This window comes from Gymnodraco acuticeps, unplaced genomic scaffold (genome assembly GCF_902827175.1).
Source record: "Gymnodraco acuticeps unplaced genomic scaffold, fGymAcu1.1, whole genome shotgun sequence".
Taxonomy (NCBI): Eukaryota; Metazoa; Chordata; class Actinopteri; order Perciformes; family Bathydraconidae; genus Gymnodraco; species Gymnodraco acuticeps.
The window spans coordinates 1029399-1173577 of NW_022990673.1; the positions used below are offsets into that span (position 1 = coordinate 1029399).

Here is a 144179-nt window from a genome sequence, read left to right on the forward strand (position 1 = left end):
CCTAGAACCACGATTTAGTCGAGCCAGAAAAAAGGTGAAAAAGTAGCCCCGGGCCAAAACTAGGCCAAGTGGAAACGCAACCAAAAACGGGCCCCGCACGGCTCGGCACGCTTAAAGCGAGCTCCCCGCTGCAGTGGAAACGCGCCATTAGTGCCCCCATGGAACTAAGTACAGATCGCGTTCACACCGGAATAAATTCCCTGAGGGAAGATTACGCAAATGTACCGCTGAAGACACTTCGTCTTCTTCTGCTTTGGGTTTACTGGCAGGCCGCAAACAACTTCACGGCGTATACTGCCACCCAAAGTCCCCGGCCGGAAGTCCCCGGAGTTGGGGACTGGCTTCAGTTGAAGCTGCTGGGAGTCCCAGCAGCTTCAACTGAAGCCAGAGTAAATCGTAAATCGCCAGAACGCCGACACCTCCTCATCACTCCACCGCTCCCATGTTTTTTTTTGTGTTAATAATAATAAGAATAATAGCTTCGATTTCTATAGCGCCTTTCAGGGGACCCAAGGTCGCTTCACAAGTAATAGTGCAAAGACAAACATAACAAAAGAAAAGACAGACAAACAGAACAACAGATCGATTTAGGGGCCATACATTATTCTCTCTCCGTTGGTGCGCGGGGCTAATGCTAATAATGCTAATGCCAGCAAATAGAATGGCGGTGTCGGTACCATATGTGTTCGGGGTCCGTCTCTTACCAGTGACGTCACGGCGTAATGACGTCAATGACGTCACGCATTGTGATTGGCTGTACCGTAATTTACCCAGGGGTGCTCGGGGACGCTGTCTAGAGCAGTGGTTCCCAAACGGTGTGCCGTGAGGCAAGTCCGGGTGTGCCGTGGGATTTTGTGACAACCATACGTTATTATTGCAATATACACACAAAAATAATTATGTTTTAATTTACTATATCAGTAGGCTACTTTGTAGGTTTATATGTACGTAATCTGCGCGACTTGTGCGTCCACATCTCCACGTGCAGTGCTGCATAAACATGGCTGAGTCAGCGATAACTTTCGAGGGGTGGAGGCAGAGTCCTGCATCGGGCAAAAAATGTGATTCGCGCGTGGTATTTTTTCAAACGCTTTTTTCCGGGTTCGGTTCTGGGTAAAACAAAGATGATGCGGGTCGGGTCACGGGTATTGCATAATAAATATATTAAAATAATAATAATTTAGTTTAATGTTTAAAATCCTCAGACCTCTCCCCCGCAGGACCGCGCATAATCATAACCTCTGCAGCGCATCAATCTGCTGCTGTGCCCGCCACATTCGAAATGGCTGAGGTGAAGCTCTCTAGCGGAGAATACAGCATTTTCAATAACACTTCCTCAAGAGCGAAATCCAACGTCTGGGAGGCTTTTGGTGTCATCCTAGATGGAAAAATAACCAACATCCCACGCTTTTTGAGACAAATATGCAACTGCGTGTGTTAATAATTGCACGTTTTCACTGCTCATATGCGGGTTCGGGTCGGGTTGCGGATCTTGTGCCGACGGGTCGGGTCGGGTTGCGGAACTAATTGGCAATATGTGCGGGTAGCGTGGCGGGTTCGGTATTGCACGTTGCGGGTGCGGGTCTTGAAAATCAGACCCGTGCAGGACTCTGGGTGGAGGTATGCCCATTACTTTGAGTTCGTCCGAAGAATAGACAGGAATGTGACGGTGAGGTGCAAACTGTGTCCAGGCCAGAAGCTGTTATCCATCGCTGTAAACACCACGTCAAACCTCAACACACACCTGCAAAGAACACATGCTAAGGTGAAGCTACCGCACACGCTATTTGTTGTTTGTTTATATCACGCAGTCTGTTCTTCTTCTCTGTCTTCCAGTTGTTGCCTGTTTTGAATGACAAATACACACTACCGCCGCCTGCTGGTAAGGAAAGTTATTGCCACTCACGCGCAGTTCGTACGTGCTCGGCGAGTAAAGTAACGAGTAAAGTAACGAGTTACTCTATGTAGATAGTAACGAAGTAGTGTAATATATTATTTATGTTTTTAAGTAATATGTAATATATTACATTTTTTTAGTAACGACCCCATCTCTGGAGTTGGCGTTCTCTACTCTAATTTACATGAAGAACAACCGGAGGTCACGGCTCTCTGTTGAATAGGACTTGCGAGTGGCCCTCTCCTCAGTGCCACCAAGGATTCAAAAATTCTGCGCGCCCCGACAGGCACATGTATCTCACTAATTTGTAAGTCGGCAAAATATTTACAATAGCACATGTTTCAATGCTGATTGCTGAAATGTTACATTTATAATTTGTAGTTCAGGACCATGGACAATGCAGCTTCCTTGCATTGACAGTTCTCTGTGCTGAATTTCCTTTGCCTCATTTTTTATTTTGTGACCTGTTTGGTTTAAATGAGTGTGTTGCTGCTTTGATGAAGCCTAATTTGATAAAGTTTCAAATTAATTTCTGAAATATTTTGTTAATAAATATTTCATGAGTAATATAGTTGTCTTTGTCACATGTTATTTGGCATTAGTAAATAATTATGCACATTTACAGATATTTTACATGATACCATATGAGTGATAACACGTGTTATAAGGGCTATTTTGCACAATAGGTGTGCCTTGAGATTTGTACTTGTCCTTTGGTGTGCCTTGGGCACAAAACGTTTGGGAACCACTGGTCTAGAGTATAGAGGGGTTTTTTGATCAGTGGGGCCTTCTTTTACTGAAACATGATGTTTCGATGTATATTTCCATTGAAAATGCTAACCGCTAGGCTCTAGCCGCAAAGCTAGCATCGCAGCCACTGCTCCGTTTTCGGATACTTTGCACACGTTATTCACAAACATTTTCACACGCTAGGAGTATGGGAGTACTTTCATTCGCTTCGTCTTGATCTGTAGATGTGATTTGATGTGTCCTGTGTCCCCCAAAAATAACAATCGACAGTGTAAACATAATTATGTAAATAACCCAATTTGTGTTCTGTGAAACGGAAAAGGATTTTACATTGTTTTTGTTACTTTTCGTTGCAGTGTCCAACCTGTTAAACCCCGGGGACCCTGTTTTTTTTTCACGACACTGTGTCTCAGGGGATCTTAATATTTAAGAACCTATTAATGTGTTATACCAGATTAACGGAAATAATCTCAGCTAACTGACGATACAAACCATTTTTACCAAAACAAAACACAAGTCTCATAAGAAGCATCTAAATGACCCCTTAGCGAAAAATGCTAACGGACATTGGCACAGAACTCAAGATAAAAGTACCCTTATTACTTATCGTAGCTGCACATACAAGATATCCGATTAAAGCTGAGGTTCCACAGATTATTTAGGTATATAGTATCATCACTGAGTGATCCGGACTCGCGACAGGGGAAGCAAATACAGACATCACAACACGTACCTTTACGGAGCTTCTAGGAAGATCGTCTCACCGTAGCTGTCAATTTGATCAAAATACGTGTTCAATGGCATTAAAACGAGAAAAACGCGGCTGAATCGGTTAATCCATAGGTTTTTAACGTCTCTGTATAAAAAATGATTTAATTTATGATCCATAATTCCATTTTTATGTAAACATCGGAGAGCGGAAATGTTAGCTGCTAATGGTAGCTACCAGAGTGGCTGCTGCTTCCGGTCTAGGCTATGCGGCAGTCTCACACACACACATTACCAAATAAGGACTATGTGGGAGTTCCCCTCGATTCCATTGGCTCTGACGGTCAGAAAGAGATGTCACATGTCAAAATCCAGCAAGGGGGGCCAGAGATATGGAAAATCCACCCAAATGGCCCCAGAAGAGGGTTTTTTTTTGCTAAATCTGTCTAAAAAGGTCAAATATCACTTGTTTTGCATCAATCTTGATACAGGGTACTTATTATATGTTGTACTTTGGATTCCTAAAGCTTTTAGTCTACTAACCCATCATCCAAGGTTAGTTTTCACTATAACATATATTATAACACTATAACATATATATTTTGGACGGACACTATAATTTACAGTTTTTTACCATGTTCAATCTGAATTTTCTTTAAAATAAAAAACATCTATATTGAATCTGACTTTTCTACCTCCAACTCACAGGTTTATCATTACTTTGAGAAAAAAGATTATTAATTTAACCCTTTTAGAAGGGAAGATATGGTCATTTGTTCTGGGAATGTCTTTTCGAGCCTGAAACCTGAAAAACAGGCTCGGGTTTAACAGGTTAAATGTAATTTAGGTTAACTTCCTGTTTGAAGTTGTTGCTATGGAAACAACATCACGGAGAAAAACGTAATATCCTATATAATAACGGACAAAGTAAAGAATGAAGTGAAGGCTATGTTTAAATGTTCGGAATTTCACCGTGTATGATGGTCCTCTTGAGTTGCCGTACAGCCAATGGCGTACAGCCATTGCTCCGTTTTCATGTTTTTTTTACATGTTTTTCACACGCTAGGAGTATAGGAATACTTCAATTCGGTTCGTCGTGATCTGTAGATGTGATTTGCCCCCGAGCACCCCTGGGTAAATTACCGTACAGCAAATCACAATACAATACACTCTCTGTACGGAGGCTCAGTCACTGGTACACTTTTATTTATAAAGCTATGTTGGGCAAACTCCCGTATTACATCTGTTCTCTGGTAAAGCAGAAAGTTGCAAGCAGCTATTGTCTGAGGTCGCAGGATGTAGTCTTGTTAGATGTACCAAGAGTAAGGACTGTCTTAGGTAAAACAGCTTTTATGTGCGCAGCTCCACTTGCTTGGAACAGCCTACAGTCCAAATTGAATTTGAGCAATTTTATTTCTCTGAACGTTTTTAAGGCACGTCTGCACGAGATGCTTTCTGACACTATGGGTGTTTGTAAGTGTTGGTGAATATGTAAATATGATGTCCTCTATTGTTTGTTTTTATGTTTCATGTGGAAATAAATTGATGCAGGTCTCCCTTGTAAAAGAGATCCGTGATCTCAAGGGACCTATCTGTCTAAATAAAGGTTTGAAATGAAAAATGAAATGAAATGGTAAATGGACTGTACTTATATAGCGCTTTATCCAGTCTTTACGACCCCTCAAAGCGCTTTACATACTACATGTCATTCACCCATTCACACAGAGCAGTACCACTTGCTCTAGGACCTAACATTCACACACATTCACACACCGTTGGCCATGCCATCGGGAGCAACTCAGGGTTAAGTATCTTGCCCAAGGATACATCGACATGTTGACTGCACGGGCTGGGATCGAACCCACAACCTTCTGGTTGAAAGACGACCGCAATCCCTCGCAGCCACAGTCGCCCGAATGAAATGAAACAATGCGTACAATGCGTGACGTCATTGGTAAGAGAAGGCCCCCGAACACATATGGTACCCCGAACACATATGGTACCGACAGCGGCTTCACAAAACTTTTCAGAGTTTTACGGGGTGTGGTTTGCAATTCGCCCGGCCAAAATAAATTGGTACTTTTTTCTCCCCAGGATAGTACCACCTCTCTAGCAGGCACTAAAAATGGGGGTAAAAGTTCCCGGCACTAAGTACTCTTTTTGGTGGGAACGCAAAATAAGGGGTCCTAACGGAACTAAACGGGAAAAGTACTTCGGTGTGAACGTGCCTATTATGCAACCTACTTCACTTATCTTACTATATCTACAACTGACTCTGCCTCTTAGTTCGAGAAATTACACAAATGACAGGAATCATAGCTGCATTCTTTTTTAATCGGTTTGTTTAGTATATGTGTGTGACCCTGTGGGATATCCGTGACATTTGACAGGATGTGTGTTACTCTGTAAAAATCAGTAGTAACTTCGAGAACCAAAGAATGTCTTGGGCGGGGCAAATCACTTTATCCCTGCTTGTGACCACATCAGTCCAAAACACCCTTGTAAAAATACTGTACTGCAGTTAAAATTATTACAACTGAAGCTTTTGACAGAGCTTTGAATAGCAATAGTCACTCAAAAAGTGTGTTCATTGCACATGCTGCCACTGATTTAGGTTTATTTTATCATGATCCAAAAACAAACAGAAAATATTTGACTTTCAGTTTCTGTCAGAGATAAGCTCCGAGGTCACAAGTGAGGCAACTCTCACTCTGCAAGATGCAACCCTGAAGCAAATGGTGTTAAAAGCTGTTTCTGTCCTGATAACATCTCTTTAGGAAGATGGTGCTGTTTATAAACTTGTTCTCTTGTGGAATAGTATGGTTGTGTTAAAGCAGCAGTTAAACATTTTGGGAAGTATGCTAATGTGCTTTCTTGCTAGGAGTTAAATGAGAATAAAGGTACCTCTCTCCAAACCGCACAATAAAGTATGTATCTAAGGCAAAGCTGAACAAAATATTTCATTCCTTTTCGCAGCCAAAAAATAGTCAAACATATTATACAGATAATTGTCATTTCTGGACTTAATGCTAAACTAAGCTTATCAACTAATGGCCCTGGGCCCTGCTTTATATGACTGTACAGTCTTAAGATTGTTAAACATATTATTGTATTGGTTAAGCAAGAAGGCAAATAAACATGTTTACAAAATGTTAACTTCTATAAACCATTTTGATTAGTGAGTAGGCCTACTTCCTCAAATATCTGTCAGATCTAATAAACAAACGTCAGTATCCATATCACGTTTGCCTAGTTAGGTCACATATAATCAGATGTCTGCTAAATGGGAACAAAATTCCCAACCCGCAGTAGGAATGATAAACCTTTTTGAGTTCATATATGTGTAGATAGTTTGCAAAGTGTTTGTACATTAGTTAGCTGACAGCAGTTTGGTCATGTCATAAAGTTTTTGTTCAGGTTCATCCTGAGGTGGGATACACCCTCACCGGTAAAGGGCAGTTCCTGACCCTTGATCCCTAAAGTTTCAGGTCAGACTGGAGGTGACGAGCGGCCACCCTCAGCGATTTCATGTTCAGCATGTTAGCGATAGAGTTAACCTCTGCATTATGCGCCACTGGGCCAATCCAAGTGTAAAGCCACTGACCCGACGTCTGAGCTGTTGTCTCTTTTTCCTTTTGTTTCAGGGCAACAAATGCGGCAGTTTCTTGGACCCAAAACACAAAAATCCAAGTTGCATCAACTCATTCCCCCCACCACCTCGTACTCCTCAAATCCTAAGCCCTACCTATGTATAAATAAACGTGTGTACAGGCGCTCGACTCACCTTTCCTCCCCACCATCCCCTACTTAAATAAACATGCAGGGGGAAGCGAGGGGTTAATAGGGCCAAGTTTAGGGAAAATGAGGGAGGCATGGAAGGAGGGGTGGAAGGTGAGCGAGGCCCAGGGGAGCTCATTATACTCAGACAGAGGAGACATTAACCCACATACACACACTTTGACACAAACTTCCAAACTTCTTTAACACACACATAGAGACTTATTACTCTCCATGTGTAGCATACGCTGGCTTTAAGCCCCATTAACACACAGTGTTATAAGCGCACTTATTGAAAGCAGTAGGCCAGAAAACTCAATGCTTCTTGGTGGAGGGATGGCCTCGAGCGGGATCATAACATGAGAAATAAATATATAATTTCAGAATATTAAACAGTGTGTAGCAAAGACTTAGTGTCGTATATCTGTGATGTTAAAGTGGGAATTTGTGTACAGTTCAAGGGACCTTTAAAATATCTTCAAACACTTTGATGTTGTTGGTTTTTTTTTTTAAAAACATATTTTTCAGTCACAGGCATCTTTAATATTATACTAATATTGCATCGTTGTTTTTCCTTTCCCCTGCCTCTCTCCATGTTAGCTTGGCAGTGTTTATTTACAAGTGCTTGTTTTATGATCATCGCTTTATTTGATAGTTAACCATGGTTCTGCTCTCAATGGATGAACATAAACAAGTACTAAAGCAAAACATATGTCACTCTCTCAGCTCTCTCTCTGTGTGTATATGTGTGTGTGTGTGTGTGTGTGTGTGTGTGTGTGTGTGTGTGTGTGTGTGTGTGTGTGTGTGTGTGTGTGTGTGTGTGTGTGTGTGCGCGCGCACGCTTATGTGACCCTGGGTGTGTTAGCCAGGAAAGCCAGACTGGTTTCATTATGCTCCAAACTAGCCCATTATGGTTAGGGGGAAATAATCCAAACCCTAAACAGTTGCTATGGTAACGGCATGTTGCCTCCCTTTTTTGAACCCCTCTCCCAATTTTTTCTCGATCTTCATCTCAGCAGCCCCCTCCTCCTTGGCTCTCCCCACTCCCCACCGCATCACATCACACTGAACACGCACACATTGACACACACAAACGTGGCACTCACTCTCTCTTCCCCCAGTGGTGGGTTTCACTGCCTCTGCTTAAAGGGAAAAAAATCAGTGGAAAAGAACACAGAGAGAGACACAAAACAGCAAGACGGGTCTGAAATTGTAGGGTCTCCATCAAGCAGTGGAGAAAGAAGTACTCAAATATTTTCCCAAAGTAAAAGTAGCAAAACTAAAATGTAGAAATACTCTATAACAAGTAAAAGTACTCACATTTTAGAATCTTATATTTTAAATTACTGAATTGTGATTATAGTACAAACATCTCCAAATTGGACATAATTACAGTATTTGTTCTGAATACATTTTGTTACTATCCACCACTGCCATCAAGTCCAAGTCAGGGTTCAGTGTAGACTAGAGGGATAACAGAACAAAATTTGGGAAATAGTTGATCTCGTTTTGCTGAGGGCTGGATAAGTAGATTGATACCCCACTCTTTATCACAAGAGTGGTATCGACCTTCTCTAACTTTGAGCAAGAAAGTAAGTAAGTTCGAGGTTTGAAGTGTGTAAATATCCCTTGAGAATACTGAGAGTGTGGCTGTAGGAATGTAAAACACACACACGCTGAAAAGATTATTAATGACTTAAAGTGGCTGAGTGGTGCTGCGCTTTGTCGCAGGTCTGGTGGTCTGGGATCCTTATTGGGTTGGGTTTGACGTCTCCTCTTAATGACAAAGTCCCCTGCGTTATGATCATACACATACACAGAGGCACACTTTATAATGTGAACAGCCATTTGCCTTGTCGCCGTGATGAAGCTCTTGGCGCTCTACTGGGGTTGTTTTAATGCCCAGACACCCTTAGCCATTACTCAGGTGATATGCCAGGGGCGGGTGATCAATGTGTCTCTAATAGAGAGATCGGGGGGAGCAAAAAGCAAGAGAAAGACAGCGATATTGATAGAGAAAGATAAAGATAAGCACAGAGAGTGATTGCACTTTTACCTTCTCATCCATCAGCCTGTTCCTGGAGCACTAACTGGCCCTAACCTGCTCTGCAGTAATAGCCTGTCTAGATGCTGTATTTACGAGATGCCATCCAAACAATGGCGTTTATCTAGGCACTCGGATCATACACTTTCATCACTTTTATCATTATGTCCTCGCCTCTGTGTGCAGGTAGGTGTGTGTGTGTGTGTGTGTGTGTGTGTGTGTGTGTGTGTGTGTGTGTGTGTGTGTGTGTGTGTGTGTGTGTGTGTGTGTGTGTTGAAAGGCTTGTTGACCCATGCTTTAACAGAAGTGAGGGAAGCTCCGGGCTGGGTGTCGAATGCGAGGCGGTTAATGCACCTTAAAGTTCAGCCAAATCCTGAGGTCAGCACGCATGTCTCTGTTTTTTTTCGGCCTGACCTTCAATATCTTCACCTGTCTTACTGCCCACGCTAGTCGTACTTGGTGAGCTGGTACACATAAATGCCAACAGGTTTGCCGGAGTTTTAGATTGTAACCACTTGGAATCATTAAGAGAATTAAACAGGAACAGGAGTGTGGAAGAAACAAAGAGAAGAGCTTCAGTGTTTTGTCTGTGCACTGCATGGGAAAGGGAAGCTGAAGAAGCAACAACTTTGATAAGAAGAGTGGAATGGGGGAGGTACAATAGGTGGGTGTGTGTGTGGGTTGTGGTGTGTGGTGTGTGTGTGTGTGTGTGTGTGTGTGTGTGTGTGTGTGTGTGTGTGTGTGTGTGTGTGGGAGATGTGGAGAGTGGTGAGAGTGCCAGGCGATGTAGGAGGGAGAGAAAGAGAGAGCACGTCTGGAAAGCATCAAGCCATAGCTCTGCATATGTGCGAGTACATGTGTGTGTTTTGTTGCTCCTCTGGTCTCTGGCTTGTTAACCCGCAGGTCACGGGCAGCTTCATTGCCTGGCAAACAGCATGGGAATAATGACCTCTTCCATAGCAAACACATGCTCATGAATAAACACACGTAGCCTATAGAAACAACATATATACCGAGTGTGAGTTCACAGCGCTTTTATGTTGCTCGCTCTCTACGTCAAAGGTCTGCAACACCTTTGCAGGAACAGTTTGACTGTGGGGATTTGCTTATTTGATTTCTGTCATCTTTTGACAGCTGTTCCCCCGGTTTCCAGTCCTTATGCTAAGCTAAACTAACCAGATGCACGCTGTAGAGGTAGTGTACAAACATAAGTGGTATTAATCTTGTTAGATAGATACGAAAAAAGCTAATTTCCCCCAAAAACATATTCCTTAAAGTCACTGAATCTTTGCACATTTACAACACTCCAGGAGCTACAAGCATTGAGCTTGTTTTGCTGGTCGGGATCCTCTTCTGGTTATCACTTCCCAGGAAAACTGCTATGGAAACTGAGGAAAACATTTTCTTCTCTGAGATAAGACAATTTTGGTTAGAGGCTATCCCTTTCAGAGCACTTCTTATGTCTTTGATCAGCAGTGTGTGCGTGTAAAGTGTATGTGCGTGTGTGTTATAGAGAGCGGCAGAAAGAAAGAGGGGCCAGCAGCTGGTGTGTTGTGTTTTGCCCTGTGAGACTTGGCCCAGGCCGGTGTTGTATTACATGTACTAGTGTTGCCGAGGTGAGATGGGGTGAGTTGGCTCGATAGCCGAGAAGCAAGGGGTGGCAGATGAACAGAATTAAGGGAGGGGGGAGTGGGGTTGGTACTGGGCACTAAAGCCAGAGTCTGACACCCAAAGCGCTTCTCATGCTCTGGCACAGGCTATTGTAGTGTGGAATTTGAGAAATGCATTTGATCAGTACGGTGTGGCTGTTATTTGGGACGACTCCTGAGGACAAAACAGGCACCAGAGGGAAAAGGAGGAGGAGAGGAGGTGGAGGGTGACCTGATGAATACTTTCATCACCAGCATCCAGCGTTTGTGTGAAGAAGAATGTAGTTTCAGAAACAGAAACAATGATTCAAAACACAATATAGCACTTTCTTTATAGGGGGATTTCTGTTAAGTGAGCAACTGATTAAAAACAAAAAAGAAGAATAACATTCCTCTTTGCATTGTGTGGATGACGGGAGTGAAAAGGAGGAGGTCCAAAGATATTTTATCTGGCTCTGCACACTCTCTGCCTCCCTCCTCACTCAAAGGGAATCCCATCTTTTCTCTTTGACCTCAGCATTCCTCAGACTCAGAGTGAATACAAGGCCAGAGCGTGCGTGTGTGCGTTTGTGTATGTGCATGTGTGTGTGCATGTGAGTGTGTGTATTAGATCAGTGTTCACCTTCAAACAACTTGGAGTAATTAATACTGTCCTCAGCCATGCAGTTTTTAGGGTTGAATAACAAAAGAGAAACCTACACCTCAGTCCTGGCTTCAGTGTCTCATCTACAGTTCAGGCCGACCTGTCGAGGTGCTTACTGCGACACAGAGATTTGAAGTGAAGCTTTATAGTTTTATATTCACTCTGCTGAATTAAAATAAAGATCGCTTATTCACAAAATGCCTCATTGACGTTATGCAATCTCTGTTATTGCTCGTATTGTTTTGCAATCAATCCCAATGTGTATTTATGCAAGCTGATAAAAGAACTTCAGTCATTTATGTTCAGCGGTGGACCGAGTATGCAGTCAGGTACTTAAAAAGTGGCAATGCAAGATAGAAAGACATTTCGATTACAAGTTTTGCATTCATATTTTCCACTTAAAGAAGGTTTTTCTCAGCATAATATATTGATATTATCAAAAGTAAAAAATACGTGTCCTGTTATATTATATATGGTATTATGACACTGGCTCCCCATCCTCCAGAGAATTCAGTACAAGATCCTCCTGATGACATACAAAGCCCTCCATAACCTGGCCCCATCCTACCTGACTGACCTCCTCCACAGACACACTCCCACTCGCTCCCTCCGCTCTGCTGCTGCCAACCTCCTGTCCCTCCCCACCCGGACCAACCTCAAGTCCTGGGGCGACAGAGCCTTCTCCGTTGCTGCACCCACCCTCTGGAACTCACTACCCCAATCCATCAGAGATTCTTCCTCCCTCACAGCATTCAAAACATCACTCAAAACCCACCTGTTCAACACTGCATTCAACCACTGACCACCCCCCTCCCCCCCTATTTTCTGTTTTGTTTATCTCTTTTTGTATTTCTTTGTTATCTATTTTTTAATTTTATTTGTTTTCTCTTGTCTTTATTTTTCTTAACTCTCTGTCAAAGCATCTTTGAGTTTCCTGAAAAGCGCTATAAAAGTCCCATGGATTATTATTATTATTATTATTTAAATACCGACAACAATGTGTATTTGTCTCAGCAAAGGGGTCAGGCCCCTCCAAAGAGTACCAAGATCATCTGAGGGACAGGAATATGATTAATGGGAGACGAAAAAACTAAATAATGCATCACACATGTGTGTTCATACGTCTGACTTTTATGTATTCTTTTTCAATTAATAGATATTATTTGTTTCAGGCCTCAAACTGTTATTCAAATTAAATGATGTGAGAATTTTAGAGGGGAAATGTAAATAGAGAATCTTAATGTGTAAAATAACCAGTAACTTCAGCTAAAATGTAGTGGAGAATAAAGGACATTTCCCCATTAAAATTAAGTGGAGTAGCTTTATAAAGCACCGTAAACTCAGTATATATACACACATTATACTTTATAATAAAATAAAGTACCTTAAAAAGTAGGTTATTTACGTAAATGTACTTGTGCATCTTATCATAAATGGTTAAAGTGTAAACATCACTTGAGAGAATACTGAAAATATGGCAATGGGAATCTAAATGTATACTAGAAGTAAAAGTACCCTTAAATTGTACTTGAAAATGGTAACTGAGTAAATGCACTAATGTAGTTATTTACCATACTTTGCATCCTCTTTAGTTGTGCAGCTGGGGAGTTTCATTTGGAGAATGGCATTTAAAAAGCCTTAGCGTGAAGCATAGAAGAACCAAAACAATCAATTTAAATGACTAATTCATTGCACATTAAGACATTTAGACAGCTAGGGCATTAGCCTGTACTGCTGAGTTGGCAAAAATGATTTTTTAAAAAGTAGAGTGAAAGGGGAGAACGCTTTGTAAACCTCACTGTGTACTTTGAGAAACATTGCTGAAAGAAGATCAACTTGATGTGGCCAATCCTCTTTCATTTACGGAAATGTAAATAAACTAGTACTTTTATGACATGTGGTACCACTCCCCATCTCTGTGTTGTTGAGAACAGATTGTTGCTTTCAACCTAATTGCTGTCTGTGGGTACCATCAGTGAGTCAATCAGTGTGCATATACTGCCCCCTATTGGTATAAAATGGTACTGCAGCAAAAGCAGGAAGGTGATATTTCGAGTTAAGGTTGTAGAAGGACACCTAGTGGCAGTCATTTATGGCAGAGAAAATGTTACCAAACTGCCCCCTCGTGTGGTGTGAAAAGACTCAAAGATTCAGAGAACATATGTGAAAAGTGTGTTTATTGATTGGTCAGTTTTATGTGTTATCATCCAATGATTTCCATTTATCAAAGAGTAGTAATCTATACAAAGATTTTCGTCCCTAGTGTTTCTTTAGGGCTGGGTGTAGCGCAAGTAATTCTTCCCAGAAGGCACCTCTTTAGTGGTCACGCCGTTTGGGAAAAGAGCAGCAGCTTCAGCATCAGAGAGTGAAGGAATGACCATGACTTTGTCACCAAGCTGAAAGAGAAAGGAAGAGTTTTTGAAGAGGAAGGTCTAGTTTTGATAACAGTCCTACAGGAGGTCTTCACAGCAGCCTCATATTGCTCCTGTGTAATGTGGCTTTTGGTTATTTTCTTCAGTGTTCCCAGTTAAAATAAGGGCACATATACAGTGCAGTTATACTGTGTTTGGAAGAAAAGCTTGATTTGATATAACAATTATCTCTTGCTCCTACACTTGTAGTTTTGCACTTAAGGGCTGGTCAATTCATTTAATGTATGCTAAACAAACATTTTGAAGATTGTTTTCTGGAGGCTTGAACTGTTGTGTTGAAGGCTTTGACTGATTGTTAGGTCTATACTGTATTTAACCACAACCAATTTATTGAAGATAGCATATGTGACATACATATGACACTCTCAAGACTGTACGCCAAGTATAAAGCTTAAACAAGGAGACTGTTAGCTTTTTTCTTAGCCCAAGCTCGTGAATCACACATTTTAGCCATTTACCTTCCAGTCGACAGGTGTGGCAACCTTCTTCTGTGCCGTGAGCTGCAGAGAGTCGATAGCTCGGAGCAACTCATCAAAGTTCCTTCCTGTGGTGGCGGGGTAGAGGATGGACAGCTTCATCTTCTTGTCAGGGCCAATCACGAAGACCTGAAGTGGGTTAAAAATGCTGGAGGGTCAATGTTACAGACAGAAAATGCTTCCTTTTAAATTAGGTGACAAAAACAAATCCTATAAATAAAAAAAAATGCACTATATTTTTTTCTGATTATATTTCCTTCACTCAATTTACAAGTACAGAAACAGTTATTGTGATAGCGATTTGTATTCCATATGAGGATTTCTAAACCCAAGCTGTTAAGATGCAAACACTGTGTGACTCATAGTCAATCAACAGCCTGTTTTGCACAAAGCCATCATTTAGCTCTGATGCTTCACCATCCAAAAATAGGTTTGTCCGCTGCAATAAAATTAGACAAGAGACCAAAACCTTTTACAGAACAAAAAAGTTGGATCAGGACAGGATTCTGCATCTTTTGGCAATTTTTTTGTATGTAATAAAAACACATGTCCAGAACTGATTCAAGATGGAGGACAGGTTTCTTACGCAGCGAGCAGTCAGGGGCAGCCCATCGCTGTCTCTCTCATCGGGGTCCAGCATGCCCAGCTCGATGGACAGCGCTCTGTTGTGGTCAGCGATGATGGGGAATGGCAGAGTTTTTGCAGTTGAACTGCTGACTGCCATCACATCCTGAAGACACAGAAACACAGTCAGGCTAAATCTAATCTAATCTAAATCATGATATTATGATCCTACGTGGATATTCTCACAATCCTGGCCATCAGTGCAGCAAAGGTTTGATAAGTGACCAGAGAACGTTAATCTTTAACTCAGGGGTTGACATTGGGATATTTTTTTTTTTTTTAAATCCTCTGGAGCAGAGAGAGGAGCTGTGGATTATTGTTATTGATCATCATCAGTGTTTTAGGGTCAAAAACACTAAACTCACAACTTAAAATGAAAGCGTTTAGTTTATTTAATAAAAGAGCACATGTTCAATGTGAAAATTGACAGTAGATATAGATTAGTTGCAATTTGGTTATTTAAAAAAATTATTTTTATTTTTTTAAACAGCTTGAATTTCAGGGGGGGCCCGGGGCTCCGTTGGCGGGGCACAGCGCCCCTCCAAGACAATGGTAGGGGAAACACTGTGGGTATGTAATTTATTTCAGAAACACTTTTTGTTATATTCCATGGAATGCTCTTAACATCCCGATAGCAATGAATATCTTAAATGCTTTGACAATAAATACATTTTAAAAAAATGTCATCTGTGGAAGCCGTAGCGCTGTAAAAAGCACGACCAATCATTTGAGCCGGCCCGGCTAAAATAACTGGATGGCCTACCTGCCTGTCAGCCTTCCATCTCGTGCACAAACTTATCTTGTGCCCTCATTGGTCATGTGCGCGTTTGTGTGTGTTGGAGGAGGGGCTCTGTAAGGAAGTCTGAAGGAAGGGGCAGATTTTTTCCGGTTGTGTACTTTCAAATTCTAGCGCACTCGAGCTGGTTCCTCAAATTACCTACCCCACCTTTAATGTAACCTAGATAAAACGTTTTTCTTTGTATGTTTTAGCCACATGTACAGATTTCATTTAACTATTTAGGACTAGTGGTAAATGTTGTTCATTTATATATAAAAAGTAATGTTATTGCAGACCAATTGCAGACTCTATTTTAAGTTTATCTGTTTACTTAGAACCATACAACCAACGGAATGATCATTGAAGTTTATTTTGGAATTAACCTACTGTATGCAACCAATGCACTGCACACCTGGAGCACATGACCTTCACACTAACTACACTCAGCCTCAAACATTTTAGAGCTAAAATGCTTTGTAAATTATGTTTAAACACATCTAAAGAAAAATAAACCAAATTAGTTTTTTGTCAAAACTGTAAATTCAGAAAACAGAACAGCAAGCAGTGATTTATGACAAAACTCACCATTTACACACCTTGTTTTTAACAGTGTCATAAATCACTGCTTGCTCTCCTTGTAAGCCACATGCAAATGTCCTTATTGTACAATAAAGTATGTGATCGTTAACCTTTAGGGTTACTTGATCAACAGTAACCTAACCTGTTAAGTTATCCCTCTTACACACCACCTTATAGTTATATAAGGTATACAGTGTGTGTGTGTGTGTGTGTATGTGTGTGTGTGTGTGTGTGTGTGTGTGTGTGTGTGTGTGTGTGTGTGTGTGTGTGTGTGTGTCATCACCCACCTTGCTCCAGTTGTGGTGATCCTCAACACTGTCAATGGACAGAGCAATCATCTTCACACCTCGTTTCTTGAACTCATCGCTGACCTTAGCAGCACATGCGAGCTCAGTGGTGCAGACAGGAGTGAAGTCCTTTGGGTGGGAGAACAGGACACCCCATCTACAGAAGACATACAAATAAACCAATTAGATCTGTTTTCTACACATCTTTTTGGTTCAGAAATCTCAATGTCCAAAACTGTATTAGGAAAATAGCAAATAAGGACATTGACATTGTTACGCTGATGTTGTACAGATGTATCTGCCTCTCAATCAAAATGCCAACTCACTACAGCAGTTGAAGGACTGCTTAACAGAGATTAAATCCTGGCTGAGCCAAAACGTCCTCACCCTTAATGAGAGCAAGACCGAGGTCATCTTTTTTGGACCCCAACCAACGGCCCCCCCGGTTGATATTCTGGGCTCCCTCAATAAAAATATTCTCCCCTCTGTTATGAACCTTGGAGTGACCTTCAACAGCGCCTTTACATTTGATAAGCAGGTTAGCACTGTAGTCAAGACCTGCTTTCTCAAAATACGACTATTGGCTAAGACCAAGTCGTTTTTATCTTTTAAAGACCTAGAAAGGGTTATTAACGCCTTTGTTACCTCGAGACTGGATTACTGCAATGCGCTGTACGTGGGTATGGACCAGGCCTCAATTAGACGCCTCCAGCTAGTTCAGAATGCAGATGCACATCTTCTCACTGGCCATAAAAAGCGTGACCATATCACCCCAATTCTGGCTTCATTGCACTGGCTTCCAGTTCGGTTCAGAATAGATTTTAAACTCCTTTTATTTGTTTTTAAAGCCCTAAATGGGCTGGCTCCTGCCTATATAGCCGAACTCCTCCATCGCTACACCCCAGGCAGAGCCTTAAGGTCGGCTGATCAGCTGCTGCTGATAGTGCCTAAGACCAGGCTTAAAACCCGAGGGCATCGAGCTTTTGCAGCGGCTGGCCCTAGGCTCTGGAATACTTTGCCCCTCCATGTGAGGTCGGCCCAGACCCTGGGGGTTTTTAAATCAACACTTAAAACTCACTTTTTCTCTCTGGCTTTTGTTTAATTATTTATTCATTCATTTATTTAGTTATTTATTTATTCATTTATTCATTTAGTTCTTTATTTTAATATTTATAACATAACATAGGATTTCATAAAGTACTTTTAAAATAGTTTATACATTATTCGAATATAGAAATAGTAGATAGGATTACTTAAAATATAGTACCTTATATTTCATCTTTTTTCCCTTTAGACCCTTGCGGTTTATTCTTAAAAACCCTTACCCACCCCCCATTTTCCCTCTGCTGGTCTATGGCCTTGTAGAGGGTAACGGGGTAAAGAGTCGCTTAGATAAGCGGGGGAGTGCATCTGACGAAGAGATAGGTTGTTGTGCTCCCTATCTCTGTTTCTTATCCTTTATCTAATAGAACTGCTCGGGTCTTGATAGATTGAGTGGGGAAGTTCATGAGATCTTTCTAGAGGGTTATCAAGAATAACTTTTATCCAATGACCTTTTCCCTCTCTGTCTGTATATTCTCTTGTTCCGATTAACCCAGCCAAATCTTTTTTCTTGTTTTGTATCTATATCTACGCCGGGATCCGGAGTCAAGGCTGATCCTCTTGCTGTAGTCCTGTGTCTTGGATCCTCTATCCTGAGTTCTGGATTAAGTCGTGGACTTCGGGTCGTGGCTGAACCTGTCTCTGCGGTCCTGCCTTGGGTCTCGTCATGCTGCTTCCCTGATGGCTTCCACAGGATTGTAGCTGACATCCTTGTGGATTCATCTTCTTATTACAGACACATGCATTTCCTAACATTCGGTCTATATGCTGTAAAATGTATTATCTCTTCGATTTACACACGGCATCTATTGCACGTCTGTCCGTCCTGGGTGAGGGATCCCTCCTCTGTTGCTCTCCCTGAGGTTTCTCCCATTTTTTCCCCTTAAACTGTGGGTTTTCTCTGGAAGTTTTTCCTTGTACGATGTGAGGGTCTAAGGATAGAGGGTGTCGTTTTTCTCATACTGATATTCTGAAAAATCTGTGCTGTTGTATTTGCTGTAAAATGTCTCTACTGTAGGCTATTTTTATTATATGTACAGCACTTTGGCTCGACCAAAAATCGTTTATAAATGTGCTATATAAATAAAACTTGATTTGATATGATTTGACATCCAATCTCCCCCTCTGTCCGGCAGTGGCTCAGTCAGTAGGGGCTTGGACTGGGAGCTGTAGGGTCACCGGTTCAAGTCCCCGACCAGACCTAAAATATGGAGTATGGACTGCTACTTGGAGAGGTCCAGTTCACCTCCTGCCCTGCCGTGGCGCCCTTGAGCAAGGCACCGGACACCCCCCTTCCCCCCTCACTCCCATTCCTCCCCGGGCGCTGTACTGCCCACTGCTCCTAGTACTAGACTCCTGGTACTAGGATGGGTTAAATGCAGAGAACACATTTCACTGTGTGTGCATGTATGACCATAAAGAGGGTTTCATCCCTCCCAATTCTATTCTATCATAAGGCTCAGAGTTTATGTAACCACACTAAATTAAATAAACCAAAGGTCAAACCTGCACAGAGTTCAAACAGTATTTTGTTCAATATCTCTGAGCATTTTATACACATTACATAGACTATATATTCTGTCTTAGGCATGGACTGCCTATTAAGAACACTTACGGCTTGAATTTGAGAAGGGGCAAAAACAGTGATAGGACTAATAGCACAAGCTATAGTGGGATAGAGAGACAGAATAGGATGAAATTGGAGAAAAGACAGAACATTATGTCTTGGTACAGGACATTCTAGCCACAGATTGAATCCACAGGTGTAGGAGGATTTGGCAGATACAAGCTTGAAATATTCAATCCAGATGTTTTCTCAAGGGACATGTACTATAGCTTAACAGTAAAATAAACACCACTTGGAAAACTTTTTAAGGGATAAATTCACCATTGGCTTCATTGGCATGAGTTGTCTGCCTCACATGGTTAATGTGGACCTCCTTTTCAATGCATTGTATTGTGCTATCACATGTTGAGAAGCAACACAAAAGAGCTGCTCCTCACAGGCATGGTGGTCACATGATTTGGGGTGACCAGAAGACTTGAAAAGATCTGGCGAAGCAGAACAAACCATGGATAATGAATGTTTCTAAGAGGAATATGTTTAGAAGCTGATGATGTAAGCACTGGCAAGAAGTTAAACACCTAAACTAAATCAATAAACATGAGCTATACGTGCACACACAGATCGGCTCTTTTATTCCTCCTTTCTTATAGGATTTGAAAGTGTTTTTAAAAAGTGTATCCTTTATCCTTTGGAATTGTTTCAAAGGGTCAATTGGCTGAAAAAGGCTAAAAAAAACTCAACCAACCACTGCTGAAAAACACAATGGATCGTAAACTATGTCACATTTTCAACAGATGGTAGCCTCTCAGAGTTTAACATATAATCGCACTTAGTAAACAAGCAAGTTATTAGTTACTGTACCTTGGTGTTTTCCTTATATTGACAAGTGTGTAGTTGCAGCAGTGTTATTAAATTAGAGCAAAGTACACCATGGCAAATATACCCCTCTATTTGCACTGTGGTCGGGACGAGGAAATTACAGGGTAGAAATCTTGAATTTGTATCTTCAAATCAAAAGTAAATGAAAGATGCACCATCAAATTACTTAATTAAAGTATTGTGAAGAGCTTTTTTAATCAATTGTTTGCACAGTTCAACACACTACATTAGACTCGATACATCTTTCTATGTACAAATAATTCTCACTGCATTAAATTGTTGGAGCATTATGCCAGGCTGCGTGTTGGTATGGTTGTAACTGCATGCTATAGTATTTATTCCCCCGGGTTTTACAAAGCAGCCTACAGCTTAACAAGGGTGAGAACTAAAGGTTATGCAAGCTCTGAGGCACAGTTCCAAATTCACACAATACAGGCGTTGTCTGTTCTTTGCTTACGTGCAACTAATGAATTGGCCAGAGAAAATGAATGAGAACCACACATATGTCTGCTACTCTCTTTTGTACAAAGTTAGGACAGCTCCATGTTGCTTTCACCCATTTTTAACACAAAATAAATGGTGTGTGTTTCAGGTCAGTGTATGTTTTGGTCATTGATTTGATTTTCGTTTTCAAATTGAAAAACCAAAATTGAAATACAAGGCGTTTTTCTTTATCATGGTCAAAAATGGATTTACTAAACTTAAAAAACGGGATGATTTTCATTTTCTACTTCTCAAAACAAAACAAAAAATCACTAGAAAACAGAAACAAAAAAAAACCCCGTTTTTTCATATTCTGCTACCGGAAGTTGTCTTTCAAAATAAGAGCGCAGATGAGGACGGCCAATCCGTGTATCTACGGTCCATTTGTTTTCACAACGAAAACAGCCAAGACACATATTGAGCCCAGATAATGAATGTTATTGAGGGCTGGAAATATAATAGGCCTGTGTCTAAAATGGACAACATTGTTAGGAGATTTCAACTATACAGCGATTCTGCACTGCGGTCACTCAGCCGTCTCTCGAGTTTGTTATTATTTTTTCTGCCAATAGTTACTCGTGAATGAGATCGATCCTGTTGGACTCAGTAGCCTACTAGTGAAACTACTCCCACAACAAGTAGCCTACTATGAAGTAGGCCTACTTACTGTGTACTTTTTGAGTAATCCTCTGTCAATGTCCTGAGAACAAGAATACATGTTTCTCTGCTATTTTGAATCAGCGTTAAAACAACTTTCTTCATTGTTGGACAGAGTATTTTAAGAGGATGGTAGACATGATATCAGCAATACTTCCAGTCAGTAGTCCGGCAGCAGTATTTTTACCCCTTGGAAAGTCTTGCCCGCTATTTAAATTGACTTTGATTGAAGTTAATAACAATATTGATATTATATAGATATATGGATATAGCATATTTGATGCAGTCTTTCTGAATACTTTTAAAATAAAATACGGCAAATTAAGAATATTTGTAATAGTGCCTTATCCCTCTATGGAATGACTTTTTATTTTGGGAGGAAAAACAATGTTTCACCATGTGTTTTAGGAGCTTAGGGGTCAATGATATTATATCAATTATAAAATGTGACCCCCCCCCCACACCCCTCAACCAGGGGTTGGTTTGTTGCCTCAGGGCAACAATGATATAATACGAGGGTATTGAAACACCAAGGATTTCTACAATTCAGAAGAAATTAAAAAAACAACTCTATATGAATTCAAAAAGTGTGTGTGTGTGTGTGTGTGTGTGTGTGTGTGTGTGTGTGTGTGTGTGTGTGTGTGTGTGTGTGTGTGTGTGTGTGTGTGTGTGTGTGTGTGTGTGTGTGTGTGTGTGTGTGTGTACACACACACACACACACACACACAACTAACAGCTGTATAGTTGAAATCTCCTAACAATGTTGTCCATTTTAGACACAGGCCTATTATATTTCAAATTCCAGCCCTCAATAACATTCATTATCTGGGCTCAATATGTGTCTTGGCTGTTTTCGTTGTGAAAACAAATGGACCGTAGATACACGGATTGGCCGTCCTCATCTGCGCTCTTATTTTGAAAGACAACTTCCGGTAGCAGGATATGAAAAAACGGGGTTTTTTTTTGTTTCTGTTTTCTAGTGATTTTATTTCTTGTTTTGAGAAGTAAAAAATGAAAATCATCCCGTTTTTTAAGTTTAGTAAATCCATTTTTGACCATGATAAAGAAAAACGCCTTGTATTTCAATTTTGGTTTTTCAATTTGAAAACGAAAATCAAATATCCAGTCGTTTTTTGTTTTTGAATATCCATTTGTGAAAAGAAAATCCAATGACCAAAACATACACTGACCCCGTTTCATTACATTTCTGGTGTATTATGCTCCAATCCTCCAGTCATGCTTATGTAAGTAACCCCGTATGTGTCAGGTGTCGCATGGCAGTCACAGGGGGATCATCAGTAAAGTGATCTGTAGACTTTTGTGTCAGGCCCATAGGTCAGACCTTTATTTAAAAAAAATTCACTTTAGCTTTTAAATATCAATAAATATCCTGACTCAGATGTGCGTAAAGCTTCTCTGAAAACAGCCACACATATAACCAGCTCCCATGGCATTACATGGTGCAAACATAACTCAAAACACCGACTTAAACATTAGTTGCAGTGTAATGGCTGTACGGGGAGCATGCGCACTCACGAGCTGCCCAGGAAATCGTGGAACTTGATTCTGCCGATGGTGGTGTCGGCCTCAAAGTTTGGGAACACGTCTCCGAGCAGAAGTCCGGGCATGATAGTCTCTTCTTTGCAGCTCAAACACGGAAAAAAAGACGAGAGACAACGTGCCTGCGACTCATGAATGGACCCGATCCGGATAGGGGCGTGATCAACGGCTGATACGCAGATCCTCGACCAATCAGAGACAGAGACGTAATGATTCCTTTTTTTTGGAAAATGTTTCATATTTGAGTGTTGTATGTCTTTTGTTGTATGGACCAAGAGTCTCTTTAAATAAAGCTGATGATGATGATTAACATTTACAAACATCAATGAATAAAAAATACAGACAGATCCGATACAAAATAACTTTCATTAAGTAAGTAAGTAAGTAAGTAAGTAAGTACAACTTTATTTATATATCATCCTTCTCAACACGGATGTACAAAGTGCTTAGTACAGTACACAGGTCACAATTCAAAGTACAACTATAAAATGTGATGTAAATGTATTACATATATCATTATTTAATTGCATAGATAGATAATAGGTAGGATACAAATAAAATGAAAATAAATAAAGCATGTAACAACTCTGCTCTCTTCCATAGTTGCTCATCATATATTTGAGTATTCATATGTTCTGAGAAGAGACTACATGTTTTCTTTCAATTCATAATAGGGCATTGACATGATTGCACACAAGGTTTTTGTGGAGATTATTGTTCCTTTATTTGGATGTATGGATTCAAAACTTTGCCAGGAGTTTTGCCAATTTGAATGCCCTTTTTGTTAATAATACCAAATACATGATATTCTCTTGTGAGAGGAGCAAGAAGTGACTGTTGGATGAAAGTCACCTAGTAAAACTGATATTATTTTCTATTTAAGTATCACAACACTTTCAGTTATTGTAAAATGTGATGTATTTGTTTTTAGGGGAATTGTAGTTAGATCTCTACTTCATAATATCTGATCGTTGAATGATAGTTGAATGATCACATGACCCGGTTTCGAGAGCTTCATCATCTGTCACCGACTCCACAACATGCCCTCGCATGATGAATAGAAACAAATAATTGATGGAAAATGCAGCAATGTTCATGGAAACATTCAAAAGGTTAATTGTCTTACTAGATAGATAGAATCGGAGGGATGAAACCCTCTTTAATGGTCACACATACATGCACACAGCACACACAGTGACATTTGACCTCTGCATTTAACCCATCCTAGTAGTAGAAGCAGTGGGGGAGCTGGGGGGGTGTCCTGCTTAAGGGCACCACGGCAGGGCCCAGCAGGTGAACTGGGTCCTCTCCAAGTAGCAGTCAGACTACATGTTCGGGGACTTGAACCAGCGACCCTACGGCTCCCAGAGCCATGCACTGCCGGACCGAATATATCACAAACTTTACAGACTTAAAGCATTAAAGAAGTCATCAACATACCGTACAAACCTGATCAGGGATTCCCACCAAGGTAACGTTGTCAGCACAACTAAAAATGTGGCTGTACGCCTGGGACAATAATTTGAAAGGGCTGCCACCCAACCTGCTCAGATAAAGACTACGCCCTGCAGTTGTTTAAGAAAGTTGCTGAGCCTTTAAAATGTTAACCTAAAACAGTTTGACCTTTTTTTATTCATTTAAGCTACAACCTCTGGTAGAATAAATGGGGCATATAGGGAAAAGTCAGTATTGAGAGGCGGTTGTTGGTCTTAGTCTTTTCATTACGTTTTCTGACTGTATGCAAATCATGAAATAATTCGACCATTATCCTCTCAAACTTTGATATTTAAATTATTACCAGATCAATCAAGGAGATCTTTCCACCAAGGTACAATCTAGGAATAAGGGGTGTTTCATACAGAAACGAAAACTAAACGTCTCCAATGTAATATTTGCATTTTATTTGTTTCTCTTCAATGTGAATTCAATGTTCAGTATACCTTAAAACCGGTTGTGTGCACATTCCTAAAAAACGACTCCAAAACAAGTTGCCTGCACTTCTAGCAAGAACTTATTACTTATCATTATATATATGGCTGATATTATTTACATCCCCCCTTTATTTGTATTTTTCTCATTTTAGGGTTTGTGAGCTGAGCTGTGTGGTTTTTCTATTTTATTTATTTATTTCTCTGTAGGCCTACAGCACTTTGGTCTGGAGGTTATAAAGTGCTTTACAAATAAAGCTGCATTGTATATGGCACCACAATCAAAACAAGATGAATAGGAATTCACTTATAACTAATGGTGTATTTCGCTTGACAAAAAGGGGTAACCACACTGGAAAACACAATTTCCCAGGTGTCTTTGCGATTACAACATCAAAGATGGCGATTCGGCTCAGAGTTATAGGACGTGCTTTGAATGTTGAGCCGCACAACAGATGACCAAAAGGAGCGAAAACCCCGCATAGCACTGCAGACAATTTGCCACAGAGGACCAGCAACACCCCACCTTACTGTACATCGGCTTTAAAACAGATAACATGCCTTCTCCTAAATCTAAAAACCCGGTTCGCGGCGGCGGAAGCCCGGTGCTCGGCAGCTCCAACGGCCGCTACGACTTCATGTCTCTGACGAAGCCGCTGAACCGGTCCTCTCCGCCGCACCAGAGGCAGGGCTCCGACCCCGCCACCGCCCGCCTCAGAGCCTCGGAGAGCCCCACTCGGCGCCGGGGCTCCAGCTCCTCCACCGGCAGCGGACAGGGGCTGCCAGAAGAGGACGGCTTGCGGCTGAACCCCTCTTTCATCCGCGTAGCGCTCAGCTCCCTGCTCGCCATCGACCTGTGGATGTCCAAGACGATGGGGGTGTGTGCCTGCGAGGATTCGTCTTGGGGCAGTGTGCGCCCCTTAATGAAGCTCATAGAGATATCCGGACATGGCATCCCCTGGCTGGCCGGTACCGCCTACTGTCTGTACAAGAGTGACAGTGCAACAGGACAAGAAGTCATGCTCAACCTTTTCATGGGTAAAACACTTTTTGTATTCATGTGCCTCCATATATTGTCAATCTGTGTCTCTCAGTAGGGGATTAACGCACAGAAAGATCCAGGTTTCTAGGTACCACTGAGCTAGGCTGAAGTGCAGTTCTTGACACACACACAGCTCCTCCCTTATTTTTCCCTGTCGTTTATAAAAACACCTCCCATGACTATTTTTAATAATATTTGTCTGACCTAGTTTACCTTTTTACAGGTTCTCACATGTAGCATATATCTGCTGTTTACTATGGTCTCAACCTACCTCTTTTTCCTGAGGCTCTTTGACTGACACTTTGTAAAACCACAGGAGGGTAATTAATACAATCAGGGATGAGGTCAGTTTCAAGATTTTTAGAAAAGCTATCTTGTGTGTGTGTGTGTGTGTGTGTGTGTGTGTGTGTGTGGTGTGTGTGTGTGTGTGTGTGTGTGTGTGTGTGTGTGTGTGTGTGTGTGTGTGTGTGTGTGTGTGTGTGTGTGTGTGTGTGTGTGTGTGTGTGTGTGTGTGTGTGTGTGTGTGTGTGTGTGTGTGTGTGTGTGTGTGTGTGTGTGTGTGTGTGTGTGTGTGTGTGTGTGTGTGTGTGTGTGTGTGTGTGTGTGTGTGTGGAAGAGGAGTTGTAAGGGACTTGTATTGAAGCTCATGTTGGTATGCATGTAGATTGATTTATCAACGGTGATGCAGCTTTTAGGACTTCCTCATTTGAATTAATTTCACTAAAACGAGTGCATCCACTTTGTATATCAAGATGTTCCCATTGTTCTTGGAAGATACTCTTTGTCTCCCTTTTCAGATGTCTGGTTGTTTTTTGTGGTAACACGAGCCCACAATAACAATGAACTGGATATTCATTTGTGTATTGTGCAGGTGAATGCATGTTGTTTATGCTCGTGTTGGATTACTAATGACTGCTTCAGTTATTATGAGGCAGGAAGAGGCAACTCTGAAACTCTTTATCATCTGCCATGCACAAATTGTTCTCACGTGATCCCATCTCCAACGTGTCACTTTGGTATTTGTTATTTTTCTCCCTCGATGTATCTCCCCCATCAGAGCCTGCAGGCTCCCACCTGTAGATGAGTTGTTCACTTTGACTTTAATCCACCTTTGCTGCTCCTCCTCCTTAATAACTACTTGTTGCATCATATTTTTGGTTTGGCTTTATATAAACTTTATGAATGATCTTAATGTTTTTTATAAAAACAGAAATCTCATAGGTTTTTCTGATTTTCTTTATTTTATGTAGCTTTAATTGATCAAAACGATTAATTTGAAAACACAACTTTGGGCTCTAGCGAATTGTGATAAATTTTTTAAAACAATTTTCTGACCTATTTAGTGATTCGTACTGTTGACAAATAGTCAGAAATGTGCTGTTAGGGACTGAAATATTGACAGTCTTTTGTTGCGTCTATTATGAAATCTTGAAAAGCTTTATGTTAAAAGGATTTAAATGTCATGTTTGCCCATGTAGTATATGAGCTCTTCTGGAGGGGATTTGCCTCAGAGTTTCAAGGATATACAGCTGCAGTAGGGAGGAGTGGTTTAAGGGTACATTTAATGTTGAGAGTACTGGATATGTAATTTGTTTTGCCTATAAGCATCCTTCAGTTGTCATATATCATATACCAGCCAACCTCCTGAATGCATAATGTTAGTAAGTAAAAGCCTTTGATTTGTTACAAAGACCGTTTGTAACTGCATTAAAATAGACCAGTCTGAACCAGAAGGCCGTTTTAAGAGCTATTAATTGGCATGCTTGTGCATTAAAATCGGGTCAGTGTAAAGAAAGGACCACTTTGAGATAATTAAATGTCTGAAAAGAGGGGGTCTCTTCAGGATTCTGGCATGGCCAAAATACTCTCAAATCTAAGTGTTGACTTGTAAAGGAAACAGCATGCTGCAGTTCAGTGCCTGAGCCAGCTGCCCTCTCTAATTATAAAACACAGCTTCTTACAACTGCAGTTATTTGCTCATTGAGTAGTTATCAATAATAAATGATACTCTTGCATATTCATTTTCTGAAATCCTCTCATTGGACTCCCAGCTGCAATTGGCTCATTTCCACCTGCATTAATAGTTCAGCACTGCAGACGTGATGAATATAAAGCAAATGCTAATAAAAATCCCTTTTTAAATAGGTTCCTTATGCCAAGGGAAGGGTTGCTTTTCTTAATATAAGCTGCAGTTTTTCACCACCCAAAGCACCCAAAATACTTTATAGCCTGGTTCTAATATTTGTATATATTATCCCAATAAAAGAAACCACATTATTTAGTGTTTCCTTAGTGCTTTAAAAAATAAATAGACCTGCATCACAACAACATAACAAGGAAAGAAAGATACCAGCTGTCATTGGGGTTCAAGTATATCCTCTCTTTATATTGAATTAAAGTGTCTAATATCTGTTTGCCAATGCTTTTGTGTTATTGTGACTACATTGCTGTTTCCTCAGTTGCTATAACACACTCTTCCCTCCCCCCCCTGCAGGCCTATTGTTGGATCTGGTGCTGGTCACCATCGTTAAGGCAGTGGTGCGCCGGCGTCGACCAGCCCATAACCGCATGGACATGTTTGCCACCTTTTCCGTGGACCGATTCTCCTTCCCATCAGGCCATGCCACGCGCGCCGCCATGTGTGGGCGCTTCCTGCTGGCTCACCTGGTGCTGGCCGCCCCTCTGAGGTTCCTCGTCGTGCTGTGGGCCGCCCTAGTGGGCCTGAGCCGGGTGTTGCTAGGCAGGCACAATGTGACTGACGTGATGTTCGGCTTCTGGATGGGATATGTCCAGTACAACCTTATAGAGATGCTGTGGCTCTCACCTCAAACCCTGCAAGGCCTGCTGGGACAGTTGGCCTAATGCTAAGGATTGAAGGAGGAGACATGGTGGTTTGATTCTTCATTGCCAGAGCACCTGCACACTTTTTGTCTTTTTCAGACTGATGCATAAGAGAAATTGTCTTGACAAGAGAAGCGTGCTATCAAACACACCTTTGTTCTGCTGTTATCTAACACTTCAGAAGCTCATTGTCAGCCATCCCTTTTCAGGTTGCAATGCCTGTAATGGGAAGTACAGGATTTTAAACCAGAAAAGCAAGAGAGACGGATGAGTCCAGATGACCACCTGAGGCCGCCTTTCTCCCCTTAATTGGCCTGATTCAGTGGAAATTATGTACTTTTGTTTCGAAGGGAGTTTTAATCTAAATCTGAGGTTTCCCTTTGCCGATCTGACTTAAGATATACCCAATAAAGAACGCCACAGAAAAGAGGTTCAACAATAATATGAATCCCTGCTTTGGAAAAAGAATGGCAATATACTTTTTATATATATATCTTCCTTTAAGTTAAGACAGAAGCAAACAGCAATGAGAAATCAAAATGGATTCAAAACTGCAATATACAAGTAAATGATGAGTGGGGAAGTATCCTAACTAATGAGCCCTGTCACTGAGCCACAGCAGTTTTCAATCTGCACACAAACTGTAAATAATAAAAAAACGGTTTTGTTCACATATATTTCACAGTGTGCAAAAGGGCGTAAAACCCCTACTGTTATCGCTCCAATGTAAGGCCCTCTGCCCTCACCTCTTTCTCAGCAGTTTACAGTTAATGATCTTGTTCACCTCCAGCCAAGCTCAACTTTGCCACAAAGCCAACTAAACTTTGATTTCCCCTTTTATATGACATCTGATAGGATCACTTTAATCTCACCAGTTTACTGATTGACTCACACTCTTATTCCTGTGAAAGTTTCCTTGTATCACTAACCTCATCCAAAGCATATCACGTATTGCTGTTTACTAATCAACTCTGCTGGATCAAATTACCATATGATACACATTCACATTATTACATGATTACGTTTCACGGAGTATATGGTAATATTACAAATGTAAATGTGGCTTGGGATTTCTCGCAAAATCATTATTTTGATCAATCAAAAATGATAACATTTTAGAGGTAGCCGTTTATTGTTTGATAACAAAAAAAAACATTTTCCTGATCTGTAAAGGTAAAAATGTCATAATTTTCCAACACATTATTCAAAGTAAGTGTGAGGGAACTAGGGATGCATATTGTTGCCTTTTTTACGATACCACTGAACGAGACCTATACATATCGTGATACTTTGAAAATGTATCATCCCACAATTACTCCCATGAAGCGCTTTACGATATAGATACGTCAAATGAATATTAAATTCAATTGTGGGACTTCTTGGACCTTTTAGTACTGAACAAACAATGAAAAATACATACAAAATATGAAGAAAACAGATTATGGAATATCTTTTATACCCGCCATCAGGTGTGCCGCGTGAATAGCACATCTTGTCAATGCAAACAGACCGTTATAGCACCGTTATAATTAATGTTAAACCTGAGATTCGACTAGAGAACAAATACATAATAGAATAATGGTCATGAGATCTCGGCATTGCACAAACAAACAAATCTCATCTTTAAAATCAACATTTGCCTTCACTGGTGAGAGAAAACAAATCCCATCACAGTTCATTTGTGGGACTTTTACCTTTCTAGTATTAAACAAACAATGAAAAATACATAAAATATGAAGAAAAACGATTATGCAATCTAATTTATAACACCTGCCATCACGGGCCACGGACTCACTTTTAAAAATATATATTTTTTTTTTATAAGTATCGAAACCGGATCTGATTTCGGTACGGTATACCGTAGCCACCATTAACCGGTATTTCGGTAATACCGGATACCGGTATGCATCCCTAGTGGGAACCCTCTTCTCTATACACCGGAAGTCTCAAAGTGAGGCTATTGAGTGGTGAGAAAGTAAATACCATATATTTACATCTTCGTTGCAAAGGAAAGCATAATCTGCTAAACTGTAGAAAAATAATTGTTATAGTTTGGCCTAAAGCAATCACAGATATCACTAGATTAGGGGTAAAACATATGAAAGACACATTTACAATACAAAACTAAGCCATTAGTGACACTACATGTGCAGATGTTTTCAAGATGTTACTCTGATTTCACAACGCACATCTTTCTTGTCTTGACAGCATGTAAAAAAGAAAACACCCATTCAGTGTGGAACAGGGCGTGCCTGAGCTCTGCTTGCATAGCTCTGTCCTTGAAGGTCATGTAGTGTGATTAAAACCTTTGTGAGGGAACAAGGGGCACTTAATAAGACCCTACAGGTCAATGCCGGTGACAGTCTCCACATGAAATGACAGCTTTCTAAAATTCACTGTGAAATCGCTATAAAAGACACTGTCTTTGCAAGCACTGTATTCATTCAAAAACTAGGCCACGGTACAATTATTCATTGGGTTAGACATTTTAAAAAACAATCCACCAGAATGTCTAACTTCGTACGTCATCAGTGTCCCAGCAGCACCGTGGCAGCACATAGTTTTATATTAGCAACCAGTTAGAGTGAGCCAGGGTGTTAAACTGGCTGAGCGATTACCTGGTCTGCTGTCAGCGTTCACAGTTCTAAGAGTTGTAAGCTACTGCATTATGAAAGGACGATTGAAACTACAGTGTATACATATAGGGTGCCTTGCCATGGCGCATTTGAATATCTGTTCTCTGCAACTAGGGCTGCACGATTTTGGGGAAAAAATCTAATTGCGATTTTTCTGACAAATATTGCGATTCGATTTGCGATATTTGTTTTTAAGCGACCCAAAGGAAGTTTATTGTAAAATGCGGCCATATCTCCAGCTAGGAAGGTCGCATCAACATGCTCCCGTCTCTAGCACCCCGAGCTACGAGTGAAAGAACTAAACTTACATGAAACTTCCGTTGAGTTGCTTTAAAGTCCAGCTTCAGTTTAAGATTCACCCTGTAATAGAAACATGTGATGGAGCATTACTTACTGACTCAGATAGTTTCACCAAAGCATCTAGGAAAGCTCCATTGGAAGCCATTTGGAAAAGGCAGGCACTTTCAAAAATACTTGGCAGGTGATTGGATCAATCTGTCTATCACCTTCTATCATGGGCCACTTCTGATTGGTTAACAACGGCTGGTACATGTGGAGCACAGCACTTCTGATTGGTGTGGATGACTGACACACAAGAACAAAAAATGTTTAAAAAAAATCGCGGGCTTTGCGATTTAATAATCGCATCATTTATAATCGCGATTTCGATTTAAAATCGATTAATCGTTCAGCCCTATCTGCAACACACTGTCATATCTAAGTTTTTTGAAAATCACTGTGACCCCATCTCCTTACATGGTTTGGGGTAAATCCTTACATTGATGTGTTGACCCTGTCTGCTCTTTAGTACGTGCTGTTAAAAAGAACAGCATGTTGGATGATAACATTATATGAACACTATGGTTCACTATGGTTCACTGAAAGCAGATTGAATGAACTCAATATGAACTTTAAATGACGCCAGTGGTCATGTTGTTCACAGAAACCGCTGACTTATTAACTGATTTGTCCCCTTACTTGCCAACTACCAGATCTGAAAGAAAATATATCTTTATTAGGCAGATTTTGTTTAACTTTCAAGCAATATTTTGCTTATCAGTCTCCTGACCTTCGCTCTTGCGTTGGTGTCAGAAATCAGCAAATCATTTAACGTCAAACTGCTGTTTTTTTGGTCTGTTGTCATTTTCCATGGGTTAGGACTATTTTTTTATTATGATTTCCTTGTAAATGTGTCATGTATGCTGTTGAATAATTTTTACGGATATCATTTGACCTGGTATGCAGGTGACCCAGACCTTCCTCTTACATGCTGTGTTCTTCCTGCAATAATTGACCAATGATCTTCCCAGTGTGGAGGAGAACATAATGCGTGCGAGGAGGTAGCGCTTTCTTTTTATTTCTTTAGCCTTCTTTAACAAATATAATAGGCTGGATGGTGGACTTCGTGACCAAATGATTTATGATTTATTTCTGGGTTTTACATGTTGATATCGAGGTGATGCAGTACTCTAAGAAAAATATGTTCATCACAATGATCACTGAATAGATTTGGCATATTCCACATCAAACCTATTTATTTTGACAACAACCTGTTTGTTCAGCTTCTTGAAGAATCAACAAATGTCACATGAGTTTTTGCACATAGTCAAACATGAAGTCAGCTACAGTTTAATTCACGGCACTGCGTTTTGCCTGCTATAAATTATATTGTGTGTTTCCTGTATAGACCTTAATCTTAATGTATATAATTATGCCAGCATGGTCACGTGATTACACTGTGTTATGTTTGGTGGATTTTAATGTGCTGCTGAGTAATCCCTGAGGGGTTGAACTTGAATGATTTGATTGTAATGATTTTTAATAAAAACAAGGGGGATCAAATCTGAAACTGTTTCATGACTCATGACTGACGGATGGACAGACAGGCAGACAATTGTTGTTACTCAGTTACATCAGCACTCTTCCAAATTCAATAAACTACTCAGTACACAAAACGAATTTGTCAACCTGGATTTACGTAACAATTTACTCAGAAGTGGGCTGGATTAAAGACCGCCTCACTCTAAAAGAACGTGCTCAGAAGATACCAAAGAAGAAATCAACGCGTAAGGATTGAGGTAAGAAAGAGACCTGCCACACTCTAGTTCTGCTATATTTTACTACAGGATCATAGTATTTTGTGTTGCATGTGTTAAAAAAAGATGCTTATATTTCAGTGAGATTTGTGATGTGGTTTATTCATGAGGAAATTATCAAACTGCAATCTGACTTGTTTTTCTGGCTCTCACACAAATCTCATTTTCATAGCACAAAATGCACAACTCATTTCATTTAAAAAATGTTTAGTGCTTTCAAAGAAGTGTGAGATCTGCAGTTATTTCTATTTCTAGCAACTGGGAAAGTGTAATGACACAACCTGGGTTTGATTAAGTCAATGCATAACAGATCAGTAATAATGACTTGTGAAAATAAAAAGATATTTTCCAAACATTAATCTAATGGAGTGAGACCTAGTGCAAAACTGATGCAGTATCTGATCTGCCTTCTTTTTTATATTGTGGCTTGTTCACTCGAACTTGCTGAAACAAAGTCAAGTTTGACGTTGCAGCACACCTTCAGATGTCCTGGGGTAGAGCAAGAAAATAGGGTCACTATTGGTATCTGCTTAACTTTCTCATGGATTCAAATGGGTGGGACTGAATGCTGCACGTTTGGAAATATGACCTGTTAAACCCTGAGCCTGTTTTTCAGGCTCGAAAATGACATTCCCAGAACAAATGACCATATCTTCCCTTCTAAAAGGGTTAAATTAATAATCTTTTATCTCAAAGTAATGATAAACCTTTGAGTTGGATGTAGAAAAGTCAGAATCAATATAGATGTTTTTTATTTTAAAGAAAATTCAGATTGAACATATAGTAAAAAACTGTAAATTATAGTGTCCGTCCAAAAATTATTTTTTACTTAGTATAGTGAAAACCAGTAGTGTAGTGGGGATTTTTTTTACTGGGGGGACGCTATTTTAATTAGGTCCAAACAATGCCACACAAGTGTGCACACGCGCAGACAAGTCCACAGAAACTACCGGTATGCTTAATCCTACTTTAGTTACTGTACTGCAAAAAGCAGACGGCGCTGCGCTCAACACACACACAGACTCAAAACTATGGACACACAAATTACATAAACAATTTGTCTGTCTGTCTGTCTGGCCCATAACTTTGACCCAGTTTATCAGTTCAAACTGTCCTGACTGAGCACACACACCTCGTAACCTTGGCTGCTGTGCTCTCAGTGTTATGTCTCCCTGTTCCTGCCTGTTGGCGTCAGCTGATAGAGGTGTTATGATTCTATGTTCCTGCCGGTTGGCGTCAGCTGATAGAGGTGTTATGATTTTATCTTGTTATGCAGCATGTTGATGATGCTCTCGGAACTAGCTAAATACATGGGTCTGGGGTAGAGTTCTTCAGAATTGACGTGGCAACTCTACCGTGCAGTCAGATCGTGGCTGCTGTGACTTGTGATGTGAATTCTCCGGCCGAAGCTCCAAATAAACCATCAGTGTTTGACATCAAAGCTCCAGCTCTTCCCGTGTCTCTTTACTACGGTGGCCCTGAAGTGCAAGACACCACAGCCTTTCACAAAACGCCACAGCATTTCAGAAAACACCACAGCATTTCACAAAACACAACAGCATTTCACAAAACACAACAGCATTTCACAAAACGCCACAGCATTTCACAAAACACAACAGCATTTCACAAAACACAACAGCATTTCACAAAACACCACAGCATTTCACATTGGACGGAAAGGGTATTCCTTAGGGAGAACACTTCTTGTTTGTGATTGGACAGAGCCAGCCATAGAAGCACTGCTGTGATTGGTTGTTTTTGCTGCCAGTCAAGAAATGACGCTTCGTGATTGGCCCAACACGTCCGCCGTTAGCTGTTAGCACACACTCGGAGCTCACAGCTCCTCATATCTGTTCAGAAACTGGACAAAAGTTCAACATATAAAAAACACAGACTGTCTATGTCATGGCGAATACAGTCGCTGCTTTATTTGTGTCTGTATGACGTTGTTGTGAGTGTGGACGGAGCAGATACAGGTTAGTTTAGCCTGATCGATCCGATTCCGATAGGATTTACATGGAGATACGGCCCGCCCCCTCTCCAGCGTCTTGTTTGAATGACAGGAGTAAACACAGCATTAATGCTTTATTAATTCATGTTTTTTAAGGGGCTTATCTCCATGTAAATACTATGGTAGACTACCCAATATTTGCATCGCTCTAATCGCTCGAGTTTCACCGCGGCTGTCAGCTGTGTTTGCTCCTGTCATTCAAACAAGAGGCGCTGAGAGGGGGCGGGGCGTATCTCCATGTAAATCCTATGGGAGATACCAACTACAACAAAATGAACATATTTGACCGTGATTTAATTGTAATACACGTTTCAAAGTGATGCCGAAGAAACTACATACTGATAACGGTTAGTAAAAAACCATAAATTAACGCTTTGACAAGTCTGCAGATAAGACGGCAGGCGAAAAGCTTTTAAAATGCGTGTTTTTTGAATGGAATCGGATCCATCAGGCTAAACTAACCTGTAGCTGCTCCGTCCACACTCACAACAACGTCATACAGACATAAATAAAGCAGCGACTGTATTCACCATGACATAGACAGTCTGTGGTTTGTACATGTTTAACTTTTGTCCAGTTTCTGAACAGATATGAGGAGCTGTGAGCTCTGAGTGTGTGCTAACGGCTGATGTGTTGGGACATATTTCGCTGTCGGGTGTTGACCAATCACGAAGCGTCATTTCTTGACTGGCAGCAAAAACAACCAATCACAGCATTGCTTCTCTGACTGGCTCTGTCCAATCACAAACAAGAAGTGTTCTCCCTAAAGGAATACCCTTTCCGTCCAATGTGAAATGCTGTGGTGTTTCTGAAATGCTGTTGTGTTTTGTGAAATGCTGTTGTGTTTTGTGAAATGCTGTGGCGTTTTGTGAAATGCTGTGGTGTTTTCTGAAATGCTGTGGTGTTTTCTGAAATGCTGTGGTGTTTTCTGAAATGCTGTGGCGTTTTCTGAAATGCTGTGGTGTTTTGTGAAATGCTGTTGTGTTTTGTGAAATGCTGTAGTGTCTTGCACTTCAGGGCCACCGTACTTTCCTGAGTCGGTGACTCCCACTGCATTGCTGCTACACAGAAGTTTCCCTTACAAATTGGCTTTGTCAGCAGGATACCAACAAATCTTCAGAACTGTTAAGTGTAATTTCAAATCTACATTTGGACATTGCCTCCTAAAATTACCTGTGAAACTCAGCGGCTGTGTTTCGTTTTTGGATAATGAACATTTGGGGAAAATAAACCCAGGGGATCAGTCTGGGGACTCAGTCCTGGCCCAGATAGCAAAATAGGAGTGAATCAATGTTGAAATATGGTTAGGCAGAAATATTGAATCCATGTTGAAACCCGGACATTGAAATTAAACAAAGCGCAAATTGTTTTAATGTTGAATAAACGTTGGACTTTCAACCATAACTGACATATAATCAATGTTGATTCAACCATCATCTAAATAGGAATCTACATGCACATTTTTGGTTGATTTTATATTGAATCAGTGTTAGGAATCAATATTGATTCAACCATCATCCAAATGGGAATCTAAATGTAAAACTTACATTAAAATATTCAACTTTTCTAAGCATACTGTAACACATTAAAAAAGTGAATGTTTTTCACCAATGAGTTTTCTGCGTATAGGTCTACATCTTAAAGGTCAAATGCAAAGCTTCTAAATATGCTACATTTTTATAGAAATTTAGTTTTTAAGACTGCCTGTATTTTTTATTTAATTTAAATCGAGATAATACACCCGAAAAAAAGCTTTTGTTGATACAAAACTCGACCCAAAGCCATCTGAATTTCTGACATGTCATTCCCAGCAGCCTCCGCGCGCGTGACGTCATTGTGGCCAAACAGTCTCTGGGCCAAATATCCCGACTCAGCAGTCTTGTGCGCTGTTCACATGTCAGCGGTGTTTTTCTCTCATGACTGGTGCAGAAAACTCTGAATTATATCCGCGAAATCACGCAAAACATGGGTTATTGTTGTGCTTTCGGATGTACGAACGGTGCGGGATCTGGGAGAATTTTTCATGAATTTCCCCAAGACAAAATCATCCGCCGAAACTGGATTATTTTAGTGAATCGTGTTGGCTGGCAGCCGACAAAATGGAGCAAGTTGTGCTCTGACCACTTCGCGTCTGATGCATACGATGTTGATCCTGCCATCGTCAAGTCTGTTGGTGGAGAAGCATTTAAAGTACATCGGAGGCTGAAACCCGGAGCCGTCCCCTCCATATTTGAGCACAAAAAACAACCGAAAGAACGAAAGAGCCGGGCAATGCAGAAACGCCAAATAATTGAGGTAAACAAATTTTGATTTGATTTCAAAGCGCACGGAGCACAGAGCGGACAGCAGATAACGGAATTGCAGTTTTATTGCTTATAGATTATCAGAACATTTCAAAGGGGACACAGCCCCATTGGATATTAACCTATGCATTAACTACATCATCGTTTTTATCGTTTTTAATGCCATTTTAGACCAGACAAAGAGGAAGGTAAGCCTAGCTCATGTTAGTACCTAGCGCCACTTGTTTTGATGTACGTTTTTGTTGATAACCTTGCGAGTTTGTATCTTTCAGTGTTGAGGTGGGCACCGTTAGATTCTGTGTCTTTACGATCATAAACAATGTGTTGGATGTGGAGCTAGGATAAGTAATAAGGGAGCTAGGAGTGATTTTCGGTGCAGTAATAGGTTAGCATTTTTCGCTCTGGGCTAATTCAGAGGCTCACTGTTAGCATTGTGGGTTTTTTTTTTAAATAAATGAAAAAGATCAGTTAAATTCGTTTTTTCCCGTTATATGGATATAAAATATTCATAGTTTATTAAATATTAAGGTTCCTTAGACGTCGTTTCCTGCAAATGACGCGATTTCGGGTCCGTGGGGCTAAGAAGATAACAGAGTATGTTCACAACAGTTGTATTTGGATGGAATGAATACCTATAGTGATAATTCAAAGTAATAAAATGATTTTTACAGTGAAAAAGTGGAATGGAACTGATGGTTCCCAAATTACCCAGAGGTCGCCTGGACTTTATTTTTATAAACCTCTCTAAAAAGGTAAAATTTCACTTGTTTTGCATCAATCTTGATACAGGGTACTTATTATATGTTATAGTTTGGATTCCTAAAGCTTTTAGTCTATAGACTACTCAGAATCAGACATGATAACGAAACTAAGTTGTACTATCGGCGGAAGCAGCTGTGAGCGATAAGCCAGGTGGAAATATGTTTGGCCACTCTGACGTCACGCGACGCCATCTTGCGGAGACGAGCGGCTGAGAAATAAATCGTCGGACTTGGTGTTGGGGGTTGAACAAAATAAATATTGCGCATTGCCAGACGCATATTATCTCCGATTTTAATACTGCAATATCTTAGATAGTGTTGTAGCTATATGATTTCGATTTTACTGGCAATTATAAAAAAATCTTTGCATTTGATCTTTAACAGACCATTAACAAGTGCAACATCAATACTGTACTGAATAAAGTAGTCCAAACTTGTAAACACACACTACACCATGTATTGTTGGCAGACGGTTTTATTAGCTTGTTCAAAATTACCTTGAATTACCATATTTCCCAAAATGTGTGAAATCAAACTAAAAATGACAGAAAACATGATTTTAATATTCAAATTTACTTTAGAAAACAGGCAGCAATGCGTCCCTGAGCAAGACTCTTAACCCGGTATTGCTCCCCAAACGCTGTGGAATAAATGCAGAGGACACATCGCATGTGCAAATATACAGTGACACAAGATACCCTCATAAAAAAAAAGAGGGTGTGTAAGAACCATTGGTGCAACTCCAAACAAGAACAGCCTGAAGCTTCAAGTCTTCCATGACGGCGAAGCTGTAAACATTTGACTTATTTTTGACTGTAAGAACAACAGTCTATTGTCCATGAAAGAACAGTATTCATTTCATTTCAAACCTTTATTTAACCAGATTGGTCCCATTGAGATCATAGATCTCTTTTTCAAGGGAGATCTGCAGCATATAGGTTCCACATGAAACAATAAAGGACATTATACATTATATTTACAGGATACATTTACATAGTTATAGACATTTACAAGTGGCCATAGTATCAACGAGCATTTCATTTAGCCTAGCTTTAAAAACATACAGAGGAATGAGATTGCTCAGTTTCAATTCTTGCTGAAGACTGTTCCAAGCAAATGGAGCTGCGCACATAAAAGCTGTCTTACCTAAGACAGTCCTTGCTCTTGGCACATCTAACAATACTACATCATGCGATCTCAGACAATAGCTGCTTGCAACTCTCTGTGTTATCAGAGAGCAGATATAATATGGGAGTTTACCCAACAAAGCTTTATAAATAAACGTGTACCAATGACTGAGCCTCTTTACAGTAAGTGATGGCAGACCTGCCTTGGCATACAGGGTACAGTGATGAGTAAGTGCTTTACAATTTGTGACAAATCTCAGTGCGCTGTGATAGGCGGCATCTAACTTGTTCAGGCAATAGGCAGGTGCATTCATATACAACAAATCACCATAGTCCAGCACAGGTAAAAAGGTCACAGTGACTAGCCTTTTCCTGACTTCAAAAGAGAAACAGGACTTGTTTCTGAAAAAGAAACCTAGTCTAACCCTCAGCTTTTTAAGCAGGTTATTGACATGAAGTTTAAAAGTAAGACAATCATCAAGCCAGATACCTAGGTATTTATAACTGGTAACCACTTCAAGTACTTGTCCTTGCATAGTAACAATATCCAAAACAGGCTCTGGTGTCTTTTTAGCTTTTGAAAATAGCATTACCTTGGTTTTATCGACATTTAAAATAAGCTTAAGTTCAGCAAGCTGAGTCTGAATAATGTTAAAAACAGCCTGTAATTTAACACCAGCCTCCTTAATGGAGGGACCTGCACAATACATCACGGTATCATCAGCATAAAAATGTAAAGTAGCTTCATCCACATTTTCACCTAAACTGTTGATATATATGGAGAATAAAAGTGGACCTAAAACAGAACCTTGAGGAACACCATTAGCAATGTTTAACCACTCAGAAGACAGCCCATCAAAGTGAACACATTGGGACCTTTCAGAGAGGTAGTTCACAAACCAATCCACTGCTGGATATGCCGATACTGAGTAGCCTCTGCTTCAAAATGTGATGATCGACGGTATCAAACGCTTTGGAAAGGTCAATAAATAGAGCTGCACAACTCTGCTTATTGTCTAAAATACTCGTAATGTCATTCACCACTTTCATTGTGGCAGTGATGGTGCTATGTTGTTTTCTGAAGCCTGACTGATGTTTAGACAGGATATCATTTTTACATAAAAACTCCTTTACCTGTTCACTCTAGGCGTTCGAGCACCTTCGCCAGAACTGACAATTTAGAGATTGGCCTATAGTTATTTAAAATAGTTGCCTCCCCTCCTTTTAGTAAAGGCAAGACATAAGCTGACTTCCATACTTTTGGAATTGCATTTGTGCTGAGGGAGAGGTTAAAAAGAGTAGTAAGAGGAAGAGCAATAAAATCTGCAGCTATCTTTAAAAAGAAAGGTTCTACGTTGTCCGGGCCAGCCGGTTTCTTAGGATCTAGCTTAGATAAGGCTTCATGAACAACATTGACAGTAAAAGGAGTAAAACTGAACGGGTTTTCCAGACCACATTGTTCAGAGTCACGGATTGGGGTGTTCACAGAAGCAGAGTTAGTCACAGAATCAAACATAGAACCGCAGGACACAAAATGCTCATTAAAGCAATTTAACATAGTGGCCCTGTCCGATATAGTGCCAGATGCTGTGGTAAGGCACGGAGGTAGCTCATTACGGATCTCACCGGTGGATATCGATTTTATTGCTTTCCAACATTTCCTAGGATTATTTAGGTTATCTGTGGTAACTGACAAATAGTACTTCGACTTTGCACTTTTGACATATGAAGTGAAGCTATTCCTTAGCTGCCTAAAACGCAGCCACTCTACCTCTGAGCCTGATTGCCTAGCCTTTGCCCAGGCCTTGTTTCTCTCATGAAGGAGACTAGACAGCTCAGCAGAAAACCAAGGATTGTCTCGTCCCTTTACTCTAAATATACGCAGGGGTGCATGTCTATCAATGATCTCCATAAAACCAAGATAAAAATAAGACCATGCGGTTTCCACATCAGCACACAGATCGATTTTACCCCAATCTAAATCAAACAGATCATGCACAAAACCCTGCTCAACAAAATGTTTTTTGTCTCTCTTAATGATAATGCGAGGTTTAATCTTTTGGACCTTAGTGTCCCTAATTGTGGCTACAACACAGTGATCGCTCAGATCATTTGCAAATACTCCCACAGATGAATATTTATGGGGAACATTAGTTAAAATGAGATCAATTAGGGAGGATTTATTAGGGGACTGAATATTTGGGCGAGTAGGACTGTCAACAATCTGAGTAACATTCAAAGAGATACAAAGGTTTTTTAAATCCTCTGACACTGCAGTTAACCAGTCCCAGTTAAAATCTCCAAGTAGCACTATTTCCTTGTAGTCTAGTTGGGATAAAAGATTTGCTAGTGAAGACAAGGAGTCTTTGACAGCTGAGGGGGTCTGTAACAACTCACTACCATGACCTGTTGACCCTTTGCCACTTCTATATTTATGGCTAAAAATTCAAATTGCTTACGGATCGATTTGGAAACTAATGTGGTTACACTGAACTTATTCTTAACATAAATGGCAACGCCACCACCTTTATTAGGCCGGTCGGTACGATACACATTAAAACCATTTAAGGCAATGTCAGAGGCCAAAATAGATTTGTTTAGCCATGTTTCTGATAAGACAATGACATCAGCGTCAGTTGATTTTGCCCAGATACGGACAAAATCTAGTTTACCTAACAGACTGCGCACATTCAAGTGGATGAAACCCAACCCAGACCTAGCTTTAAAATCAGCAGGAGTAGCGATCTGACTACTACTACTGGGCGGACCAGGGTTAGGTTGTACATTTCCTGACAGTAATAACAACAAAAAAACCAGGCATCTTTTCCTCTTAACCAACTCTACTCGCCTTCTCTCAGTGCAGCCTTTTTATTTCAACAATACAGTAACATGACAATCATGTGGTGTTGACCAACGCCTTATTTGTTAGTGTGAATCTTGTGACTCTCAGTCATGTGAATCTGTGTGTGTGTGTATGTGTGGCACTGAACAGACTGTTCTCTGTTCCTCCATTAACACATTTGAGAACACATTATGAAAACACATTTATCCTTCAATAAACTCTAACAAATATATAAAAACAGAGAGATTACATACCTTTCCCCTGGTGGAAGTTCAACATCCGAGTCACTACTGTCCGGATCCAGGTCTGGCTGGAGGAGATCTTCATCATCCGACGTCAGCTAGCATCTATAGCACCTGCTCGCCTCGGTGGTGAAGCTCTCCCTTCTGGCTGCGTAATGCGTAATGGAGCCGGAGCGGGCGTAGTTTATACTACGCAGGATCATATATTTGGAACCCATTGGTCGATTTGGGTGATTGACACCTTTTCTGAACCGTTAGAGCCAATAGAATCGAGTAACAGTTAGTAAGTCCCGCTAAACACTTACGTCAAGTAGAGAGAGGTTTGCGTAAACAGCACGTGAGACAGCATTAGCCCGGGACTGCGAAACTTTATACCTACTCTGCTTCCATGAATGTAATGATAGATTATCAGGAACAATTCTAAAGTGACTAATAGACATTGGATTAACCTTAAACAGCGTTTTTATTCCCTTGAACACGAGCTTTGATCACAAAACAGCAACGGTAAGACATAATTATTGTTATGGTTTTGAAAACTGTTGTTTTTTTTCTTCTCTGTTCTGGCTGATATCTCAGTGAGTTTGTGTCCTACAGTGATGATACTTATAATCAAATAATCTGTGGAAGATCAGCTTTCAGATGATATGTAGTTTGTGCAGAAAATATTACGTTTTAAAGATCGTTTTTGCTAGTTAGCACCGGAAGTAGCATCTGCCCGTTTTAGCTAAGGGCTAATGCTAACGCTTCTTGTGAGACTTGTGTTTTGTTTTGGTAAAAATGGTTCGTATAGTCAGTTAGCTGAGATTCTTTTCGTTAATCTGGTATAACACATTAATAGGTTTTTAAATATTAAGATGCCCTGAGACACAGTGTCGTGAAGAAAAAAAACCCAGGGTCCCCGCCGGCGGGGACCTTCGGGCTTAACAGGTTAAACGACACAAATACATTGTCATCTAATTTAGAAACACCGGAAAAGTCTGCGAGAGTGTGATTAGAGCTTAAGAAGCAGTCCTGAAGAACCATCATCGCAGGAAAATAAAAAAGACAAACATATTTTGTCGAGCAGATTGACTGTGACAAGGCAACCGGTAATTGTTTGAGCAACACATCCGAACCTTTGCAGGGGATGCCCACTGCGGGTGGCAGAACAGACCCAGTGTGAGAAAAAGTTTTTAGAGAGTACTTGTCCATGGACAAGTGAGTTTGGCAATTTACTTGTCCGAATACATTTTTCACTTGTCCAGAATGGACAAAAATTGGGGCCACTGGAATCTTCTTCTTCGTCATCGTATTTTACATTTTCCCACGGTTTTTACGACACCGCTAACGTAAGTGAGCGGTAAGATTTTACTGCATCACACATAGGGTTGGGTATTGTTTGGATTTGAACGATTCTGGTTCTGCTTTTCGATTCCGGTTATTTTCGGTTCTCAATTCCGGTTCTTTGAGAGGGTAAAAACAAGTCAAACTGGGAGAAAAATATATTTATGAAAAGATTAAGTCAAATCTGTATTCCTATTTACAAATCACTTCATACTGTTGAATTTCTTACGGTTATTGAATACAATTATATAAAAATAATCTCTGCATTGTTTAGTTAGTTCTGGTGCAGTTTGAGAATGTACAATTGGCCCAGTCTCCTCTGATGTTACACTGCAACCTGCCTGTGAGACAAAGTCCAACCACACATGTCCAACACATAGGACATAACCTAATAATAATAATAATAATAATGACACATTAGATGTATAGCCTATAGGCCTAGCGCTTTTCTACAACTCAAATACGCTTACACATGTCCTGCAATACACATGCTGCAGCTGCCCAGCTGCTCACTGTTTGTAAAAGTAAATAAATAGTATTTTCATTTCAATAATGTACCTTCTATACCCTGCTTCATAAACAATACTGACATCCAGTGGCGTGCACAGACATTTATAGGGGCAGGTGCTCAAGAGAAAAAAAAGGGGCACCTTCTGAGTCGTTGTGGCGGTCGCGCCGAAATTGTGCGCAAAAATTTGCCGGATTTTGTTACGTTTCTTTTTGGTTTTTGGTTACTTTATTTCGGGGTTAGGGTTATGTTATTTAATTCTTATTTTTACCTGATTTTACTGATTTATTATCAACATTTTTATTATTTTAACATTTATTTTTATTATTCTAAATGACTTAGGGGGGTCCAATCTGAAGCTAGGGGGGGATGAAACCCCCCCCCCCCCCCCGGGATTGACGCCCCTGGTGGAACCGCCGGCTGCCTTAGTAGTGTGAGATTTATTAAAAGGCACATCTTGTATGTCGTAATTGCATATATATTTATTTCAATAACCATATGCTGTCTGATGCAGATGCCTATCTAAAACAAATCAAATAGTAGGCTTACTAGCTTCTACACGCTAAAGCAACTGTAGTCAGGGATGCAAACTCATCAGGTATGAAAAAGGTGACAAGGATCCGAGCCCCCGACCCCACGGAATATCGGCTTTAAAATGAGGAATAACAGAGGATTTTAGCAGTCAGAACAACTAAAGCAGCAGGTAATAATAACAGAAACGCCAAAGAGTTACATCTAATAGAAATATATAAAAGCATTTATTTTAATTGTGTAGCAGTCAGTTTATAATTTTGGCAGCACTGTTGAGCATTTTGAAAATGTATTTTCATGCCTCTTAGTATTTTTATAATACTTTTCTACTTTCACTTGAGGAACATTTTGAATGCAGGATTTTTACTGTAACAGAGTATTCCTACACTGTGGTACTTCTACTTTTACTCAAGTACAAGATCTGATTACTTCTACTTTTATTAAGTACAAGATCTGAGTATTTCTACTAAAGTACAAGATCTGAATACTTCTACTTTTACTCAAGTACAAGATCTGAGTACTTCTACTACTAACAGCTGTTCACCAGCGGTGCAGTCTGTGCCACAGTGACTCCGCACAGTTAACGAACGCACCGTAGCTAATGTAGCTGACCCTCATCCCGGAGCAGCAGAGTTCAGCCGGCCCGACAGGCAAGAAGACTCGAGCACACAGCTCGCGCTTCATATATTAAAAAATAACACCATGCGCACATAACAGCGCGCGACCGCAGATTATTTCGGCGATTAGATAAAATGTAAATTATATTTGACGCAACTTTAGTTACATTTCCATGACTTTTCCAAAACTTTGGGAAAAATATTGTTTTCCATAACTTTTCCAGGGCCTGGAATTTGCATTTTGAATTTCCATGACTTTTCCAGGTTTTGAATGACCGTACGGTACGAACCCTGTATAGTTTAGTTTGGCATCTGATTTAGGGGATTAAACAATACACTCGTTGTATTTGTTACCTGTTGGTTACTGACTTGGTCGTCACTAGGGCACTTTTAATCGTGTTGCTGCGTGCTGCTGCACCACACACCCGCCGTGGCCTGTCTGACTGAGTGACTGACTTAGTGATGTGTCGGTCGCGAACGAGCCGGCGCAAAGAGCCGGCTCTTTTAAGTGAACGACGGGAGCCGGCTCTCGCCCGCGAACGAGCCATTTTTGCAGAGGGATCTAGATCGGCATGAAGGCACATTTGCAATGTGCACATTATCCCGCTTATTACATGGCCACATTCTCAACAAAGTAACGACATGACTCCCAATAGTAATGGAAATGCTTTTATGGATTTAGAAAATGATTTTATTGATTTAAAAAAGTTTTATGTATTGATTTAAATTGACATGCATCCGCTAAGAAAAGTAGTCCGTTGTTACTGTTTGAACTAACGTAGCAACGGCAGGAACTGCTTCGATAGTGTTTTTGATTACAGATTTGAAAACATCGTTGCTTGCTTTAAAAGTAGCTCAATTCATTATGTCAAACCTTGGAAAGTATCTAGATATCCCTGCCCTAATGCTAAAGTAACTGGCAACTGAATATGTGTCGCAGTTTGATGTCTATGTCTGGACCGCTGCGTAAAAAGGAGGGTTTCTGCCCCATTACTTCTCTTCTTACTTCTATAAGAATAAAACAAGGAGGACGGAGATCTCTTTTTCTCCCCCTCTTCTGACAGCCCAGCAGCTGATCTCAGAGCACGCTCCCCTCTCCTGCAGGGGGGCGTGGTCAGCTGCAGCTCACAGAATCAGCCCCCTGCAAAAACAGCGCTGGATGGAGCAAATAGAGCGAAATGAGGCATGGCTAAAATACAGGATCTTTTTGGTATTTTGAAAAAAAAAACTATATTTATATAGGTCGATACAGTAGCCCCTTTTTTTAAATAGTTTTTATAGGTGTTGCTATCTGTTTTGTGTAGTGTGGTTCTACAAGCAAGTCAATGCATTCATTGGGTGGTATCAGAGAGTTGCACGGGTCTGTAAATGCAATGAAAACAATTGGCCACAGCAAATCATTTATATTAAACATGTAATTTTTACTTTTGAATACTTCAGTACAAAGGATGTATTGAATAATTTAAGTGATATATGTGTACAAATATAAATCATTAGTCAAAACAGGGCTACATTTGATTTAATTAAAAGGTATAATAAGTGGTAAACTGAAGAGCCGTTTGGGAGCCGAAAGAGCCGGCTCTTCTTGGTGAGCCGAGCCAAATGATCCGGCTCACCAAGAAGAGCCGGAATTCCCATCACTAGACTGACTGTCAGCTCTGCGCGCTCACGTTGAGAGCAGGGAAGGGAGGGGCTGCAGCCAGGAGTACGGGAGTGCCGCGGGGCACGCGTGGGGATGTCTGACAAAATTACAACGCGCATTTGGGGCATTGTTGTATATATTAGAAGCTTTTAATCCAGAATTGATCGATGTTACCATGAGCCACATACAGTACACTGTAAAAAAAAAATTAAACTGTAAAAAACGAACTTTCAAAAGGGCACATTGCTGTCCAGAGGGCAAAACGGGCAGGTGCTCAAGCACTACCTAGAGTCTATGTGTGCACGTCTCTGCTGACATCCCTGTGCTCCTCTGAGTCTGGGGGTCCGGGGATGTGAGGACAGCGCGAGGACACAGACAGGGAGGTTGCTTTACTTCATAAAAGGAAATGGTGGTCAATATTAACAACATAGGAGTTAAAACGCTTAATAACCTTCATTATGCGTTAGAGAAAGAACATAAGAAAGTTTGACAAAGATGAGGCTGTTAATCGGGCAGCGGATCCGCTGTGTGTAGAAAGAGAGAGAGACGCTGAGCTGCACCGTGCAGCGATCAGCTGATACGGAGCATAGATAGAGCTGCAGTCCGCGGGGCTCGGCCTCGCCTCCTGTCCTCACAACTCTTATTAATCCCGGTACCGGACAATTGATATTTGTTCCTAATCGGAACCGTGTTTTGCTTCCCAACCCTGCCACTGTGCTACACTTCCCACCCGCCCCGCCCCGTCTAACTGTACAGAAAGCGGCGAGATGCATTTCCTTAGGAATCGACAAGCAGAATCTAAACGAACAATGGCGGACACGTACAATTTGCGATTGAGTTCTGCCTTTTGTAAACCGAATGTATCAATAATTTGTCAATAAATCAGGCCGAAAAACGTCACTTGTCCGCCGGACAAGTCAATTGAAAGATCTACTTGTCCGATATTGTAAATAACACGTCCCGGACGGTGGGACGTGTACTTTTTCGCACACTGAGACCTGAATCCAGTAGTCTTCTCAGAATGACTAGAGATCTTCTCATAGTCCAAAACAGTTAACAGGCACAGCAGAATCCCGATATGGGCCATTTTCCCAGACCAGCACACAGTATCAGCGATGTTCTGGAGCAAAATCAGCACAGCAGCAAAGGACGGGCGAAAACAGCAGCGTGGAAGCGCTCCGGTCCCTCCGTGGTATCCCCGGGGTGAAAGCAGACCTCTGCAACAGCAGAACCAGGACAGGTGGAAAGCAGGCCCCACCGGTGGTAAAATCCTCCTCCGCACAGCAGCACACGCCCGGTGGAAGCAGGCCAAGCCCGAAGCGTGGATCCACTCCGTCTCTCCGCGACGACTCCGGGGTAAAAACCTCTCCAGTACAGCCGTATTCTACAGGTGGGAGCAGGCCTCCGTAGATCGCAGATCGCAGGCAGCAAACAAACAGGTGGAGCCACTCCGTCTCTTCGCGACGAGCAGGCTTCCGTAAATCCCAGATCGCATGCAGCAACAGGTGGAGCTGCTCCGTCTCTTCGCGACGTCTACGGAGGAAAAACACCTCAGTACAGCCGCACTCGACAGGTGGGAGTAGACCTCCACAGTTCGCAGACAACTAAAACTACTACTTGTATAAGCAGGGATGGCTAAAAGTTTGTAAGCAGGAGAGCTAGATGCTGCTAGATGCTAACAGATGCCAGATGCTAACAGGTAAGTGCGAGCCTGTAGAAATTGCGACTGCCTCCAATGACAGCGTAGGTGTGAGTGACAGCGTAGGTGTCACTGTACACGACTCTTTGTCCAACCAACTACACACTGTGGTGTGTATTGTCTGTGAGGCGGTAACCTTTGTACTGTATGCACAAGGAAAACACATTAGAGTGTGGTGGGGTACCCTAAGTTGGACTTGCGTTTGTTTCACTTGTGTTCGTTTCACTTGTGTTCCTTGGGATGCCTCCCTCGCGCTCTGGAGATTGATTGATTGATTGATTGAAAAGTTTATTAACAGCTTGTATATTGGGTACAGTACAGTACAGCTCAAAACATACAATTGTTAAGGGGATGCAGACCAGCGAAAGACTTTCGTCTTGTTTACATCAGGGTCCCCCATTTCCAATTCATCATATCATTTAAGACATATAAGACATATTTGACATACAGATGGCTTATTTACAATTTACATACAGGTGGTTTTTTACATACAGATTGCTTATTTACAATTTTCATTTTAGATTTCGTTCTAATACATCCTAACCGGACATTTAAGACATACCAAGTCTACAGATGTACAGTTAGTAACAGAGTCTAAAATGCGAGTATATACATATATGGGGGGGGGGAGCTGTCCATTGTACGACAGGTTGAGATTTGTACCATTACCGGGGCCAGTTTTGCAATGCTCTCCCCCGAAGGTGCTCTTTAAGAGAGGTTTTGAAGGTAAGTATAGTTTTACTTTCCTTTACAGTTGTGGGAAGAGCGTTCCACCTTGATGTGGCATAATTGCGAAACGTGTATTCCCCCTTTTTTGTGCCAAATCTGGGTTTCACATGATTTGTGGAGCTCCCTCTGGTGTTATGATCATGGTATTCCTTGACCTTTGGGAAGAATTTTGACATGTACATGGGTACCATAGAGGTGTAGTGGATCTTGTAGACCAGGCCCATTGCAAGTAGCTGTACTCTGTCGTCTACTCTAAGCCATCCTAGGTTGTCAAAGTGGGCAGAGGTGAGGTGGGTTCTAGATGAAAGGTCAAGCAGTAGTCTGACCAGTTTATTTTGCGATGTTTGAAGTTTTATTTTTAGCGCCTTGGAGGTGCTATGGTACCATGACGTGCAAGCATAGTCATAGTACCCTTGAATGAGTGCTCCTGCCAGAGTTTTCAGGGTGTTTTTGTTTACCAGAGAGGAGATCCGGTATAGGAATCTAACGGAGCATAACGAAGCCACTTCTTTACAGTTTCACTGAAGCCATTGTGGGTCAGCTTGCGGTCGAACTGCCGAGCAGCAGCTGAAAGACAAGATTACAAAAATAAGCGTGAGAGAGAGTGTGTGTATCCCATACAACTTCTGTTATAATAAGAAAATCACTCTCACTCTGTACAGTAACACAAGCTACAGTCAGCAGCCAGTTTGCTCAAAGACTGGACTGGAAAGAGGAGCAAAAGGCTAGCTTGGCTCTATCCAGGTAATAACATTTGCATCCGAGCACCTCTAAAGCTCACCAATTAGGTTGTCTTTTTTTGGTTTATTTCTTATAGCTTCACCATCACCTGATTCCAACCTAACCTTTTTTGTTAGATTAAGTTCATGCTTTATTCTTCAACAGGGGATTACAGAGAGACATGAAACAAGGGCAGAGAAGAGACATAAAATACATTATAGGAGTTGGATTCAAACTCGGTAGTCGGTACTATATGGCTCACAAAGAGCATAATTATGTTCTGAATCACCATCAGTCACACCTCACTCCTTAAACTTAAGCTAATAAGTAGTTTTCAGGGGAGGAAACTCACCAAATATGCAGTCTTGTATTGCCGTTTCCTTGAATGGCTTCTTCCAAGCCCAGTTGTACCGACAGGCCAAGTCAGAGCAGTTGCCAGCATCCGTCTGATCAGGTTCTCTGAATTGGCGCCTCCTACCAGAGCCAGGCGAGCAATCTAAATCAGACGAGAGAAACAAATAGGCCACTGCTTTAACTGTTGTATTGAGCTACGTTCTGTGGGACATACGTTAGAAACAGCACAACAGCACTCTTATTTCATACACAGAGACCAACTTTGTTTTTTATACACTTGATACACTGATATTCCAACCCATGGTATTCAGTCAAGTTCATGCCAGTCGTTATGTTTAACCACTTTAACCCTGGTGTCCCAATTTTGGTCATGTCAATATAAATGTAAAAAATATATTTGAACAATTTCGAAACTTTTCCATAAATAGCTGATCTTGCTCATACATGCACTGTAACAGGTTTTGAACTTGTAGACTAGAATTATATGTGGTTGAGTAGCTAAGACTAGAATTATTTGTGGTTGAGTAGCTAAAGGGCAATAACTAAGCACATTTTGACCGCACTGATATTATCCACATTTCATAAATTAGTGCAGTTCAGTCTGTCAAATTACCATCTTTTGACGGACTGATTCATTCTTCAGCAATGATTCAGCCTCATTGAAGTCGTCTTCATTGGCGATTGGCAGCTGGATGGGGAACATATGGGTTGTGGCTGACCCTGGTCCCTGACTACCAGCCGGGGTCATGTTGCCCTCTGCCAACTCATTCTTGATTAACTGCACATCTCTGGACAGGTCCTTTACCACCACAAGTACTTCAGCGAGCATCGAAGTCATCTTCTGGATGGCAATGTCTTAAGAAAAATATAATTGAAAAGTGTAAAGTGAGAATTGAAAATAACCTGCAAATGACTCATGAGGAATTACACTAAGTCTAATAGACTTGCCTTTCAAAAGCAGCTTGGTGTCATCGCCGTGCATCTGTGTGGTTCCATCTGTAAAACGCAAACATTCATGAGACTTAATCACTGCCGAGCCGGGATGATGGTGTTGAAGGCAGAGCTGAAGTCCACAAACAGGATCCTGGCGTAGGTTCCTGCTGTGTCCAGGTGCTGGAGGAGGAAGTGAAGTGATAACTATTAGTAAACCATAATGATGTTATTATCAGCAGCTGCCAATAGATCCCCTACATCTTGTATGATGGACCTTTGAAGCAGGGTTACACAAAACACACACACACACACACAAAATTGTAAAACAGTTATTGAGAGCATCCCAAGGGCATGCTAAACCTTCCAGAACACCAACTTTCTAATACCTTAGAAACGACAACTAGCCGTTGGCACGAATGTAATGCTTCAGCTTCCTACAACTTTAAAGCTGTGTGGACATGGCTCTATGAAGAGTCGTTCATATTTTTTCATATTACCCCTTCCAGTTTAGAAGGGGTAACAACAGTTACCTTTTGTTAATTTTACTTCGAGCCAAACTTGTGCGACTTGTTTCTGAAATCCCTTTCTCTTAAAGTGAATACATAAAATAAAAAAACAGTGGAGCTTACCCTAAAACTAACCACTGGATAGGGTTAACCCTAACCCATATATATTTTTGTATTATTTAAAAAAAAAAATATATATATAGCACCAAATTGCAACTAATCTATATCTACGGTCACTTTTCACATTGAACATGAGCTCTTTTATTAAAAAAACTAAACGCTTTCATTTTAAGTTGAGTTTAGTGTTTTTGACCCTAAGAAACACTGATGCATTAATCAATAACAATAATCCACAGCTCCTCTCTCTGCTCCAGAGGATTTAAAGAATATATCAGCAGTAAACCTAGGGGAAACACTGACATTCAATATTATGTTAGAGACAAGTTAGTTATTACTCACATATCAAAGTCTTTTCATCTGCAAGATGGAAGAATAGCTGGGTGCTGCCTGGAGAGACTGATGAGGAGTCACCGGCTGGCTTCAGCAGCTTTCCACACAAAGCCATCACATGTTCTGTTCCATAGTCTTCACTGTCCACTGGTGCTCTGTCAAAAGAGTGAACATCACAGCTGTCATGGTAACCCTTTGTTACACAACATACAACCAACATGCGTCAAAAGTGACCCAAATTAGTTTAAATTGTAAATATCTTTGCAATAAATTACCTCCAGGAATTCCTCAATTAACCTGTTTTTGATCAACACCAATTTTCATTTTTAACTTTCTTACTTTTTTTAATAAAAATCTTCTAAGGCACAACATGGGTAAAAAATTATCTTTAAATTACATTGTTTTTGATGACCACAAATCATTATTTTAATTCTCCAGTTCTAATTGATTAACTAAAATAGTTTATGCCAAGTGTGATACAAATGCAAAAAAATAAAGATACTTTAATGATAATTTTGTTAAAAATAATAATTTTAGCAGAGATTTGGACCAAGCATGTATGATGTAGTAATACAACAACTATTGTAGTTCACACAGTGTGACATTAGCTAGTCATGTTAGCTTGTAATATATAGAGCAGAGCTAACTAGCAAGTTATCCAAACGTTAGTGGTTAGCAGTTTATGCTATGATAGCTGTTGGCTACTGAACATTAACAAACTGGATTCCGCAGTTAAAAAGCTGTGAAACTTTACAATAAGATTGGCGACAACACTGACACCCTGCTGCACGTTTATGTGTAATCGTCCCGCGTTGGAGACGACAGGATGGCGGCAGCACTGCAATAAGCTGTAAGCTAACGTTAGCAGCCACATTGTTAACCTGTATAGCCCGATTGTCCCGCCGGTGGGACATCTTGCAAGAAACAGCATCTCAGGACTTCTTAAAATGTAACAACATATTGATGATGCTTACCCACTTAACGGGAAGAAACTCAGCTAACTGACGATATTAATCATTTTTAACTAAACGAAACACAAGTCTAACAGCTAACGGGGCTAACGCTACTTTAGCACATAACTGGCAAAAGCGATCTTTTTTACTTCATGCTATCTGCACAAACGTATCATATGAAAGCTGAGATTCCACAGATTCCCTTAAAATATATGTCTCATCACTCAAAACTCACTGAACTAGAAGAAGAAACGTAACCTTAAATACACAATTAAACATTCACAAACTAAGGATTATCTAAATACATGTTTAACTCCATTACAGTTGCAGGACTCACCAGATCTCAAGTCTTCTGTTCTCTGTTGACGTCCTGATGCTCATATTTAACGTGTAGATGTAAAACTATCCCGATATTAGTCCATAAACTCGTGAGCAGACATAGCTCCGCAGGAGAGCCGCTCAAACTGACGTGGAAGTTTCAAATTGGATTGAAAGGCGCGGACAGTGCTCATTGGCAGGTTTTTTCGATGACGTTTATATCAACCAATCAGGAGTGTTGTGGACTCATTCCAATCCTGCTTGTCTTGTCTGCCGTTGTATGGCTGGATTCTATTTAAAGTGCCGTAGCTTTTTACATACATTTTACGTTTTTTTTATTTGACACTTTTTTTTTTACAGTTAACTATTTTAGTATACTATGAAAACTACTTTATTTACACAAAATCATTTTTGGGTATTTCTGCAATATATTACATTTTTTGTGAAGATGTATACATTTATTTAACATTTTAGAGATGTTTTATATTAAGATTTCTTTTTATTCTACAACAGTACAGAATACAGTTATTTTTAAGGTTTTACTGCAACAAAAAAAGAAAGTTGCCTTCATTTTACATGTAGTAAAATTATGTGTATTTTATGTGTTTTTACATAGAATTCAATGTAATTTAACATTCAAGACAATTAAACAATGGAATTATCCTGTAAAAGACCGATAATTTCTCATCAAACCAATTTACAGAATAAAACCTTTATTTATTTTAAATAAAAGTAATTTACTGTATTTTTATGGTATTTACACGTAATATAGAAAAACCAGAAAGGTCTGTAAAATAATACAGTACATTTCTGTGAATTTTTTTTTTTTTTTTTACAGTGTACCACTAGGTTAAAATAGGATATTATGGGACATTTGGACTGCTCCACTCCTTGTAGTCTCTGTCCAAAGGTAACTTTTAGATGTGTTTGTCATTACGCACAAACTTAAGAAGATTTACACATAATAATAATTTTAAAAAAAATCACAACCCATTGTCCTCAACATATGGTGCTTAATTTAAAATGTGAGACCCCCCTCCCATAAAATGCTCTCACCCAGAGTGGGCATGCACACGTGCACGCACACATATATGCTCACACACACACACACACACACACACACTTTGATTCTAGCACACACAACCCAAAAAAAACTCTCTTTCTGAGAGAATGGGAATGTTACTCTTTTACTGTCGCTTTATGTCTGGATAAACTCCAGTCCAATGCAATTTTAAAGAGATAGTCATTTTTAAGTAATTAGTGGTTATTATTAAATATGGCTCTTTTATTGCTACTTTTAACTTTTTAATGGATCCTATGTAAGTAAAGCCTGATAAAAGTGTCAAACTCCCGAAATCCACCAGAATACTGGAAATTACATCTACTCTGTTAAAAATGTCCAGAGCTGATTAAGAATCCGTTGTCCGATAGTGTCAGCGCCCCCCTAGTGGCCAAGTTATTCAAGAAACCCTGTAACCCTAATTTTCAGAACCGTATGTACGTGTGTGAGGAAAGTTATATGGGCGCTTTCGGGGTGAAGAGCCCATCAAGAATCCGTTGTCCGATCGTGTCAGCGCCCCCCTAGTGGCCAAGTTATTCAAGAAAGCCTGTAACCCTAATTTTCAGAACCGTATGTCCCTGTGTGAGGAAAGTTATATTGGCGCGTCCGGGGTGAAGAGTTGATCAATAATCCGTTGTCCGATTGTTTTGGCGCCCCCTAGGGGCCGAGATAATAGTGAAAAACGGTTTAAAAGGAGTATAAACAAAATTGGACACCAGATTTTGGGTCAACGCGCCCATATAACTCTCCTCACACACGGCCTTACCGTTCTCCTTAATTGGCTAGTGTCAAGAATCAAGCTATAACACACAATAAATCGTTCTAACTCCACAACGATAGGTTTTTAGAATCACGACACTCCCACTCAGAGTCCTGCACTTTCAGGGAGCCTCACAGAGGGTAAGACCTTTAGGCCATACTGAATGAAAACTTTGAAAAACAAACTTCTCGTAGGAATGTCGGACCGGGACACCGAGGGCATCCACGCGTGCGCCTTGATGAGCTGTACGACATATCCTAGCCCATTCGATTCAACGTCCTTTTCTGAGTTTGCAAAAGTGTTAATACAAATAAAAAAAGTTTTAAAAAAAAAAGCAAAATCTTCAACTATTTCAAAAATCTGTAACTTCTTATTGAAAAGTTGTAGACCATTGATGTCACCTACCATTCGACTCAGCGTCATCCAATTAATGAATGTTAGGGACCCAAAATAGTGTCACTACAAAGTACTACCAATCGAATCCAAATTGCCTGAAACGTGCTCCTAACTGTTTTTTGGGTGGTCAATTTTTCCCTCCCCCATCAAGAAAAAAAGAAAAGAAAAGGCAAACAGCATAGATTCAACATTGATTCAATGTTGGCATTTCAATCATTAAATTCGACCACAATACAACGTTGATTCAATGACATCTTTTCAACATTTAAGGTTGATCCACCATCAATCTTCAACCTTAACCAAAAATCAACATTTTTGACCATAATTCAACGTTGATTTAACATATTTTGCTATCTGGGGGCTGATTTCCTCTGTGTATGCTGCTCGGGACGAAAGTGCCATACAAGCATGCACAGCTCATGTTTAGAGAAACCTTAAAGAAAGGCATCAGTAGAGTGGAGCTTCTGTGTGAAAGAAATGTAAAGATTTGTATTGGACAAATCGCCGAATTGGGGGTTTCAGCGGCCAACACAGCAGTTGAAAATAAGCAGCCGGAGATATTACTGCTATCGCCTCTCTGTAAACACAGCTGCAGCCGCGGGTGTGTGTGTAAAACCTCCCCGTGTTTGTGGGGCTGGAGAAGTGCAGCTGAGAGGGAGAAAGTCACAGCTTTTTGTCTATAGCTTTAACTCACACCACTCTATTAAAAACGAGATGGTCTAAAAGCACTCGTTGTTTGTGACCGTTTTCTACGTGCATGGTAAGACGGGGCAGCGTGAGGTGCGTGCATCACCCGATGCGCCACAGTTCCCTACACATTGGGAGAGGAGCTGGTGGCGGTCCGGGGTGCATACATACAATTATAGGCTAATTGATCACTCCTCGCCGTGTCACTGACACACCTCCAGCTCGCCGCGGGGTCACGAGCGTGATGACGAATCATAATTTTTAAGGAAATCGTTTTTATTTTTTATTATAATTACTGTGAAATGTATTGTCTTTTCGTCATTATTATATGGGCTCAGAACAGTCCAGGCCCGGTTCTACGGGGGTGCATAAGGGTGCATTGCACCCTCAGTTGAGTCGTTATGCACCCTCATTTGAAAAATGAAAAGTGAAAAAAAATAATAATAAAAAAATTAAATTAAATTAAAAGTGAAAAATATGACATATATAATAATAATAGTAGTAATAATAATAATAATAATAAGAAGAAGAATTTAGTTGAAATAAATTGTAATTGTGGTTAAATAACATTGTCTGCTGCATTTATTTGGTCAATTTAAACGGTAAGTAACGTTATTATGTCAGGTGTGCGTGACGTGTGCCGCTGCGCGTTCGTCATCTGCAAGGTGCTTACACAGCAGTCAGTGATGGACATCAGAAAATGGTTAAAACAACCAGCCCTTATCGCCAGCAGTAACACTGCATCTACTGCAGGTAATAACAGTTCAGATCATGGGGACATTACGTTACCCGCGGCCACTGTCGTGGACACTAACACGCGACTCGCCGGCATTGCCCGCCTCGCCCACGGAGGCGGAGCAGCCACAGCCGTCTTCCTTGCCCCAAACACCGCCATCCCTCAGCAGCCCGCAAGTGCCAGAGGACCTCGGCAAAACAGAGCCTGTCCAGGTATATTTAAACAAGTTCCCAACTCGCCTGTACAGTGGGGTAAGGCGCTCATTTGCAGCTCATGGTTTCAAAACAGAGATTGGCTGGAATATTCATGTAAAAAATATGCCATCTTCTGCTATGCATGTAGACATTTCGGTTCAAGTAAGTCAGATGCCTTCACCACAACTGGCTACAACAACTGACGCCATGCTCTTATAGGCTACGTGATAAGGGACTGGGAAGGCACGAATCAAGCAAAGAGCACATAGATCTCTTAATGTTGCTCTCAAAGTGCACCAGATTGATGCTTTTAACTTCAATATTTAAAAAAACATCTTCCCGGGGGAGCATGCCCCCGGACCCCTCTAGAGGAGGTGAGGACCCCCCTAGAGGGTGTTAGGTCCACTCCCCACTTATAAAAATAGCACTTTACCACTGCACCCTCTCTAATCTCAGATGCACCCTGAGTCATTTTGTTCTGGAACTGGGCCTGGAACAGTCTCATAATACACACATGCACACAGAAGGATTCACACTTGTATTTCCGGATCCACACTTGTGTTTTTCAATGCACACACAAATGTGTTCCGTTTCATATACATGTAAATACAATCCATATACAGAAAAAAGTTTTAAATGTGTATTTTTGATCCACACATATTTGTTTTCCGTTTAAAACCTCTGAACCTGCAAACACAAACCGCTTTCTGTGCACGGATCGCTGTGCATTCGTGTGTGGGTTTTTTGAGACTCCCCTGACGGTCAGCCGATTCGTACTTGTAATTTTTTCTAATCTATAGCCAATCAGATGTCTCCTCAATTCTAAGCCAATCACATGAGCGCGCCCCCACTAGGGTAGATTTCTTGCGTTCATGACGTAGCGCTTCATGTACGCATTTTGCGCAGTCCGGAGCTGACAGGTCCATGGAGCCTGCCTGCAGGCGCTAATCTCAGGACACCTCCACTCTCAGTACATTGCCACTTTCCGAACAGGAAATGAACGCAAATACAAGCCTTTATATTATTAAGGTACATCGCCACTTTCCGAAACATTGATGAATGCTTGTGTGTACACAAAAACGGCAGGCAAAACCGTTTTAAATGTGTGTTGTATGGCGAATACAGCTGCTTTATTTATGTCTGTATGAAGTTGTTGTGAGTGTGGAGGGAGCAGCTACAGGTTAGCTTAGCCTAATCGATCAGTGCACTAAGCCAGTGCTAGACAGTGAACTGTCAACGGGGGGGGGGGGGGGGAGCCCCGCCGGTCATTATCGGCCGATATTCACTCTAAATAGTTTGATCGGTGCTCTCTATAAAGGCCGATCAGGAGAGCTGGATCTGATCGATATAGACATAAACGCGAGTGAAGTATAACCGGACGCGAGAGAGAGAGATCAGATCAGCTGCTGAGTCTGACGGAGACACGCAGCTCTACATAATCACCTGAAGCTCCGCCCTCTGTTTAGCGAGCTGACCAGACTGCGCAAAATGCGTAGCCTATATGAAGTGTCATGAACGCAAGAAATCCTACCCTCGTGGGGGCGCGCTCATGTGATTGGCTTAGACTGGAGGAGACATCTGATTGGCTATAGACATGGGCGGCGCCAGGATTTTTTTGCTGCAGTAGCTTTGCAGTTGCTATATGACAGCACGGCGTTGCTAGTTAATTTTCAAAATAAATAAACAAACAATACCAGTGGGCCAAGCACAAGCCTGTTCATATTGTAGCGTTCACCGCTATTCAAGATCATAGCATCACTCGAGCTTTCAATGTCGAAAACGTTCTCTTTATTTTCTGGTATTGACTGCCACAGCCACGCCTTACAGAACCAATCAATAGTAGGCTATAACATTCATTATGACTTTTCCCCACACTCGAACACAACTCGTCTCGTACTCCCTACACACACACACACCGGAAAACGCACACACACACCTGGAAGGGGTGGTCTCTCCCTAACTCCCACCAACAACATTGCTTAAATAACTTTACAAATGTACTAAAACTGTGCACATCTGATAACTGAAATAACTATACTTGGACACGCTACAATATTATCCTTAGTATTACATTAAAAACATTCATTTGACACTTATAACATTATTTTGCAAGGTAAGCACAACCAAAATAAGTTTGTAAAAGCAGAATTTGAACACTGTTTCTGCAATAGCGATCGTTCACTGTTTCAACTGGCATGCTGTGGCATTTAACTTCATCATCACACACACACACACACACACACACACACACACACACACACACACACACACACACACACACACACACACACACACACCACACACCACACACACACACAGCAGTGGTGAGGATCTCAGCCTGCCACTGACGTTCAGCCAGAAAACATCAGCCGTTAGCTCTTAGCACACAGAGCTCACAGCTCCTCATATCTGTTCAGAAACTGGACAAAAGTTAAAAAAGTACAAACCACAGACTGTCTGTGTAATGGCGAATACAGTCGCTGGTTTGTTTATGTCTGTAGGCCGTTGTTGTGAGTGTGGCGTGAGCATATACAACGTTAGCTTAGCCTGGTCGACCCGATCTTCATTCAGAAAACAAGCATTTTAAAAGGGTTTTTGCCTGCCGTCTGTCTGCAGACTTGTCAAGCATTAATTCATGGTTTTTACTAACCGGTATCAGTATGTTGTTACTTCGGCATCATTTAGAAACGTGTATTACAATTTAATCACGGTAAAATATGTTCATTTTGTTGTAGTTGTAGCTCCCGAGCCAGCGCGTCTTGTTTGAATGATGCGAGTAAACCATAGACTGTAAACACAGCTGGCAGCCGTGGTGAAACCATTGGTGAAACTCGAGCGTTTAGAGCGATGGGAGCGAACAACGACTCCTGATAGATCTCGCGAGATACATTTTCAAAACAAACCAATGGGGTTGCTAAGCCGTTGCTAGGCCAATTGTTGGAGTTGCTATAGCAACTCCAAGCTACCCCCTGGCGCCGCCCCTGGCTATAGATGAGAGAAATTACAAGTACGAATCGGCTGACCGTCAGGGGAGTCTCAAAAACCCACACACGAATGCACAGCGATCCGTGCACAGAAAGCGGTTTGCAGGTTCAGAGGTTTTAAACGGAAAACAAATATGTGTGGATCAAAAATACATATGTAAAACTTTTTTCTGTGTTTGGATTTTATTTACATGTATATGAAACGGAACATATTTGTGTGTGCATTGAAAAACACAAGTGTGGATCCGGAAAATACAAGTGTGAATCCTTTTGCGGATCATGAAATACAAGTATGAATCCTTCTGTGTGCATGTGTGTATTATGAGACTGTTCTGAGCCCATATTATTACAACAAATACACACTTGCAACTGATAACACTGGCAATGATTTTATATTTATTAGACTATTGAAAAAAAGATCATGCTCCAAATAAGTGGGGGTACGGCGTACCCCCGCGTCCAACGCCCACTACACCACTGGTGAAAACTACCCTCGGATGATGGTAAGGTAGACTAAAAGCTTTAGGAATCCAAAGTGCAACATATAAGTACCCTGTATCAAGAATGATGCAAAACAAGTGACATTTGACCTTTTTAGAGAGGTTTAGCAAAATAAACTCCACCTCTGAGGTGATTTGGGTGGAAATGGGCGTTTTTACCGTTTCTCTGGAACCCATTGGTCGATTTTGGTGATTGACATCTCTTTTTGACCGTTAGAGCCAATAGAATCGAAGGGGAATTTCCCCATACACATACATGGTAAAAAAAAAGAAGGTGGGGGCTTTGCGCATGCAGGTTTGCATCAGAGTGAACCTATCTCTCGCTCTGACATCTGGAAACGGAAAAAAGCAGGTTTAATGCTTATGGATTATCGGAAATAATTTCAAAGGGACACAGGACACATTGGATTAACCTAAGGATTAACTTCAGCAGCGTTTTTATCGTTTAATGCCATTGAAGACCACTTTTGACCAGACAACGACCAAGGTGAAGCCATGTTGCCATTTTTAGCTACCTAGCGTGTTTTGATGTCTGTTCTTGTTAATAGCTTTGCGAGTTCTTATCATGGAGTGATGATGTATGTACCGATCGATTCTGTGTCATCTCACGATCAGATCGTTGGGTTGAACGTGCAGCTACGATAAGTAATAAGGGTGTTATGAGTGAGTTTCTGTGCAACACGCCGTTAGCATTTTTCGCTCGTGGCTAATTCATAGGCTTAGTGCTAGCTTTGTGGGTTTAAAAAAAAAAAAAGGTCAGTTAGCTGAGTTTCTTCCCGTGACATGGATATAAAACATTCATAGTTTATTGAATATGAAGATGCCCTCAGACGCTGTTTCCTGCAGATGATGCGTTTTTTTCCCCCGGTATTGGGGGTACGGTGTAGAAGAGGTTCTGAATTGAAATATATATGTGTCTTTTTGCTCTCCTTTGTGCAGCTGCATCATGGTCCACAGAGTAGCAGTGATCGGGGCAGGCCCCTGTGGTCTGACCAGCATGAAGGCCTGTCTGGAGGAGGGCATGATGCCGACCTGTTTTGAAAGCAGCGATGACATTGGTGGACTTTGGAGGTTCAAGGCAAGTCAGCACTTAAGTTAAGTAAAGTTTATCCACAATCTTACCAGCGTTTTGGTTTCCTCCCGTTTCCTGTCATTAAAAACCTCTTCTCTGCAGGAAGTGTCAGAGCCAAACAGGGCCAGCATCTACCGTTCCCTCACCATCAACATCTCGAAGGAGATGATGAGCTTCAGCGACTTCCCCGTCCAAGCTGATTACCCCAACTACATGCACCACTCAAAAATCCAGAATTACTTTAGGATGTATGCAGAACACTTTAAACTGCTGAAACACATCCGTTTCCAGGTAACAAGATCCAATTTAGTATGTGGTTAAATATTTCCGGTGCAATTTAAAACTATAACTTCAAACAAATCTACTGTGTTTATTTATTTTTTAGACCCTGGTGAAGAATGTCAATCAAACACCAGACTTTTCTCGCACTGGTCAGTGGGAAGTGGTGACAGAAAACAAAGATGGGAAGGAGGAGAGGCATGTCTTTGATGCAGTTATCTGCTGTTCGGGTCACTACTCCTACCCTAACCTGCCTTTGAAAGAGTTCCCAGGTAAAGTCATTTTTTTTTAATGCACCTCAGACCAGGCTTAGTGGATCATTTTGTTTTTCACTTAAAGCTGTTGGCACAAGATATCAATATGTGTTGAAACATTCCACTTTTAAATGCCTCAATGGCCTCGCCCTGCCCTAAACTGTAAACAAATTCACAGTTATTTACAGTGTTTGTGCACAGTAAATTACTGTATACTATTTTAGCTTATAATACCATGCTTTCCAACCAAAAACTACAGTACCTCTGGAGTTACTTTAAAAATATCAGTAGTAACGTCCCAACTGTAGAAAATCACAGTAACCAACAATGTACTGTAGAAGATCACAGTAACCAACAATGTACTGTAGAAGATCACAGTAACCAACAATGTACTGTAGATAATCACAGTAACCAACAATGTACTGTAGAAGATCACAGTAACCAACAACGTACTGTAGATATTCACAGTAACCAACAATGTACTGTAGAAGATCATAGTAACCAACAATGTACTGTAGATAAGCACAGTAACCAACAATGTACTGTAGATAAGCACAGTAACCAACAATACTGTAGAAGATCACAGTAACCAACAATGTACTGTAGAAGATCAAAGTAACCAAAAAAGAAAGAACCAACCAAAAAACCCCATTTCTAGAATAGCTAAAATATCTTAAATAAACCAACATCCTTTTCTTAATATACATAATATTGATGCAGTGTAATTACTAGTTTGGCTATACTAGATATTTTATATACTTAATAGATATATATTTTTAAGACCCTATGTCTTTGCAAACCGGAAGAACTACAACTGTGGTGCTGATTTATACAAAGAATGTGTCTTGGTATTGCACCTTAAAAACGCAACACTGAGGAATAAAAATAGACAAAAGTAAGGTAATAATCATCATTTTTATTATTATTGTGGCGGCTCAATTCCCATTCCAGTTTGAGTCGCCAAGAGGCTAAGCTTGGCTATAGGCTGTGACGCGTTTTCAAAGAGAAAGTCCACACCAAAGTAATATAGTCTGACAATATTATATAGGACAAACTATAGGGACAAAAACGGTCAACAGAAAAAATAGGCTTGTTTGGGATGAGCTGCGGCTCGCCTCGAAAGTAGACGAGAATAGCCGATTGCAGTTGGGAGAGGTCTCAAAAAGCTTGCCTAGTTATTAATTTACATTTTTTGTCAAAGAGATGCTGATTTGAAACTGATGTTACATACAGTTACGGCATTTCCTGTTTCTGACGGATAGAGGGGAGTTTGTCCCAAAGCTTGCTGCTGTATTTACTCCCTCCATCTGACAGGAGGGAGCCTCATGTGTCACTCCACGGAGTTCACTCCGTCACGGAGGGGGAGTGTGTAGGGGTAGGGTGTAGGGCGTGGTTTTGGATTGGGCCTCAATTTGCTGTTAACAGCATTCCAACTATCTGTTCTTCTACCCACGAAATTCTTTAATTTTATTCCGCACGTTATTTTGCCGGTCTTCTTTTGAACATTGCAGAAACTCCGTTCAAACATCAAAACGTTCAGCTCGGTCGGGAATCGAGTGCTATTACTTTTTTCATTCATAACTTTCATAATTCCAGAGATACATCCCATAATTCATCACATTTTTAACCATTGAAGTCAATGGAGAAAATCTTCAGACTTGAACAAACTTCATGCGACTTCAACTGCTAACTGTTCCTTCATACTTTCACTCAGAAACCTCATTCCAACTTTAAAATGTTACACATCTTTCTGACATTATTTGTGTAACACAACTTTTAAATCTGATTCTTACTTTTAGAGATATTAAACATTGTTCAGACATTGGTACAGAGGCCTTCTTCAGATTTTAACATTAACTAGAGTGCGTGATATGAAATCTTGAAATTTGCCTTCATATTTCTTTTTAAAACTGCCATAATTCCCAAACCCTACATTCCTGAGACATATTTTTTCATGACAAACGTATAGGAAAACATCTCATAGCTTGAAAAATGACAAATAATTAAGCAAAATAATTAAACAAAATGCCTCTTGAGGGCATGAAGTGACAAATACTTTCAACATGCCTCCATTAAACCCCATTGTAATTTCAGGCTGATATTTCCTCACAGCAGCAGCCACACACCTTTAGTTAATCTGCCAAAAAAGCCACATTATTGACCCGAAAGTATACAAAAAGCACACTTCAGATACTCAAGGTCCTTGAGATGCTTCACGCTTTGAAATTTCACCGATATCTGTTACGGTTCTTCAACAAAACGTTCACATGTAAGAGGTTTATCTCTCATTCAGAACAATGGAAACCTTTGATCTCTGGACACCTCGTTAGTTCAAATATAAACACCTGTGTCATGGAACACGATGATGTCATAACTCCAACTGACATGCTCAGAGCAGCAGACTTCAGATAATGGTTAATGGTCCTGCCCTCAACAGCTCTACGTCAATTATAGGGTGTCATATGCCGTTTCCATGGAAACTATCCCTCGCCATAAAAGACGATGTCGCTATACATTAACTCCTATGAAAATGTTCAAAAAGTGTTCAAACTTCACATGTGTGCTAACAGTCCAGCCGTGAAGACATCTACGGAACAGTTTTGAGATTTCTTCAAATGCCGTTGCCATGGCAACACAATGCTCGCCAGGAAACACGGTTTTCTCATAACTTCAGGGAAAATGCTCCAAACAGCCCAAAACGTCACAGGTTTGGTAACGATGCAGCCATCAACGCATCTAAGCGTATAATGGGATGTCATCAAATGCCGTTGGCATGGCGACAGATCATTCGCAATCAAGTTAGTTAAAAAGTTTGCAGTTCAAATATTCTGCTGCTTTTCCAAGCCTTTTTACTTTATTTTCTTCTCTCATCACACATTCAAGCCCCCAGTGTTGATGTATCATTTAAATCTAAATTCTTCACTTTCATCTTACACATTACATTTCAGCATAGCAATTCAGCATCAGCTTTTCAGCATAAAGCATTCCCACTAGCAATTTCTTCAGGAATTGCATTCTCTAGTTGTACACAGTCACTGTAAAAAAGTGTTTTACTAACTGGGAGCAATTGACAAGTTACTTACTGTTATACATTTTACAGTATTTAACTGGCAGCAATTGACAAGTTACTTACTGTTATACATTTTACAGTATTTAACTAGCAGCAATTGACAAGTTACTTACTGTAATTCATTTTACAGTACTTGTCAATTGGTGCAAGTTACATACTGTGAATTTCACGGTACGTTTCTTACAGTGTACCTTTCTAAATTGCTACATCCTTGCCTCCTCAGGTCAGCTGATCAACTGCTCCTGAATGTTTCTCAGAACAAAGTGAAAGCTGAGAGGGGGCCGTGCTTTCGCTGCGCCCCCAACATTGTTAAATAATCTGCCCATAGGCGGCGCGTGAGGCTCAGGTTTGGGAAGGCTAAATCACTTTTTTTACCTGACGCTGTCCGCCTCTGCTCTATAGAAAAGCTATACCTGCTGACCAATCAGAGCTCAGTGTGCAGAGTTTAAATCTATCAAGTCATATTACAGGATAAAGGAAATACGGTTTAAACTGCCGTATGCAGAGAAGGCGCAGACGTGTCGCACTTATCATTCATATCACATCATCAATCAGATCATCGATCATATAATATCATCCATCCATCCATCCATCTTCTCCCGCTTATCCGTGGTCGGGTCGCGGGGTAGCAGTTCCAGCAGAGAGCCCCAAACTTTCCTTTCCCTGGCCACATCAACCAGCTCTGACTGGGGGATCCCAAGGCGCTCCCAGGCCAGCGAAGAGATATAATCTCTCCGCCTGGTCCTAGGTCTACCCCTTGGTCTCTTCACAGCTGGACGTGCCTGGAACACCTCCCTAGGGAGGCGCCCAGGTGGCATCCTAACTAGGTGCCCGAACCACCTCAACTGGCTCCTTCGACGCGAAGGAGGAGCGGTTCAACTCCGAGTCCCTCCCGGATGACCGAACTTCTCACCTTATCCCTAAGGGAGACACCAGCCACCCTGCGGAGAAAACCCATCTCGACCGCTTGTATCCGCGATCTCGTTCTTTCGGTCATGACCCATCCATCATGACCATAGGTGATGGTAGGAACGAAAATGGCCCGGTAGACAGAGAGCTTTGCCTTCTGGCTCAGCTCCCTTTTCGTCACAACGGTGCGGTAAAGCGACTGCAGTACCGCTCCCGCTGCTCCGATTCTCCGGCCCATCTCACGCTCCATTGTTCCCTCACTCGAGAACAAGACCCCGAGATACTTGAACTCCTTCACTTTGGGTAAGGACTCATTCCCTACTTCGAGTGGACAGTCCATCGGTTTCCTGCTGAGAACCATGGCCTCAGATTTGGAGGTGCTGATCCTCATCCCAGCCGCTTCACACTCGGTTGCGACCCGATTCAGTGAATGCTGAAGGTCGCAGACCGATGAAGCCATTAGAACCACATCATCTGCAAAAAGCAGTGGTGCAATCCTTAGTCCACCGAACTGCAGACCCCCTCCCCCACGACTACGCCTCGAAATCCGATCCATGTATATTACAAACAGGATTGGTGACAAAGCGCAGCCCTGGCGGAGGCCAACCCTCACCGGAAATGGGTCCGACTTACTGCCGAGGACCCGGACACAGCTCTCGCTTTGGGAGTACAGAGATCGGATGGCCCTGAGTAGAGACCCCCTCACCCCATACTCCCGCAGCACCTCCCACAGTAACTCCCTGGGAACTCGGTCATACGCCTTCTCCAAGTCTACAAAACACATGTAGACCGGATAAGCGTACTCCCAGGCCCCCTCCAGGATCCTTGCGAGAGTAAAAAGCTGATCCATCGTTCCACGACCAGGACGGAATCCGCATTGTTCCTCCTCAATCTGAGGTTCGACAATCAGCCTGACCCTCCTTTCGAGTACCTTAGAGTAAACTGTCCCGGGGAGGCTGAGTAGTGTGATGCCTCTGTAATTGGAACACACACTCTGATCCCCCTTTTTGAAAAGGGGAACCACCACCTCGGTCTGCCACTCCTTCGGTACTGTTTCCGACTTCCACGCAACGTTGATGAGACAGATAATAATCATAATATATCATATATATTATCTGAGTCAGCTTCTCCAGCCGTATCTGGCCGTGCAACACTCACAGTGTCACATACTGTATGCAGAAGTATTATTTTAAGCAACACATTAAGTTGACGAAACACTCGAGTCAAATGTAATTAAAGTCAGATCCACTCGTGTCTTAGATGGGGCACTGATATCATAACTGTTGTACGCTTTCAAACACTCGGTAGTTATTTTTTAACCAGTTGTTCTATATTCCCCTTGCAGGTGCAACTATGTGGCTTGTATCCTGGATTATATGTGTAAATCATGGATGTTTAAAGTTCATATTTGTCTAATATTAGTTTACTTTTCATTAATGAAGTATGACGCTGCGCTGTCAGTACACTTGTCGCTGTTTGTGATTGGTCAAATCAAATGTAGCTAACCTCGCCCCTTTGACGTGAACGCGCTCTCAGCTGGAGAGAGAAACCCTGGCTTGATTTACCGAGTTGATAACCAGCGTTTTAGGACCGCTTAGCGAGATCTCGTTTGTTAGGGTTAGTGAAGATAACTCAAACATATCCAGGGTCTGTTGAACTGGCTTCGTAGTGCACAGGGCACAGGTGTCTGCATAGCAGCGCTAATGTCAAAGACACAAACTTACATCAACTAAATTGAACAGTAATTCACATCTCATAACAAAATAAGCTAAGGCGACTACTTGCATTCGGTGACTTGATTTTAAAAATGAAAACCAGGGAAATTCTTTGTTTTGCGGTCCATATCTCATTAAAATATCTAATGTTAGTAACTATTAAAGACAAAATAGGGACAATTCTGTTCGAATGTATTTTGACCAGACCATTGTAACTGATGTGCAGTCCAGACATACTGATACAATAGGGTCTCTAACTTAAATAAACTCACTAATTAATGAAACCAGTTCAATACGCATTATTCTTATTCTTATCATTCTTTATGAGCACAGTAACGGTAAGGTATCTAATGACTTATTTATTTAGTATTCCTATCACTTAATAACAGAGATGGTCAAACTAAAGTGGTATAGACATGGCAGAAATCCTACAATGAAGAGGGACATTGAACTGTTCACCCGTGAGATCAAGAAAAGAGAGCGAGCGGCCCCGTTGAGGGAGTTTACAGATGAAAAGACACAGAAAGACAGAAGCACAACAACAAGTAGGCTACATTTAGGCCTAGGTGTTTTTTTGTAAATAACCGTCGGTATCAAGAGGAAGTAAAGTCCCCTGGTTTGTCCCGTATGCCCTAACTGCCATAAGACAACTCAAAATCAAGTTGCCATAATCCGACACTGAGGTGGTCTTAACGCACCGGCAGATGACAGCGCTGACAAAGTTCCCGCAGCGAGACGCTACAATACTAATTGTGGGCTTATCATGTTGATTCGGTCACAACAGAAAAAAGAAAAACAAACTCTCGCTCTCTCCAGAGTGGCAGGTCAGCCAAAAAGGCCAAACGGGCCGTTGCCCGGGCAACATTAGCCCGTATCTGTGCACGTCCCTGGGCTGAATGCACCAAATAGTTTGCTGTTGTTCAGTTTAAAGCTGGCATGGCGATGGCCTTGACTCTCTCATGAAGGTAGATCAAATTAAGAAGCTCATATAATATATCGGTACCACTTTACAATAAGACTACCCTTATAAAAGGACTCATAAAGGGTTTATAATTAGGTTATGAATTAGGTTGTAAACACTTTATTAATCATTAAGAACCATGTATAAACCAGTTCTAACATAGTTTTCATGCATCAACACAGGCTCACTATTTGGCAAGATGACTAAGCCTTATATTGGCTACTTAGCGAGAATCAACTCGGTGAACAACAGATACCAAGGATGCTGGCTGATGAAGAAGACGAAGTAAGCTAGCCAATATAAGACTTAGCAGTACAGATAAATGTGGGCTCACTATTTGGCAAGCAACCGGTCACAGGTGCCCTGTTTATCTCATGTCTTATAAAAGCTTATTAATGATTCATAAAGTGTTCACAACCTAATTAATTAATTACAAACTATTCGTAAATCCTTTATAAGGGAAGTCTTATTGTAAAGTGGTACAGTACCAATATATCATATAAATAACCATTTGATATACTGAAATCTAGTATAGTAGGACGTGGGCCAAGATGGAAAAGTATTCAGATACTGTACTTAACTACAAGTAACTATACTATATTGTAAGTAATACATTATAAGTAAAAGCCCTGCATTTCATATTTTACTTAAATGAAGAAAAGATTGTCATGTCATTTGGATTTAAGTGCAATCTGTCCATCTTCTCACCCGGAGTACAACATATTCTCAGATCAAAAAATGAATCAATCCAACGCTTTGTTGCGTCTAAATGAATTTCAAAGTAAAGACACATATGCCAATATTTTTTTTTGGGCTGTTCCACTTTATTTAATTTCTGTTAGCAACTGGAACTGCGTTCCTCTGATACATCTGGATTAACACCACAGCTGTCCGTCTCATCTACCCTGTTAATACTAAAATTCACTTTTGGCTATAACAATGAAAATGACTGACATGCTAAAGTCATAATACAATTTTATAAGGCAAAAAAAACTAGTGTGACAAGATGAGAGATAGCATAATTAGAATTATTGTAGAAAGAGGTGCTAATGTTCAGCTTCATGTTCATAATAATCTCTCTAAATCACTCACAATGACTCGTAACAACACTAATTTGGACAAGATGCTCGGTAAAGGAATAAAAGGATTTTCTTTTTATTAAATCTGACACTATGTTGATCGAGACCATGATCGAGACGTCTTTAAAGTATCCAACGTTTAAGTTTTTAAGTGCTCATTTTCAGAATGGCCCCATTCAGGGAATTATAACATTGAATAATAGGAACATAATAAAAACACATTCATTTGTAAGCTGTATTTGAATGTTAGTTGAGTTGAAGCTTAGTTTAACCACTTAAAAAGAAATCTTTGAGTAGTGCACAATACTGAGAGCACTTTGTTGAAAAAGGCTACATTTGCTTTAAATGTAATATTTTATGAGAGGGACACGATGAATATACAGAAGATACATTATACTAGACATAAGAGGCCAGAAATACAAGTGTAGCTTGTCTCACTTTGCAGACATTACTATGCTGCAGTTATACTGAGCTGAAAGTCATCCAAATGCTTCAAAGTGCCTTTATATAGTTTTATGTCTGGGCCTCTTAAAGATACTTATTTTCCCATTTTACGTGGTTTGCATGATTTGAGAAATTATCGACATAAATATAGCAACAGTAACTGCAAAATAATGAGTGGGTTATTGGCTGCTTACTTTAAGAACTTGAACACAGAATACAGAAAAATGAGCAAGCTGGTATTTCCTTAATGGTTTACTCCATAATTGGGGCTTTATAGTTGCCGTACAGTACTGTGACCTCACTGCTGATCAGTGCTGGTTGTTTATACCCGCAATTTGTATCTCTGGATGGAAAGAGATACAATAAAGAGTTATAATAGTTGTAAATAAAGAACATTTGCTCTTAGGGATTAATTTAAAGAAGATATACATTATATTTTTATTTTACCAGGATGCAGTGACACAAATATTTGGGAAGGCTTAGCCTTCCCTAGCCTACAGTACCCGCCGCCCCTGAATCTGCCCCTGAAAATGAGATAAGCCATTAAACTGCCTGTTTTTATATCGCCTTTTAAAACCCACCTCTTTTCCTTAGCGTTGGACACTTTTTCTTTTAAACCTATTTTATTGTTTGTGAGCTGAGCTGTGGGACTTTTTGTATTTGATTTATTTCTCTGTACACCACTTTGGTCAGGAGATTTTAAAGTGCTTTACAAATAAAGCTGTGTTGTATTTTATAACATGAGAAACACAGTAATAATGACATCACTCTGCTGTGTTTCAGGAATTGAGACATTTGAAGGAAAATACTTCCACAGCTGGGACTACAAGGGGCCTGAAGACATGGTTGGGAAAAAAGTGGTGGTCATCGGCATCGGTAACTCAGGAAGTGACATCGCTGTGGAGAGCAGCAGAGTGGCAGAGCAGGTGGGGAAGTATTTTCTGTATGCTATTTTCCTCCTTCTTCATGATCATTTGTGTGTCTGACTTTTGCCTTTGTGGTGCAGGTGTATCTGAGCACTCGTAGTGGAGCCTGGGTCATCCGTCAGGTTTCTGACAATGGCCTGCCAGTGGACATAAAGTACCTCACACGCTTTGTCCACATCCTCTCCCAGCTGCTGCCTATCAGAATCCTTAACTGGCTGTGTGAGACAAAACTCAACGCCATGTATGACCACACCATGTATGCCCTCAAACCCAAACACAGGTAGGTGCAGCCAGGGTGACAACAATTATAACTGTGCATATTAGACCACTTCCTCACATTCTGAGCAGGAAATAAAGTCACATTAAAGCATTTCATCTTACATAGTGAAGAAAGCTGGTTAGTTATTCCCTTTATACAATGATGGGCAGTAAATATGCCCATTCACCCAAGTACTGCACTTTCACTTGGAACAATTTTGAGGTAAAGCTACTCTGATTGAATATTTCCACATACTGCTCCTTAATAATTCATAACAAGTCAAATATTGCACTTCATATATCTGATAACTGTAGTTGTTTGAAGATTCGGATTGTTTATAAAAAATGTGATTAACAAAAAGTGTATTATGTACTATGATAGGCTAAGATAAACTTTATGCATCCCTTATTGTTACGGGTGAGCGAAGCAAACAGGACCCAAATGCAGATAACACTGAAAATACCTTTATTTCAAGGATACACAGACAAACAGAACACTCCCCGGTGAACACAGTCACAGACAAACGACGAACCAACAATGACAGACAGAAAAAACCGAAGTTAAATACACATAGGACTAATCAAGGAAACAAGAGACAGGTGAGGAGGGAGGAGAAAACACGGGGGCACCAGGTGAACACAATCAGGAAAACAGGTAGGAGGGAACACACAAGGGTTGCGTTCCGATAATCCAAAAATCAGCTCCTAAATTCTAACCCTATCTCCTATTCCTTGACCTCTGAGTGAAACGTCACGGGGTTAAGGGATAGTGGATAGGAGAATTCAAAAGGACTTAGGAGAAGAGACTGCGGTACTTTAGAGCAGTGGTTCTCAAATGGGGGTACGCGGACCCCTAGGGGTACGTTGGAGTACTGCAGGGGAGACGTGAGATTTATTTTTATGTTAATGAAAAAATAAATAAATAACAATTTTAGAAAAAGTAACGAAGTTTGAGCAGTGTGGGTTTTATATTAACAGAGTTACACATATTTCAAAACGCGAAGTGTAATAACTGTAGTTGCCTCTGTTAGGGAAATAATTATCATAGACGCCAAGATGTGACATACAGGACAAACCTTGACGTCTGTTTACCTCCTTTTAGGACACAGGCTGCTTCAGCCAATAATGTTATTGTTCCCATTCTGTGACCGGTCAATACTGGGTCACAGATGGTCTGTATTGTGGGTACACTGGGACACTTCCTTCTCTGTTGTCTGAGGACTCCAGGGCATGACATATCCAAGGCCATAAGTGGCGGAAACTGGTAACTTAGTGTGCCCAAACTATCTAAAGCTATCTTATCAAAACATGTTGATGACTCTCTGTGGAACCAGTTAAATGGGAGAGGCTCTCCAGAATTGACGTGGCAACTCTACCGTGAAGTCAGAACCTCTGGCTCTTGGACTTGTGATGTGAATCCTCCGGCCGTAACTCCAAATAAACCATCAGTGTTTGACATCAAAGCTACTGCTCCTACCGTGTCTCCTACCGTGTCTCCTTCCTGAGTCGGTGACTCCCACTGCACACAGAAGTTTCCTCTACAGCCTCCCTGTCAGAATGACAAAGCTCCCCAGTGAAGCACAAGCCCATGTTTCTCACTAAATTATAAGTACAACTTATTAAAAAGATCAGTTCAATGCAACTAATGTCGTCTTAGTGTTATTGCATGATGTTAAAATTGGTTTGCCATGAATTTAGTGATGGATTGTAAACATTTGAAATGTAGCATTTAAGTGTTTCTCAGTTACAATGTTGCTGTTTTAATAAATCAGACACAGATGGTACCTCTTTATATAGACAAATTGTTTTTGTGCTGATCAGGGGGTACTTGGCTGAATTTTTTTTTCAAAGAGGGTACATTATTGAAAATGGTTTGAGAATCACTGGCCTAGAGGGCCACACCAATACTCATAGAAGCTGGAGTTACAGTAGGTAACTTCAGTTCCTCGATTATAGCTCCTCCATTATCGCTCCTCACTCCTCGGTCCTCCGGCAAAAATAAGGCCATTGGGACGCTACTCAAGATGGCGCAGACAAATCAACTTCCGGTGAGACAGAGGAGCGAGGAAATGAAAAATAAGAGAAGTGAGAAAGGGCCACAGACAGGAAACCAAAGACAGATCTAGACAAGACAAAACACAACAGACAGATCGTGACACTTATATTCACAAGCTAAAAAAGGAGCTCCACCTTTACCAGAAGCAGCTTTAAAGTCACATTAAAACATCATTAGATATAATACAATTATATAATGTGTTTTTCTCTGAAAAAGAGCAGAGTGAGTTTAACTTGTTGTTATAGAAGTGTATTTTGATGCCAATACTTTTGAAAAGTTAATTAAGTAAAATGTTGAATGTGTGACTATTAGTTTTAGAAGAGTATTTATACATTATATTTTATTACTTTTGCTGAAGTAAAAGATGTAAGTAGTTTATTTCCCTTGTTTTCCTGCTGCCTCCTAAGATTCTTCAATCAGATCCCGGTGATCAACGATGATTTGCCTCTAAAGATTCTGTCTGGGTCTGTTATCATCAAACCAAATGTGAAGGAGATCTGTGGCTCGTCCGTGGTGTTTGAGGATGGCAGCACTGTGGAAAATGTAAAGGAACTTAGTTTCCAATGATATATTCTATCTTTATTTCAAGCAAAATTCAAGGCTATCTCTTACTTTTCTCTTCCTCTTTATAGGTGGATACGATCGTGTTTGCAACAGGTTACAACTATGATTTTCCATACTTGCCAAGTAGTTCTAAGTACATGTCTGGGCATCGTCTGGGACTGTACAAACACGTTTTTCCTCCAAACCTGGAGCATCCCACTCTGGCTGTGGTGGGTTTCATCCATGCCTTTGCAGCGATCATGACACAGGCTGAAATGCAGGCCCGCTGGGTCTCACGAGTTTTCAATGGTGAGGCTTTACCAGTTTATCATCTGCCACTTTTCTAAATACTTTTCAAACGGACCATATACCTTTGTCTGTCTTCTGTCTTTTGCATTTCAGGACAGGTCAAGCTGCCCTCAAACCAGGCCATGATAAAGTCTGTTGACAAGGACACCAAGGACATCGAGAAAAAGTAAAACTAATATTCCTCTGCTAGGTTATTTATTGCAGACAACATTGTCAATTAATTTGATAATATCTTAAGGTTCTTCAAATTAGATTCAAGTTTCAAGGTTTTTATTGTCATTCGTACATGAATGCTATAATAAAACTACAGTGTAGTTATGTCCAGGGGTGGACTGGGACAAAAAATCAGCCCGGGAAACTCGACCGGCGGACCGGCCCAACTCGGTACCACTAGTCAATTGTCAACGGTGGGGGGGGTGCTAGTGAATTGTCCGACCGGCCCACTTCGGTACCGGCCCACCGGGGAAAACTCCCGGTATTCCCAATGGCCGCCCCTGGTTATGTCGATTAAAATCTTAGGTCACAGGCTCCAACAGTGCAACACAAGAACACAGATCAAATAGTGCAAGTAAATACAATAAAATAGAATAGAAGTATTGCCAGAGTCTATATACAAGTGATAAATAATTTGTAATTAGATTTGTTAATAAATAGTAAACAAAGGTTTGAGTGCAACAAATTCCTATATTCATTTCCGATCCATCCTCTCCACAGCTACATTGTGTCAAGGTTGACACCCCTGCACGTGGACTTTGTTACCTACATGGATGACTTAGCAGGAGAGATTGGGGTGCGGCCCAGTCTGCTCTGGCTCTTCTTCACAGACTACCAAATGTTCAAGATGGTTCTGTGGGGACCTGTCACCAGCTACCAGTACCGCTTGAAGGGACCAGGGAAATGGGACGGAGCCCGCAGAGCAATCTCAACCACGTTGAACCGCGTGTACCAGCCCCTGAAAACCAGACAGGTCTGAAATAAACACGGTTTCTTCATAAGACTCTTATGAAATGTAATGCATTATGAACCTGTGTCTTTTCCAACTTATCTGAACATCAAATCAAATCATCAAATCAAAGTTTATTTATATAGCCCAATATCACAAAACACTTTTATCTCAGTGGGCTTTACAGATTAACAAACATAGATGACAGTGTTAAAGGATTAAAACAATTACAAGAAACTAATTAAAAGACAAGATACAAATTAAATAGATAATAGAAAAAATACCAAGAATTGTAGGAGTCAGGAGGACACACATAGGCTTATCTTAAACCAGCTCTAACTACAGGCTTTATTAAAAAGAAAGGTCTTCAACACACTCTCAAAGTGTTCAACACTGTCTGCCTCCCTAAAAACAACATGAAGTTGGTTCCCGGGAAAAGGAGCTTGGTAGCTGAACGCTCTGACTCCTAATTTAGTTTTGCAGACTCTTTGAACCAATCGAAGAGGGAGTGTAATACTCTATAGATGCAATAGGGGATTAAAATATATTGTGGTGGTCTTAAACATGAAATAATGTTTGTATACATCCAACGTAACTTTCCGTCCTATCCCTTACAGCTGGAGACAAAAGAGGCCTCTGTTGCTGGCAGCCTGTTCAAGCTGAGCCTGACCCTCATGGCTGGAGGAGCGGCCGTTTACTACATCCATGTGCGCAACCCGACCACCATCCCCACTCTGCTGGCCAACCTGCGACCACAAACAGCCTAAACATGTTAAATCAAACATGTTCCAATATGCAGACCAAATACTTTACTTGTTTCCTTAAGTAATCTAGTTCAATTAACTCCTGTTTGGGTTGTGATTATGGGAATACCACAGTTTATGCTGCTTTTAAAGCTAAAGCTATTACTACTTCTATATGTTTAGTTTGTTTAAATGCCATATCCTTTTTTCTTAAGAAAGTCCACTGTATATGCACATTTTCAATCCAAAAAGTATGGTGTGACAAAATCCTGGTTTTCAATTGTAGATCCACACAATCGTTCACTGCTAATGATTACTGTCAGAAATGTCCTACAACAAACTCTTAGTGTATTGAAAAAGTAATACTGAGTTAAAGTGTAAAATAATGGAATTCAAAGTTGGTAGTGGATGTAAAAGTATTTTCATGTTTGCGTATAAACACAAGCAGGTCTGTTAACATTGGCTGGCTTGTAAAATGTCAACCATAACTACATTAACCAGATATATGTGTCTTAAGCTTTTAAATCACAGAGAATGTAAGGGAATGTTAAACATATATAAAGACATCTCACTCTTTGAGTAGACCCATTAATAAAGACTTAATCAAGAGCTCTCTGTGTGTGTGTTGTTGATCATGTGGTGGGGGGCGGGGACATTGAAACTACAGGTGAAACGGGAGGAAAGTCAAATGTGTTGTGAAGCAAGCATACTAGCATAGGATGCTATAAGATTATGTATACTGCATTTACAACTACATCATTTATATTGTGTATTTCGTCAGTGTGTTTTTGTTGTTGTTGCCAGAATCGCTCGCGTCACCTGGAGAACAAAAGACACCGCTTCCGCTTCCAGTGTTTACTCGAGTTTACAATCCGAGTGTTTCGACAACAATGGATGTATAATAAGAGCTTGAGTATATATTCTGAATATACTCAAAATGATCCTCTGAATTTCAGAGGATCATGGAGTATATACTATGTGGTTTAATGGGCATGTAAAAAGTTAACTTTAGCTTCCTTTCTCTTTTAATTCCCTCTGGAGATTTTTTATTGTATGGTGCCAGAGAAAAAAACGTATTTTCGGGCCAAGAGCCGTCCCGCTGAGGTGGAAACAGAAATACTGGCTTGCAGGGTGACATGTTCAAAGTTCATCGCCTGCAATAGCCTTCTGTAGATAAGAAACATGCAGTTCATGTGAATGTAGAGGCTGTTTAGCATTTTAGTCGCAGCTGACCGGGGACTTGTGGAAGGTGAGAGCAGTTTTTCAGACTTCAACAATGCAAACATTTATCTTTCTTGATGTTCACATTACACATGCTGAGCAGAGCAATAGGCTACTCCTCCCTAGGCTTACTAAATGTAATTAGATATTTGACATTGCTGTTTTTGAATAAGTGTTACCTCTTCTTGTACAGAAAATGCTTAGCTTTGCTGAAATAATCATAATCCTTTGTTTTATCATTTTATTTAATTGTCTATTTAGTCTACTGAAGTAGTCCAACACTTGGTTATGCATGTTATTTTGAGTTAATCTGAAGTCAAATGCTCTTAGCAAAAAGCTATGTTTATTTAAGAGGAGTGGATATATTAACAGATATTCTCTTGAATATGAATAAGTAAATGATGACGTATGCTGGAAAGGTGATCATAGCTGTTTAGACTTTTCGTCTTGTTTTCTCAGTTCTCAGCCATGGTGCGACGTGTGGCAGTGGTGGGAGCCGGCAGCTCTGGTCTGGCTTGCATCAAGATCTGCGTTGAGGAGGGCTTGGAGCCTGTTTGCTTTGAGAGCAGTGATGACATTGGCGGCTTGTGGAAATTTAAGGTGAGTGGGGGGCACCTTGAGTAGCCCATACATGAAGGTAGTGGCCAGTTAAAGATTGGTTTTATGATACAGTATGGCCTAAGAGTTCCCAACCTAATCAGGAATAAAATGATATTCAGTTTGAAAATAGATTGTGTCAAAAGAATTGCAAACCTCAGTAAATTGTCCTTATCAAAGTTTTGTTTGTGCCAACAGGAGTCACCTGAGCCAGAGCGATCCAGCATCTATCGCTCCTTGGTGGTGAACACCTCCAAAGAGATGATGTGTTACAGTGATTTCCCCATGCCTGCTGACTATCCAAACTACATGCACAACTCCCAGCTGCTGCAGTACTACAGGCTCTACGCTGACCACTTTGACCTGCTCAGATACATTCATTTCCAGGTCATCCTCTAGGAGTTCACCATCTTTTCACAAGTTTATACAACATACTATGTGAAGTTAAAGTTATCAATTCTTTCTTCTTTTTTTTCTGAATGTGGTCATGCATGATACAGACCACAGTGAAGAGTGTTGCCCAGAGGCCGGATTTCTCTCTGTCAGGTCAGTGGGACATAGTGACAATTAACAAGGATGGCGAGGAGGAGAGAAACGTCTTTGATGCAGTTATGGTGTGTTCGGGCCACTACACTCATCCGTCCTTACCCCTGTCAGGTTTTCCAGGTCTGTCAAATTCAAACATTTTACAGAATTTGATGAAAGAGCATTCATCTTGCATATACTGTAACTGTTTTCCTTTTGCACCATCTGTATCTACTCCAGGATATGAGACGTTTTCTGGCAGGTGCTTTCACAGCTGGGAATACAAAGATGCAGATGCCTGCAGAGGAAAGAGGGTGGTGGTGGTCGGCATTGGCAATTCTGGAGGAGATATTGCAGTGGAGATCAGTAGATCTGCAAAGAAGGTAAGATGGGAAAAAAAGGAAAAGCTTTAATTTAGTTTGGCAGAGGAGCAGGGGATAGATGAAAACAATGTGTACTTAACTGCTATAAGATTGCACTGCACATTGTTACTTCAAAATATGTAACCCATGAATTCACATCTATCTTTTTAAATCTCTCTGACAGACATTTCTCAGCACACGCGAGGGGGCTTGGGTGATTGGCAGGATGTCCAGTAATGGTCTTCCTCTGGACATGACCGCTATCACCAGACTCAACAACATGCTCACACTGCTTCTGCCCAATACTTTGGTCAACTGGGCAGCAGAGAGAGCACTGAACTACAAATATGACCACAGACTGTATGGTCTGAAGCCCAAACACAGGTGCCGCATGATTCCAGTGTGAAAATGCTGTCAGCAGTGCAGACTGTTACTCTATCTAATACAATGGTGTCATTTTGAATAGGATACAATCTTTGTAACAAGATAGGTGGTTGATTCCTTTCATTTCATTTATTTCCCAGACTTATGGACAGAAGGCCTCTGATCAATGATGACCTGCCTGGTCGAATCCTTCAGGGAGCGCTTGTAATGAAAACCAATCTAAAAGGATTCAAAGACTCAGGAGTGGAATTTGAAGATGGCAGAGTGGAGGAGAACATTGATGCTGTGGTTTTCTGTACAGGCTATAATGGAACATTTCCATTCCTGCCTTCAGTCTTAACTGACGGGCCTCAACGAGAACTGACATTGTACAAGTGAGTATGTTGTCAGTAGAGTTTGTATAGCTATGTGTAATTTAAAAAAAAAAAGTTTTACTAGTTGAAAATCCACACTAAAACTTAACTTAAGGGGTTGTAAATGTTGTAAGATTACCTTTCACATGAGAAGATAGATAGCATTTTTAATAAAACAAAAAAAAGATCCTAATTATATTTCAATAAATAAAACTATAGAAAAATGTTTACAGAGCATAAGATTGAATTGTGCTTAAATTGTGCTGTTTTAAAATAACATTTTAGTTAAAAAATATGCATCCTATGAGTTATTGTGTATATATATATAAATATATTAAAATATATTTTGTAAGTACTGCCATATATTAATATATACTTTGGTAATTTCAGGACTCTGTTTCCTCCTTCTCTGGTACGACCCACACTGGCCGTCATGGGTCTTTTCCAAACCAAAGGACCAATCACGCCAATTGTGGAAATGCAGGCGCGATGGGCTGTCAAGGTCTTTACCGGTAAATTATTATGAGCTTTAAATGTAAACACACCCGCTCGGGACTGAAAAGTGCAAGGTGTCAGCTGTTGTGTTTCATCTTCAAGGTTCGAGCTGTCTTCCACCTAAGGAGAAAATGCTGGAAGTCATAGAGTCTGAGAGGAAGAGGAACATGAAAAGGTAGACATCATCTTCACAATGAAGCTCATTCAAAAGAACAGGCAGATGTTCTTCCTGCACGTATAAATTAAATTGTTTTTGAAATGTGAACACATTTACTTGCTTTCTCAGCTATCCTTGCCCACGAACGGCAGCTCTCCAGGTAGAATACATCCCTTACCTGGATTTCATGGCAAAGGAGGTTGGTTCAGTTTATCTCGATATAAAATTGCGTTATCATTTGTATTGCACCTGTAAGATACAAACCTCATGATATACTTCCAATCACAGGTGGGTGTTCGACCAAACCTCCTGACACTACTGCTGACAGATCCTGTGCTCTGGGTGAGGATCTTCTTTGGTCCCTGCACTCCATATCAGTATCGTCTCACGGGGCCTGGACAGTGGGCCGGGGCCCGTCAGTCGATCCTCACTCAGTGGGAGCGATTGGCTCAACCCTTCAGAACCAGAGCGGTACCGGAGAGCAGGCCGTCTGCGATTTCTCCCTGGGCGCTTGTACTTGGAGGAACAGTTGCAATGGCTTTTGTTCTGTCTAAAACTGAGATAACTCCAGTGCTGTCGGGTGCCGCCCAGTTTCTGGACAGGTGCAAGATGTTTCTGAAGGACTCCTGGTTACACCAGACTAAAATGATCATATTTGGGTACACTGTGTAACGAACATAACCCAAGATCATATATGTTGCAATATGATGTGCAACTATAATACAGACATTGAAATATTAATATCCTAGATATTCTAAGATTCATTGAAAGAAAAAAAAGTAAATGGATCAGGGAATTTTAAGACATTTAAAGTTTTTTTTATTTGGTGTTTGGCTTGCAGAAAAAGAGACAGCCTCCCTCTTTTAATGTTGTGTATGATTGTAGTATTATGTAATAATATGGTGCTACACAATTGTAAAAGTAGTTGGCACTCTTCTGATAGGTGTATCTGTTTCAAAGGTCAGAGAAAACTGCAATCTACCATCAGATAGCATAGAGAAACCCAAATTGAGGCTTATTAAAAACTATAATTATATGTATGTGTGTTTGTCGGACTGAGCTCAGCATGATACACAGAGCAGATTTAGCAGTGACCACATGTTGTTGGTTTACTTATTGTCTGTCATTTAATTCTGAAATGAATCGTGTACACCATGTATAGGTTGGTTATTTTTGATAAAATACCTCTGTAGGGAATCAGGGAGAGGATAAGCCTAGAGAGTGTTGTTTACCTGGAGCAGCACCATCTTCAGGCTTTTATGTGTTTCTTTAATCAGACCTCTCAGTCTTATTTTGAAGTTAGTTTCTGGAAGCCGACAGGAAAAGTTCAACACCAATCACAAAAGGTACTTGTAAGTTGTAACAGAGGAGATCTTATTCTCCGTCATGTTTAGCTGTAGTACAGTATGCAGGTTTGCATGATAAAATGGATGTGTCACACACACATAGTGCTTCAGAGCTGCAAATGACTACTTCAGGTTGCACTTTGTATTCTGTTTAGCCAGTTTTGCATCGTCTTGGTACTCATTACATTACATTTATTTGACGCTTTTATCCAAAGCGACTTACAATAAGTGCGTTCGACCAACAAAATACAAACTTGAAGAAAACAGAATCATATAAGTACATCAGGTTTTATAGAGCTAAAACATTTCAAGTGCTACTCAACTGGCTTTAGATAAGCCAGTCCTTTATTAGTATATAAGTGCTTTGTTAATAGTTCTATCGCTCGAAGTGGAGTCGAAAGAGATGAGTTTTCAGTCTGCGCCGGAAGATATGTAAGCTTTCTGCTGTCCTGATATCAATGGGGAGCTCATTCCACCATTTTGGAGCCAGGATAGCAAACCCACGTGTTTTTGCTGATGGGAACTTGGGTCCCCCTCGCAGTGCGGGTGCAGCAAGCTGTTTGGCTGATGCAGAGCGAAGTGCACGTGCTGGGGTGTACGGTTTAACCATGTCCTGGATGTAGGAAGGGCCAGATCCATTCGCAGCATGGTACGCAAGTACCAGTGTCTTGAAGTGGATTCTAGCAGTTACTGGAAGCCAGTGGAGGGAGCGGAGGAGCGGCGTGGTGTGGGAGAATTTAGGAAGGTTGAAGACCAGACGAGCCGCTGCATTCTGGATGAGCTGCAGAGGTCGGATGGCACATGCAGGTAGACCAGCCAGGAGGGAGTTGCAGTAGTCTAGGCGTGAGATGACAAGAGTCTGGACCAGAACCTGCGTCGCTTTCTGGGTCAGCTGGGGACGTATTCTCCTGATGTTGTAAAGAGTGTATCTGCAGCAGCGGGTTGTAGCAGCTATGTTTGTAGTGAAGGACAGTTTGTTATCTAGGGTCACACCTATTCCTTGCAGTCTGAGTCGGGGAAACAATAGAGGTGCCGATGTTGATTGTTAGGTCAAGAGTGGGACAATCTTTTCCCGGAAGGAAAAGCAGTTCAGTCTTGTCAAGGTTGAGCTTGAGGTGGTGAGCAGACATTCACTGATACCTCATTCACACCAACGCAACTCCGGCTCAAGCTCCGTGCTAGAGCTTTTCAGGTTCAGAACCGGTTCTTCGGTTTAGCTCCGGCTTTTTTCACACTGCCCAGAGTCCGACTGGTGCTGCGTCATTGTGTCATCGTTTGCGTCATGACGTAACCGTTTGCGTGCCTGCTTCATAAAGCCAAACCGCGCGGAAACCCCTCACAGCTGACACCGACAACAACAACAATGGCCGATTGTGGTCCAGCTTCCTCTGTACCTCTTCGGAGGACCAGATTCCCAGTAGGTAGCTGGTCTCTTCAGTGGACCACTGCTGTTTGTTAAGTTTCTCGTTGTGTACAAACCAATCTGGATACAACGCGGGCTTTTTGTTGTTGTTCAGGAGTTGATCCCTGCCCTGCCCCCGCCCCTGCCTCGACGTAAGCGTGACGTATGTGGTGCTTTTGCTCTGGCCGGACAATTTGTTGGTGCTCGAAATGAACCGGATTCCGGAGCTAAGAGGCTGCTCCGCTGCGGTGTGAAGAGGACAACCCGGGGCTTTTCAAGCTCCAGCTCCGAACCGGCCCTGAAACACTGTTGGTGTGAATGAGGTATGAGAGATGTCAGCTAGACAAGCAGAGATGCGTGCAACGACCTGGGTCTCTGAGCAGGGAAAGGACAGAATTAATTGGGTGTTGTCAGCGTAGCAGTGGTAAGAAAAACCATGCGGGCTAATGACTGATCCGAGCGAGTTTGTGTATATGGAGAAGAGGAGGGGACCAAGAACAGAGCCCTGAGGGACACCTGTAGTTAATTGGCATGGGTCGGACTCCGACCCTCTCCAAGTTACCCTGTAGGTGCGGTCTTTGAGGTATGAGGTGAGGAGGGAAAGTGCAGAGCCTGAAACTCCAAGTTCTTGGAGAGTGCGAAGGAGGATCTGATGGTTCACCGTGTCGAATGCAGCAGACAGGTCCAGAAGGATGATGACAGAGGAGAGGGAGGCTGCTTTAGCTGTGTGCAGTTCCTCAGTGACAGCAAGGAGGGCAGTTTCTGTTGAGTGACCTGCCTTGAAACCAGACTGGTGCTGATCCAGAAGGTTGTTCTGATGGAGATAACAGGAGAGTTGTTTAAAGACAGCGCGTTCAAGTGTTTTAGACAGGAATGGGAGGAGAGAGACAGGCCTGTAGTTTATAACATCAGACGGGTTGAGAGTGGGTTTCTTTAGGAGAGGGTTTACTCTTGCCTCCTTGAGACTGTTTGGAAAGTGACCAGAAGTTAAAGAAGTGTTGATGAAATGGGTGATAAATGATAGAATATCAGGAGCGATAGTTTGAAGGAGGTTTGAAGGGATAGGGTCCAGAGGACAGGTGGTAGGGCGGGGCAGAGGTAATGAGGGTAAGAACCTCACTTGGAGAGAGAGAGAGGAAAAGGAGGTCAGTGTGTGGGTGAAGGGAGGGTCTGGTGACCCAGCGGTGAGTAAAGGTGAGTCAGAAAAAGAACAGCGAATATCATCAACCTTTTTTTCAAAGTGGTTAACAAAGTCGCTTGACAAAAGGGAGGAGGGGGAAGGGGCTTTGGGGGGGTCCAAGAGGGTGGAGAAGATGGAAAATAGTTTTTTGGGATTGGAATAGGAAGATTGGATCTTATCTTGAAAGAAAGTGATTTTTGCCTGAGAGATCGAAGCAGAGAAAGATGAGAGCCTGATAGGTTAGGAGGTCGTCATGGTGTTTGGATTTCCACCGTTTCCGCTCTGCTGCCCGAAGGACGGTTCTATTAGCACGCAGTGCGTCATTTAGCCAGGGAGCAGGAGGGGACTGACGAGCCTGCCGAGATGTGAGAGGACAGAGAGAGTCCAGAGAGGATGAGAGAGTAGAGAGGAGAGTTTCTGCAGCAGAGTTTGGAGGCAGGAGTTGGAACGAGTCAGAGGAAGGGAGGGCTGAGAGCACCGATGAAGCAAAGGTAGATGGGGAGAGGGAACAAAGGTTGCGGCGGACAGGTGCAGGATGAGAAGAGATTAGTTTGTTATGTTTGGAAAGGGGTAGAGAGAATTAAATGAAGAAGTGATCAGATGTGTGGAGCGGGTTTACAGAGAGGTTAGAAGTAGTGCATTTGGTGGGGATGGAGACAGTGAGAAAGCAAAGGTGGTTAACCGAGAGGTTAGTTCGTCTATCTTCCCTGTCTGGAGGTTGAAGTCTCCGAGAAGTACAGCCGGAGGGCCAGTTTCAGGGATGTGTGAGAGGAGATTGTCTAATTCCTCCAAGAAGTCCCCCAAGGCGCCTGGTGGACGGTAGAGAACAACAATGGTTAATTGTATAGGATGGGTTACTGTGACGGCATGGAATTCAAAGGTGGAAGGAGTAAAGTTAGGTAGCTTGAAGAGGAAAAAGCTCCATTTGGGAGAGAGCAGGAGACCAGTACCACCTCCTCTGCCAGTGGGTCTGGGTGTATGGGAGAAGGAATATGCTGTGGAGAGAGCTTCTGGGGTGGATGTGTTGGATGGAGTAATCCAGGTCTCAGTGAGAGTAAGGAAATCCAGAGACTGCAGGGAAGCGTAGCCAGAGATGAAGTCAGCCTTAGGAACAGCTGACTGGCAGTTCCACAGGCCACCTGAAACTAGATGTTGGATCTCAGTGGAGCATGTGGGATAGACGAGAGCAGGCCGGTTATACCGATTAGGACATACACGGGGCCAGTGATAATTGCGAGAAGACACATGAACAGGAATGGAGAAAATACACATGATTATAGCATGAGGGGCTAAAAAACAAAATAAAACACCAGCGATACTTAGCTCAATCAAAGTAGGATTTGCCTCCTCTTTAGTGATGGCAGTTTGACACTGAAGCTTCGAACGGAGCTTCAACCCTGGACTTCCTATTCCATAGAAGCAGTGCTTCGAAGCTTGCTTCAAATCACGTGACATATGACGTCCGAAGCAGCAACTGCTTCAAATCACGTGACATGTGACGTCCGAAGCAGCAACTGCTTCATTTCCCGAATGAATCACTTGACTGGTTCACGGTCCATTCACGGGATTCAATGCACTGCCTCGTCTCGATTCTGACAGGTGACAGGTTGAAACAGTTTCAAACTTGAGTGCTTCAACACTTTATGACCGCTCTAAACAATGCACAATGTGTGGGTTGTTGTCGTAGTTTGCGTTGTTGCTGTTGAGTTGTTGTTGTTATTGCATTTGATATCATTATAGAGCAAGCCAGGAAGTAAGATAGGTCGTTCTGGCTCGGGAAACACTTCAAAATGTGGAGAAGTTGTGAACAAAAAGATAATTATCAGTAATATGAAAACAGTTAAATATTTCAAGGAATAGATAGTCCAGTGGATAGAGCCGGCGGCCCGAATGCGGCGATGTCCTCCGCGCAGCGATGTCCTCCGCGCAGCTGGTTCAAATCCCGGAATGGACGTATTTTAATCATTGCTTTTCAACTTTAATAACTGATAAAAGGCCCTCTCCGCCCAAAAACATGTCTAGCACTCTCTAGTCTCTTCTCAATAACCCAATACACACAATTATCAATCTTTAATTGCAAATAGAACATGATATTCAGTCTTAGTGTGTGTGTACATCGAATATTTTTCAAGGCAAAGACACGTTAAACCCACTGCAGCCTTGCACTTCGCCAGGAGAGGTCGCTGTAACTGAAGCTTCGAGAAATGAACCTATTTCCGACACAATTGTCCAAGTGGTTCGACGCTTCATTCAAAGCTTCATTTTGCCATCACTACTCCTCTTTGCCTCCTCTTTGCCTCCCGCAGGACTCCCGCAGGACTCCAATGTCTTTGTCAGTCTTACTCCCGCAGGACTCCAATGTCTTTGTCTGTCTGAAGCTGACGCTCCAGGAAAGTGCTACCTAACATGGACACCTGATTGCTGAGTTCTCACAGCTGTGGGGCCACGCCCCTTTAATTAGTTAACTCTCTGCAGCTGGTGGCCCTCAAAAGGAAATCTAGACTGGCTCCCTCCTGAGTTGTTATTGTGTTTTCAGTGGCACAATGGTTTTACAATTACATTAAACCCTAAGTTATAAAGTTATGAGTTTAACCCTTCAATGAATACAGTTACACCTACTCAATAAAGCTCTTAGTATTCTACAAATGTTTAAACCAAAGTTAACCATAGCAGTCAGTTAGTTCAGTTTTAAGGTTTCAGTCAAATTACTTGTCCCAAGTTTCTGCCTGACAGATACTGTAGCGGTTTTGAGATTTAAAATCACAATTTCAGTCAGATCAACTACAGAGCATTTATACAGAGTACACACACTGAAACAGAGAAGTCTAAAAACAGAATGTTACTCACACAATTTTAGAAGTCACCAGTTGTTATCCTGTCAAAATCGAGTTGCACACTGGTCAGTGACCAGGATGAGACTTTACAGTTTCTGGGGAGGAAGTGGCCGCAGATCAGAGCTCCCTCCTGAGTTGTTATTGTGTTTTCAGTGGCACAATGGTTTTACAATTACATTAAACCCTAAGTTATAAAGTTATGAGTTTAACTTATTAAACAGGGACCACTCAATGGCAGGTTCTGTGTCAGACAAGTTACTTCTGTTTCCATAAAAGACATTACATATTTTTGCATGTTCAAGAAATGCATTCTGAGTCTTTTTGTTGTTGTATTATGACTTGAGTCATTCCCTGGTTTGCAAAGTTCTCTTTCATTGACAACTATTGTGTGGGTGTGTTTTGTGTTCTTTTGTTGATAGTAGAAGAACCACAAAGGCTTATAGTATGCAATTACATAATTCAGATTTTCTCACCTTAAATAATGATTTGTATCAAACTAATATGTGATATGCTTATAGAGTAACTGATTCCTGTTTCTTTGTTGTTCTTGCTTAGTCACATTCTTAGACCTATTTCACAGCAGACAGTGTGATCATAGAAAAGGCACAAGTGGGACAAACATCATCAATGATTTATTGAGGGTGAGCCATTGTTTTTTAAATGCAATTATCTTTAATTGACTAAGGCAACTTTGAAAGGCATTATTTCTATGTTCAATTAATCATTCAAAGACAATCTGGTGTTGAAGACAGTCGACAAGAAGCTACATCACATCACTTTAAAACAGCACACACACTTCCACCTTTCTTACTTCTCCAGCTCCAACATCTACCTTAAATCAGAGATCACGTTGCTGTCAGCAGTTCTTCCTCTCCAGCCTGAAGGTGGCAGTGATCGGTGCAGGGGTTTCTGGTCTGACCAGCATCAAAGCCTGTTTGGATGAAGGTCTGCAGCCCACCTGCTTTGAGAGCAGCCATGACATTGGAGGTCTTTGGAGATTCAAGGTGGGACAATGCATTTATTTGTTATGCCATACACTGCATTAAAACTAATTGGATTCTTGAAATATTTAGCAATATGCATATCTACATCCAGACCCGGCGCCAGAACAAATCTAAAGGGAGGGCATATGATTTTCATGGGAGGGCACACAAAACCGTCACGTGCTGCGGGCCTGCGGCACAATATATATAAAACAGCAAGGTCAACAGCATTGCGTAAAGACGCACACTTATCGCAAATACATACACAAATAAAGGGCAACATAGAAACCACTTTTGAAACATTGTGCGCGTGGCAACACAAACACTGGTAAATCACGAGCAAGGCACACTGGTTAAGGATGGCAGCTTCCTCATCGTTGCACTCGGAAATAAATAGTAGAGACGGAGACGATGAACTGTTTAGCCCGCCTTGGGCATGGTTTATTTTCCTATGCACTGCACTCGGACATGCTGTGGAGTGAATCGTGGTCACCTCTGAGAGGGAGTTGGTTGACAGCTAAAAAAGCTATAATATTGTAACGTTCGACAAAGGGAGTCGGAAACAGGCTTCAAGTTATGGAGGGTTTATTAACTCCTTTGTTCACACACGGACACAGGTTACATGTACAGGTTGTAGGTTTATCCTCACACACACTCTACTCCCTAACTCCCACACATAAAAGCAGGGTCAACGTCACAACTTCCCCGCCCTCCCCCCTCTGCTCCCCCAACCACAGGCCCGCACCCCGACCAGCATCACTGTGCAGCTCTGTGATTGGCAGACGGGGGATGCTTGAGTGACACACTCAGCACCCTACAGGGTCGCAACACTACCCCACTACTACAAAGTTCCTCGCCCACGAGGAACAAATAAAACCTAGCACAAAAAAACTATAACTAAACACTGTTAGTTGAACTAGGAAGGACTGGGTGGACTACCATCCCTTCCAGTGAGACCAGGGCACATTCTTGCCCTCTACAGGAACCGAGGGGTCTCACTACTAACCTAAACTACCACACAAAGTCTCTGAACCGACTTGGCGGTCGTGTCTGCCTTCTCTGCAGGGGGGCTGGGGACAGGGGGTGCCGGTTCTGGTCCAGGCAGGGAAAAGGGAAAGAAATTGGGGGGGAACTCAGTCACTGACGGGGGGCTGCTGCTTGGCTCGCCGGGGGACCTGAGTGAGGGTGTCGAGGGGGAGGCTGTGGACCCCGGTGTCCCTTGGGCATGTGGAGAAGCGACTCCTCTGCCAACCTGTTTCTGTGGAGCACAATTGTTCTTTCCTTGGGACACCACTGCACCCTGTAGACAGCGGGAAACTGCAGCGGAGCACAAGGGGGGCCTTTACGAGCCATACAAATGTCACAGCGGCGACAGAAGTCTACGACATCCCTCCGGCACTGCCCCCAGTAGCAGCCCCGGCGAAGGCGGCGGAGAGTCTCAGTGATGCCAAAGTGCCCAGAGCGTGCCATTCCATGCATGGCCTTGAGTACAGCCTCTTGCAGACCCTTCGGGACCACCACCTGCCATCTCTTCTCGCCCGTTGCTGGCTCCTTTCATGCACGCTGTAGTACGCCCTGACACAGACGCAGAGCCTCACACTGAGACCACAGCGCCTTGGTTGCTTTGGAGAACACTGCCACTTCCTCCCACGGTGGTCGCTGCTGCGCCTCGACCCACTGCAGTACAGGCTGTAGGTCTGTGTCCAGCTCTTGCTGTTGCTTCCACTCTGCCACGTCCACTGTCCGGAGCTCCCTGCAAATAATCATTTTAACTTGTCGAGCTGCAGCACAGACGATGTCCTCCTCCAGCAGCTCCTTTTCCCGGGCCTCTCTCCTCTCATAGTGGCATCCGCCGGCGGCACACGGGCGGCGGTTTCTAGGTTCAGTTTCTAGGGTTCTCACGGGGTATGTAGGGGGTCTCCCAGCAGGTTCAGCAGGGGTGTGGATACGGGTCATAGTGATCACAGGCCCCCCGTGGAAACTCACTGTGCCTGCTTGAAGGTCCAGGTGGCAACCAGACGCCCTCAAAAAGTCCAAGCCCAGAATACACGGGTCCTGTACATCTGCTATCCACACCGGATGATGCACTTCAACTCCCCCCACCGACACAGTCAGCATGCCTTTTCCTCTCATAGGTACCAGCTCTCCTGTAACTGTGCGTAGACGCACCGCTGTCGGTTCTAAATGAGTCCCACTGGGCAACACATCTGCTCTTACCAGGGTTACTGTCGAGCCTGTGTCCACCAGTGCAGTGCAGGGCACCCCTTCCACAGTGACAGGGGCATAACAGGAATCCCCACCACCAGCACGGCCCACCGCGACAACAGGCTCCAAGCATGTGCTGTCATCTTCTTCAGGAAGGAGTAGAGCCCGGCTCCCCCGGCTGTGCTTTCGGGCTCCTTCCTCGGATGTCTGTGTTGGTGGCAATAAGGCTGTGGTTTGGTTGGGGGGGTTTTGGGCCTGGCTCCGCATCTTCCCCTTTCCCTGCCCCACGTCGTTTCCCTGGGCCTGATGTGCCTTGGGGCAGTCTCTGGCCAAATGTCCTGGCTGACCACACCCCCAGCAGACCCTGTTACTTGGCCTGCGTGTTGGCTGCAGAGACACAGCCCTTATCAATTCAGTCATTTCAGCAACCCATGCAGGCTTATCCTCCTCTCTGCAGCTCCTCACAACCGGTGGTACCGAGCACCAGGATCTCACCCCGTTCCACCGAAAAGCAATGTCATTTATACAGATGAGACACAGGAAGGAAGACAATCCACATTACAGTCCCAAGAACGGTGGGGGGCAGACAGAAGGGGAAGCACAGTGTGTTAATTACAACCCTAACATCCATATGATAATTGCCTGACAATGGTCAGGGCGACACCCTTCTGTCTGAGAACATTTTGTAGAAAACCTACATGCATACATTCCCAGCACAATTCTCCCTTTGGCCGAAATAACGGCCACGATAAATATCAAACAATTTATCATGATATCAATGAAAACCTTTTTTTTAAGATTTAAAATAACATATATAAACTGATAATGAGGAACAGTGCTGTATTCTGTGAAAAATAGACATTTAATGTATTAAAAGCTGGGCTGGAGTATAATAATCTAAAAGACTATGTCAGTTTTCTGTTCAATGTCATATGGAAGCAACCAGACCCAGTATGGGAAAAATGTGTATGTGTTATCAAAGTCTTTGTGCAGTTGTAACTGTTAAGTCATTTGTTGGTGGATGTGTCATTCAGGCTTCTGAGATGACAGCTATGGCTGCTGACATGACTGATTTCAATTTGCAACAATTTGTCCCACCAATCTTGCATAACATATCAGAGAAGGAGATGCCCTGGTGAAGATCTGTGTTCCATCGTAGAGTCCTCGTTGGTGACACAAGCTGTCTGCTTGTATGTCACTTGGTGGAGCTGTGGAAAAGCCACTGGTGGAGAATCAATCCTATCTCATTCTGGCGTTGGTCACTTTAAAGCAGCGTTCGGCGTGCACTTAAGATGGGGTGACTTGCTGAGCTGCCCCGCGTTTTGCGTGTCCCAGCTTTGAGGTATGCACATAGGTGACGTTGTCATATGGTTCGAGGATCAATGCAGTGGCCGGCATGAACCCAAGTTGCTCTCTCAGCGATTTTTACAGGAGTGAAGCGTCTCTCATTCCAGTGATGTCCTCACTAAGAGGTGTTGGCCTGGAGTTTTGCACTTTTTCCTCAGCAGGAGTTAACACCTCATGATTAGTTAGTTAGTTAGTTAGTTAGTTAGTAAGTAAGTTAGTTAGTTATTTCAATGAATGTTTGCACACATTCCCCATTTGCTCGCATGGTCTCTAGTTTAGCATGACAATGGAAGAGCGCATGTGGCAAACTGTGAAGAGGCGAGAGTTTATCAGCAGAAATAAAAACAACAAGATTACTTTATACACTACAGAAGGAGGGAAGGGGGAGGTCTTCAGCAAGCAATTTACATTAATAATAATAATAATAATAGCTTCGATTTCTATAGCGCCTTTCAGGGGACCCAAGGTCGCTTATTACAAGAAGTGTTGACCAGACGGCCGAAACTTTACATACATGTTAATTACAAACCAATGGTTGTAGAGACAGACTTTGGTTTGTTCTAAGGAAGATGCAATTAGAGGCTAGATGTGAATTCAATCAGTGGGAAATAAACAGATAATTAAGTTACAGTAATACTTATGATTAAATTAGACTTAATGATAAATTGCTACAACATTGGTAAATGCATTTTTTTTATCAGGAAAATGCTTTTTTATTTGATTATGTTCAGCTCAATCATACCTTTTATCATTTATTGTTTCATTTATTTTGATTATTAGAGTGTAGATGGCCCCCTCCTGGCTAACTGACATACCAATGGTCCTTAGACTGCCTGGCTTCCCATCAATGTATAACTGTTGGAGGTTTAGCCCATAAATTAAGCTAGGTGCACCATCACATTCCTTTATGTAAAGGTCAAGACATTTGCAATGATATGGTTTTACTGTCTGTCTGCCTTTTAACCATGACTGGACTACATAAATACAACAATAATAATTGATATTGTTAAAGTTAGCTATAATAGCTGCTTTAGGGGAATAGTTTAAAAAAAATCAGTGTTCTCGAAAGTATATCTGTGAATCACACATGTATACCTAATTTACTTTTATCCTCTATCCCTAACCAGAGAAAGAACAACCATAAATCTTACCACAAAACGTTTTTGCTTTTAACATTAACTCTGCCAATGGTCGGTCTAGCCAGTGAGGATATAATCTACTCTGGATTGTGGACTAGGCCTATGGTCTGAGATAAAGATTGATAGACAGGCAATAGCTGGTTGACAGCCGGTTGGTTATGTTCCATTAACTGATTTAAACCTAATGAATCAACATGATAGCGCCCCCTCACTGCTAAATGTAGAATACAGTACGTTTTTTTCGAGCAGATGTGCAGACAGAGAGTTTGCTTTTCCACTAGTTCAACACTGACGTGAACTCAAGCTATAGTGAACACTGACTGATTGAGGGAGCTCACTAGTGAACACTGACGGTGCTGAAGATCAGGGTCTCTTCGGGATACTAATATCTGAGCCAAGGCATTCACTCTTACTCCGCCCACTGTGAGGTTCATGCAGCACGAAAAAGACATTTCCTTCTCCGAATAGCAAAAGGTAAGAACATGAATATGCAGAAACATATATTCAGCTGTAAACTTTGAGTAGGCTTTATTTATGTTTAGCGTTTATTTACGTTTGTAAATGCTATTATGTGACGGTTGTTGTTGTCCCCGCCCATGCAGAGTTTTAGTAAACAACGTTTTAGTAAACAACACGTCTTTAGTGAGACTCGAGTTTAGTTGTTAACGCGTTTAGTTGGGTAACGCAGTGGTAGCATTTAAACCTTTGTTAAAACAAGTAGCTAGCCTACATATTTACCAGTGTTGAACTTTGATAATGGTTAATAATTAAACGTGTGGCACAGATCCACACGTAGAAAAAGATCCACACGTCTCCAAGTAAACTAACGGGCGGAAGAGTATCCCAAATATAATTTAAATTACATTTCAGAAAGAAATAGCCTTCTCTATACCAGTGGTAGAAAGTAAAATTCATTTACTTAAGTACTTTTTGGTACCACATTTTTACTCCACTTCCTTTATTTTAACACTCAGTTACTTTGTACATAAACATGATAGGCTGATATTATATAATGCAGTCCTGTTGAACTAATCTGACAATATTTCAAGTATTATAACAATTACAAACTACAAACAGCTTTTGTATAAAAACAGGATAATATAACAACAATAATATAAATCTCAGAAAACTTTTATTTTTGATAATTGAAGAACATAATACAATACTTCTGTACTCTATATTATTCTGAAATGGGTCTTTGTGCAGACTGAGTAGGTATAAGTACACCTTTGAAGTCAGGACTTCCCGTTGTGTTTAGCTTCATACTTTTTTGTGAACAGATCAAATATTTATCAGACCAATCTGGTTAATCCTTTACAGAGCTGAAGTATGACTCGTCGAGTGGCAGTGATTGGAGGAGGGAGTTCAGGTCTGGCCTGTATCAAGAGCTGTCTGGATGAGGGTCTGGAGCCTGTCTGCTATGAAAGCAGCGATGACATTGGTGGTCTGTGGAGGTTTAAGGTTAGTCACAGTATCATATAAAGCATTTTCCTTTAATTCCCCAGTTTATTAAGTAAAATAGGATGAGAACTACTTGGTGTTTTATATTGCAGGAGAACCCAGAGCCAGACAGGGCCAGCATCTACCACTCTGTCATCATCAACACCTCCAAGGAGATGATGTGTTTCAGTGACTTCCCCATCCCTGCGAACTTCCCCAACTACATGCACAACTCCCTCATTATGGACTACTTTCGGATGTATGCTGACCACTTCCAGCTCACCAAGCACATACGCTTCAATGTGAGGATGCTGCACTGACATGCTTATATTGTATAATTCAAGATTTCAGCATCTTATCTGTGTCTGCCTCTCTGTTTTTAGACCAAAGTATTGCAGGTGAGGCAGAGATCTGATTTCTCTCATTCAGGCCAGTGGGATGTTGAGACGGAGAACAAGGATGGCAAAACGGAGAAACACATTTTTGATGCTGTGATGATCTGTATTGGACATCACTGCTACCCAAACTTGCCTCTACATGACTTCCCAGGTATCATTTACAGGCTATAAATATGATTTACTTTACTCAGGGACAAGTGGTGCTGATAGTGTTCTGGCTGTATAAAAAGGACGTGTGATTTCACAATGAACCTTTGACACAGTCTGAACAAGCCTGTAATGGCAACCCTGTTCAACCCTGTGTGGTTATGTAATCACTGTATCAACAGAAACCAGCACCACCCAAATATAATAGGGTTGTCAGTATATTAGTCCCAACCTTGGCCTAAATTATATCCCTAGAGAAAAGCTTTAATATATACTTAATAAACAGATAAAGTCCTCTTGTATCAAAAGTAGAGAGGCACTTTGTCAAGCAGATATAACCCTTTCTTTTTTTCTCTCTTACAGGAATTGACACTTTCGAGGGAACTTATTTCCACAGCAGAGACTACAAGACCCCTGAGGAGTGGAGGAATAAAAAGGCTGTAGTTATTGGAATAGGAAACTCTGGAGGAGACATCGCCGTGGAACTTAGCAGAGTCACCAAGCAGGTGTAGATGAGATTGTTACATAGAAACACTTTATTGTAGTATCTTTTATGTCAGACGAGATAGCATTTTAATCACCAACTTCATTGATAAGATCAAGGGATAGTATGTTATCATGCAAGGTAATGTGTGTGTGATTTCATGTGGAGATCAAGTTGACATCACATTGATATCACATTGATTCATTTAAAGTTGACTTGATTTTTCCTACACTTGACATCTCTATAAAGACTTAAAGTCAAGTCACAAGACATGACAGAGGTTGTTGCTTTTGTCAGAAACTGTAAGACAAACTTGTTATCTTTTGAATATCTTTAATAAAATACCGTTCACAACGATCATTAACAGCTTTGCAGCAAAGCAGTCAGACGATCAAACAATGTGTATACAAAAAAGTCCACAGTTCAACCATAAACCAAACCATTTGGAAGTTAAATTAAAGATTAACGTGAGTTTTTAGTGTTTTTCTTGCGTATACAACTACATTTAATTATGTTGAACCAGGTTGTCGTTCTGCAACATATTTTGGGTTGTGTTAGTGGTAAAATGCACAGAGTTAAGTGAAATAATGTCAAACTAAATGTATTTTAAAAAACCTGCTACATTACTATATTAATAGATTCGGTATTGAAATGTTGCATACTGTAAAGAATTCTAACATGACTCCAAAAATACTGACTGCTATGTTCTCTCTTTCCAGCTTTACCTCAGCACTCGAAGAGGAGCCTGGATTCTGAACCGAGTCGGGAACAATGGGTTTCCCCTTGATTTGTATTTGAAAAGAGTGCTAGATTTTGTGCAGCTCATCCTTCCCTTTGGTGTTTTTTGTGGTCTAGCAGAGAGACGGCTCAACCAAAGATTTGATCACGCTCTGTACAATCTTAAGCCAAAGCACAGGTAATGTATTTGCATCTGTTTTTCTACCGTTTTAACATAGCTTGACATGCTTACATATCCTAGGTGCACCTTCATACCTTTGGTCTTATTTTCATTAGTGTTTGCAGTATGCATGTTATTGTATAACATAACTCACCAGCGTAAATATAAATCTCAGGTTGTTCAGCCAACATCCCACAGTGAATGATGAGCTTCCCAACCGCATCCTTTCTGGAACAGTTCAGGTGAAACCCAACATCCGCAGGCTTCAGGGGTCCAGTGTGGAGTTTGATGATGGAAGTGTTGTGGAAGATGTCGACTTGGTGGTAAGTGTTTCCGGTATACACACACTGACAGACTCACACACATTCACAATCTACAGTCACAGTCTATTCTGTCCTGTCTGAGATGAGTCCCCGGTCTTGCAGGTGTTTGCCACAGGTTATAGGTTTTCCTTTCCATTCCTGGCCTCCCATGTGACCTCAGTTTCTGGGAACAAAGCATCTCTGTACAAGTATGTGTTTCCTCCTGAGTTGGAACGCCCCACTCTGGCTATCATTGGTCTAGTGCAGCCACTGGGAGCCATTATGCCCATATCTGAGATGCAGGCCAGATGGGCCACGCGTGTCTTTAAAGGTAATACAGGTTCTGTAAAAATATTTTCAAGAACTTTCTTGAGAACTCCTTCCTTTACACAGAGTACACTAAGCCAAGTCACTCACCTTGGCTCTCATTGTAAACAGGCTGCACCAAGCTTCCCTCAGTGGCTTCCATGCTAAAAGATGTCCAGTGCAAGCAGGAGACAATGGCCAAAAGGTAGAATAGTGATTTTTTTTTTACTTTACAATTGTTTATTTTGAATTTTGAAGGAAACAAATCTTGTTATGCACAACATATTTATCACCAGTCTTTTTTTCAGGTATGTCTCCAGTCAGAGACACACTATCCAGGTCAATTATCTCAACTACATGGATGAGATCGCAGGACTGTTCGGGGTTCGACCCAACATCCCCAGGCTGCTGCTGACTGATCCCAGGCTGGGATTGAAGGTGCTGTTCGGACCCGGTACTCCGTACCAGTATCGTCTCAAAGGGCCAGGGAAATGGGCTGGAGCCCGTCAGGCCATCTTCACTCAGTGGGAGAGGGTGGCTCAACCCATGCAGACCAGGCCCTGTGATGATCCCAAAACCAAGAGATCCTTCATGTGGCCTCTGATTCTGTCTGCTGCTGTGGTGGGCTGGGCTGCCTACGTCAACAGGTACAACTTTCCAGCATACCTGCAAGACCCCACCGCTCTGCTGGACAAGATGAAAGTTTACCTGCCTGCACAGTGATGAGGAAATCATTCTTATTCCATCTCAGCACTTTTTACAAACCTTTAAGATGTTCATGCACATTTTACACTATGGTATCCCATCTCCTGAAATGGGCAATATACGAACATTCATTAGTTAATCATCCCACACACAATTACTACAAACGTCTGCCTTTAAAAAGTTGTGTTTTCTGAGTAAAAAATGCTGAATGGCGTCATTCATTTGGCAAAGTGTATCCAATATGTTTTTATTTGCACTAAATGAATAATAATAAAATGTAACGGGCTCAGTGAGAATAATTCATCATGTATTTTGAACATGTCTGAGAAGCAATGTTGCTACATTTAAATATTTGTTTTATTTTTATAACCAGTTGTATTAATATAAGCGTTTCAATTTACTTCTCGACTACTACTCAATTCACGTGCAGATTTCTTCGAACATGTGCTTTCAACAGAATAGATGTCTATGTTAGCACATAATTATTTTTAACCTTATTCAACAATAAAATGAATGGATTAACTTTCATTATATTCCTGGCAAGAGACTAGAGTTTCTAAAACACAGTAGACTGTATGATTGTTTAACTAAAAAGGCAAATCAGAGGAACTTTTTATAATTTCCTTATTATCTTTTAATAAAACTTAATAAATGTTCTTAGCAATTAAATGTTTGGTTATTGATGTTTTTTGTAAACACAGCACTAAAGCATGACTTTATCTAAAATGTTGTTCAGATGAAAAGATAAGAACAGATTTGATCTAAAGGTCCCCTTTTAAAATAAAGTATTCCCCTAGTGGTCCAATTCGAACCTTTTGAACAATATTGTTGTAAAATCCAACTTTAAGTGAATCAAAAATATCTGTTGGGCCTCTCGAGATTAATAATACCGTGTGTTAAAATTAAATTATATGAATTAATCTACAGGCATTATTACACCAGGTATATCCTGAGTTATAGGCCCAGCATACCCAGCATTTTAATGATTATGACAAAAGCGTCAATGATTAGATAAAAACCTCTCTAGGCGAAGAATAGATAGAGAGAGAGAGAGAGTAGAGCCGAGACGAGAGAGAGAGAGAGAGAGGAGAGAAGAAGAGAGAGAGGAGAGAGAGAGCGAAGAGAGAGATGAGAGAGAGAGAGAGAGAGAGAGAGGAGAGATGAGAGCATAGATTAGCCTATATATAATAATAGCTAATCATATCTCTATATAGTAAGATATAGACTGATATGCGATATATCCTCTAAAGCCTCTCTCTCTCTCTCTCTCTCTCTCTTCTCTCTCTCTCTCTCTCTCCTCTCTCTCCTCTCTCCTCTCTCTCTCTCTCTCTCTCTCTCTCTCTCTCTCTCTCTCACACACTTCTCCGCCTCATTCTGTTTTCATTTCATGTTCGTTATCTGACCAGCTTCAATCTTGTAGGCTTCTCACCTCGTTTCTTGTAGCCCTCGAAAGGGTTTTGGAGGTTGATGCCTCGGTGAACGTGAGTTGTTTGGCTTTCTTGTCCGCAGCAGCAGAGAGCATGTTCGAATGTTTGAATGAATCAAAGTGGGTCCAGTGCTTGAATTGGAATGAAAAAGGTGCCAGTACTCTAAAATCAGCAACTTTTTCAAGTCAATTTTATATATACAGCCCACAAACAAGAATTTGGCTACTATAATGCTGGTGGGTTTGTCTCTTTACTACTGTATATTTTAGAAAGGTTCACTGTACTTAACATTTTTTATGATAGGCAGCGGATATGGTTAAAGCTCAGTAAGGTCAATATTAACTGAAAATATAGCAATCAAAGTCTAGATCTTCTGCTGAAGACACATGAAGCAGAGACCTTTCAGGTGAGAGCCCCTCTGGTGGTGTTCAACATTAATGACAAGGAAACAAAGCTCTGGTCAGAAGCATTTTTTATAAAAAGCTTTAACAAAATTAAGTATTTCTGTACATTTTGAATGCAATCTAACTTTCCAACTCAGAAAACGAAAAACGAAAAAGTGCCAAAAGTCTTCTCACATGGCTGAGCTGCTTTGCAATATACTTCACCACTGAAGAATACAAATATGTATAAAGTAAACTATGATGCAATCTAACTTTCCAACTCAGAAAAATGATAAAGAGCATGAACAAAGAACATGTAAAAACAAATGCAAAATTTGCACAATCTAAAATGAGAAACTGTAACTGCAAGTAACAAAGTCTGAGCCATGGTAAAGAGTTACATTGAACACCAAGCTGATCAGATAACTCCCTGGTTGGTCTGAAGTCCTTCTATCTCCAGGATCTGTACAAATCGGCACATTATGCCAAAAGTCTTCTCACTGGGTGAGCTGCTTTGCAATATACTTCACATTGTTAGAAAAGGCTCCAGAAGGCCTTGGGGACATCAGTATCAGGGGCTGGAGCTGGACAGGCTCTTTCATCAGCACTTCTCCTTCCCTTTGCCAGCCAGGACCTCACATACTGTTCCGGATTGAACTGTCCTAGTGATGGTCCATTACATTTAATGAAAACCAGGCTGGACAGTCGGCTGACAGAGAGAGCATTCCTTTTTGCAGTAAGGATATCGTTCATGCAGCTGATTGCCCGCTCACACTCACTAGTGGAGACAGCGATGGTTCGGACTGCTTTCAGTAGAGGCTCCATGGCAGCAGGTGTACGGTATGCCCTGGTTTCCTTGTATTCGCGAAAGCCCTGAACAGTCTCTCTTCTGTCCACTTTCAGCACTTCGCACAAACGTAGCACCTCTACCTCCCCATACTGTACGTCTAACTCCTCTTCAGGCCAACTTCCAGGATGGATAACTTTCATGTCCTGGATTAGCTGATTGTCCCGGGCCTCCTTGACCACATCCCCAACTGCCAGCTCTAGACGATGATTGGAGCAGTGCCACACAAACAGGCTTGGGAATTTACTACACAACTGGGTAGCAACGCCTGTTCTCTTCCCTAGCATGACTGAAGCCCCATCACATGCAAAAGAAACGAAACACTGACCTAAAAAGTCCTCGTTAAAATCTCTTCCAAGACACTCCATTAACGCCTTTGTGATGTCATCAGCCGTTGTTCCATCCAACTCGATCAGCTCCCAAAAAAACGTTTCGGGCTCAGCATCAGCTAATGCTGAGCGTAGACACACAACAAGCACCGTTTTACCACTAATAGTGGTAGATTCATCGACCAAAACACAGAGTTTTCTTTGGTTTTCTGTAATGTCTTTTGTCATTTTTTTCTTCAGCTCATGAGCTATGTGGTCGATGATTTCGCCACAGGTTTTATTGGAGTGCAAAACCCTGCCCACGTTCAGCCCATTCAGTTTCTGTACATTCAAATCAATTGGCATGTCTGTGAATGGCCGGCTATGTTTGCCAATTTTATATGCCGTTCGAAAAACTCTGATAGTGGTGTCTAATTCAGATTTACGCATAGACTGCACTTGATGTTGAATAGTTTCACGTGAAGCAGATGTAAGGATGTCAGCAGCTTTTACATGGGCTTGTGATTCTTTATGTTCTTTGATTTTTTTTCTCAGGCTAGCTTGTTGTTTGCCCTTGTCAACACCGAAATGAGACATTGCACACTCACCCCATTCAGTTGACAGTTTCAGTCCTTGTCCAGTGCGCCATTTTGCTGATTATGCGGTAAATTCTGCGATCGCAGAATCGCGTTTTTCTGGAGGGTCTAATGATCAACTTGAAACTAGACTAAAGTGTCATGCTTTATTGTTCTGCAAATAAAATATTTATATTTATGAACCTTAAGGGACCTTTGAGTGCAGTGGGTTGTCCATGCCAGTACCAATTAAAGTCAGACTAAAGGTCAGCTGAATTGAATCCACACTTTCGCTCCGGCTGCTCTCTGCAACAGTGAGTTTTTTGAGTTTGCATCACAACAGGTAAGAGATTTGCATGAATGATTGGACAATTGGATTTGGTTGATTTGTTTTTTTAATTCCCACTGTCAGTTTTGTTTCTCATTATAATAATCCATTTGATTTATTTTCATTAGTTGATTAAGCAAGTTGGGTTTCACTTAACTTTTCGAAGAATTAATATTTGTAATAATTTATATGAATCGGATTAACCTGCAAAATTGTAAATTCATAAGAAGTCTAAAATATATTTATCTAATATCTGTGCAACTTTTCAGAAATGTGCTCTTTTTACATCTGTTTATACATTTTCACACATTTTGTTTATTACATGTAATTGTCAGGGACAATGTACCGGTGAAATGCATCTTATTAAAAGGGCAGAGTTTTATAGTACCAGGTTTAGCTACTAGCTAATTTTCACATATTTATTGATATCCCATTCACAAACACATTTTAGTCTCTCTATACTGCGTGTGTTGTTGACCAGTGCTTTGATTTATACAGCTGTTTTAAAAAGCATCCCCCTAAATAAAGAGAAGGAGTCTTTACATTAGAATTCTGAAGAGGATTTTAACCATAAATTAAGGAAACGCTCAGGAACTGCATCAGGTCTCTATAAAATGGTACAAACAGCAATCAACAAATCAGTACATTCAGGTAATCCGTTGTTGTAGTTCATTAACATTTATGACCAATGTTATATTTCCTTCGAACTGTTCCTTACATTTTTTTTTTATTGAGTCAGGCACAATGAGTTTACATTTATACAGTCAATATTTTAATTTATTTTTCCCCTCTCGGTCCTAGCTAGTAAATTAAATAATTAACTAAATAAAATAGATACCTGTATAGGTTAAAGTAATATAGAAGATAATATTAAAAGAAAATGTATAGATAAGGGAATAAAGAATAGTAACAGTAATACTTGTACCCATATACTCACATATGTATACCCACATATACACATGCACATACATACACGTACCTACATACATACATGTATACAAAGACAGAGCAAATAAATAAAAATAAATAAATAAAAATTAATATAAAAAAAACAAACAGATAAAAAGAGACACAAGGAAGAAACAAAAAACAAACAAACATACACATACATTTGTAGTTCCCCCTCTTTCTTCTTAATCTAGTGTCTTAAGTTCATCTATGTAGGCTATCACAGAGCCCCAGACAGATTCAAATAGTTTTGAGGAGCCCCTCAGGTTATATTTAATCTTCTCCAAGTTCAGGTACAACATTAAATCTTTAAGCCATAGAGATGCTTTAGGTGGTATAGAAGATTTCCATTCTAGGAGTATTCTTCTACGTGCTAAGATAGATGCAAAGGCTATACTGTCTTTAGTTTTCCTCTTCAATATTCGGTGGCCAGGTAGTACTCCAAAAATGGCAGTTTCTGCACATGGTGTCAATACCACGTCCAAGGCCTAAGTAAGGTGTTTGAAAATGCTTGTCCAGTACCCTTGTAGGCGAGGACAAGACCAAAACATACGAGTCATGTTTGCTGGTGACATGTGGCATCTGTTACAGGTGTCCGTAACATTTGGGTATATTTTGGAGAGTTTAGAGTTGGTGTAATAGATACGGTGGACAACTTTTAGTTGTATAAGATTGAGCCTGGCACAGACAGGACGTACTATTGTTCACTCTTGCTAATGCGCCATCTCAGACCTCATCATCTATAGCTTGGACTAGTTCCTCTTCCCAATGTTGTTTGATTTTACCAAGCGATGTTTCTGTGAGACGGGAGACGGAATTGTAAATTCTTGAAATCAGACCTTTTTCGATTGTTAGAGTGTCCAGAATTGAGTCAATTATTGAATCCGGAGGGATATTGGGGAAGGAAGGGTTGTTTAGTTTAACCCAGTCTCGGACCTGGAAGTAGCGAAATAGATGAGTGCTTGGAAGGCAAAATTTGTCAGAGAGTTGGCTAAAGCTACCGAAAACATTGTTAATGTAAAGGTCCCTTACTCTGATAAGACCTAATCTCTGCCACATAGAGAAGGCCCCATCAGTGTAAGGGGGGAGAAAGAGATGGTTGTTGCGAATGGGACTATGAATAGACAGTGGCGTTTTTATATGTACAAAAGTGGTGGGGCACAAAAAACCTAGATGTCTATAAGCTTCTGCAGAGAGGTTCATGGCTGGCGAGGCACTGGCACTGACTCTTCAGGTTTACAAATATTATTATTTTCAAAAGCTTTTTTTGTCTGATGCTTCAATTAATTTTAAACAGACAGTTCAACAGAAGGATACCCAAAAAATGTAATTTTATCATTTACATATTGAATTGTTCTCTCTTAGTAAGATCCCATTTTCAATAAAATTGCAGTCTTACCTTGACTTGAAGATTAAGTCCATTTGACTATCCCTCTGGACAAAAATCTCTATTACTTTTTTGTAAAAGTCCTCCTTATGTTCTTGTAGTTTCAAAAGTCTATCATAAATCTAATCTAATCAATAGATTTATGATTCGAAAATTATAAAAGTAGGGTAGACATGTGGATATTATCCGGCTGAACAAAACGTGCATTTATCTAACCGGTTTGTTTCCCACATATCTTATTTGGAGCTATTTTCTAAAATCCTATGGAGAAATCTCATTGCTTTTTTGTCGAGGGAAGCCATGCGCAGCTTACTTCCGGGTTTTAGGATGCGTCACTGCAGCTCTCTCGTCTCCTCTTTACACACCACACTTTTCGCGGCACACGTACTTACAGCCAATCAGCTCTGAATTATGTGAGATGACGTATGGTGGGGATGGCAGCTCCCCTATGGTCATTATTTGTTTGCCACACACATTAAATAGGAAAATATTCTGAGCATGCGCAGTGTAGTTTTTACAGTCACCATTGACTTAGACAGTGAGAGGGAGGGGCATAATCGGGTTTTGTCCCACATGGCTCTAAACAGCTCTATTCTTTCACACACAGTGACGTCACGAGCTACCCACAATGCAACGCGCGCCATATATATATATATATATAAATACGCCATTTTCCTGGAGGTGCTAATATCCTGGAGGCGCTAATATAAACAGCTAGCTAACGTAGCCAGGGAGAGCGCACTAAGTTTTCTTTCTGAATTAACGACCGAAGAAATCGCTGCATGTCTTCGGATTACATCTCTGGACTTGAGGGGTGTGCTCTAGGTCGTTACCAGCGTAAACTAGAGCTGTGTGGGTTGTCCGATTGCCCTTACAGACTGCCTGCAGATGTATGGAAAAACGACTCTCGAAAGTGGCCTTCGGTCGATTTTGGCAGCATCTACGTCTATCTTCTGGAAACACCAGGTGAATACCCCACTTGTCACAATAATATTATCATGCCAATGCATATATGTGGTATTTTAGAGTTGACTATATTGATTAAGGCAATAGACTATGATATTCTGGTTGCACCTCATGTGAAATGGCGGATACCGGAAGTACGGTGTCGCCCTCGGCCCAAAACCCGTATGTGTGTGTGAAAGAATAGGCACACTGCAGTGTAGACACTAATTAGAAGAACACAGACTAAAACAGCAATGTACAGACGAATCAGATGATTAAACATGATCTTAAAATATATTTTATATATTTTTTAATTAATTTTTAGCATTTTTTTGTAATCATTATTTGTAATACTTTCTGCTGACACTAGGTGGGGCTGTGCCCCACCTGCCCCTAATGACTAGTCGCCACTGTGAATAGAGGATCCACAGAGTCCATGAGCCTTTCTGAATTGGGACCAAATTCTTAAGGTGGAAACAACAATCGGGTTATTCGAATATTGAGTTGGTCGGCTGGGTAATGTAGATGTAAGCAAAGCCAAGAGTGAGGTATTAGGACAGGATTTGGCTTCAAGCTCACACCAACTCAATGTTGGTTCCTTAGTCCATAGAATTACTTTGTGGATATTGGCTGCCCAATAGTAGTGTCTTATATTTGGAAGCGCTAATCCTCCTGTAGATCTATGCCTTTGTAAAAGCTCTTTCCTAATTATAGGTGTCTTCCCTGGCCATAAAAAAGAGGAGATTAGTTTGTCTATTTTACGAAAAAGTGATTTTGGTAGGAAGACTGGCAGACATTGAAAGAGGTACAGAAAGCGAGGGAGAACGTTCATTTTAATACAGTTTACCCTCCCAGCGATAGTTAAATGTAAATTATTCCACCTTTCCAAATCATATTTGAGCTTGTGTTACGGTCTCAGGCACTTAGGATGTTGGACCCAATTGCAGACAGGGAGACCGAGGTAAAGTATTGTAAGATACTTTATTTTTTCATGACTGGCAAAAATGAACAAAAAGGTAACCACCAAAACTCTAGTCGGGATGACAAAAAACAGAGAACAAAAAATGAAGGCGCTCACGCAGTAAGGAATCAAAAACCTTTCATGAGTACCAGGAGCATAGACCTTACCATGACAATAGACAAGACGAACTGGAACTGAACACTGGGAGACAGGGGAATTTAAACACAGGGTAACTAGACACAGGTGGGAACAATCAGGGGCGGAGCTTACACTGATGAGCACAGGAGACACACAAGGAGTGACAGGTGAAAACAATCAGGAAATTAGACACACCAGGGAAACTAACGACAGACATGAAAACACAGGGAAAAGAGACCAGACAATATACAGGGAGGAAAACATGACAAGGAGAACGGAAAAACACCCACACCTAGACATAGAAACGTGACATGACATAATAATCCTGACAGAACCCCCCCCTCAAGGGGGTACTAGACGTCCCTAAACAAAAAATAAATAATCCAAAACGTCCAGCAGGGTGGGTGGAGGGGGTCCGGAGGACGGGCCTTGACTGACAGCCCAGGGCACGGCAGAGGACCAGGAAGGGGTCTCGGGCGGACGGCCTGGGGGTAAGGCAGAGACCATGGATGGGGTCTCGGGCGGACGGCCCGGGGGCAAGGCAGAGTTCAAAAAGGGGAACTCGGGCGGACGGCCCGGGGGCAAGGCAGAGTTCGAGGAGGGGGTCTCGGGCGGACGGTCCGGGGGCAAGGCAGAGTTAAAAAAGGGGGTCTCGGGCGGACGGCCCGGGGGCAAGGCAGAGTTCGAGGAGGGGCAAAGACCACAGCTCTCAGGGGACCGGGCAGGAGCCGGTGTTGACTGGACAGGAACCGGAGCCGGTGGGACAGGTGTCGGCAAGATCCCCCACGGAAGAGGACAAGGAGTTGGCAGGACCCCCGGCGAGACAGGTGATGTCGAGGCGTCCAACGAAACAGGACATGGGGTTGGCAGGGCCCCCGGTAGAAGAGTAGTCGGCGGGACCCCCAACGGGACAGGACACAGGGACGGCAGAAGAGCAGTCGGCGGGACCTCCAACGGCACAGGACATAGGGTTGGCAGGACCCCCGGCAGAATAGTAGTCGGCGGGACCTCCAATGGCACAGGACATAGGGTTGGCAGGACCCCCGGCAGAAGAGTTGTCGGCGGGACCTCCAACGGCACAGGACATAGGGCTGGCAGGACCCCCGGCAGAAGAGTAGTCGGCGGGGCCTCCAACGGCACAGGACACAGGGTTGGCAGGACCCCCGGCAGAAGAGTAGTTGGCGGGGCCTCCAACGGGACAGGACACAGGGTTGGCAGGACCCCCGGCAGGAGAGTAGTCGGCGGGGCCTCCAACGGCACAGGACACAGGGTTGGCAGGACTCCCGGCAGAAGAGTAGTCGGCGAGGCCTCCAACGGCACAGGACATAGAGTTGGCAGGACCCCCAGCAGAACCTCCAACGACACTTGAGTAGGGACTTGAGTGGGAACTCGAGAGAGGGCTTGAGAGGGAACTCGAGAGGAAACTTGGGAGTTAACTTGAGAGGAATCTCGAGAGGGAACTTGATCGGAGACTCGAGAGGTGACTCGATAGGGAACTCGAGAGGGGACTCAAGAGAGGGCTCGAGAGGAGACTCGAGAGGAGACTTGAGAGGTAACTCGAGAGGGGACTTGAGAGGCAACTCGAGAGGGGACCCGAGAGGAAACTCGAGAGGGAACTTGAGAAGGAACTGGAGAGGAGACTTGCGAGGGAACTCGAGAGGGGCCTCGAGAGGGAACTCGAGAGGTGACTTGAGAGGGAACTCGGGTAGGAACTCGAGAGGGGACTCGGGTAGGAACTCGAGAGGGGACTCGGGTAGGAACTCGAGAGGGGACTCGGGTAGGAACTCGAGAGGGGACTCGGGTAGGAACTCGAGAGGGGACTCGGGAAGGAACTCGAGAGGGGACTCGGGTAGGAACTTGAGAGGGGACTCGGGTAGGAACTTGAGAGGGGACTTGGGAAGGAACTTGAGAGGGAACTTGTGTCGGTCGGTACGCCGACAGGACACAGGGAGCTGGCGTTGGCTGGAGAGCCAACAAGAGACGAGGTGCTGGAGTCGGCCGGTATGCCGACAGGACTCGGGGAGCTGGCGTCGGCCGATGAGTCAACAGGTGACGAGGAGCTGGAGTCGGGACCATGACTGCTGGGGCCGGTACTGGAGCCGGAACCATGGCTGCTGGGCAAGGAACCGGAACACGGATCCATGGCTGTGTGGGATGGTACTGGAGCACAGAACCATGGCTGCTGGGTCCGGCACTGGAGCCGGAACCATGGCTGTTGGGGGCGGAGCAGAAGCCTGGACCCTGGCTGTGTAAGACAGGTAATGGAGTATGGACGCAAAGCTGCGTGGGCCGGTACTGGAGCATGGAGGCATGGCTGCTAGCTTGGCTTTGCGACTCCTTCTCTTAACAGCCGCCTGAAGGCTCCGTGGACCTCCATAAGCCAGACGAGTTCCAGCATACGACTCCTGGATAGGAGCAGGACCTGGGGCAGAAGCATGGGTTGACTTCAGACGGATCCCACCGAGGCATATGGTGCCAGGTTGGGAATTGGGAGACAGGAAGCTAGCATGCCTGGGGCTAGCAGACCGGGAATCCCACACCGGGATCATGGCTGTTGGAGCACGGGCTGGAATCCTGGCCCTGCGTCTCCTAGAGGCTCTTTGGAGACTCCGTGGACCTCCATCAGGACCGTAGTCAGATCCGAGGAAAGGGTTAGATGTGTCGGACCAGTCCTCAGGACAACTTGTGAAAAGCTGTAACCACTCCGGCAACGAACTCCTCAACCAAGGCATTTCGGCCACCTCCATTCGTTCCCTCTCGAGAATAGCCTCTTTGTCCTTTCTAGAAGAAGTTCCTTTCCACTCGGCATGAGAACATTGAAGGGAAAAGTCTAGATCGAAGAGATCTAACTCAAAATCTTCCATATCCGCTGGGTCCATATTCTGGTCAGTTCGTTCTGTTACGGTCTCAGGCACGTAGGATGTTGGACCCAATTGCAGACAGGGAGACAGAGGTAAAGTATTGTAAGATACTTTATTTTTCCATGACTGGCAAAAATGAACAAAAAGGTAACCACCAAAACTCTAGTCGAGATGACAAAAAACAGAGAACAAAAAATGAAGGCGCTCACGCAGTGAGGAATCAAAAACCTTTCATGAGTACCAGGAGCATAGACCTTACCATGACAATAGACAAGACGAACTGAAACTGAACACTGGGAGACAGGGGAATTTAAACACAGGGTAACTAGACAGAGAGGAAAGAGTCCTGTATGGGGCTCCTGAAGGGGACTCTTTAATCTTGCTGGGAGACTTCAACGCACATGTGGGCAATGATGGAGACACTTGGAGGGGCGTGATTGGGAGGAACGGCGCCCCTGATCTGAACCGGAGTGGTGGTTTGTTACTGGACTTCTGTGCTAGTCATGGATTGGCCATAACAAACACCATGTTCGAACATAAGGATACTCATAAGTGTACGTGGTACCAGAGCACCCTAGGCAGAAGGTCCATGATCGATTTCGTTATCGTATCATCGGACCTGAGGCCGTATGTTTTGGACACTCGGGTAAAGAGAGGGGCGGAGTTGTCAACTGATCACCATCTGGTGGTGAGTTGGGTCGAGTGGCGGGGGAAGCCTCTGGATAGACCTGGTAAGCCCAAACGTGTAGTTCGGGTGAACTGGGAACGTCTGGAGGAGGCCCAAGTTCAGGGGGCCTTCAACTCACACCTCCGGCGGAGCTTTTCGGGCATTCCTGTGGAGGTTGGGGACATTGAACCAGAGTGGTCGGTGTTCAAAGCCTCTATTGCCGAAGCCGCGGCAGGGAGCTGTGGTCTCAAGGTCCTAGGTGCCTCAAGGGGCGGTAACCCTCGAACCTCCTGGTGGACACCGGTGGTCAGGGAAGCCGTCCGACTGAAGAAGGAGGCCTTCAGGGATTTGTTATCCCGGGGGACTCCCGAGGCAGTTGCAAGGTACCGACAGGCCCGAAGGGCAGCAGCCTCATCCGTGGCCGAGGCAAAGCAGCGGGTGTGGGAGAAGTTCGGAGAAGACATGGAGAAGGACTTTCGGGCGGCACCAAAGTTGTTCTGGAAAACTGTCCAACACCTCAGGAGGGGGAAGCAGGGAACCATCCAAGCTGTGTACAGTAAGGATGGGACGTTGTTGACCTCAACTGATGGAGTGTTAGGGCGTTGGAAGGAACACTTTGAGGAACTCCTGAACCCGACAACTCCGCCCTCTATGTTAGAGGCAGAGCTGGAGTATGACGGGGGATCAACACCAATCTCCGGGGGGGAGGTCACTGAGGTCGTCAAACAACTCCACAGTGGCAAAGCCCCGGGGGTGGATGAGATCCGCCCGGAAATGCTGAAGGCTCTGGGTGTTGAGGGACTGTCATGGTTGACACGTCTCATCAACGTTGCGTGGAAGTCGAAAACAGTACCGAAGGAGTGGCAGACCGGGGTGGTGGTTCCACTTTTTAAAAAGGGGGATCAGAGGGTGTGTGCCAATTACAGAGGCATCACACTACTCAGCCTCCCCGGGAAAGTTTACTCTAAGGTACTCGAAAGGAGGGTCAGGCCGATTGTCGAACCTCAGATTGAGGAGGAACAATGCGGATTCCGTCCTGGTCGTGGCACGACGGATCAGCTTTTTACTCTCGCAAGGATCCTGGAGGGGGCCTGGGAGTACGCTTATCTGGTCTACATGTGTTTTGTAGACTTGGAGAAGGCGTATGACCGAGTTCCCAGGGAGTTACTGTGGGAGGTGCTGCGGGAGTATGGGGTGAGGGGGTCTCTACTCAGGGCCATCCAATCTCTGTACTCCCAAAGCGAGAGCTGTGTCCGGGTCCTCGGCAGTAAGTCGGACCCATTTCCGGTGAGGGTTGGCCTCCGCCAGGGCTGCGCTTTGTCACCAATCCTGTTTGTAATATACATGGATCGGATTTCGAGGCGTAGTCATGGGGGAGGGGGTCTGCAGTTCGGTGGACTAAGGATTGCACCACTGCTTTTTGCAGATGATGTGGTTCTAATGGCTTCATCGGTCTGCGACCTTCAGCACTCACTGGATCGGTTCGCAACCGAGTGTGAAGCGGCTGGGATGAGGATCAGCACCTCCAAATCTGAGGCCATGGTTCTCAGCAGGAAACCGATGGACTGTCCACTCCAAGTAGGGAATGAGTCCTTACCCCAAGTGAAGGAGTTCAAGTATCTCGGGGTCTTGTTCTCGAGTGAGGGAACAATGGAGCGTGAGATGGGCCGGAGAATTTGAGCAGCGGGAGCGGTACTGCAGTCGCTTTACCGCACCGTTGTGACGAAAAGGGAGCTGAGCCAGAAGACAAAGCTCTCTGTCTACCGGGCCATTTTCGTTCCTACCCTCACCTATGGTCATGATGGATGGGTCATGACCGAAAGAACGAGATCGCGGATACAAGCGGCCGAGATGGGTTTTCTCCGCAGGGTGGCTGGTGTCTCCCTTAGGGATAAGGTGAGAAGTTCGGTCATCAGGGAGAGACTCGGAGTTGAGACGCTCCTCCTTCGCGTCGAAAGGAGCCAGTTGAGGTGGTTCGGGCACCTAGTTAGGATGCCACCTGGGCGCCTCCCTAGGGAGGTGTTCCAGGCACATCCAGCTGGGAAGAGACCAAGGGGTAGACCTAGGACCAGGTGGAGGGATTATATCTCTTCGCTGGCCTGGGAGCGCCTTGGGATCCCCCAGTCAGAGCTGGTTGATGTCGCCAGGGAAAAGAAAGTTTGGGGCTCTCGCTGGAACTGCTACCCCCGCGACCCGACCACGGATAAGCGGGAGAAGATGGATGGATGGATGGTAACTAGACACAGGTGGGAACAATCAGGGGCGGGGCTTACACTGATGAGCACAGGAGACACACAAGGAGTGACAGGTGAAAACAATCAGGAAATTAGACACACCAGGGAAACTAACGACAGACATGAAAACACAGGGAAAAGAGACCAGACAATATACAGGGAGGAAAACATGTCAAGGAGAACGGAAAAACACCCACACCTAGACATAGAAACGTGACATGACATAATAATCCTGACAGCTTGTCAATTAGTGATGGGACGTTATCTTTGTAAAGGTCTGAGAGTTTTCCACTTATATTCACGCCTAAATACTTAAAATTACTCCTAGACATCTTGAAGGTGAAGAGTCTATCGGGGATCTGAAGGGTCAGGTCATTTACGGGGAAACACTCACTCTTGGAAAAGTTTAGCTTGTACCCTGAGAAGATTCCGAATCGGGTTAACAGATCTATTATCTGAGGAATGGTAGATATAGGGTTAGAAATGAACAATAGTAAATCGTCAGCGTATAACGAGAGTATGTGTTCAGAGCCATATCTGGTAATTCCTTGTGTAAAGCTGGCCGATTTAAGCGCAATTGATAGGGGTTCGATTGCCATAGCGAAAAGTAACGGTCTTAGAGGGCAACCCTGGCGAGTACCTCTACCTAGTGTAAAATATTGAGAACTTATCCCGTTAGTACTCACTGAAGCCTTGGGTGAAGAGTATAACAATGCTATCCACGACACAAATTTGGATCCGAGGCAGAACCTCTTAAGGACCTCAAATATAAAGCCCCACTCCACCCTGTCGAACGCTTTCTCTGCATCCAATGAGACCACCACCTCTGGTGTCTCCTTGGATGCAGGAGAGAGGAGGATGTTGATAAGGCGACGGATGTTGGAGAAGGAGTATCAGCCTTTCATAAACCCAGTTTGGTCTAATGATATGATGTTTGGCGTGACTGATTCAAGGCGTATGGCTAGTATTTTAGCCAGGATCTTATAGTCCGCATTCAGAAGGGAGATGGGGCGATAGGAGCTACATTCAGAATTATCCTTGCCTGGTTTTAATAATACAATTACTACCGCCTCAGTCAGAGTTTGTGGCAACGTTCCCCGGTCCAGAGAGTCCTCGAACATTCTCAAAAGAAGGGGAGTCAATTTATCAATAAATTGTTTATAAAACTCAATTGGATAACCGTCTGGGCCCGGGGACTTGCCACTCTGGATCAACCTGATCGAATCAGCTATTTCACTAGGCTTTAGAGGTTGATCCAACTCACCCTCCTGAGCAGGTGTTATGGACGGAAATTCCAGATCTTCCAAGAATTTAGTTCTGTCCGCATTTTCGACAGGGAGGAATATAGTCCAGAGTAAAAGGTTTTAAAGGTGTCGTTGATAACAGATGGGATTGTTGTGAGTTCACGACTAGGGGTCCGTATTTGTTTAATTTGTTGGGAAACCGACTGGCTCTTAATTTGGTGTGCTAGGAGACGACCCGCCTTCTCCCCATGTTCATACTGAAATCCACGCGATCTTAAGAGCAATTTCTCAGTCTCTTGCGTTGAAAGTAAATTGTAGTCCATCTGAAGATTTTGCCTTTCCTTATCTAGTTCAGGGGATGGACATGTTGAGAGTTGGCTATCTAGTTTTGCTATACTGCCCAAAAGTTCTAACTGTTTTTGCTTTTTCATTTCGTTTTGCCTTGCAGAGTAACAGATAGTCTCTTCTCGGATCACAGCTTTTAACGTCTCCCACAAAAGAGATGGTGATACCCCATCAGACATATTGGTTATAAGGAAATCATCAATAGCTTTAGAGATTGTTTCACAGAATCGATCATCGTTTAATAGTAGGGATGCACGATAATTATCGGGCCGATAATTATCGGTCCGATATTAGGAATTACCCGATAAACCCGATAACAGTATTAATAGCCCCGATAATATACAATATATGTTTTGGGTAAAAAAAAAGAAAAAAATACTGCAGTGTGGGTGGATTGGGATGAGGGGCGCTTGTTTTTCATTCGGCTCCTCCCGTTTTGCCAGTACTGTGGTATTAGTGGTTTAGGAAGAGGGGAGTTTTTCACAAATCCAGCGCTCCCTAACTCGTGAAGCCAGGACAGTAAACAAACATGTCGTCGGTGGTATGGGCGTTGGAGCTATGTGCAACTCAAGGCATATGCTCGAACTGGAGCTGCCTGGATGCTGCAATCATGTTGCGCACTATCCCTGCTGAGTGTGCTGACTTTTCGTACAATGTCCCACTGTCTGGCTTCCTGCATAAAGTCAAGTGCTCGGCGCAGTTGTGGCGAAATGTCGCTCCTCTGTTTTCATTTAAACAGCTCCGTATATCCGTTAGCATCTGGTGCTAGCTAGCTGCGCTAACAACAACAATGCACGTAAGGTCTCTCTCTCGCTCGCTCGGGCCACACATACACACACCCTCCCGGTCCTCCAGATGGCCAGTCGGTGCCTGCCGGTGAGCGTGGAAGTGTGGTCTGCCACAAGCGGGCGACAGGACCGCTCCTGTCGCCCTTGTGGCAGACCACACTTCCACGCTCACCGGCTGTCAGCATCAGCTTGTAGATGGTATTTTAAACTCGATGCGCTCTGAAACTACGGGGCGGCCGAGGAAAAAAAAATACACATGCGTTAATCGCGTTAAAATAATTAGTGGCGTACATTTTTTTTTATTATCGGTATCGGTCTTGAGAAGCAGGAAGTTATCGGTATCGGTTTCAAAAAACCAATATCGTGCATCCCTATTTAATAGTGTACAATTCAGTCGCCAGGGGGGATGTGTCTTTTGTAACAGTGTGAATGAGAGGTCAAGTAACAATGGGGCGTGGTCGGATATCACTGGGTGAGTATTCTATGTTTTTTACAGCGGGAAGAAAATAGTTATCGATACAAAAATAGTCGATTCTCGAGAATGTTTTGTGAACCAAGGAGTAGAAAGAAAACTGTTTCGCTTTGGGGTGGAGAGAAGGCCATGGGTCCACACAACCTGTTCGACTCATAAATAGTGAGATGGCTTTAGCCATTTTAGAGGGGGAGTCCCGTTTTGGGCTAGATTTGTCTAAAAGCGGGTCCATTGTACAGTTGAGATCACCGCCCAAAATCAAATGGTGGGAGCTTAGGTCTGGTAATAATGATATCACCTTTCCCATGAATGCTTCATCATCCCAGTTGGGCGCATATAGATTGGCGAGAACAACATTGACATTATTGAGGGAACCAGAAACTATCACAAAGCGACCTTGAGGATCCGCTATAACCTCAGTCGGGCTGAACTGTATTTTTGTATGCATCACAATAGCTGCGCCTCTTGCTCTACTACTGAAATTGGAATGAAAGGTTTGGCCAACCCATGATACCTTTAACCTATGGTGGTCCTTGGTGGTCAGATGAGTTTCTTGTAGAAAGGCAATTTCAGTTTTAAGGTGTTTTAAGTGGGAAAGAATTCTGCCTCTTTTAACCGGGGCATTCATCCCCTTAACATTCCAGGAGACAAGTCTTAGACATGCTTCACCATTTCCTGTTAAATTAACCATCATCAAAATATGAGCCTGAAGTATATGAAGAGGTAGTATGCAGCCTATTTAATGGAAAGCAGGAGAAACGAACAACAAAAATACAAAAAACAAAAATAAACATATAGTAGGACCTAACACCCAAATTCTCCCCAAAAAAAGAAATGCTCTCAAAAAGGAGAGCCAAACATACATTCCCTTTCCTAAGCTTGTTCCTAAAACGAGAACTAGCAGCAGGACTAGTATGTCACTTCCGTATGACATTAACCTATAATCTAACTAATGTTCCTGAGCAGACAGGGCTCCTATCTCTAGTGATGTTACGTATTGCGCCGAGGCTTTCGGAGCGTGTGTCGAGTAATCCCTGAAGCTTTTTGTGAAGCATGTATCGAGGCTTGTATCGTTTTGGGCCAGTGACGTCATCGATGACAAACGAAGCCTCGCTGCCTGTCGATACCACGTGACTGCTTCACGAAGCGATTCAGATCGGTTGAACCGTTGAACCACAACGCTCATAATACCCATGGATGTATAATAAGAAGAACCATATTACCCCTCCTGTACCCGGCGGGCCCGGGGACACGATGGAATCAAGAGAGCTCAGACCCTCACTTATAGAGGTCGGAACATGTCATAATAAATAGATACAAGCATAAATAAATGTAGAAATAAAAACATCAATAAATACAGGAATACATATCTTGCAGTGTTTTCAGGGAGCGTTAGTGTGTGTACTGTGGCTCAGCTGGAAAGCAGTTGACTCATGACCGCAGGGTCCCTGGTTCAACGACTGAACAATACGTATTTTTTGTTGTTTATAAAAGCTACAGCTAAATGAGATAATGTAGTTAATACATGTATTCTTTGATATGGTTTAGCCTTTCTCAGGCTACAACATGGTTAAGTTTATGAATATTATTAAGGAATACAAATCCCTCTTTGCAATGTTTACCAGCCTCCTTAGGCTTTTCAATCACAATCATTAAACTGGAATATTGTTACCATGAAAATATGATTTTATGTTTGTTGTTTAGAGGTATTCTAAGGCTTTACTCAATGGGAACTCGGTATGAGATGATGGAGCACACTGTTGAGATGTCCAACCTGCCTGTTTTACACACTTTGACCAACAGGGGGGTTTGTGTTCAAATTAAGCCCATGATGAAGCCTCATGAGATGAACCCTTTTGCGAACCAATTGGCTGGAAAGCATCAAAGCTTCATAAGGCTTCATCTCGCCATCACTACCTATCTCTACAATTGGTCTGACATGCAGAGTAAACAGTCTAGTTTCGTTTGTAGCCAATACAAAGTTAACTGCACAAACCTGAAATGGTTCCTAGCAAGGCTTGTTTCCCCCGGACCGTGCCCCTTTAACACCGCTACACCGGAAGTGGCCATAGTAAACATCACACAACGGGGTTGCGTTCCGATAATCCAAAAATCAGCTCCTAAGTTCTAACCCTATCTCCTATTCCTTGACCTCTGAGTGAAACGTCACGGGGTTAAGGGATAGTGGATAGGATAATTCAAAAGGACTTAGGAGAAGAGACCGCGGCTGAAGTCCAATAGTCCATTTAGCTTAGGAACCTTCCTAACGGAGTGAAATTACCCGGAAGTACGTCACTGGCAGCCATGATAAGTGCCGTTCCAATTCTCCAAATGAAAAGAAAGGAGGTTTCAAACTTCCTTTATAACCTCCTTTAGCTTAGGAACCACTGGACCTCCCTAACCGAAAGGAGAGGAGAAAATGCTGCCCCACAATGCATTGCAGCCGCAGCATTTGACGTCACACAACAGTCGGCCGTTCACGGACACAAACGATAATGGGAGAAATTATATCATGAAAGTTACGGTGCTTATTAAGCTTTTTAAAACGTATGTGGTAAGTTGCCAAAGTGCTTTGTTTTGAACGTTCATCAGTATTATAATCAAAAAGAGAAATATGAACGTTAATTTTTACTGAAATGATCAAATAAAGTCAACATTTCACTGAGCTGTGTGGAGTTTGTTCAACTTTTAAAAGATGTTTGAATGGTGATATACACAGTGATAGGCAGTGTTGTGCTAGTTACTGAAAACCAGTAACTAGTTACCATTACTAGTTACTTCCAGTGGCGAGCCGTGACTTTTATACCTAGGCCCTCTGACCCCCCCTTCCCTCGAAAAAAAAGAAGAGATATTACGTTTCAGTAGACTTCAGCGGAATATCACAACAGTGGTCCGGGGTGCAAAACGCATCAATGACAGCGACCCTCTACCACACAAAACAACATCATTTATATAAACACCTATCATGACAGGGCACCCACAGCCAAGTAACAATTACAAATGAATTAAGTCGGCACGGCGGCCCGCATTGAAAATGATCAAATCACTGAAACACAAAGTCCATCCTCCTGTCCTTTTGGATGAAGCACTTGATGGCGGGTCATTCCGCTGATCCTTTGCCACTCCAGTTTATCATTGTAACTCAATCTTGAAAATGACTCGGTTAATAATTTTGCAACGATGTCATCACTATCACTGAAGTGAGCCATCATGAACGAACTTATGCTAATCATAAATCTATCGATCATACATTTATCGATTAGATTTATGATTTGAAAATAATAAAAGTAGGGTAGATATGTGGATATTATCCGGCTGAACAAAACGTGCATTTATCTAACAGGTTCGTTTTCCAGAGACCTTATTTCAAGCTATTTTCCAAAATCCTCTGGAGAAATCTCACTGCTTTCTGTCGATGGAATCCGAGTGAAGCTTACTTCCGGGTTTTAGGACGCGTCACTGCACCACTTGCATAGACCTCACAGCGGGCGGAACTTGTCATAAAGTCCGCGAAAATAAAGCCCGCCCATTTAGAGGGAAGATATGATTGGTCAATTTTAATGTTTTCAAATATTATTTTTTAGAATATCTTAGGCCCTCACAGAGGGCCTAGAGGGCCCTGACGGCTCGCCACTGGTTACTTCATTTCAAAAGTAACGCAGTGACTTTACTAGTTACTTACAAAAAAAGTATTGCGTTACTGTGAAAAGTAACGTTTTAGTTACTTACAAAAAGGTCTCCCATTAATGCCCTTATAGCCTTCATTTCAGTACTGTTATTGCATTGGAGAATAATACAATCTGTAGATCAACTTGACATGCATTATATGCAATCTGGATTGCATCGATATTAGCTGGCTTTCCATTTTTGTATATTCTTTCTCCAGGTAGTTGGAAAAAGTTTTCCGTCCCATATGCCGTGTGCCGCCCGGACATGCTATCATGCTAACTAGCTCCCTGAAAGCGGGTGACTCCACTGTAGCAATAGCCTGCATGTGTTCTACAACATACCGTGCAATGGCTTTATCGACTTTTCCCTGGATAGCAGTCCTTTGGTTAAAATCCAGCCGCTGTTGCTTAGGTGGAGGTGGAGTGGCGTCGGCTGAGTCTCTGTGGTCTTAGCTACTAGCTTCGTCCCAGCATGTTGTTTTTGCAGATGTTTTAAGAGATTTGAATTACTGGTTTGGGCAGTAGATAGGATCTTTGACCCGCCAAGACACAACTTATATTTAACTAAAAACGTTCTTTTCTTTGTGCTCGACAAAAGTGAAATAGTGAGAATATCTCCAGGTGGAGAAACTAGACTTGAGCTCCGCCGCCGCCATGATAGTCTTGTTACAACACAAACACGCCCACAGCCCGTCTCCGCATGTGACACAGGAAGTATTTAAGTACATTTACTCAAGTACTGTACTTAAGTACAGTTCTCATCTCTGTTCGCCTGGCTGTTGAATATATAAAAAAACTAACGGAGTAACGCATCATGTAGTAACGGTAACTGAGTTACTGAATGTAAAAAGTAATGCGACAGAGTAGTAGTTACTGCAAAAATAACGGTGTTATAGTAACGCGTTACTTTGTGACGCGTTACTCCCAACACTGGTGATAGGTGTTAAGGACTAACGTTTATAATAAATACATTTGTATTTATTTTTAAGATCTTTTAATAGTTCATACAATCATACGTATTGGGATCATTTGTATTGATGTGGACCGGAGGGAGAGGGTGACGAGCATAAGTTTCACTTTCCTTTTTTATTTCAATTCCAACTTTGGTCATGAAGAATATGTTTCTCTGTTGTCCCCGTTCATAAATCATAAAACAACAGCATCAGAGCACGGTGCAGAGTCTCTAGATGAGTTTACAGTAGTCCCTCGTTCTTATTATACATCCATGTTGTAGTCCGCTGTATAGAAAACTGTGGTTTCCATAGTTTCCCCACAGCAGCAGACGCACATTCATGACGTCCACTGGCGCATCATAAACACGTCGGATAGTGAAAGTGCATTCGGATTCTCTAAGCACCGCAGTCTCTTCTCCTAAATCCTTTTGAATTCTCCTATCCACTATCCCTTAACCCCGTGACGTTTCACTCAGAGGTCAAGAAATAGGAGATAGGGTTAGAATTTAGGAGCTGATTTTTGGATTATCGGAACGCAACCCGCGGTACTTTAGAGAATCCGACTACTGTAAACTCATCTAGAGACTCTGCACCGTGCTCTGATGCTGTTGTTTTATGCTTTATGAACGTGGACAACAGAGAAACATATTCTTCATGACCAAAGTTGGAACTGAAATAAAAAAGTGAAACATAGCTCATCACCCTCTCCCTCCGGTCCACATTAATACAAATGATCCCAATACGTATGATTGTATGAACTATGAAAATATCTTAAAATCAATACAAATGTATTTATTATAAACGAGTCCTTAACATCTATCACTGTGTACATCACCATTCAAACATCTTTTAAAAGTTGAACAAACCCCACACAGCTCAGTAAAGACTGTGAAATGTTGACTTTATTTGATCATTTCAGTAAAAACTAACGTTTGATGAACGTTCAGAAAAAAGCACTTTGGCAACTTACCACATACGTTTTAAAATGCTTAATAAGCACCGTAACTTTCATGATATCATTTCTCGGTCATAATCGGTTGTTTCCGTGAACGGCCGACTGTTGAGTGACGGCAAATGCTGCGGCTGCAATGCATTGTGGGGCAGCATTTTCTCCTCTCCTTTCGGTTAGGGAGGTCCAGTGGTTCCTAAGCTAAAGGAGGTTATAAAGGAAGTTTGAAACCTCCTTTCCTTTCATTTGGAGAATTGAAACGGCACTTATCATGGCTGCCAGTGACGTACTTCCGGGTCATTTCACTCCGTTAGGAAGGTTCCTAAGCTAAATGGACTATTGGAATGCAACCCGGGCCCTTCTCACTTCTCTTATATTTCATTTCCTCGCTCCTCGGTCTCGGTCTGACCGGAAGTTGATTTGTCTGCGCCATCTTGTGTAGCGTCCCAATGGCCTTATTTTTGCCGGAGGAGCGAGGAGCGAGGAGCGAGGAGTGATAATGGAGGAGCTATAACCGAGGAACCACCAGACCATCCTTCGATTAAATCCTCAGACACTCGCCCCGCCCCCTTACTGTTTATCGCTCACTGATTGGAAGATGCAGTGCATGCACTGATCTGATGCTTCTTGACATGAGAGCAGTTTCGCAGCGGAGTGAAGAAAATAAATGAACCTCACGAGAGTCACTCCTAAGTTTATACCGTGTTTTGTTTCAATTAATGTATCATTTAGTTATAAATAGGTGATATATCTGAACAACAAAGTGGTCAAAATCATTTTATTCATTTTTTGGAAACATTTTCATGATCGCTTTTTTCGTTTTACATTTTCATTTATTGTCATTTCCATTCAGTCAGTCATTAAGTGCTATTTAAAATGTTAATGTGCTACATATCCAAACAAACAAACAAAGTGTGCAATCCAATGAATGTTAATCTAGGGTTTTGATAGATAACATATCTCTTTTTCTTCTCTGAATTATTTTATTTATTTTGTGCACTCTAATCAATCTTAATCTATTAAACTATTGTTCGTTTATACATTTTAAGAATGGCGTTTATCTTTTTTGAGAATGAGTTCTTATTTTATTTAATGTATTTGGGTCTACAACAGATGATACAAATGTTTGTGTCAGTAAATGTGTACTAACAGAGGCGGGGGGGTGTGGAAATAACGGGGACAGAGCTGGCTGCTGTCAGACGATCAGCTGTGCAGCGTCATCACAAACGGACGTCGCTTCATGTGACGCTCCGGAGGAAAGGACGTCCCATTGCTCTTAAAACTCATTTCCTTGCTTCTCGTGGTTTCCTTGCATCTCTCCATGCTTCCCTTGTGGGAGGGACTAGTCACATGGAAACGACGCAAGTGAGGGACGCAAGGAATCCATTTAACCGAAGTGAGAAGGGCCCAACAACAGAGAAAAGCTAGTGCACATGCTGGATAACAACATCCATCCATACCTCACGGTGGATCCATATCAGGGGCCTATACTACGAAGCTGGTTCAACCTAACCTGGATATGTTTGAGTTAGCCGGTTGGCCTAATCCAAAACATACGTGCTCTCGCTAAACTGTACTACGACGCTGGTTATCAAGTGGATCGCTCAAGCCAGCCGTTTCCTATCTAGTTAGGTGCGCGTTCACATCACAAACATGGATAAGCGTACTGACAGCGCAGCGTCATACTTCCTGAATGAAAAGTGAACTTTAATATTAGACATATGAAGAAGTTAAACTTTAAACATCCATGACTTAAACAATTGATCCAGGATCAAAGCCACATAGCTGCACCTGCAAGGTGAATACAGCTGGCAAAAGAAAAAGTGTTTGAATGCGTACATTAACAGGTTTATGATATCATTGCCCCGTCTAAAACACGATCTGACTTTAATTACATTTGTCTCGAGTGTTTTGTCAACTTAATGTGTTGCTTAAAATAATACTTCTGCATACAGTATGTGACACTGTGAGTGTTGCACGGCCAGATACGGCTCAGCTGACTCAGATAAGAAAATATGATACATTATGAAGTGATATGCCGCGGACTGTAGGCCTACTTAATGTTACTTTGATCCGGTTACTTATGTTGTGGCAGATATTTAAGTAAGCTTTCTTAACGCTAATGTTATAATAGTCAGATTGCTCTGAAGATGGGAGGTGATATTCTATTAATGTTCACGTTCACACAGTCGGTGATTTTTGCCGGCCGTCTTTCCTGCGACGGCAGCTTTTCTGTATTTCCTTTCTCCTGTAATATGACTTGATCGCTTTAAACTCCGCACACTGAGCTCTGATTGGTCAGCAGGCAGTGCTTTCACTGAGTTGAGCTCTTAGCCTGCAACCTAACCTGGTCCCGACCAGGTTAGCCGCTAAGCATAAGTTACCATGGAGATCTAGCCTGCTAAAAAGAAAACCAGCTTCGTAGGACCGGAAAGCCGGAGTTTCCCCTGAATTTAGCCGGCTAAGCGAAAATCCTGCTTCGTAGTATACCCCCCGGGATATCTTAATACAAACAGACTCAGGTTAAACATTTCAACTTCACCATTTCCTGAGATGTCCGTTTGTGAGTGTTTATTTGCCTTTGCCTTAACATTTTATAACATCAGATAAACATAAACGTATGATGAAATGTGCAAAACAGAGTGGTGCAGGGATGACTTATTTTTCTTACATTTTAACCCTGAAATTATACATGCAAGGGCTAGGGTTCCTCATGAAAACTCAAATAGATCTTTCCATTGGAGTTATGGATTATAGCAGAACATACTGTGGAAAACAATCTTTTATGATACTCACGCTTTTTGTTCTGCAAGACCATCTCAACATATTAACAAAACTTTTATAATCGTTGAAGCGTTAATACGCTAACACTTTTGAGCAACCATTGTTTTTATTCACCATTCAGTGTTAACTGACTAATTTTATGTTGTAGAACAAAAGATGAAAATATCTTAAGTTTATGTTAGTCACATACCTTATGTCAGGCATCTAACCAAGTACACAGTCAACAAGACGTTATCAGGCCAATCTGGTTTATCCTTTACAGAGCTGAAGTATGACTCGTCGAGTGGCAGTGATTGGAGGAGGGAGTTCAGGTCTGGCCTGTATCAAGAGCTGTCTGGATGAGGGGCTGGAGCCTGTCTGCTATGAAAGCAGCGATGACATTGGTGGTCTGTGGAAATTTAAGGTGGGTACACCACATGCTGATTGGACCTTTGTATACTAAAGAGTAGAAGAGTTGGGATGAATATATTCCATCTTCATGGCTGTTATTGCAGGAGAACCCAGAGCCAGACAGGGCCAGCATCTACCACTCTGTCATCATCAACACCTCCAAGGAGATGATGTGTTTCAGTGACTTCCCCATCCCTGCACACTTCCCCAACTACATGCACAACTCCCTCATCATGGACTACTTTCGGATGTTTGCTGACCACTTCCATCTCACCAAGCACATACGCTTCAATGTGGGGATTACAGCACCTCAATATTAAATCTAAAATGTTGTATAATTAAGGTTTACTGTCAGTAGGTGCATCTCTATGAACATCTATTTAATCTGTGTCTGCCTCTCTGTTTTTAGACCAAAGTATTGCAGGTGAGGCAGAGATCTGATTTCTCTCATTCAGGCCAGTGGGATGTTGAGACGGAGAACAAGGATGGCAAAATGGAGAAACACATTTTTGATGCTGTGATGATCTGTATTGGACATCACTGCCACCCCAACTTGCCGCTACATGACTTCCCAGGTACCATTTATGGGCATTAAAAACTGTTCATGCGAGGATATTTTGTGCTCTTAATTTTTTTCATCCATGTATGAAATCACCCAATACCAATGTATTAAATAATCACTCTGCAGCACAAGAACAGAGGGACATTGTATAAAGTATAACAAAAGTCTTTAAAGTTAATAAATATAATGTTAAAAATGTGACGCATTTTGTCTGATTTTCAATCCCAGGGATTGACACTTTCAAGGGAACGTATTTCCACAGCAGAGACTACAAGACCCCTGAGGAGTGGAGGAATAAAAAGGCTGTAGTTATTGGAATAGGAAACTCTGGAGGAGACATCGCCGTGGAACTTAGCAGAGTCGCCAAGCAGGTTGGACATAGAGACACACTTAGATTCCCTGATCTTAAGACAATGGCAGGCATGATGATTTTCCTCTTGTATCTTATATTTACAGGTATATCTGAGCACTCGGAGGGGAGCTTGGATTGCAAATCGAGTTGCAGACAATGGTCTTCCCCGTGATATGCTGTACAGCAGAATGACAAATGTTTTGCGCCGAATGCTTCCCTTTGGATTAACCTGCAGCATGGCTGAGAGGAAACTTGACAACAGATTTGATCACAGTTTGTACAATTTGAAGCCAAAGCACAGGTATGGCAGCAACAGCATAGCTTAATCCAGTGGTTCTCAAAGTGGGGGGCGTGACAGGGGGGGGGGGGGCGCGAGAGACCAGGAGGAAAAATGGTTATTAAAAAAAAAAAAAAGATTTAAAAAAGATTTAAAAAACAAAAATCATATTTTGTAAAATTATTTATTCGAAAATAATATGATACAGTACTATTACGTCTGGGCCTCTGTGTTTCATTAAAGCTCGGCTCTGTGTGTGTGTGGAACGAGCCATTTTGTGTGCGTGAGCGAGCGTGAGCGAGAGAGAGCGCACCGGTACCGGAGATCGTTGATGTTAGCTTCTGGTGCTAGCGGGCTACGCTAACGGATATAAGGAGTTTTTTCAACAACAAAGTGGAGGAGAGTCCTCTCCTGTCAGACTGAGAGACTCAGTGAACTAAAGGACTCTCTCAGTGTTATCTCAGTGGGTCTCAAACGTTTTGGTCACCATTAATGTAAACAATTATTTCCGAGGCACACGTTTATATGATCATTATAGTTATAAAAAAATAAGAGAATAAATTAAAAACAGGTATGAAATACTATATGACATTAAAAAATGAATAAAGTTTAAAAGGGGAGTGATTTATAAAATATCCATAAAGAAATAGTAAATCTGTTTACAGTTCTGTGTTGAGAGATGTATCCATAGATCTCTTCATTTTGCTCTCAAAGTGCACCAGATTGATGCTTTCAACTTCAATATTTAAAAATCTTCCCGGGGGAGCTTGCCCCCGGACCCGCCTGTGAGGTCCACACACCACCTATAAAAATAGCACTTTACCCCTGCTTACACCTATATGCCGTGAGCTGATTATCGAGCCTTCATTGTAACAGTCGTGGGTACATTGTGTATATGCGTGGGGATTGTTGCAGTAGAAAATTCCACTGTAGCGACCGGTACATTAATGGGAAACCCTAAATGTTTGAGCACCCTCGATGAAACGTCAAGCTACCCCACAGCACCCCCAAAATAAATCTCTGGCGCCGCCACTGAGCCTGACTATTTGTGTTGGGGGGGGGCCCGACTTTTTTTTTTCTCCAAAGGGGGGGGCCTGACAGAAAAAGTTTGAGAACCACTGGCTTAATCCAACACTATTATTATTTTTTAACATGTTTATAATGCTAGAAGTTTTACATATCGGTCTGAAAATAAATCTCAGGTTGTTCAGCCAACATCCCACAGCGAATGATGAGCTTCCCAACCGCATCCTTTCTGGAACAGTTCAGGTGAAATCCAACATCCGTAGGTTTCAGGGGTCCAGTGTGGAGTTTGAGAAGGGAAGTGTTGTGGAAGATGTCGACTTGGTGGTAAGTGTTTTGTGCATACACACTGATTGCACAATCAGTCTTTTCTTCTGTCCTGTCTGAGATGAGTCCCCGGTCTTGCAGGTGTTTGCCACAGGTTACAGGTTTTCCTTTCCATTCCTGGCCTCCCATGTGACCTCAGTTTCTGGGAACAAAGCATCTCTGTACAAGTATGTGTTTCCTCCTGAGTTGGAACGCCCCACTCTGGCTATCATTGGTCTAGTGCAGCCACTGGGAGCCATTATGCCCATATCTGAGATGCAGGCCAGATGGGCCACGCGTGTCTTTAAAGGTAATACCGTTTGCAAACCATTTATCATACCTCAGTAAGTCCTGTTACCGAAGTAATTTGTGTCACAATCTGTCCTTTCAAACAGGCTGCACCAAGCTTCCCCCAGTGGCTTCCATGCTGAAAGATGTCCAGTGCAAGCAGGAAACAATGGCTAAAAGGTAGAATAGTGAATTGTTTTACTTGACAATTAAATGTTTTTATTCCTTAAGACACCAAATCTTGTTATCCACACTGTGTTTAGCTCAAGTCCGTTTTTCAGGTATGTCCCCAGTCAGAGACACACTATCCAGGTCGACTATCTCAACTACATGGATGAGATCGCAGGACTGTTGGGGGTTCGACCCAACATCCCCAGGCTGCTGCTGACTGATCCCAGGCTGGGATTGAAGGTGCTGTTCGGACCCGGTACTCCGTACCAGTATCGTCTCAAAGGGCCAGGGAAATGGGCTGGAGCCCGTCAGGCCATCTTCACTCAGTGGGAGAGGGTGGCTCAACCCATGCAGACCAGGCCCTGTGATGATCCCAAAACCAAGAGATCCTTCATGTGGCCTCTGATTCTGTCTGCTGCTGTGGTGGGCTGGGCTGCCTACGTCAACAGGAACAACCTTCCAACTGCTCTGTTGGACAAGATAATAGTTTACCTGCCTGCACAGGATTGAATATAGAGTGAAAACTTTATACCATTCTGATTTGCCGGTATGGTTAATATCAGCATAGAAAATAATAAATGTATGACAGCTCATTAATCTTAATAAGGTAATGCGTAATATTTCTGTCATTTCAGTGTAACATCAGGCAGAAGAGAAAATAGTCAACGAGCAGCACATTTAATTTGCACTCCAACACACTTTTGCAAATATGACCTTGCACAGTTTCCCCTAGGTTTACATCACTCTATCTCCAGGCTGGATCGTGAAGTAGGCCTACATTGGTCAATGATGCCACCTAATGGCAGTTTCAAATCCCAGCTAATGCTTGGCTTGGAGAGAAAAATACACATAAGCAAAGTCCTTCCTTTGTGTGTCAATCATATACTGTATATATAAATGTGTCAATAGATATACTGGGATCTCAATGCATATGAGAGGGTTTATTTGTACTAATCAATGATAGATAGATAGATAGATAGATAGATAGATAGATAGATAGATAGATAGATAGATCTATCAGATCAGTGTTCAACGAAACCGCCAGTGGTTAACAACCGGTGGACCCCGGAAGGAGAATCGTCGACGCGTGACTCGTTAAGATCGAGGTTGCCAGGTTTGACATTTCCAATGATATGACCACCGTACATTTCACAGAATATTCATACACAGTCATTGTATCTGTTTGGTTATGACTTGTTGACGTTACAACTTCTTTATCACCATAAACACAACAATTACAGAAACGCAGACGTCGGTTAAAAACATCTGGGAACTTAAAAAAAACCCAAAGCAGGTCTACATTTACTAATTATAATTGTGTAAATAAAATGAAAAGACAAATTATATTTGCCAGCTATTTGTATCTCCTGTCGTAATGTAGCTATATCTACATATTATTGAAATGCTATGAGTGTTGCAAATTAAAGTTTAACAAAAGCTGCATCTTTGTGACGGATGTCTCATTGACCCCCTGGCTGAACAGGGGGTTAGGAGTTTTAAAAGGAGGATATGAGACGCTAAATCTGGCAACCACGGTCTGCCATCTTTGATTGTGCGACAGGCCGCGGCGCGAGCAGCGGGGCCTCACACAACTAGAAAAACGGTGTGACACGAGTTAACGGGAGGGCATAACGAGGAAACACCGGACGACCGCGCACCGGTTCCCACAGCAACGGCCGAACAGACTAGAACAGGCTGACCGTTTAAACAGAAGACACACAGCCGTGCATGTGGAGAGCGGTTTGTAGACACTAGCTAACCATCGTTAGCAGAGCAGGGTTAGCAGGCTAGCCCGCTTGCTTTTGTAATCCGCCGGCCAGACACATATTCGTGCACCACAAACCACGCCGAAATCGGATCACACATCAAGCCGCACAACAGCCGCACGGACAAAGGAAGCACCGGCAGTGCCAGGTGAGTCACCATGTCATGCACGGGGAACGTTTGAAGGTTTTTGCCCGGTAGATGAGGTTCACACTAGGCTAGCTGGTTAGCATGCCGTGGAGGGTTGATGTGATGGCGACTAGAGAGAAACGAAACTATGCTAATCGATGCGAGCTGACGGCCTGCTCTCTTTACATCTCCACTGTTTCATATTTTACATCAAGATTTATGTTGTTTGCTAGATTATACTGTTCACAGTTTTGTGTTTGACTTTTGCCCAATTGAAGAGTTATTTGAGCCCGGTCTGGTTGAGTTCCGGGCGACGAGGGCCTCTAACGTAACTCCCCTGCCGGTGTGAGCCACCCATCCCACCAGTATGGTTTGATTCATGGGGAGAATGGCCTGCAGAAACAATATTATAAATGTGGCTGCCATCTCGGTATTTTCACTGAAATATGGACCTGTGCAGACAATACATCATGATTTATTTCTGATTTTAGTATTTTATTCAGGTTAGCCACGTACCTTCACACTCTTGGTATCTTCAGGATCAAACAGATGTGGTCTTTAAAGAGGATTTTATTTTTTATTTTGTACATTAGGGGGCTTTGCAGGGTTGGGGTGTGCAAGACTCTAGGCTAAATTATGAATGAACTTTGTTTGCAGTGGAAACCACCTGGGGGATAACTAATAGGCAACATGGTCGTGTTGTATACATACACATCCATGATTAAACATGGATCAGCATCTGAATAGTTGTAGGGAGGGCATCCGCATATATTGATTGGTTTAGTACTTATTGATGATCCTGGTGGTAACATTGCCAGATGGAAGGCTCAAGCCATTGTGCCAAAGGAAAACAAATGCAAGTGATTTCTGTCTTGTGATTCTCTTCACAATGAACTGACTTTGCACGTGATACACATCTGTTAGTCACCTAAAGTGTTCTGTGTATATTTCAAACTTGCATTTCAAATGTTCATTTACCCCTTGAACCAAAGCACATACACATCAAATGAAACTTGTGAATTCAATTACCACCGACTCCCAAGGAAGACTATTTCTGTGGTATTTATGCTACTATATAAACAAAATGAACAGAAATGGTTTCCCGTGGTCATCATTTGTTATACTTCTGGTTAAAAGTAGCCCCTTGCATTGACACACATCATGTGAAGATTAGTTATTAGATACTGAAAGTGTGTGAATCAGTTCAATTAACGGATACAATCATATATTTCTGTTCACGTGCCAGGACATGTAGTACGGTATCTTAATGTATAAGTCCACATACTCAACCTTAGTCTGTGTTGTAGCTCTATTATTTGAAATGTATATACTTACAATTGCCATCATATTGCAGCCACACACAAAAAACCAATGGGGACAAGGAAATACAACCTGTTATTTCAGCCCCCCCATCATTTTAGGCCATCTACATGACTTCAATGTTGGAAAGGTCAGTTCAATGACCCCATTGTAAACAGAGTAGTGTGCATGAGCACTTTACAGGGAAGCCATCTGAGTTTAACTAGAAGTAGATCCTTTATTGTAAAAGATGAATAGTTTGCTATTGGGGCACTTTTTTTGTGAAGTTAAAATCCTTGTTAAAGTGTACGTTTATCCTGTACAAACACACCTGATTTTGTACAGCTAATGACAGAAAAATAACTTGGTTTGATGGATGGAATATTCTAGCTGTGTTGGTTTTACTATCTGTAAGGAGCCTTCTTAACACGGTCTCACTGTTGCACAAACTGCTTCTTGGAGGCAGAAACACCGACATGTGGTTGTAAAGGGGAGGAAAATGGCTCACAGTGATGGCTGGACTGTGGTGCAGACGTTGCTGTAGGAGTGCAGGTTCATGCTGGGGAGCAGGGACGCTATTCTATGCTTCTTGGCAGATCTCAAGTTTTTTCTGGCTAGGTCTTGTTACAACTATCTGAAAATACTTCAAATAGTTAGTCCAAGATCCCTCCCCTTTACCCACAGTTACCATATGTTGATAGTTTACGTGATGGAGTCTGGGATGTACACTGACTTGATCCATTCTATGGGAAGTGCTTATTTTGGCACTATGGTTCTTACGGGGGGGGGGAGATTTCCCTTCTTTTTTTTATTCTGTGTGTTGCCTCCTGTCAAGCAACACTGCTGTACATTACAAAGTTGTACCAGAAACATTGATGTACAATAATGATTAATGCAACCATTTCATGTGTCAGTTTTTCAAACATTTCTCTGTGATCAGTCTGCACTGCTGCATTCAAAAGCCACACAGCTTAGTTTTCATCTACATTTGTATTCTGTCTTTTTATTGTTAACCTTTGCAGTGTGTATCTTGTAATCTGTGCCTTTGTTTCCTAAAAAAGACAAATTCAAAAAAAGCCTCATTCAAAAAAAGCCTCGATAGTGTTAATTCATCAGTCTCATAATTCGTTGGCTTAGAGCAGGGGTGCCCAACCAGTCGATCGCGATCTACTGGTTGGGCACTCCCAGTCGATCGAGAGATGTGTCTAAAAATAGAACAACAATATTCTGTTTTATCGTTAATATCCTATAACATAATCTTCCTGTGCAGAATAATGCACTTGAACGCAGCAAAGCTTTGTGATTGGCGTGACCCCATGTATCGGGGCGTGGCTGGTGGGCAGTAGGGGTGTTGAAAATAATCGTTTCTACGATGCATTGCGATGTGGACGATTCGGTATCGATGCAGTGACGGAAGATAATCGGTTATAGCGAAACGTTGCTTCCTGATTTTCCGTCCGCGGCTTTACTATAACGTTTTTTTTTAACGTCTAACCCTAACCCTTTGTCACTTTAATATCAAATCGGTCGGTGACGCAGAGATCAGGGAACAGACGTGACAGCGGCACAGCAACACCAAACACGGAGCAGTCTGCTTTATCCACCAACCCAACACCACCAGTCCAGAACCACCAGCAGAAGGACCCGCTCTGAATCACTCCGTGTCGCTGCGGCACAGGGATTTATGTTTTTCAAAAAATAATCGCGTTACAATCATGTCAGGTTTTTGAAGGATTTAATTAAGTCTTGGATTGCAAAGTATGAATGTCCTCTAGCAATTTTCAGACGATATACGTTTGTGAAGGCAGGAGGGAAAAAGCTCCCGCGATCACCGTCTCCTCTGTTCCTCTAAGCCCCGCCCCCCCTGAAAATAATGAGTGACAGGCTGATAGTGACCTGATAGAAACTTTATTATTCACTTAATCACTGAGATATAATGAAGCTAATTTAATCATATAATAATTTTAATACATTCATGGGATTTATGTAACAGTAAGACAGAGAATGTAAGTGTGCACCCACATGCAGTATTTTTGATGGTATATGCTATTGTAAATACTCCTGTTGTCTGCTGTGTTCAGACTCAAGTCCTGTGTGTGATGCCACATTCAGGACATTCAGTGTCCTTTTTTTAACAGAAGACCGTTGCTAGAAGCTGCAGCTAGACTGCAGAAGCATTATTGTTTTGTTTTTGAGGATGGAACAACTTCACACACGGAGGCTAGACCTACAATTCATTTATTTTGGTTTATAAATTAATGTCAAGACATTTATGTTATTGATTTCTGAAGCACTTTCTAAATAATAAAAAGAGAGTTCATATGTATTTACTGCATGTATGCATTGATGAAAAATAAGCCATGTGCAGTAATATAGAAAATTGAGGATGCAACGCATTGGTATGCATCGGGAAATTGAATTGAATCGAATCGTTGACAGGATAATCGAATCGTGAGACCAGTGAAGATGCACAGCCCTAGTGGGCAGTGGGCACTAGTTAGCTGACGTTGTCCGTGTCAACAGGAGTGACGGTCCGCACACCAGTGGCAGCGCCAGAGATTTTCTCTAGGGGGTGCTGTGGGGTAGCTTGACGTTTCATAGAGGGTGCTCAAACATTTAGGGTTTCCCATGAATGCACCTGCGCTACAGTTGAATTTTCTACTGCAACACTCCCCACACGCACATACAGTGTACCCGCGACTGTTACAATGAAGGCTCGATAATCACTTCACGGCATATAGGTGTAAGCAGGGGTAAATTGCTATTTTTACAAGTGGGGAGTGGACCTAACCTCCTCTAGGGGGGTCCGGGGGCATGCTCCCCCTGGAATTTTTTTTAAAATATTGAAGTTAAAAGCATCAATCTGGTGCACTTTGAGAGCAACATTAAGAGATCTATGGATATATCTCTCAACCCCCATTTGAAACAGAACTGTAAACAGTTCACGCTACTTTTAAACTGTATTCTTTTCATAACTGTTTTTCCTTTATGCTCTTATTTTTTTACACTGATCATACAAACATGTGTGCCTCGGAAATACTTATTTACATAAATCGTTACCAAACCGTTTGAGACCCACTGAGATAACTAGACTAAAGTTAACTATATAAACACTGACAGAGTCCTTGAGCTGAGGTTATCTGAGACTCTCAGTCTGACAGAGAGTTCTCCCTCCACCTTGATTTCCGGTAGATACCCACCGGTGCGCACGCTCTCTCTCGCACGCACACAAAATGGCTCGTGACACACACACACACACACACGCAGAGCTTGAATGAAACAGAGACCCAGAAGTAAGCTACTTGTACTGTACTGTAGCATATTACTTTTGAATCAATAATTTTTCAAATTATGAATTTCACACACAAAAAAAAAAGACATACATTTCTTGGGGGTGCTTACGGAATGCTATGGCTATCCTGGGCGGTACTTTAGCACAGGTGTTCCCAACCTTTATTGTGCCAAGGACCGGCAGATACATTTAAAAAAAATCGCGGACCGGTTGTCAATTTTAACTGATTTTAATATTTACTCGCCACCAGCAGGTAGCAACAGAGGCTAATTGTATGTACCAGCCTGAACAAATACTAGAACAATATGCATCCACAACATATTAATGTTTAAAAAATAACCGGTGTCGTTTTTTGTTTTTTCGGAAAAACGGAAAACCAAAAAAACAACGTTATTCAGTTTTTAAACCAAAACGGGAAAACAGATAAATCAACGTTTTGGTTTTGTTTGTATGATTTACGGATAATCATGGGAAAACAAGGAGTGTGTGTGTGTGTGTGTGTGTGTGGCATTTGTTTTCAGAAGTAATTATGATAGTGACGTTCGTTCCGATGCACGTCCGACAGCATTTAGCACTACATCGAAATTAAGATTAAACTAATTTATTTTGGGAACACCCGCATATAGGTTACCTATGGAGTTAGCCAGATGTGTGTAAATTACTGTTCATGGTCATTTGAAAACAAATGCCGGTGTCGGACAGACACAAACACACCGAACACACAGAGCTGAGCAGAGCACATACACACACATCATGCGCCTTGGTAACTGGACATCTCCTTCATAAATGTGCTATATAAATAAAACTTGATTTGATAAAACTAATAAAAGGGGGAGTAATCGGGCAGTTCGATGTGTGTGTGTGGTTAACACGTAGCAGCCTGCAGTCACTCTTCTTAAGCTGTTCTGATTAAGGTAAACACAGCGAAGGCAGTGCGTAAAAAGGCACATCTTTACCCGCTGGTGCTTTACTTCTCAGAGGCGGAGTTACACGTCCTGCTGCCTCCTGATGCTGCAGCCATTTCATGAAGTGAAGGAGGTTTTCCTTCTATAAAACAGCTGCGGGCAGCAGATACCACGAGAGTCCCGGACATGATTTCATAGATCAAGGCAGACTGGTTTACTCTCCTGTTTTGCCAATTCGGTGCTTAAACAAATGGCTCTACACCCCTGGCCGACATGTCCTTAAAATGAAGTCAGAGTTTGAAATATATCTCAAATAATGTATGCACTGCCATTTCCCCACATAAACAATACAGTCTGCAATTAAACAGTTTTCTCCTGTGCGCTCCTCTTCCTACTTGGCGCACCGGTAACTTTCTCGTGCGCACGAGAGGCTGAGACCATAGGCTGATCCGCCGAATCCCTCGGAACATCATAAAAGCCATAGCATTTTTAACAGTTTTCTAGTGAAAGTTTAACCAGGCAAAAAAAAAAAAAATATCACTGGTATAGGTGCCAAAATTCAACACTTTTTGAAAAAGATATTATGATAAAATATTTTTAGATATTTATAATTCTGGGGGGGTTGGGAACCCCTGCTTTAGTACACCCTGGCGCCGTCACTGCCGCGCGCACACACAAGACCGCAATTATGGCAGAAGCAAAAAAAGCCCAAAATATATAATTTTCACTCCGAGTAGTGGGAGGATGATTATTTTTTGGTTTATTCCTATTCCAAGTCCATCGGTCTCATCTGCAATGCGAGTGTGGCTTTACCAAAGAAGGGTAATTTAGAGCGGAATTCCCTCCTAATTCTGCCCTACGCTCTTCTGTATGTAACAGAGTTAAACATGTGAATACATAATTATAAGTTTGTGAATGTTTAATTCATCATAAGTTGTGAATTTTAAGAGATGATTATGATATTTTAAGTTTTATTTCTCGTGGGAACACCGTCCCGTTGCACGTCTTTTTTTTACTTCCAGTATGTATTTTCCACCCTCCGTGGACTGGCCATCTGGAGAATCACAGAACAGCCGGTCGGCAAGGGCCGGCTCGATTCGCTCACCGCCCTTCATTTGTTATGTTTTTAAAGGCATCATTGAAGTTGCACCGACAGAGGTCCGCCGTTTCCCCGCAGCGAGGCTCCCCCCAGTTGACAATTCGCTAGCACCCCCCCCACCCCTCTCTCTATTTGGACTGGTAGATCTCGGCAGACTGGCAACTTTAAAAGTAGCTCTTGGTTCCAAAAAGGTTGGGCACCCCTGGCTTAGAGGCATCAGAAGCTACTACCAGAACTGGAATAATGTCAGAAAATATTTGGACTATGGCAAATACTGTGCACACCAGTGAAAAGAAGATACAGATGCCCATATACTGCTGAGGCCCTTAAAATACATTTGTCAACAACAACGATGAATTTTATTATTTTAAAACCAGGGAGTTTCATACTTTGGCATCACACATTGTTTTAAAGAAAAAAGCTGGGGTTTCTCGTCAGTTTGGCCGATCATTCCATTTGATAGTTTTTAAAAACCAAAAACCATATTTTTTCAAAAATACTTTTTCTTCTAGTGGATGTTACTTCACTAAGTGTTCCAAGGCCAAGTTGCAGATGGAACCCCCATTTTACACACACTTACACATTTCCACCACCGCTCCGTTAATAATAATAAATGACCTCTGTGTGACTTAGGAAAGACACTGCCGCCCCAAACAAGCTGTCTATGTCCGTGGTATTCCTCACTCATCCACTTTAAGCGACCTTGGGTATTATGAAAGGCGCTATAGAAATCCAAGTTATTATTATTATTACTTTATGCTTTTTGTTTCCTGATTCTCCCCTCCAAATTGACTTGGTGGTCAAATCAGAAATGGCCTGCATGTCTAGTTTAAGGCTCGGGTTCAGGGCAGATTTTTCTTTATACGTGCATCAGACTCGGGTGTTGGAACATCTAAGGAAGTCGGATATGTGTTTAAGGTCTAGTGTCAATAACATCCTCACCTTTCATGTTCTCTCTTTTTTTTCTTTCACCCTTGCTCTAAAGGAGGCTGGTTCTGGGGGCGAGGCCAAAGGACCAGACTCAATGAGTTTACATCGAAATGTCAGAGAAGTCAGGGCAAAGCACCAAGGCAAAGGATGGCAAAACAAAGTATGCAACCCTTAGCCTCTTTAACACCTACAAGGGCAAGTCTTTGGAAACCCAGAAAACTGCAGGTAAGCTCTCACTATGTTTCCCTGTTATTCTTGCAAACTATTTCAATTAATCAATGTTATAATATAAAGTAATACCCTTAGGATGCTCACGTACTTTCCTTGCTTTACTACATGTACAATTGATTTTCATTCTAGTTGCTGCTAGACATGGGCTCCAAAGTTTGGGCAAAGTTGCTGCTAGCCGGCGCATGCCCCCTCCGGCCAACCTGCCCAGTCTGAAGGCAGAGAACAAGGGAAACGACCCCAACGTCAACATCGTCCCCAAAGACGGTAGTGGCTGGGCATCTCGACCTGAGGGAGGGGAGGAGAGGTACATTCATAATATTGCTATAGCACCACAATTATGGTGTATTTGTTAAGGGCTACATCATATTTGGAGTGTGTCATCCATGTTTGAAATAATGAGTGTTTTTGGAAACTGTCCTTTTCATCTGCCATAGGCAACAGGAGACGCCCCCACCCCCGGTCAAACCACCCGTGGTCCCGCCTCCAGAGCCTTCTATTGTGGGCAGCCGCTCCTGGGCCAGCAGCAAGCAGACGCCAATAGAAGGTGCTATTCACTTTCTTCATGCTCACGACACAACTCATAAATACCTATATTGCTCTTTTCCTCTTAGCTCAGCATGTCTTCTCACTATTACCCAACGTTCTAGTTGTTTTACTTGGCTCCTCTGCGATCTCTGAAACACAGCAAAACCAGAATGTTGGCAAACATTAGTGATCACTTATGTATGTCTAGTTCAATTCTTTACGATATCAGGCAACCCACACATTACAGCCTGCAGGAATCATTAGTTTGAACTAAATCTGATATCAAGTTGAAAATGGGACTGTACACCAACCTAAGGTTAAACCAAATGATTCTCTGTTAGTCTCTGTATTATATTTTTCATAATGGGATTTCTGTGTATTTATAACCATGTGCTTTTATTCTACAGGAGCTCCTCGTGTGAGTAGTCAATTTCACCAGGAGTTTCCTAGCTTACAGGCAGCTGGTGAGGGGGAGAAAGAGGATGATCCAGAAGAGGAGCCTTATGGACCGGGACCTAGCCTCAGACCTCAAAGTATGGCTCATGCCCTTAAACAACATTCACGGTCCACTTATTGATGTCTCTTTCCCTTTTTCTTCAGGAACCGCAAGAACTCTGTCAATTAATATCTCTCCTCCTTTTTCTCGTTAGATGTTGGCAGTTGGCGTGAGGGCGGAGGCAGGAATTTAATCACTGCACCCAGCCCCTCTGAGATGGACAACAGGCCTCTGGAGGAGGGGGGTGCGGTCCCTGATACCTCTACGCCTCCAGGGGAAGCTGAAGAGGCTGGGCGAACAGTAACCGCTGACGTTCAGAATGAGAAAAGGGATGGCAGGGAGAAGGTGCCCCCCTCTGCCCCCGCTTCTCAGCCTAAACTCAACGGGGGGCAACAGCCTCCTGCTGGGGTACCAACACACTTTGACCCTGCTTTCAGGAGCATGATGCCACCCTATGTAAGTCTCGGCTTCATATTTTTGAACAAACCACACTAGCTCATTCTATTTAAAGTATCTAGCTGTGTTTATTGCTGACGATTGCTTTCTTTGTCTTTCAGATGTTCCAGGCATTTCCTCAAATTTCTTTTGCCCCAGGGCAAGGAAACCTCAGATACCCTGTCCCACAGGAAGGAGCAAAGTGAGTTCACATATTCATGGCTTAGCCCAAAATAAAAGATACTTTTAATTTGTATTTAATTGTATCATTGCAAACACACAATATACTCTGAAAATGATAAATAACAACAAAATACGTTTTATTCATGCAGCGTATATACCATATTATATTTAGGATTAGAAATGAACCCAAGTTCCCTAAACAATAAAGTTCAGATGTGATGCAATCACACAGAAGCACTGGATACTTTACTGATATTTAGCTATGAATAGAGGAAAATATGAATGTACTAGACCATGTGCCTTACGACTGTTATCTGCTTTTTCTTCTGCTGGATGGTCAGGGGTCCCCGTTCACGACCCCAGCAGGGTCCCCCTCAGGGCTGGCATAAGGACCCAGACAGGCCCTCCATCATCAGCGCAACAGAACTGAAAGGGCTCGACAATTTAGACACAGACACTGACGAGGGCTGGGCAGGTTAGTAGCTACACCTATTAACCTCTGCGTAAATTAATAATTCAAACAAATTAATTTAACATTTTTCAATCCAACACTTTCTGCCTCACAGGAGCCCAGATGGAAGTGGACTACACGGAGAAACTAAACTTCAGCGATGATGAGGAGAACCAAGCTAATAAGGAAAAAAGAGAAAACTGGTTAGTATTTCATTCTAACTTTTAAACACTTGCATTCCCTAACATTTACTATTTAGGCCCTGTGCTTTAGTGTTGCAAAAAATACATCGGTGGTTATTTATTTAACCTATAAGTTCAAAAATATGTTTAATTTCCAAATGATTTGAGAGCATTTGTGATGTGCATGTTTCAGGAGATTGTTAGTTGGAGACATGTAGGGCTGCAACAAATGACTAATTTGATAATTGATTAATTAATCGACTATTCGGACTATTATGCCTTGCACAATTTCTCAAACGCTCTTATTTAGCCATCAACTTTTAGATGTAGCTTGAGGTTGTTTTAGGCATGTGAAAACTAACAATAAAGATGAATACTTGATTCAAAAATACATATATTATAAATTAACTAAACAAATTGTGAACAAAATTAACATTGCTTTTTATTTAAATTAAATAAATAATATTTCACATCAAAAGAAACAACAATGTTTTAACAAATGGTATTAAATAATCTGATGACAGAATTGTAAACAGAATAGCTGAAACTTTTACTAAATAAATAACTCAGTTACCTCTAATCATTAACCCATGTTTGAATCATGGAGTTAACTGCGTGTGTTGCTGCTAGCATACATAACATACCTGACGTGGAAACGTTACTCGTGGATGGGGCTACAGAGCTGCTAGAAAGACGGTCGAACCCGGTACATTCCTCCGTCTGAATATGGTGCACTTTTGCTAAATGTTTAGACAAATTGCTCGTGTTACCGCCCTTACATGCTAAACACTATTGCACTATTGGCAACGAGCATTGTCCACATCGAGACGGGTAACATTTAACCACACCTTGGAGCGCTTCTCTCCGCCATCTCCACCGTGTGTTGCTGCATGTAGCAGCTGCGTGTGTGTAAACTGCCCCGCCCCCTCGCACACAGACGGGGAGAGAGATCGCGTCTGGATTGGAAAGATCGAAAATACATCAGACGCATTTGTTTGTCTTTTTGCATATTATAAACGAGTTGGCGACACTAAGACTGCGATATAATGTTTATGTAGCAATAACACATATGACATATCTTTTTTAAATGTCTCCAGTACCGATAAAAAGACTGATAACGTTGGAGCTTAACGGCGCGTAAAACACACGTGATGACGTCACCAACGAATCGACGACTGAATTAGTTGGCAACTAATTTGGTCATCGATTTTCATCGATTAGTTGTTGCACCCCTAGAGACGTGATGTTTTTTTGTTTGTTCACTTTATAGCATATTTTCATTAATTTCAGGGAATGGATGGGTAAAGTGGAGCGCATGAGATCTCGGCCAGCAGAGGGTCAGGAGGGCTGGAAGGAGGGTCCCGAGGAGTGTGGGGGCAGTAAAACCTCATGGGCTGATGGTGATCCCAGAGCGCCATCCCCTGGCAGTATGGGGCAGTACAAGTCAGCTGCACCGCAGGACTACCAGGTAAAACCAGTTATCCTTTCACATGCTTCACTTCAAATGGGCACTGTTTATTTAAACACAAAGTTGAAAATTCTGTATCTGTGATTCTGCATCTCCAGGGTGGCAGTCGTTCTGTTGTAAGCGGAGCTCCACGTGCAACCAAACCACCGGCTGCAGCAGCCCCTGGTGCTGAGGAGGACCCTGAGGCCTGGCGACAGAAGCGCAAGAAGCCTCAAGAAGTTTCTGAAGCTGTAGAACGGGCTAGGAAGCGAAGAGATGAAGAAGAACGGCGCATGGAAGAACAACGGCTCACAGCTTGTGCTGAAAAACTGAAACGTCTCAATGAAAAACACCGCCAGACAACTGAAAGCACACCCGCCCTTTCTCAGACCATCAATGAAGAAGCAGGACCTGCAGAGGAAGAAGAGTCCTTATCAGCTCCTGCTCCCGTATCCAGTCCTGTACCCTCCATCCCAGTTTCACTAACACCGGCCACAATCGTGCAAGCGCCTCTGCCTGAAGAGGTGGATCAAGATGGGAATATGGTGGAGCGAGAACACGAGATAGTGGAGCGAGAACACGAGATAGTGGAACCAATTGTAGAGGAGGAGGCTCCCCTGCCTCGTCAGCCCAGTCCCACGATCCAGAGACCCTTGGCCTTTGCTCCAGAGCCTCAGAGCGAGGAAGAGAGCTCCTTGGTTGAGGTTAGCGCCCTGGTGGAGGACAACCAGGTAGACAGAGCAGTGCCTATCCAAGACTATTTCAACTTGGAGGACAACATAGGTGAGTTAACCAGAGACGTTCCTTTAAGGTTGCATGTAGATGTTTGTTTAGTTGCGACTGACTATATTTCTTTCAGTAACAGATCCAAATACTATTGATATACTGCCTGCAGTGGATGAGCCCCACCTGTCTCCACCTCACATGGACCTGCCCAGTGGAGAGGAAGTCTCTATGGCACCGCCACAACTCGAAGGAGAAGCGGCAGCTGCTCTGCGTCCCTCTCTCAACTCGGGCTATTCCAAACAGTTTCAAAAGTCTTTGCCTCCTCGTTTCCTCAGACAGCAGGTAAGGATGTCCACATCTGGTCTGTTAATGGCAACTGTGATTTTGCTTGTTAAATAAGAATTTGTGTGAAAGTCATTGTCAAGGCAATTTTTCAAAGAACGATTTAAATAAGAAATAAATGTAATAAAAAAGATTATATCCTCAAACTTGAATACCTCCAGTAAAAAAAAGGTTTTGACCTAATGGCAATTATTAAAGCATCGTGTTGTCAGAACAAACAAATATGACGATGAGCCATCATTAACGCAAACACAGACACTTACAATGTAATGTATACAATTCAAATGTTTTGTCTCTGTTACCAATCCCTGTTCTTGTAGGAGCAGATGAAGCAGCAACAATGGCAGCAACAGCAACACCAGAGTGGAGGCTCCCTGTCCCCATCAGGTGGCGGAGGCGGTGTCCCAGCTCCCCAACAACAACAGCAGCAACAACAACACCGCTCGATGTATCAACCCATTGGCCCCCACCACCAGCACCTGGCATCTATGGGCTTTGACCCCCGCTGGCTCATGATGCAGTCCTACATGGACCCTCGCATTATGTCAGGACGGCCTCCCATGGACATGCCAACTAACATTCACCAAGGTGGGGAATTCTTTGGAACAGCAATATAGAATGTATCCTAGAGATAAAAGTACTGAAAGGTTACAGATGTGCCAGAAAACCTGTTGAAAGTCTCTCTTCTTTGTCTTCTCCAGCGAGGATGCCTCCGAAGCCGATCGTTCGCAGAGAACCGGGTGACAATTCCAGCTCCAGCTCTGACTCCTTTGACCATTTGACCCGACCAATTCGTGACCATGGCCTGCCGTCAGACTCACGGATGGTATGGGGATCGGAACCGTACCCACAATCAGAGCCTTCACCCTCTGTAACTCCTCCAAAAGGACAAGATGATAACAAAGAGCCGAGGTAAATAATTGATAGATGACAACATAAGAAAAAAACTTTTTATTTAACACATGTAACTAAATAACCATTTTCTATTTGACAGGATCGACTGTGGTTTGGATCTAGACAGGGGTCTATACAACTATCTTTCCCCAGGACCTAAACTGTATTGGACTCTCACAAAAGTAACTTCTTCCAGGACCCCTACAGAGTCCCTGTCAGCATTTACTCCGGGCCAGAGGATGTATCGGGGCCTCTAGACAGGGTTCCTGTGGCCTCAGCCTTTGATTCAGAAGAAGCAGGCCTCCCAAGTGGGAAGAGGAGAAGGTTCGAAGCTCTCGGCCAGGCGATGCTGCAGACGAGCGGTCTCCCAGGGCTCCAGCCACTCCTCAAGCTGGATGAGCCCAGGTTTGATGGGCTGTCCCGGGAGCAACATCGGATAGACATTCAGGGACTCTGCAGAACGTTCTGATGATAAGCCTCAGAATGAACCCTACCCCCAGCCCCAGGCTGCTTTGACTAGCAACAGGGCTACACCACCTGCTGATGGATTACACAAACAAGAGAAACTGCCTTTGCCAGTCCCGAGCAAGCAGAAAGCCGAGCTGCGCTGGGGCGCAAGATCAGGGGCCGGACGCAGAGAAGGACCGGGTGGAGAGAGACCTCTCCGCAGGTCTGGCCCAATAAAGAAGCCTGTCCTTAGGGACATGAAAGAAGAGAGGGAGCAAAGAGAAGAAAGAGAGAAGCGCCTTGAGAGAGGGGATAGAGGAGAGAGATTGGAGAGATTGGAGAGAGGAGAAAGAGGAGAGAGAGGAGACCGCTTCAAGAAGGATCAATCATCCAAAGCTCCGTCTGCAGCTGCAGTTGTGTCTGAGGGCTCCAGATCTCAGGCGGAGGGGAAGAGAGAAGCTGCTGAGGCTGAGGAAACGCAGACTGGCCTTCCAAGAGTCAAAGACCCTCAGCCTTCACCTGGGGTTCCCACCTCTTCCTCTCAGGAGGAGAAAGCAGACAAACCGCCCAGCAATGACCAACATCCAGAACCCAAACTGCCCTCCAGGAAGGAGTCCAATCTTCCTCCACGTTCATACCGACGAGAGGACAGAGAGCGGGAACGTGAGAGGGAGAAGATATGGACAGAGACAGGGACAGAGACAGGGACAGAGACAGGGACAGAGACAGGGACAGGGATAGAGAGTGGCCTGCTGACCCATTCAAAGCACGTGGTCGAGGCGAGTATTACTCCAGGGGACGGAGCTACCGGGGTGCTTACAGTGGCCGAAACAGGGGGGGTCGTGGTCGAAGCCGGGCAGAGTACAATTACAGAGAGCCCCGATCACGCTCAGATTTACCTTTGGTTGGAGGCGCTGCTGCCTTCCGCAACAGGGAAGAAAGCGAAACACGCAGCGAGAGCTCAGACTTTGAAGTTCGTCCAAAGCGTAGACGGCGCCGGGGTTCAAACACAGATTCTGAGAGTGAAGGTGGTAGAGAGTCTGCCAGTGATACCGGACCCTCTGATCGTGAGCCTAGCACCAAACCTAGCCGTCCATTGAGGCGAGAGCTCCCTGGGGAGGCCCGGCCTGGGCCCCACAAGCCAGGCTTTGGACCTCCTCACATGGGGGAAAGGGTTGGACACAGAGGGGACGATGAAGGCAGACCCAAGCCAGGATTCCTTGCTAAGGGAGATCCTTCACGACGAGGAAGAGGAGGACTTTACAGTAGACGAGGTGGAACAAGGGAACGTGGTGGCCCTCGCCCGGGCCCTCTCAGACGGCCAGGTGCTAGAGAGTCCTCCTCTCAGTGGCCCTCTAAACCCATGGAGACATTCAGGCCGGAGGACACAGACTCCTCGCAAAGATATGACAATCCTGCTGCGGACCGAAGACCCCCTAGGTCTGATGGCAAGATATTTTGGAAGGGGCTCCTCAGAGTAGTAGAGAAAGACCACGGCGGTCCAGACCAGCGAGGCCCCCCAGGCAAGATAAACCCCCCCCGCTTTAGGCGCTTGAAGGAACGGGAGGCTGCAGTGTTAGCTAATGGAGAAACAGCCCCAGGTCCCTCTGTCCCTCTACTCCCAGTGCCTGCTGCTGCTGTCCCCAGTTCTGCTCCAGTGTCCCACTCCCCAACCCTGTCCAGGGCCCCGGCGACCCCTCTGACTGTGCCTGCAGACGTGGCCGCCACTA

The 144179-nt window shown here is 42.4% G+C and overlaps 7 protein-coding genes across 11 annotated transcripts in view; 5 read left to right on the top strand and 2 right to left on the bottom strand.

The window, feature by feature from the left end:
* Window positions 1–13628: 13628 nt before the first annotated feature.
* prdx6 (peroxiredoxin 6) lies at window positions 13629–23064 on the bottom strand. Its single transcript, XM_034230062.1, has 5 exons — window positions 22868–23064; window positions 16645–16801; window positions 14963–15106; window positions 14359–14505; window positions 13629–13864 (listed from the first exon to the last, which is right to left on the bottom strand). Exons 1-5 carry the CDS (start codon window positions 22957–22959, stop codon window positions 13739–13741), a joined length of 666 nt encoding a protein of 221 aa, XP_034085953.1. The 5' UTR covers window positions 22960–23064; the 3' UTR covers window positions 13629–13738.
* Window positions 23065–25200: 2136 nt separating this feature from the next.
* plpp6 (phospholipid phosphatase 6) lies at window positions 25201–29801 on the top strand. The gene is made up of 2 exons (XM_034229687.1): window positions 25201–25857; window positions 28356–29801. Exons 1-2 carry the CDS (start codon window positions 25377–25379, stop codon window positions 28721–28723), a joined length of 849 nt encoding a protein of 282 aa, XP_034085578.1. The 5' UTR covers window positions 25201–25376; the 3' UTR covers window positions 28724–29801.
* Window positions 29802–33275: 3474 nt separating this feature from the next.
* On the top strand, window positions 33276–82011 carry LOC117555172. Its single transcript, XM_034229956.1, has 21 exons — window positions 33276–33416; window positions 62260–62398; window positions 62495–62683; window positions 62778–62943; window positions 71887–72029; window positions 72110–72309; window positions 74751–74886; window positions 74976–75195; window positions 75289–75361; window positions 75910–76162; window positions 76756–76899; window positions 78562–78702; window positions 78898–79086; window positions 79200–79365; window positions 79465–79607; window positions 79771–79970; window positions 80111–80344; window positions 80714–80835; window positions 80921–80993; window positions 81105–81174; window positions 81264–82011. Exons 2-21 carry the CDS (start codon window positions 62267–62269, stop codon window positions 81645–81647), a joined length of 3378 nt encoding a protein of 1125 aa, XP_034085847.1. The 5' UTR covers window positions 33276–33416; window positions 62260–62266; the 3' UTR covers window positions 81648–82011.
* On the bottom strand, window positions 48833–54176 carry LOC117555032. Of its 4 annotated transcripts, none has more exons than XR_004570350.1 (6): window positions 52742–52964; window positions 51792–51956; window positions 51457–51698; window positions 50842–50985; window positions 50228–50336; window positions 48833–48874 (listed from the first exon to the last, which is right to left on the bottom strand). XR_004570350.1 is itself a non-coding variant. In XM_034229690.1 (6 exons), the coding sequence occupies exons 2-6, from the start codon at window positions 52845–52847 to the stop codon at window positions 50307–50309; spliced, it is 687 nt and encodes a 228-aa protein (XP_034085581.1). In that variant the 5' UTR covers window positions 52848–52887; window positions 54023–54176; the 3' UTR covers window positions 50048–50306. The 4 variants fall into 4 exon arrangements, 3 of the variants coding, with proteins under 3 accessions (XP_034085581.1, XP_034085582.1, XP_034085580.1); XM_034229690.1 differs by lacking the exon at window positions 48833–48874 and adding an exon at window positions 54023–54176 and having other exon boundaries at window positions 50048–50336; window positions 52742–52887; XM_034229691.1 differs by lacking the exon at window positions 48833–48874 and having other exon boundaries at window positions 50048–50336; window positions 51792–51839; window positions 52742–52966.
* Window positions 82012–93636: 11625 nt separating the features above from the next.
* Window positions 93637–98760, top strand: LOC117555116 (dimethylaniline monooxygenase [N-oxide-forming] 5-like). Its single transcript, XM_034229844.1, has 10 exons — window positions 93637–93885; window positions 94732–94872; window positions 94965–95153; window positions 95235–95400; window positions 95760–95902; window positions 96600–96796; window positions 96954–97101; window positions 97204–97411; window positions 97519–97591; window positions 97695–98760. The coding sequence occupies exons 2-10, from the start codon at window positions 94741–94743 to the stop codon at window positions 98107–98109; spliced, it is 1671 nt and encodes a 556-aa protein (XP_034085735.1). The 5' UTR covers window positions 93637–93885; window positions 94732–94740; the 3' UTR covers window positions 98110–98760.
* A 757-nt stretch (window positions 98761–99517) lies between these two features.
* On the top strand, window positions 99518–128081 carry LOC117555117 (dimethylaniline monooxygenase [N-oxide-forming] 5-like). Of its 2 annotated transcripts, none has more exons than XM_034229845.1 (10): window positions 99518–99572; window positions 123566–123706; window positions 123798–123986; window positions 124103–124268; window positions 124484–124626; window positions 124712–124908; window positions 126087–126234; window positions 126316–126523; window positions 126609–126681; window positions 126783–128081. In XM_034229845.1, exons 2-10 carry the CDS (start codon window positions 123575–123577, stop codon window positions 127180–127182), a joined length of 1656 nt encoding a protein of 551 aa, XP_034085736.1. In that variant the 5' UTR covers window positions 99518–99572; window positions 123566–123574; the 3' UTR covers window positions 127183–128081. The 2 variants fall into 2 exon arrangements, with proteins under 2 accessions (XP_034085736.1, XP_034085737.1); XM_034229846.1 differs by lacking the exon at window positions 99518–99572 and adding an exon at window positions 122963–123082.
* A 116-nt stretch (window positions 128082–128197) lies between these two features.
* Window positions 128198–144179, top strand: part of prrc2c (proline-rich coiled-coil 2C) — a 30191-nt gene continuing 14209 nt past the window's right edge. The window contains 20 exon segments of the mRNA XM_034229783.1: window positions 128198–128586; window positions 136146–136315; window positions 136451–136625; window positions 136756–136865; window positions 137254–137379; window positions 137497–137798; window positions 137900–137979; window positions 138293–138435; window positions 138527–138614; window positions 139884–140061; window positions 140160–140823; window positions 140900–141108; window positions 141429–141696; window positions 141810–142020; window positions 142103–142230; window positions 142233–142444; window positions 142446–143121; window positions 143124–143917; window positions 143920–143982; window positions 143984–144179. The exon segment at window positions 143984–144179 is cut by the window's right edge and continues 457 nt beyond it. Of these exon segments, the coding sequence (XP_034085674.1) occupies window positions 136201–136315; window positions 136451–136625; window positions 136756–136865; window positions 137254–137379; window positions 137497–137798; window positions 137900–137979; window positions 138293–138435; window positions 138527–138614; window positions 139884–140061; window positions 140160–140823; window positions 140900–141108; window positions 141429–141696; window positions 141810–142020; window positions 142103–142230; window positions 142233–142444; window positions 142446–143121; window positions 143124–143917; window positions 143920–143982; window positions 143984–144179 (4738 nt within the window). The 5' untranslated portion in view covers window positions 128198–128586; window positions 136146–136200.

Excerpts from the sequence above, each read along its gene's own strand:
- LOC117555116 (XM_034229844.1), top strand. The coding sequence starts at position 94,741 with ATGACTCGTCGAGTGGCAGTGATTGGAGGAGGGAGTTCAGGTCTGGCC. Across the intron at positions 95,903-96,599 it reads TTAGCAGAGTCACCAAGCAG|CTTTACCTCAGCACTCGAAG; the intron begins GTGTAGATGAGA and ends CTCTCTTTCCAG. Across the intron at positions 97,102-97,203 it reads TGGAAGATGTCGACTTGGTG|GTGTTTGCCACAGGTTATAG; the intron begins GTAAGTGTTTCC and ends CCGGTCTTGCAG.
- prdx6 (XM_034230062.1), bottom strand. The coding sequence starts at position 22,959 with ATGCCCGGACTTCTGCTCGGAGACGTGTTCCCAAACTTTGAGGCCGAC. Across the intron at positions 16,802-22,867 it reads CACGATTTCCTGGGCAGCTC|ATGGGGTGTCCTGTTCTCCC; the intron begins GTGAGTGCGCAT and ends TGTCTTCTGTAG. Across the intron at positions 14,506-14,962 it reads TGCCCCTGACTGCTCGCTGC|GTCTTCGTGATTGGCCCTGA; the intron begins GTAAGAAACCTG and ends AACCCACTTCAG.
- LOC117555117 (XM_034229845.1), top strand. The coding sequence starts at position 123,575 with ATGACTCGTCGAGTGGCAGTGATTGGAGGAGGGAGTTCAGGTCTGGCC. Across the intron at positions 124,909-126,086 it reads AATTTGAAGCCAAAGCACAG|GTTGTTCAGCCAACATCCCA; the intron begins GTATGGCAGCAA and ends AATAAATCTCAG. Across the intron at positions 126,682-126,782 it reads CAGGAAACAATGGCTAAAAG|GTATGTCCCCAGTCAGAGAC; the intron begins GTAGAATAGTGA and ends TCCGTTTTTCAG.
- LOC117555032 (XM_034229689.1), bottom strand. The coding sequence starts at position 52,952 with ATGTTGGTTGTATGTTGTGTAACAAAGGGTTACCATGACAGCTGTGAT. Across the intron at positions 51,957-52,741 it reads AGATGAAAAGACTTTGATAT|CACCTGGACACAGCAGGAAC; the intron begins GTGAGTAATAAC and ends TTCCTCCTCCAG. Across the intron at positions 51,699-51,791 it reads CACCAAGCTGCTTTTGAAAG|ACATTGCCATCCAGAAGATG; the intron begins GCAAGTCTATTA and ends ATTTTTCTTAAG.
- LOC117555172 (XM_034229956.1), top strand. The coding sequence starts at position 62,267 with ATGGTCCACAGAGTAGCAGTGATCGGGGCAGGCCCCTGTGGTCTGACC. Across the intron at positions 78,703-78,897 it reads GCGGCTTGTGGAAATTTAAG|GAGTCACCTGAGCCAGAGCG; the intron begins GTGAGTGGGGGG and ends TTGTGCCAACAG. Across the intron at positions 79,608-79,770 it reads TCAGTAGATCTGCAAAGAAG|ACATTTCTCAGCACACGCGA; the intron begins GTAAGATGGGAA and ends TCTCTCTGACAG.
- plpp6 (XM_034229687.1), top strand. The coding sequence starts at position 25,377 with ATGCCTTCTCCTAAATCTAAAAACCCGGTTCGCGGCGGCGGAAGCCCG. Across the intron at positions 25,858-28,355 it reads CATGCTCAACCTTTTCATGG|GCCTATTGTTGGATCTGGTG; the intron begins GTAAAACACTTT and ends CCCCCCCTGCAG.